General features: G+C 43.1%; 3 protein-coding genes across 8 annotated transcripts in view; 1 reads left to right on the top strand and 2 right to left on the bottom strand.

The window, feature by feature from the left end:
- Positions 1-15,823, bottom strand: part of LOC147447106 (succinate dehydrogenase subunit 7B, mitochondrial-like) — a 21,951-nt gene extending 6,128 nt beyond the window's left edge. Inside the window, exons 1-2 of the mRNA XM_086524249.1 lie at positions 15,562-15,823; positions 15,337-15,439 (exon numbers count right to left, since the gene is read on the bottom strand). Coding sequence (XP_086380375.1) covers positions 15,337-15,439; positions 15,562-15,684 — 226 coding nt within the window. The 5' untranslated portion in view covers positions 15,685-15,823. The remainder of the gene's footprint in view (positions 1-15,336; positions 15,440-15,561) is intronic.
- Positions 15,824-30,733: 14,910 nt separating this feature from the next.
- On the top strand, positions 30,734-117,672 carry LOC147447104 (alpha/beta-Hydrolases superfamily protein). 6 transcript variants are annotated; one of them, XM_086522997.1, is made up of 13 exons: positions 30,734-30,913; positions 30,984-31,038; positions 40,325-40,380; positions 40,489-40,589; positions 113,638-113,707; positions 113,820-113,889; positions 114,394-114,450; positions 114,534-114,601; positions 114,698-114,994; positions 115,217-115,294; positions 115,511-115,666; positions 116,551-116,703; positions 117,303-117,672. In XM_086522997.1, exons 1-13 carry the CDS (start codon positions 30,761-30,763, stop codon positions 117,384-117,386), a joined length of 1,398 nt encoding a protein of 465 aa, XP_086379123.1. In that variant the 5' UTR covers positions 30,734-30,760; the 3' UTR covers positions 117,387-117,672. The 6 variants fall into 6 exon arrangements, with proteins under 6 accessions (XP_086379123.1, XP_086379122.1, XP_086379125.1 ...); XM_086522996.1 differs by lacking the exon at positions 117,303-117,672 and adding an exon at positions 117,072-117,287; XM_086522999.1 differs by lacking the exon at positions 117,303-117,672 and adding an exon at positions 117,072-117,283 and having other exon boundaries at positions 114,698-114,778.
- Positions 46,529-47,572, bottom strand: LOC147447105 (uncharacterized). Its single transcript, XM_086524422.1, has one exon. It carries the CDS (start codon positions 47,570-47,572, stop codon positions 46,529-46,531), a length of 1,044 nt encoding a protein of 347 aa, XP_086380548.1.
- Positions 117,673-144,179: the final 26,507 nt, after the last annotated feature.

Raw genomic sequence — 144,179 nt, 5'->3', positions numbered from 1 at the left:
AGTCAATAGAGTCTGCATTTAAGGTATTGCATGTGTGTGCATTCCATTTACACAATCAAAAGCAAAGCAAATACCACATCGACAAGGTGTGGGGGGCCTTTGAGAGGGTTGGTTGGGACCCCCATAGGGTGTTCTCTTTTCCCCTCTCTCTACACATCTCTACCTCTCATTCTTCCTCTAAAAGGATAAAAGGAAACATCATTCGTGCTAAGTAGCACACATTCAAGCAAGAAAGGAAGTAAAGATTTGTGGAAGTTTAAAGTCTACATCTTGTCAAGCATTTCAATTCTATTGCGCCTGACAAGCAGCAACGGAAGCAAAGTATGCAATAAATTTCCGATAGAAGAGGCAAGACCAAGGAAGCTACGAACTTCATGAACAAATGTCAAATGAGACCACTTTTATATTACATACATTAAAAAAACCCCGACCCATAACCAGAAATAGGACTAAATATAGGGCGCAAAATGGCCTACAAGTGGCTAGCCACCCCTCCCCCCCCCCCAAAAAAAAAAATGCGGTCGACTACGACCTTATGGAAGGAATCTAACCCTAATTTTTTATGCAGGGTTCAAGATGGAAAATTAGTCGACTTTTCAAGCTCGATTGATGTTTGGAACTTGTTTGGTGATCCTGTTTGAAATTTGTTTGAAATGGATGGTATCTATTTTAAACCTGTCTTGGAGCCGATTTGAATTGTTTGACTCTGGTTTTAACACTGGTTTGGTATTGTTTGAATCTCGGAACAACGCAGACTGGATGTCTAAGGAGCGTTTCGTTGTATGCTAGAAAACCTCTGAACGACGCAGACGGGATGTCTGGGGAGCGTTTGGTTGTATGCTTGAACCTCCAAGCGACGCAAGCTGCGGTCTAGCGAGCATTTGGTTGTACAATCCTCTGAACTCATGGCCCGGACCTTTTTAGGTTATTTGTGCGGGAAGTGAGGTAGTCGTTGAGTAGCTTCATACCGTAGACCGATTCTCTCGGGGGAGTGCTCAGCGGCGCTATTTGTTGTGTTTGTAACATGCATATGTGAGCATTTGTGTTGCATTGTGATGTGCCAACCACTGAATATTCCTAATTGGATGAGATTGCCTGGGTATGTAATTTTAGTGCATCAAGACACGCATGGAAGATCAATGCGGTCTCGGTGTGATGGCTAATTTTACTACGCCAGAATATCAAGAGTTCCGATCTGGACAAAAGGAGAAGCCAACTCCTTAACCAAAGAAAGAGCAAATTGATTGTCCCTCGGAATGACCCTCGGAAATTTTTGAGCTAACTTGAGTTGTTTTGCAGATATGCTGTACTCGCGTACGATTACTTTCTTTCAAGAAGGAGGGATGTCACAAACTGCTGACATGTCAAGCCATTGAAGAACGGAGCCACTGTGCAAATCTCGACTGAGGGGCCTAAACCCTAAGAATAAGTAGACGAAGAAGAAGAAGACCAACTTATGGGACCCAAGTGACACGAGAATAAAATAAAGCAAGACCCACACACACGCGCATGGAACTGATGACGTGGCAACTGTACGGAATTCCGGATTTTTCGTTGACTGCTGACGTGACAGAACTGTACGGATTTCTGCGTTTCACGCTGACTGTGCTGACGTGGCAGCCTGTATAGATTTCCGTAATTTACGCTGGCTGATTTTCAACGCCAGCTTTTGGGCTGGTTGCTTTTGAGTTTGCTTTTCATGTAAATTGTTTTTGGGCCTAGGGCCTTTAAATATGAGGCTAGGGCTCATTCTCTCGCATGCTAGGTGCAAAGGGTGGAGTACCGGCTTGTACTCAGTTGTTGAAATATAAAGAAATACCGAAAGGGGGGCCAAGGTTTGGGGCCAAAATTCTTTGGGGTGGAATTCCGTTTCTACTTGTCGCGTGTGTTCTCTCTCTTTCAGTTTTAGTTATTGTTAAAGTGCTCAAAGTCTGTTCAATCTATTCTTTTCTACTGGCACGTGGTGCTCGTCTTGTGACACAAAGCCTGGAAAATCCCCCCACAACCCAACAAGAAATAAATAAAGTATCATAGCGACCTGCCTTGAAGTGGGCGGCCGGACAATGCAACCTAAATGCATATGCAAAGGGTGGCCAACCCGGAGGCACACTAGCCGTACATGCATGCCCTAGACCTGTGAAGCAACAGGGCAATGTACGTCTAACAATGTGAACCCGGCTAGTGTGGCCGGTCACTATTATAAAAGGGAGGCCAAGGCCTCATTTATAGTTATCGACCCCCGCTGGCAGAGTGCCAGTGGTTAGCCAGTGAGGCTGGGAGTGCACGAGGTCACCTCGAGGAGATGAAGCCGGGTGGTATGGGACACTCAAGTCTTATAGGTGCACGCCTATATCCTCGGACGCTACCCCAGCACGGGGTGCTACCGGATGGTGCCTATGGTCGATGGTTCATCTGACGCGTGTCTGTAGACGGTCTGTGTAGCTAGGAGATCCCCTCCGCGTGTTCGTTTCACCATCCCACTTGTATCAACTTTGGCCACTTCCAAATTAATAAAATCCAACCAGTTTGTTTACCCAATCTACTTATATGAGTTAGATCACAAGAAAACATCAAATTTGTCCGCACTTGTAAAGAAAAGACAAGACTTTTTGCAAGCTCAAGCTGATTGTTTCTTTGAAGGCTTACCATGAGAGTTACCTCCTCAACATTGTGAAGACCATACCATTGATTTGATTCCCATCAACACATCACCAAACCGGCCACCTTACAAAGTTAGCAGAGCCTGTAGTCAAACCGTATGGAGAACATGGAGAAGCCCAAGAATCGTCATGAGCATGACCGGAAGCCTGTCAATGCATGAACCTATAGCCCAGTGTGACTAGGTGGCTAAGCTGTGTAAAACTCTAGGAAGGCCAGATGTAGCATCTACGTCGTAAACATCCTCCGAATCAAGAAAGCCAGACTAAGCAGTCTGCACTGTAGAAGCTACCGTTAGTTGCAGCAGGAGACCGCACGGACCACCACCAGATGGTGTCCTGTCAGAAGGTATGGTAATCCAAGATGAGGGGAAAGCCAGACTCAACAATCTGCCTTGTGAACGGCCATTGAGAAGAGGTGAGGTCAGACCAAGCTGTTTGCATCGTGATCATCCTGTATGAAGAAGGGAAGCAAGACTAAGCAGCCTGCACTGTGAATATCCTCTGAGAAGAGGAAAGGCCAGACCAATTTGTCTGCGCTGTCTTGCCTGTATCTCCTGCCTCCAATCATCCAGTGTCAACCAAAAAAGAATCCACCACCAAACCGCATCTCGATGTGGCTCTCAATGTGAATGAGCTGGGAGTGGCCTGCTGCCCAAGTCGGGAAATAAGTCTACTGTAAGGTTACCAAGGGTGAGTGTAAGCAACTCTGAAGGTAGCAATCCAAATAATTAGGAGTGTAGAAGAGCAACTGCACTACCATCCAAGCCAAGCTCCACGTGACCCCGGATGTAGGTGCAGGATGCCTGATCTCCCGCATCTAGTGGTAAACACTCCAAGAGAGTCCAAAGCACTAAAGTCCCACTCCAGTCTATAGATCCAAGCAATAAACCTGTCCAAGAAGAGATCCAAGATCCTCTCCCGAAGTCCATGTAGATGCTTTTGTGTAAGCAAGTGATCTGACATGTCGAGGTCAAGTGGTAAGTGTGTTGCTAATTGGACTATTTTCTTATTTTTAATAATTAAATCTTTTTTTTAGGATATTTGATTATGTGCACTAAGAATTGTTAAAAGATTGTAGCTACAGGAACTGCCATCAAGAGCAGACAACTCTGATGTGTCATTTGATGGGTGACGGTAAACATCGCGAAGGAGTTTCCGTAAGTTCGGTGGAAAAGGCCGGGTTACGAGTGCCCCTGATGCATCACATGATGGGTGACGGGTGCATTAGTAAGGGGGCATCCCGTAGGCTAAGGAGGAAATCCGAACTGAGTAAGAAAATACGCGTAAAAACGCAAGCACAAGAATAAAGATGGGTTCAATGAAGCTTTTTACGAAAAGCAGGAACAATCGCAGGAAGGCAGACGCTTTCCCGCGAGGAATCTATGTTTGCATTGCATTCGTGCATGTGGTTGCATCCAGGGACGCCTGGGAAGTGTTGTTAAATGCATTGGTTTTAACTTATAAGGTTTTATTGAGTTTTTGGGCAGGTTCAGACCAATTTTAAAATATGCCGACCGTCCACTTAATAAGTGGGCAGCCACTTAGAAGATAAAGCAACAAAACCAGCCAGCAAATTCTCTCTCCCTATTTCGGGTAGAACAACGCTAAAAAATTTTATTTATTTATTTTTTTTTAAAAAAACGGCCGCGATCTCTACGCGAGCAGTTATTCGTGCCGTGGCCAGGGAGCTATAAAAGCACCACATGCCCTCACTCACGGGAGGTACCAACATCAACAAGAGAAGACTCTGCCGCAAGAGATCGCGAGACTACGAAGCACGGAAGTCGCTTTTCCCGCGCAAGAGCGACAGGTATCTATTGTGGATTCGCCATACGAATTGTTGTCGCGTGTTTGTGTGGTTTGTTTTGCAGGAATCTCCCGTCTTACGGGAAGGCCCTTCACGGGAAGTACGGCTTCACGCCTAAGTCCCTTACGGGAAAGTACGGCTTCGCGCCTAAGTCCCTTACGGGAGGGAACGGCCTTGTGCCCAAGCCCTTTACGAGAAAGCACGACCTTCGGGTCTACGATTACAGAACGGAGGGGTTTCCTCGGGTTCTCGTGCTTGTATACGAATTCTCCCTGAATAAAAGAATACTCTTAACGGGGGGGGGACCAACCCATCTTCTAGTCCCCAATACTGTGTCGATCTTCTCCCTTCTCTCACATTTGCAAAGTATTTTAATTTTCAGATTTTCAAGTGCTCGTGTACGCTCCCGTTTTGTGACAGTGGTATCAGAGCTCGGACTCCTCTCTTTCTCTGCAAAGAAGGACGATTCCGGGAAGAACGGGAAGAACCATGTCGAGCCAAGGGAGAAGCGTTGAAGAGGAGCTTCAACAAGTGCAAGCTCAGCTTGCGGAGTTGCAACAAATTCTATTGTTGCCAGACGTCCAAAAGCTTTTGGGCGGAATGAAGAAAACGAATGGAACTGATGCAGCCAAGAATCCAGACAACACTGTTGGCGTGAGACCACAGGAGGCAAGAGAAGAAGCACGTGCCAAGGTGCACAAAGGATCTTCGGATCGGAATGAATGGGCTACTTCAAGGAAAGGCCAGGAAAAAGCGCTCTCTCTTCTAGACGAGAGCAAGGACATCTCTATCTCATCTCCATCTTACTCTCCTGATTATACTTCTACCTCTCGATCATCTCGTCAGAAGAAGGAAGTAGCTACTACCGCCACCACCATACATCAACCTAAAGATAAGCCTCGATTCAAGAAGCAAGGTCGCAAGTCTCAACATCACATGAGAGTCTTCAAATCAGGTGACAACGACGTCAAGTTCGAAACCTACAACGGACGGAGAGACATCTCCAAAGCACTGTCCTTCATCAGACAGTTTGAAGTCGCCTTTACCAATGGGCACTTCACAGAAAAATCCAAATTATGCCATGTGGGGATGCACCTCAAGGAAACGGCAAGTAATTGGTGGTTAGCCAAGATTCTGGAAGGTTCTCAGGCCAGAACTTGGGAGAGCTTTAAATCTGAATTTTATGAACAATTTCTTCCGCCTGACTTCGAGCAGGACATACGGAAGGAATGGGACTGGCTTGCCCAGAAGGAACATGAAAGAGTAACGACTTATGTGGACAAGTATTGGTCGGTTCTTCTGAAGGTCACTCCCTTCATGAAGATTGCCGACGAGGAAAAGAAACGAAAGTTCGAAGCGGGTCTCCAACCGCAGCTTCGAAAGAGTATGAAGGTGTATCCGCATGATACTCTTCAGAGGATGATGGAGTCAGCAATCATTGCTGAGGATTTGCACTCAACTGGGACACCCAGAAAGATGGAGCATAGCACTTACCGTGCAAGACAAAGAGGGGTCTACGATGACCAAGGGGGCCAAGGAAGAAAACGTCCTCAATCTAGAGACGATGATCATTCTAAGAAGCCAAAGGGCACTGGCAAGCGAACTAAGTATCTTTCTCCTACTCAACTTCAAACTTTCAGAGAGGAAGGAAGATGCTTCTACTGTGGCGAGAAAGGACATATGAAACCGGACTGCCGGCTAAAGCAACAACGGCAAGAACAAGCCTCTACGAGGCAAGAGAAAGCAAGGAAGGAACCCGCACCACCAAGCTCGAACTCAATTCCAGATGTTCAAGGAAACACTTCCTGATGAACTCCCTCCGGTACGCCCGGAAGATCACCGCATAGATCTCATACCGGGTAGCTCGCCTCCCAATCAACCCCCTTATCGGGTGAGTCTTACTTAGCAAGAGGAAATTCTGAAGCAAGTCAACGAGCTTCTAGAGAAAGGGTTAGTACGGCCCAGTGCTTCACCCTACTGCTCTCCAGTTCTACTGGTGCAAAAGAAAGATGGCACGTTTCGAATGTGCATAGACTATCGGTCTTTAAACAAGATCACAATCAAGAATCGTTTTCCGATCCCTCGGATTGATGATATACTTGATAAGTTGCAGGGTGCAAGCGTCTTTAGTCGCATAGACTTAAAGAGTGGGTATCATCAGATACGGATTGCCCTTGAGGATGTCCATAAGACTGCTTTCCGCACAACCTTTGAACTATATGAATTTTTGGTAATGCCTTTCGGCTTGACCAATGCTCCTGCGACGTTCAATCGCATGATGGACCGCATTTTCAGCCCGTATCGAGCTTTTACGGGAGTATTCTTTGACGACATACTCATCTTCTCTAAGTCAGAAGAGGAACATCGGAAGCACTTGGACTTAGTGTTTCAAGAATTGCGAAAGCATGAGTTGCATGTAAATGCAAAGAAGAGCGAGTTCTTTCTCTCTGAGATACACTATCTCAGCCATATAGTCTCTCACAATCAAGTGAGAATGGATCTTGCCAAGATCCGAGTGGTAGAAGAATGGCCTATTCCCACTACGGTACATGATATACGTAGTTTCCTGGGATTATGTTCGTATTATCGAAGGTTTGTTCGAGGATTTGCTCATGTAGCAGGACCACTTTATGACTTGACAAAGAAGAAGATTCCTTTCAGATGGGGATCGAGACAACAAGGAGCTTTTGATCGGCTCAAGTACTTGCTAATCCATGGACCTATTTTGATAGTGCCTGACTTAAGAAAACCATTTGAGGTTCATTGCGATGCTTCAGGCGATTGCATCGGAGCAGTGTTAAACCAAGAAGGCCATGCAGTGGCCTACAAAAGCAGACGGCTTAAGGATGCAGAGTTGCATGCATCAATCTACGAAAAGGAACTCACGGCTGTGATTCACGCCTTATCCAACTGGAAGCACTATCTTCTAGGAGCGGATTTTGTGATCAAGACTGATCACCAGAGTTTGCGGTATTTTCTTACGCAAAGGAAACATTCTGAGAAACAGATGAGATGGGCAAACTTTTTGTCTATGTTTCACTTCCAGATCCTTCACACGGCTGGGAGTAAGAATGTGGTCGCAGACGCATTGTGTAGGCGACCAAGGGTGAACGCTATCACTTAGGTGTATCACCAAGAATTAGAAGCACTACCGGATTTGTATCCGAATGATCCAGACTTCTCCACCATTTGGGGAAAGCTACATCGTGGAGAGAATGAGTTTCCCTATTCCATTCGGGACGGTTATCTCTACCACCATCAGGCCATATGTGTGGCGGAACCATTAAGAAAGAAGATCATGGATGAAGCACACGCTTCGCCTTATGCGGGTCATCGGGGTATTCTCCCTACGACCTTAGCAATGGAAAGATATTTCTTTTGGCCTAGCCTTACAGCAGACATTGATAAGTATGTCAGGGAATGTTTGGTTTGCCAAAAAGTGAAGTATGATCGGCATAAGACGCCTGGGTTGCTACAACCTTTGCCTGTGCCTAATGAACCTTGGGAAAGTATTGCCATGGACTTCATCATGGACCTCCCTAGAACTCAGACTGGAAATGACGCGATCTGGACCATTGTGGACAGGTTTAGCAAGCAAGCACACTTTATACCAGTCAAGAAAACGATAAAAGCAGATCATATGGCTAGGGTCTTTCTGGCACAGATCTTTAAGCATCATGGAATGCCTAAGTCTATTGTGAGTGATCGAGATCCTCGCATGACAGGAAATTTTTGGCGTGCCTTGATGGATAATCTTGGTACGAAGCTGAATTTTTCATCTGCCTAGCATCCTCAAATGGACGGGCAAAGTGAGATAGCCAATTCCACAGTATTGGATATGTTAAAGCTTATGTGTCAGACCGGCAATCTGACTGGGAGAAATATTTGCCTCTTGTCAAGTATGCGTATAACAATACCATACACTCATCGACAGGGAAAGCACCTTTTGAGATTCTATATGGTAAGCCTTTGCTTCCACCCATCCTTTTAACTAAGGATAAGATCTTTGCAACAGATGAATTTGTCCGGGACTTGGACACAGCCTACGGGCAAGTTAGGAGAGCTATTCTACGCTCTCAGGAAAAGCATAAGAAAGCTGCAGACAAGCACAGAAGGAATCTAGACTTAACAGTTGGACAGTTAGTCTTATTCAAGTTTGAGAAGGCAAGACTTAAGAAACAAGCGTCTCATAAGGGGAAGGTGGTAAAACTTTCTACCCGTTATTATGGGCCGTTTAAGATCTCTGAGCGAGTAAATGATGTCACGTTCCGATTAGCGCTACCGCCTAATTGGAAGATCCATAATGCTTTCCATGTCAGTTTACTCCAGCCGTATGTGGGACCGCCTCCAAGCCAGCCTAGTGCTGAGGAACCTCCTGAGGTTGAGGAAATGGAAGAAATACTCCAACCGGAGCAGATAGTAAGTCATCAGAAGCGGTCTCTCAAATCCGGAAAGATAACACAGAAGTATTTGGTTAAGTTTAAGAACTATTCGAATCTAGATGCTCAGTGGATGACGCAGGAGGAATTAGCAACTTATCCTGAGATACTGGAGGTATATGTCCAAGCACTACAGTTGAGGTCAACTGTTTAGAAGCAAGAGGGATGTTGCTAATTGGACTATTTTCTTATTTTTAATGATTAAATCTTTTTTTTAGGATATTTGATTATGTGCACTAAGAACTGTTAAAAGATTGTAGCTACAAGAACTGCCATCAGGAACGGACAACTCTGATGTGTCATTTGATGGGTGACGGTAAACATCGCGAAGGAGTTTCCGTAAGTTCGATGGAAAAGGCCGGGTTACGAGTGCCCCTGATGCGTCACATGATGGGTGACGGGTGCATCAGTAAGGGGGCATCCCGTAGGCTAAGGAGGAAATCCGAACTGAGTAAGAAAATACGCGTAAGAACGCAAGCACAAGAATAAAGATGGGTTCAATGAAGCTTTTTACGAAAAGCAAGAACAATCGCAGGAAGGCAGACGCTTTCCCGCGAGGAATCTATGTTTGCATTGCATTCGTGCATGTGGTTGCATCCAGGGACGCCTGGGAAGTGTTGTTAAATGCATTGGTTTTAACTTATAAGGTTTTATTGAGTTTTTGGGCAGGCTCAGACCAATTTTAAAATATGCCGGCCGTCCACTTAATAAGTGGGCAGCCACTTAGAAGATAAAGCAACAAAACCAGCCAGCGAATTCTCTCTCCCTATTTCGGGTAGAACAGCGCAAAATAATAATAATAATAATAATAATAAATTAAAAAAAACGGCCGCGATCTCTACGCGAGCAATTATTCGTGCCGTGGCCAGGGAGCTATAAAAGCACCACATGCCCTCACTCACGGGAGGTACCAACATCAGCAAGAGAAGACTCTGCCGCAAGAGATCGCGAGACTGTGAAGCACGGAAGTCGCTTTTCCCGCGCAAGAGCGACAGGTATCTATTGTGGATTCGCCATACGAATTGTTGTCGCGTATTTGTTAGTTTGTTTTGCAGGAATCTCTCGTCTTACGGGAAGGCCCTTCACGGGAAGTACGGCTTCACGCCTAAGTCCCTTGCGGGAAAGTACGGCTTCGCACCTAAGTCCCTTACGGGAAGGAACGGCCTTGTGCCCAAGCCCTTTACGGGAAAGCACGACCTTCGGGTCTAAGATTACATAACGGAGGGGTTTCCTCGGGTTCTCGTGCTTGTATACGAATTCTCCCTGAATAAAAGAATACTCTTAATAGGGGGGGGAACAGCCCATCTTCTGGTCCCCAATACTGTGTCGATCTTCTCCCTTCTCTCACATTTGCAAAGTATTTTAATTTTCAGATTTTCAAGTGCTCGTGTACGCTCCCGTTTTGTGACAAAGTGTCTGTCCACCCAAGATGGTGGTGTCTTCTCTAGGAATGTCAGAATCCCATATGCCATGAGCATGGCCATATCTCGTGTGAACTCCTCTAATGAGTGCATAGGTGTGTCCAGCAAACCACAAGTCACCCCCCCCCTCTGGAGTGCGCAATCGCCGAATGATGGCTGGAATGAATGGATCTTCCAAGGATCGTACGCCCGTAGATGATCAAACCGATGTTGAAAATATCGTGTACTGCAGCAGTCGCTGAGAGACCGCACGGACAACCTCCAAGGGGTGTCCTGTCAAGAGGTAACTTCATCCTCTGTAAAAAACACAAGCCAAGAGACTGTTGTCCACCCAAAAAAGCAACTGCGAGGTGATGAAAATGCTGCTGTCCAGCAATTTTCAGCGTGCTCGTACGCTCCCGGCATGGTCCAAGCGATGCAGAGGGTGTAGGGAGGGCGGGGAATCAATGTAAAGACCAAAATGGGCTGAAAACAGAGAAAACAGCAGGTATTTCTGGCTCAAATCTGAAGATCTGAAGAGGAATTTGACCGGCAATGCACCGGATGCAAGGCTATATGTCATAGGCAAGATCTGGAGACTCCCTTTGATGCCAATGCTCCGCGTTTTGCTGAAAACACAGCAGCAAGGCAAAAACATAAGACTGCCAGAAAAAACGCAGATCTGGCCTTGGAAAACACAGGAGGGCTGATCTGAAGCTGGGTGGTGCGTTTTTCTGTAGGGAGGGGGCGCCAAGAGAGGAGAAAGCTGATCACAGATGGTAGAAGCTGAAACGCTTGTCTAATCTGCAAAAACGTTGCAAGTTCCCAGAGACGCTAGGCTCAAAATCTGCAAGTTTCACAATGAAAAGGTGCAAAAGGGCTAGCGCTAGCTTATTGGGAGGAGTACCTGATGCAGAGTATGTGCCTTGGACTCATGTCACAAGACGGGCTCCACGTGCCAATAGAAAAGAACAGACTGAACAGACTTTTAACACTTCGATAACAACTGAATTGAAAGAGAGAGACCACGCGAGACACGGAGCGGTGGAATTCCACCCCAGAGAGTATTGGCCCCAAACCTTGGCGCCCCTTTCGGTATTTCTTTATATTGCATCAACACAATACAAGCCGGTACTCCAGACTCTACACCTTCGCCAAGAAGCATGCCAGAGAATGAGCCCTAGCCTCAAATTTTAAAGGCCCTTGGCCTGAAAAGCAGTTACAGTAAAAAGCCTTTAAAACTCAAAAGCTTCTGGTCCAAAAAGCAAAGCCAAAAAGCTGTCAACGTAAATCACGGAAATCCGTACAGCCTGCCACGTCATCAATCAGCGCAATTTTCGAAAATCTCCCTATTGTCCTTAGGGTTAGGGTTAGGGTTTCTACAGTTCTAGGGTTAGGGTTTCCAAAATTAGGGTTTGCAGGTTTTAGGGTTAGGGTTTCTAGAATTAAGGTATGCAAGTTTTAGGGTTAGGGTTTCCAGAATTAGGGTTTCAGCAATTAGGGTTTCTGGCAAAAATTAGGGTTAGGGTTTCTGCTCTCGGGCAGCCACGTCATCACTTTGTGACAATTTAGGCCCCTCGGCCACATTTGTAAGTTGGCTCTATTCTTTAAGCTTTGATACGTCAGTAGTTTGTTACATCTCCCCTTCTTGAAAGAGAGTAATCGTCCGTGATTACAGCAAATCTGCAAAACAACTCAAGTTAGCTCAAAAATTTCCGGGGGACATTCCGAGGGACAATCAATTTGCTCTTTTTATTAAGGAGTTAGCTTCTCCTTTCGGCTGTTTTGATCAAGGAGTTAGCTTCTCCTTTTGGCTGTTTTGATCAAGGAGTTAGCTTCTCCTTTAGTCCATATCGGAACTCTTGAGTCTTGATATTCCGGCGTAGTAAAATTAGCCATCACACCCAGACCGTACTGATCTTCCACGGGGGTCTTGATGCACTGAAATTACATACCCAAGCAATCTTATACAAGGAATATTCAGTAATTGGCACATCACAATGCAACACAAATGCTTACATATGCATGTTACAAGACACAACAAACAACGCCGCCGAGCACTCCCCAGAGACAAAAGGTCTGCAGTATGAAGCTACTCAACAGGTACCTCGTCACTCCCCGCACAAATAACCTAAAAAGATTCGGGCCATGAGCTCAGAGGACTGTACAACCAAACGCTCCCCAAACCGCAGTCTGCGTCGCTTGGAGGTTCAAGCATACAACCAAACGCTCCCCACGCATCGGCCTGCGTTGTTCGGATGTTTTCTAGCATACAACGGAACGCTCCCCAGGCATCAGCCACGTCGTTCCGAGGTTTTCAAACATACAACGAAACGCTCCCCAGCATCGGCCTGCATCGTTCCGAGGTTCAAACAATACCAAAACAGTATTTCTCACTTCTCCACCCGGGAGTAAAATCACCAATCATTGAAACCAGTATCAAACCAGAGTCAAACAATTGAAATCGGCACCAAAACAGGTTCAAAACAAATACCATCCATTTCAAACAAATTTTAAACAGGATCACCGAACAAGATCAAACAGAACTCAAACTTAAAAAGCAATTCGACATCAGTCGAGCTTGAAAAGTCGACTGACTTTCCATCTTGAAACTTGCACCAAAAATTAGGGTTAGGTTCCTCCCATGAGGTCGTAGCTGAGCACAGCATGGTCCATCAGCTCTTAGACAGACTGTTTCTTATGCAACGATGGTAGTCCCAAGAGATAGCAATCACACCGAACCTCCAAGGTCATCTGCTCGTGAAGAGACATCTACTGAGAGATGTCGAGAAATTTCAAGTTATGGTAGTCCCAAGACATAGCAATCACACTGAACCTCCAAGGTCATCTGCTCGTGAAGAGACATCTACTGAGAGATGTCGAGAAATTTCAAGTTATCATCTGCTAGGGTTTCCATGGCAAGCATTTCAGGATACCCCCCTCTGCCAGAAGTTGCACTCCGCAGGAAGATGTTAGAAACCATATAGCTTCGGGTAAAAATTTTCTTGAAAGCTTGCCAAGTCCTTGGAGTATGTTGCTTGGTAGCTGTAGACATAAACATCTGCATGACACTGCTTCTGAGAAAAACAGTGACTTGAAACAAATCTGGATCCTTCTCTTGCAAGTGATCTTAATTGGCTTATGCCCTGTAATACATGAGCGGTGAAGACGGGAGCGCGCCCGATGCGCGATGAAGTAAGGGTGAGGGCGAAGATACCTCGAATAAAAATTCCAATAGCTCTGTCTGCTCTTTTGTAGGACCGGTATGCTTTCAGAAAAGCACACAACTGATGCTCAGATACCACTGTCACAAGACGGGCACCACATGCCAATAGAAAAGAACAGACTGAACAGACTTTTAACACTTCAATAACAACTGAACTGAAAGAGAGAGACGACACGAGACACGGAGCGGCGGAATTCCATCCCAGAGAGTATTGGCCCCAAACCTTGGCGCCCCTTTCGGAATTTCTTTATATTGCATCAACACAGTACAAGCCGGTACTCCAGACTTTGCACTTCGCCAAGAAGCATGCCAGAGAATGAGCCCTAGCCTCATATTTTGAAGGCCCTTGGCCTGAAAAGCACTTACAATAAAAAGCCTTTAAAACTCAAAAGCTTCTGGTCCAAAAAGCAAAGCCAAAAAGCTCCCAGCGTAAATCACGGAAATCCGTATTGCCTGCCACATCATCAACCAACGCAATTTTCAGAAATCTCCTTGCTGCCCTCAGGGTTAGGGTTAGGGTTTCTGCAATTTTAGGGTTAGGGTTTCCAAAATTAGGGTTTGCAAGACTCAAGTTTTAGGATTAGGGTTTTCAAAATTAGGGTTTGCAAGTTAGGGTTTTTGGCAGAAATTAGGGTTAGGGTTTTTGCACTCGGGCAGCCACGTCATCACTCTATGACAGTTTAGGCCCCTTGGCCACATCTGTAAGTTGGCTCCATTCTTTAGGCTTTGACACGTCAGCAGTTTGTTGCAACTCAACTGGCGATTGATACCATGTGAGCGCGTGTGCGGAAGCGTGAGAGGAGAGAGAGAGAGACAGAGAGAGTAGACACAAACGCCAGAGATGGTGAAGAGGGGGCGATCAATTCCCCATGACTACCATAAGCAAAAGACCCTCAGTACAATCAATATGATTTCAGTGAGATGTGGAAGTGGGTACCCCCTGCCCCTATAAATAGGTGCCCAAGGGGAGGTAGGGCAAGGCCTAATAAAAATCCCCACGACCCAACAGAAAAATGATATACAGAAATATATGACAGCGCCCAGACAAAGTGGGCGGCCGGCCCCAAGCTCGGGCGGCCCGACCAGGTACAGCCTAGACTATGGGTGGCCAGCCCGGAGACATACTAGCCGTACAAGTATGCCCTAGACCTGTGAAGCAACAGAGTGGTGTAAGTCTAACACGCCCGCCATAGGTTGGCCAACAATGCCAGACCATACACAAATTAGACACATGCGGGCACTGCCCAAGATCAACAAAAAAAATGAAATGAGCTTCAGAGAGCCGGGCACAAGCCATAAGGAAACCCTCTATCCCCAACAACGGCCAGACCAGACACATACTGGGCACTACCTAAGATCAATAAAAATGAGATGATCTTCACACAGGTTGCCAAAAGAAGACAAATACTATACCTAACACAAAAACTCCTAGTAAAGAAAAAGAATGGGCACCCTAGATTAACTCTAGCTACATTGACCATGCAAGTATTGTATACCACATTTTCAGACTTTTGGCTCTAGGATCTTTTCAAAAGTACAACCTAATTTTTGATTCATCGTAAAAATCATCTGCATGCATCGCCAGGCTTGCTATTCAATAAGAGTCAAACAAGGACCCAGCTATAGAAGGAAGCTTTACAATTCACTTAACACAATCCAATGCTTTATGCACTCACGCAAACTCTCTTTCTCTCTGTCAAAAATTGCAAACTCTCTCTCAAAAAAAAATGAAACTTCCAATTTCACCCTATTGGTATGTGATACTTTCTAGAAGCTATAGCAGACTTCAATATTTACTGCTTACCTGCACTCACGATGATAACAAGGACATCCCCAAACAGCTTTACTTTCTGAGCAGTTCCCTTGGTTGATTTGTAATGTTTTAAAGCAGGATCCTCTTCTAAGAGCTGCCAAAATCGTACAAGCCTCTCTCTCTCTCTCTCTCTCTCTCTCTCTCTCTCTCTCTCGGAGCTCAAACTGTTGAGATCGCCGACAAAAAGAAAATGAGCATGAAACAAAGGAGGCATACAGCTTTCTCACGTTCACCAGGGGGGATGTGGAGACCCCGCTTTTGACAAGCACGGCAGGAGGGAGAGGAGGAAGAAGCCCAGAGCCTTATATGACTCCCAACCGTCTGCAGACGTTGCGCCATCTCTCTCGCTCTCGCAGAATTTCACAGTGCTTTCCAAAAATTTCTTGAAGGAAAAGAATTACCTCTCCATTTTGTCATTAGGTGTCATCGCTCCAAACATTCCATTCCCACTGCAGCCTGCAAATTTCGGTGTATTCGTTCGTTGCATTCTAGTGTTCAAGAGAAAAATGTGGTATAGCTTACTCACCACATGTTCCGATGTCCCTCGTCGATACATGTAACTTGCATTGACCTCTCGTGTTGTCTCTACTCCTGTAAGAGACTAGCATCACTGTAAGTAGTTTGTAAAAGTTCAAGCATAGGTAATCGCATCTAGAGAGAATGTGTAGCTTCACAACCAATGTAAACATAATATATACTCACTCTCGTCCACTTCTATAAGGACACCATTTTTGGCTTACATATTGAGCAAAGCACTGGCAAGGAACACATCTTTCTCCAACAATCCCTGACTAGCAATCTCCTCACTCATCCATGTTAACAACTTTGAAAGGGCACAGTCTTTCAAGGTGCTTGCATCTAGAGTGAGAGGCCTTCGCAACCCAACTCATTAAAACAGTCCAGGGCCTCTTTGCCGCAACCATGTTGGGCATATCTTGCAAGAAATTTTCATGATTTTGTGAGGGCACCACATTAGGCATCCATATCGAGCAAAGCACCACCAATAACAACATATTTCTCCAATAGCCCCTTGCTAACAATTTCATTAGGAGTTTTCTCACCCATGTCAACATCTTGTGTAAGGACCTTCCCTTCGCATCCGATTGCATCGGTGAAGAACAGCATAAAGCTTTCTTGCCACGGCCATGTTGGACATATCCTACAATCATCATGTTCCAAGAACCGACACTTTTTGACACAAACGCTCAACAAAAAGTTATGGTTCTTTCATAAGGGAACCACATTTGGCATACATGTCGATTGAAGCATTGCCAACACAACATTTTTCTCTAATAGCCATTGGCCACAGGCCTTCGAGGTGCAAGCATAGGTGACTATATCTAGACAAAAGCCTTTGCGTTGAAGGAGTACGAGCGGAAGTGCGACGCGAGAGAGAGTGCGAGAAGAAGAGCACGACGATATGGTGAACTCGCTCTACTGTAATGTGTAGAGCATAGTGAGTTCTTATTAGGTTTTAACAAAAGAATATGTGTACATACCTAGCGGCCCGCCCACTTACCTGGGCGACCACATTGGGCTTTATACCCCAACAACCTCCCACTTAAAGTCCAATGTGGTACTTTAAGTGTGAGAGAAGCTACTATACAAGATAATATACAAGAGATGTAGAGAAGTGATGCACTACCCTACGCCTAACTGCTTGCGAAAATGCGCAAAGCTCTCTGAGGGAAGTCCTTTTGTAAGTAGATCAGCAGGATTTTCTGTGGTGTGAACTTTGACAAGCTGAAGTTGCTTATCCTCGAGCATTTCCCTGATGACATGATACTTCACATCCACATGCTTTGTCTTTGAGTGATAAACTGGATTGCGAGCCAATTGTATAGCACTTTGACTATCACAATATAACACAGGCATCTCTTCTTTGATTCCCAAATCTGTTACTAGTTGATTAAGCCAAATTGATTCTTTGCATGCCTCTGATGCTGCAACATATTCAGCCTCTGTAGTAGACTGAGTAACACAATCTTGTAATCTAGAACGCCATGATACTACTCCACCAGCCAATGTAAAGACATACCCTGACGTAGACCTTCGGTTGTCTAAGTCACCTGCATAGTCTGAGTCTGTAAAACCCTTTACACTTAGCTTCTGACTCCCATAGCATATGCGCATACTCTTTGTAGCTTTCAGGTATCTCAATATTCCTTTCACTGCCTCCCAATGTTTCTTGCCTGGGTTTGACATGTATCGACTTACTACTCCCACTGCAAATGCAATGTCTGGGCGAGTCGCAATCATTGCATACATCAAACTACCCACTGCAGACGCATATGGAATCTTATCCATTTCAGCCTGTTCTTCCTCAGACACAGGACAATCTTGTTTGCTAAGTTTCACATATCGTGGCAATGGAACACTCAATGCCTTTCCCTTCTCCATATTGAAACGTTGCAAAACCTTGTCAATATACTCTGTTTGAGATAACCAAATCAACTTCATTGATCTGTCTCTCTCAATGTGCATACCAAGTATATGACTTGCCTCACCCATGTCTTTCATGTCAAACGATTTTGCCATTTTTGACTTCAAAGCTGAAATTTCTTCCAAGTGCTTGCCAGCAATCAACATGTCATCCACATACAAAATAAGGATCAGCCAACTGCCATCCTTAGCCTTCTTTGTATATAGACAATGATCAAACTCACTATGTTTGTAGCCTTGAGAAAGCATAAACTTGTGGAACTTATGGTACCATGCCCTCGGTGATTGTTTTAAGCCATAAAGACTCTTTAACAACTGGCATACCAAATCTTCCTTGCCTTTCTCAACAAACCCTTATGGCTGCTGCATGTAAATTTCCACATCTAAATCACCATGCAAGAACGCTGTCTTGACATCCATTTGGTGCAACACCAAATCTAATATGGCAATCAATGCAAGAAAGCATCTCAATGTAGTCATCTTGACCACCGGAGAGAAGACTTCATCAAAGTCAATGCCTTGTTCTTGCTTAAAGCCGTTGGCAATAAGCCTTGCTTTGTACTTTGGCTGACTATCATGAGCGGTGATCTTATACCTGTAAACCCATTTACAAGGTAGAGCCTTTTTTCCCTGTGGTAATTTAACTAGCTTCCATGTGTGGTTTTTATGCAGAGCTATCATCTCTGACTGCATGGCCAATTGCCAATTCCCGGAGTCCTTCATTTGCACTGCTTCCTTGTAACATGAAGGCTCATTGCAATCAGTCAACATGACATAGGTCATAGATGTAACAAACCTATCAGGAGGTCGCGTGATACGTCCAGATCTACGCACAATAGGTGGCTCAGGCTCAGCCACAACCTGTGGTTCCACTCTATCCTGTCCTTGCTCCTCTTGAGCCCTGACATTTTGTCTTGCACATGCAGGTCCATCTTCTTGGAAGACAACTCTTCTAATCTCCTCAACCCTCTCTGGTTTAGAATGATATTTGGCTTCATTAAAGTGAACATCATTGCTGTAGATAACCTTTCTGGATTCGGGATCCCAAAGTTTGTACCCCATCTCACAAGAATTACCATAGCCTAGAAAGATGCACTTTCTACTCTTTGGCTCAAGTTTGTTCCTAAATTCCTTTGGAACATGAGTATATGCCTCACAGCCAAAGACTCTGAGATGCTTGTATGAGGGCATTTTGCCTGACCATACCATCTCTGCCACTGAATCCTTCTGCAAAACCTTGCTAGGAGATCTATTTATAAGATGAACAGCTGTTGATACAGCTTCAGCCCAAAACCCATTTGGCAGTTGTGCATTAGACAACATACTTCTGACCTTCTCTTGTATGGTCCTATTCATCCTCTCAGCAACACCATTTTGAGGAGGATTGTAAGGAGCAGTAAGTTCACGTTTTATACCTTTTGACTCACAAACGTCCTAAAAGGCCTTTGAAACATACTCTCCACCATTGTTAGTGCGTAAGCATTTAAGCTTCTTGCCACTCTGATTCTCCACAAGTGTCACAAACATTTTGAAAACACTAAACGCTTCATCCTTGTGCTTGAGAAAGTAAACCCATACTTTCCTCGAGTAATCATCTATAAATGTCATAAAGTAAGAAGCTCCCCCTAGAGATAGGTTAGGCATAGGTCCACACAAATCACTATGAACAAGTGCCAACTGTGTATCTCTTCTACTGCTTCTATGCTTATGTGGCTGCTGTGTTTGCTTACCATACAGATAATGTTCACAGAATTCAAAATCATTAAATGACAAGCCAGGCAAATAACCAGAACGAGACAAGATTTCCATTCCCTTCTTGGACATATGTCCTAACCGGCTATGCCACAAAGAAACGTTCAGCTGCTCAGTTACATTGATTACATTTTTAGAGACATTTGATACATAAATCATGTAAAGTCCTCCAGACTTTACTCCATGTGCTACTGTCATAGAACCCTTGGATATCTTCCACATGTTGTGTCCAAAAGTGGTGACGTAGCCAGCATCATCAAGTAAACCTGTGCTGATCAAGCTCTTTGTAATTGCGGGAACATGTCTCACATTCTTCAGTGTGAAAGAAGAGCCATTCTGAAACTTGAATTGAACATCTCCAACACCTAAGATCTCACATGTCTGCCCATTGCCTAGCCGAACATGATCTTTAGTGGTCACATAAGAGGTAAACCACTCCTTGTTTGGAGACACATGAAGTGATGCCCCTGAGTCTATAATCCAGTCACTCAGTGCATTTCCATCAGATGCTGTAAGAAGAGCTGAGTCCATGGTATTCTTCAAGAAGTAGATGTCTCCTGACACTAGACTGTCGTCCTCTGCAACAGTGTTTGTCACATTTATTTCTTGAATCTTCACTGAGGACTTGTTCTTCTCACCATGGTCTTTAGCTTTCTCTTTGCCTTTTTCTGCTTTCCATTCTCTGCAGTCTCTTTTCATGTGACCCTTCTTGCCACAATGGTAGCATTCTATGTCACTCTTGCCTTTAGCACTGCGGGACTTGCTACGAGACTGATCCCTCTTTCCACCTTTGTACTTTTCTTTGGTCCTTCCTCTGACAACTAAGGCTGTTCCTTTGCCTTTGTCCATTGTCTTTCTGTTGGTTTCTTCAGTAAGCAGACTGCCTTCTACACCTGCTATGGTCAAACCATCTGGAGGTGCAGAATTACTCAAAGCTGTGCGAAAAGTGTCCCAACTTTTCGGCAATGTGATCAACAGGAACATAGCTCTAACAGGTTCATCAAACTTGACACCTTGAGCTGACAACTGACTGTAGATGGTGTTGAATTCATTCAGATGATTGGACATAGGGGTCCCTTCTTTCATCTTCAAGTCAACAAGCTTCTTAAGCCAGTAGACCTATGAAGCTGCACTCTGCTTCTCATAAAGATCACTCAGCTTTGTCCATGCTTGATAAGCCGACATCTCGTCTGCTACATTGAAGTAAACGCTTTCTGCCAAAGTCAGCATAATGGTAGAAAGTGCCAATTCATCCATTTCGCTCCATTCATCTTCATCCATATCTTGTGGTTTTATCCCCTTGAGCTTTATAGGTTTTATTTGCTTCTTTTGTACCAACACATGCCAAATCTGCTTCTTCCACAATGGGAAATTGGTTCCATCCAGCTTCTTGATATTGTAAAGAGCAGTGTCCTGTGATCCAACCATAGCTACGCTTCACAGTAGTTTACTTTCCTGGGAAAAATTCGGCAAAGTTTCCCCTGTAAACTGTCCTCTGAACCAATATCAACTTGTCAAATGAAGCAAGAAAGCTTCAGATTCTGCAGAAATTTTGGCAGAGTCTCCTTTGTAAAATGGCTCTGGTGTACTCAAAAACAGACCAAAAAACAGCTCAAAAAACCACTGTCTCTCTAACACTGTAAGCTGTGGGTAAACTTGTCCTGCACATGTACAGTCTCTCACTGTCCTGTCACTGTCCTGTAAGCATAGACTACGACAATGCCTCAACGGCAGTAAAGCAAAGATGCAATCCCAACTGTCTAACTCACAGTCAATACATCCTAGCTGCCTATCTAAGGGTGCTCGAGGGATCGCTCCAAGACCTGTATCACCGAAAGGATCTCAACATTCGAGAATCCCCCAACTCAATAAAACCTCACTCGACCCTCAACAAAGGCTGCAGTAAATTTGACAGTACATAGACTTCCCACAAAGTCATACATCCACAAATTTCCCACTGTATGTTGTAACCGCTGCGGCGGTTGTTTGCTGCGTGACTCACAGCCAGCAAACCCTCAACAGACATACATCATCTCTGACAATACATCCCATGTGGAAGTACCTGCAATGTCAGGATGAAATCTGGAATATAAAGCAGCAAACACAAGCTACCTGATGAATTGGTGGATGTCGCCTACAGTCTGTGTGTAGGTGCGCCCGTGTCGTATGTGACACGCCTCCAAGAATTGTAAGCCATCCTTCGTTGTGTAGATAGCCGCAAATCAGCACTCTGGAAGTGCAGATATCCTCAACACTTGCAGTCGTAGGCCGAAAACCCCAAATTTGCAGAGTCGGATCTGCACCCGCCGAGACCACGTAGTCAAAAATGGCCTGCGCAGAACTTTGTCGAAGCCGAACGGTGGCCGAGATGACCTCAGAATGAAATTCTGAGAACACCAAGTCCTTCGGGCATTTCCCACAGGATTTGGGGCCGTGTCTTCGCTTGTCGAATCTCACTCCAATCTGAGCAAGTGACTCTGGCTACCTGCAAATGCTGCCCCGAGCCTCGATCCGAGCTCTGATACCAGTTGAAGGAGTACAAGCGGAAGTGCGACACGAGAGAGAGCGCGAGAAGAAGAGCACGACGATATGGTGAACTCGCTCTACTGTAATGTGTAGAGCATAGTGAGTTCTTATTAGGTTTTAACAAAATAATATGTGTACATACCTAGTGGCCCGCCCACTTACCTGGGCAACCACATTGGGCTTTATACCCCAACACGCATTACATCCAGTGAAAAGAGCATAAAGCTTCCTTGCCACAGCCATGTTAGGCATGCCTTCCAATCAATTTGGCTGAACAGACGATAGTTCGGACAAAAAAGTTTGCATTACAGCCAGTGAAAAGAGCATAAAGCTTCCTTTGCCACAGCCATGTTGGGCATGCCTTCCAATCAATGTGGTTGAACAGATGACAGTTCGGACAAAAAGGTCATCAAGAAGTTTTGGTGCTTTCGTAAGGACACCACACTAGGCATACATATTGATCGAAGCATCGCAAGGCACTTCATCTTTCATGTAAGGTCATAGGCCATTAAGGTGCAAGCATAGGTGTGAACGCATCTAGAGAAAGAAATTCCCTTCGCACCAGATTAAAACAGCCCAGAGCTTCCTTGCCATAACCAGCATATCCTGCAATCAACGTATTCCAAGCGATGACATTCCATAGAGGATGTGCAACAAGAACTTTTTGCACTTTTTTTAGGACACCTCAATTGGCATACATATCGACCAAAGCACCACCAAGCACAATATCTTTACCCAACAGTGCATGACTAGCAATCTCACCATGAATTCTCTCGCTCATGTCAACGTCTTGCGTAAGGCCACAATTGAGTTGGGAAGAGGCCATCAAAATCTATTTGCTATGTAAACCATTTTATCCTTTCATGGTCAAACAAAATCCCAAACTGAGCTCCATATAAATAATGTTTCCACGGCACTATTGCATAGAGTTCTCTTTCGTAAGTATAATTATTCTGTTGTGTCAAATTAAGCTTCTTGCTTTCAAATGCAATTGGACTTCCCTCCTACAGTAGGAATGCTCCAATAGCATGGTTACTAGCATGCGTTTGTGATACAAACGGTTTCAAAGGATCCACAATAGCTAAAATAGAAGTTGTAGCTAATGCATCCTTGAGAGCATCAAAACTTTGCTGTTGAGCTTCGCCCCACTGAAAGGTTTTCTCCTTAGCTTTCAGTTGGTTCATCATTCGAACAAAAATATGAGCATAGGTTTTAACAAACCTTCATTAAAACCCTGCAAATCCCAAGAAAATTTGTAACTCTTCTAGTTTCTGGGAGAAGGCCACCTCCTAATGGCATCCACTTTGGATTTATCTATATGTAGCCCGTCATTTGAAATCACATGTGCTACGTAGCGAATTTCCTCCTTGAGAAAATCACACTTTGATTTTTCAAACACCTGCTTCAGACGTTGTAAGTGCTCTTCCTCAAAGGCACAATATACTAGAATGTCATCAAGAAAAATGATAATAAACGTGCCCAAATATGGTTTCAAGACATTGTCCATAAGTGTCATGAAAGTTGCAGGTGCATTGTTCAGCCCAAAAGGCATAACCAAAAACTCATTGTGTCCAAACCTTGTTCAAATACAGTTTTAGGTATATCAACAAGCCTAATGCGTACTTGATGATACCCTAATTGCATGTCCATCTTCGTAAAGATACAAGCATAGATGAGCTTATGAAATAACTGCAGTCAATCCACGATAATCTACACACATGTACAAATGACCGTCTTTTTAGTTCACAAACAAGATGGGAGAGGCCCATGGTGAAGAACCCTCTATTGAGATAGTCAACAAGGAGTTGGGGAATTGAGGGAGCTTTATATGGAAAATGGACCGGTTGGAAAATCTATTGAAAAAGCTATCTATATGATCTTTGTACTGGATTCCCTAATCTTATGCAAAAAGCTTCCTCCACCAAATGTTGGTTGATGTCGCAGGCCGTCACCCAAAATTGTATCCAAACATTAAAATTCACCGCCATAGAGTGGCGGTTGGGTGGTTGGAGGTCTTCTGCCAACCAAATTAAAAGACATTTCACATATGAAGACAAGTGCATAAGTCCATCACGCGAGAGCATCATATGACTCCTCACTCCACAAAACAAACAATAGATTCTTTACCTTAAAATATAGCTGAATTAGAATATTAGCATCATGGTGCAGAATAAAACTTATCTGATGCAATGCATGCGGCTTTAGGGGCGAGGGAAGAAAGAGAGATAGAGAGACAGAGGATAATGACAAGAGATGAAGATAGATAGAGGGGGGGGGGGGGGAGAGAGAGAGAGAGAGTGAGAGAGTGAGATTAGATGAGAAAGGGTGAATCACGATTTTAGAGCTGGGAACTAGCTTGCAATTGGTAAGCTCAACTACCAAGAATTAGAACCACATTAATTGAGAAGAGTCACAGAAATACAAAAATTTCACTTGTTTACAAAATTATGCAACAAGCAATCGATCATAGCGATTTAAAAAAATTTATTGTCCCACACACTGTGCGCAATGGTATTTGAAATATCTATTCTAGTTCAGTGGGCAGGAGGATCTAATTCCACAATTTTTGGATGTGGCTCAATCAATGATGCATTATGTAGTACATGGTCCACCTCCTCTGCAAGTTTTCTATCTCACTCTTGAATTTCTCTTAGTCGTTGGGCTTGCATTTCAAGAACAGAGCGCAACTTGTTGGAGAACTCCTCGTTGCTCTCAAATATTGTCATCATTCAACCCATCTGGTCCCCCCACCAATGCCATTGCCCCACAGTCACCTCCGTATTATACGACAATGGCATTCCTATTTGTATACTTGCTAAGCAATTGCCAAAGGAACCAATGCCCATGTTCCATACCTCCTGCACGACAAACAAAAGCCAAAGACAGTAGATAAACTTTACTCTGATTAAATTGTTGTCGTAGAGAACCTCGTATAGGTGTCCCATCAATGTTTTTTGTCCAATCACTCTCCTCTAGCCCATCAAACCAAGCATCATTCGACGGTAATTCAATTGCCTCTAAAATCCAGGTGTGCTCTTTTCTCATTGCGAACACCAAAAGTGTGCGCATAGTTCTATTATCATTCTTGCATATCAGTGTCTTGCAAACAAAATGTGGTCTTCATGCCATCCAACAGAAACGACGATATCATGCACCATTCCATAATTATCCGACAAGCAGACGACTATGAACACATCTCGATCATCTAATGTAGATAGCGCTAGACGGGCAAGCTCTCCAAAATTACACACCTCCATTCTGTTCCATTTAGGCACTTCAGAATTTGATAGCCCATACACAAATGCATTGCAAGGCAAAAAAACAATGGAAGCGTTCACTGCAGAATCCATTGCCACTCCATCATGCAACAGACGAAGACATTTCTCCACAACATGTGGCCTCACAAAGCTTAGCAAGGCCATCTTCAAGTTATCCTCTGTCTTGCCTGAACCAAAATGAACAATCTGAATACGATTGCCATCACTCTTTACAAATAACCCAATCAGCACAAGATAGTTCTTAAAACACAATGTAACTCTGAATCAAGTTTTCTACTTATTGATCAATGGGTATGTAACCATTGGTAGGTCGAAGACATGCAAAATTTCTGTTTCTAAACTCGTCGCAAATTCCACCACCTCCTTCGCTGACATTCCACTTCTCTTTCCTGATTAACAAGAAACGGACAAATTTTAAAGTGTGTGAAAACATGTTCACCATTTGGATGCTAGTAAGCATGCTCATGTTTCTCTCTTATACGAGCCGCACCTTGCGAATCTGATGCCTCCCTAGACTGCTCTATCTGCCAAGCAATTTTGTATAGGTTATTTAAAACTAACTACAACGATGGGAGTAGGCACTATGCAATTATAAAGGCATTAACTTTCACACCTGAGATGTTGTATCAAACCCTTCCAATTGAGACATTTGGATACTCGACTCTGCTATCGCAGATGTGTGTGTGCCTCCACGTACTCTTTTGTGTCTATCCTTCACTGCATCATTGTGTGCCTTCTCTTCATTTGGAGGGAAGTATCCCTCACCATACTCTAAGAACTAGGGCCAATCTTGGTAGACTTTGCTCCTAAAGCTGCGTGCTGTCTGCATTGCGTTAAAAATATGCTCTGATTTTTCAATTTCAAGCATTGCTTGTAAGAACCTGACCCCTTTTATGTTAAACTTACGCATCCGCAACCATCTAACACAAGCAAGTGTAATGTTAGCGTTGAATTTCAATTATCGTCTGCACTGCAATTGTCTACCATGCATAGTTGCAAAGACACCTTTTTCCTGCATCCGCCAATGCTTTGCTCGACTCAGATTGAGTTCCCTTTTTCATTACGCCTAGTTTATAAGCAAAGGTCTTGCCCTTATGTGTCAATTTAGCGTCCTCGATGAACGATTCCAGGTCCAATCCAGGCATCGATTGTAAATGTATATTGCGGGGACAACTGTATACATTCTCTGCCTCTCTAATAATGGAAGACCAAAAAACTTCGATCCTCAACCACTCTTGAAAAATGGAAGACTCTTCTGTCACAACGTAAAAATGATTATGACGTGATCTATCACCAAGACTAAATTGTCCAAAGACTAGGCAATCAAATGCACCCATCAGTCTGAGGAATGTCCAAAAATCTCAACATCTACTGGATCACCAAAGGACATGGCACGCAGGATGAATGTCTTTTTGTTCGAGGGAAGAACTGCACATGCCAACCCATACAATCTTTCCTCTGTTATCCACTTTGGCTTACCGGTCCACTCAATTGCGTGCAATGTCCTACACAAAAGTCCAGCGGGGTCAATGAAAACATGCAATTTCAACATTTGTCATAGCTTTGAGTGAGATCCAAGACCGACATGCCTCCACCATTCATCATCCAATATAGGGTCAACAATCGCCAACGCATATCTTGTCATTTTTTTAGACTGTGCATCTGCCTCAAAGAAGGCATTTTTGTATTTGGCTTGAAACTCGGTCGAAAGAATACTGTTCTTCTCTACCACAAATTTTTTCAAGGCAAGCGTATATTTTTCCTACAGACATGGCACCAATGAGCAAACAAATTTATGAACACAATACTTTTTGACCAACAAGCAAACAATCCGAGAACACGTACTCGATGTAGAAGCTGTGACATTAGTGCAACGGGCACATTGTACCAGGACTACACATGGCAGCAAGACCCATTGCCTGCACCATCCATAGCATGTCTGTGTCTGATGTGGATACATATCCTGTCTCATTCAATCTACAAAAATTGAAGCAATTCAACCCACATGTCAATCTCACACTATTTGGAGTAGTGCATAGATTTGAAGGACCTTTATGGTTACAAACTATTGCCCCTCTTTTTTGGCTTTTTGCTAGGTAAATATCATGGAAAATCTTGCAAAGAAAAACTAGGAGGCATCTAAGATGACTAATAAGTTTGATGGAATAGGGACATTTGCGAGATATAAGGCTTTTTTTTTTTTTTGGTAAGAGAAGTTCAAAATGTGATTCTTTCAATAGTGTGGTCAAAAATTATATTCATTGAAAAGACCAATCCAGATTTAGGCAGTCTTTCCTAGGGATACAATAGGTCTCTTGAATGATGAGGATGTGTAATATGTGGAGTTTTTTGTTAGTAATTTCATATATGATTCGGGATTTTGAGAGGATTGTTGTTTCCCTAATCTCTATGCGTATACCTTGCATACGCTAGGCATGTACAACTTGGAAGCAACTTAAAAGACGAGTTTTAGCATAGGGTGGGGAATAAATTATTTGGAACAAAAGCTAGATACCATCCCATCTTGTAATGTATGCCCACATGAGAAACACCAAGAATAACCCAAAAAATAGATTTGGCAAGCAATATCAACCAAAAAGCAGTATCTTTAAAAAGAACTTTTACACCTCCCATATATTGTCTTATTTTCTCGAGGGGTCATACATAGATAAAGGGCGAAGAATAGTCCATCAAGTCTCAAAAATGGGGCATACTGTGTTTGCAGTGAGGTCTTTGTTCTAGGGAGGCAAAAAGCTAGGCCACCCATATCTACAAAGGGTTGGGAAATGGTTGCTCATAAAGAAAATAACCATGTAAGGAGACTAGTCATTAGAAACCATAGCAGCCACACAAAGCGGCTAGGCATCTTGACATTCCAAAATTTTCAATAGATGGTACCTAGACATAGATGATAGCTGTGCCACTATCATGGCTATTTTTTTCCCCTTGGGTATCCATCCAATGGAGGTAATCACACAAAATTCTAAGGCCTCAATTTTGCTTATTCTATAAGAGGGTCGATATCCTTCAACTTGATTTTAACAAGAGATTGAGACTACTCTCAATAGAACACCTTGGGTAAACCTCTTCTTAACATTAGGTTTGTGTTTGAGCCATTTAAGTGGCATGAGCTGCAATAGTACCTTGACACCTCATTCTTAAGAAATGGTTTTTAGATTGACTATTATTCAATAAACCATGAATATAGGATATCATTGAGATCCTATCACATAAAGAGACATTTTACTATAACATTATCTCCAAAGCATAAAATAAAAAACCAATAGTAAAAAGCCACAAAATTGGCTTTTTAATTTGGGAACGTACATGTTTTTGAAGCCTAAAATAAGTTGGTGTCTTTCTTTTTTGAAAAATATATGCATGGTTTTCATTACATACACGTCCAAGATTTTTCCAAAAAAAATTAACGTCCTTCGAAGAATTTTAAGGTGTTTACATGGAATATACTTTTTTTGGAGAATTTTTTGTTTTATTGTACCTAAAAGACAGCCCTTGAAAAATGATAAATTTTTATGATATTATTCATTTCTGTTTTCTATCAACTCCCTACTTGCCTTGAGAACAAATCCTTGAAAGGTGACAATGAAGTTTTGTGTGGCTCATGAGCAATTTACACAAAAGTTGTTTATAGCCACAAAAGTGATGTGAATTCACACAACCCTAATGTTAATTAAGGATAAATTCTCACCATGATAAATTTGTGGGACATATTGTGCAAGTGTTGGTGCAAGTAAGTGAAGCAATTGGCTAAATACAAATCCTCCTTTATTGATGTCAACCACCTCTCCTCATATTATCTCCTTTGGGCTCTTTGTTCTAAATGATCTGTTTAAAGGCCGTCTTCAAGGTACTCTTAGAATGAGGTGCATGCCATGAAAGGCTTCTCACGACTGTTTGGAAAAGGAGGTGGCTTCATTGTGTGCAACAACTTTAACCGATAAGACAACCGAAGTAATCACTTCTAATCATTAATTGATTAGAAGGCACTAGGCAAGGTGAAGAGCTCACAATTATGAACAAAATTCATCATTAAAATTAGATGCAATTGATAGGATATTGTGCACAACCAGCATCATATCAAAGGTAGTCGGTGAAAGAGTACAAAGGCAATCAATGTTGTGAGGCGTTGTGGTGTCAAGTTGCATCCCTTCTTCCACCTTGACATTGGGAGCCAACAAATTACAGGGTGGGAGGTGTCCATTGGCATTTCGCCCATGCGATCAAGAGAATTAGTGGTATTTTCCTTTGTGAGTGCTCTTTCAAAAAAATTGAGGTGTGAAGTAAGTCAAATTCCATACCAAATTGAGATGCTACGTAACATCATGGGTTACTTTTCCTTTTCCTAAAACGAGCTCTTGAAATTGTGCCCTCTTTTTCATTCTTTAGGGTTCTCCTTTCCTTTCATAGTACAAACAAAAAAGCTTGTATTTGGAAGATTACTAAGTTTACGAGAGTTGTCTTCTTAAAATGCAAATCACTATGTGTGACTACTCAGCAAACATATCAAACTAAAATCACTAATTGTGAAGCAAATAAACACAGTGCACTCATCATTGATCAAGGGATCTCGAGTGGATATAAGGCCTATAGTGTTAGGATCAATGATGGATCGTGTTCTAGATGTAAGGCTACAATTGAAGATGTCCCCACCTCTTCTTCTGTGGGCATAACCAATAGCAAATAAACACAGTGCATTAATGTGGCTCATCATTCATCTAGGGATTTGGAGTGGAGATAAGGCCTATAGTGTTGGGATCAATGATGGATTGTGTCCTAGATGTAAGGCTACAATTGAAGATGTCCCCCACCTCTTCTTCAACTGTAGGGACAATAATAAAATTTTGTCCCTTATTTAGAATGGTTGCTCTAAGGCTATCTTCAAGAAGGTGGCTGCTTAGGATGTTTTGCTTGGCATCTATAAAGGTATGGACATACTCCTATGCAACATATGGAGAGGCATTACCCTATGGCATCGATGGATTCATAGGAATGTTATTGTCTTTTCTGATAGATCTCAATGTACTACATTTGGTCTCCGATTTGAGTTAACCCAAGCAACAATCATTTTATGTAAATAAATTTTAGCGATCGCTGCCCCTTGCTTTTCTACCCAAACGGAGTTGTAGAAGACCTTGAAATGGCAACAGTGGAAATCCAAGCTCACAAAGCTTTACTAAGGATGAGGGACTATCCTTTGAAACTAAGGATATGTTTTCTTCTTTTAGCTAATTTAAATTTTCTCTCTCTCTCTCTCTCTCTCTCTCTCTCTCTCTCTCTCCATCTCCAAAAATCATTAATCGTACTAAAGTGTTGTGGGACTCGGCTAGCAAACTTATCCATCTATTATGAATGGTTCTCGAGTCCTCTCTCTCTCTCTCTCCCCCCCCCCCCGGCCCATGGCCAAGACTTGCATTCTCACGGGTACGCTGAGCATGAGTAGCTGCTTCCAACAGCTGCTACTCTGTCCGCCTTTACATCCCGCTGAATTTCAAACCAGAGCAACCTTCAAGCGTCGCCTCCCCTGCCGCTCGCTCTATGTCGACGACGAGGTTCGTCAGTGCTGCCACCTTTTGACGCTGGGTAGGCATGAATTAGCACTCATTGTTGTGTGTATGGCAGGACTATCTCGTGGATGCCCCTGTCTCAGTTGGAGATGGCTTCTCGTTTGCTGGAGGTAACACTCATGCTCAAGGAAAATGGTCCTTGAGCCAAAGTTTGCAGCACAAATGCAACATTCTCCTCTCTCTCTCTCTCTCTCTCTCTCTCTCGGATAGTTTCCTACGGCGTTAAAACAATCTTCTTCTTCTTCTTCTCTCTCTCTCTCTCTCTCACACACACACACACACACACACACACACTTTAATCTTTGGGATTAATTTACAAGTGGGAAACCTCAAGGAGAGAAAAACCAACAGAAAAGATCATATATAAGGGGAAGAATACAACTGAATGACGGTGAAAGCTCAGGATGAATGATCAGTGAGTGCTCAAGGTTCCTTTTACTCTAGAAGGGAGAACCTTCCTTGCTTAGATAGAGAATGTGCAATGACCAAATGCAAACCGTGAGTGAGAGTGCGAGAGAGAGAGAGAGAGAGAGAGAGAGAGAGAGAGAGAGAGAGAGAGAGTGAAAAGACGACACCAAATGGGGTCCCAAACCCCCCTCCAAGGGCTCCCCTCTATTGCTAGAGAGGTATTGCTTAGATTGCACAAAGGTATGGTACAATGCTTCTAGTTGATGTGATACTTGCATAGTTGCCCGGAACGAGGACCGGCTAACGGTAACATGCATGAAATGCCATTCCCTGGTTCGAATACTCAGGTCTAAAACACGGAACGGAGATCCGAAATGGAGGATTAGGATGGGAACGGGGAACGGGCACCTGAAAATGGCCATTCCCTATAACCATGGGTACTTGACGACGATGACGATGTCGACGACGATGACGGCGAAGATCGAGGGCTGAAAATGAAAAACGCAAGGATTGAAGCTGGCTTAAAATTGAGCGTTGTCCTAGGGCTGAATTCTGTAATTGTGCCGACAACAACGACGGTGACGACGAGGCTGTGCAAAAATGTTGATGGCTGAAATCTGAAAATGCGGCTGAAACTGATGGCGTTAGTGAGATCCGGCGAGGAATCTGGTACGGAAGGGTGTGGTATCGTGAGGCTAAAGGTTGATTTGCTGATGCAAAACGCCAAGGGCTGAAATATGAAAACACCAATGCTCCGCTAGCAAAACCGCTGGTTCTTGCAGCTTCTTGAGAGAAACGCAAGGTTGTTGGTCTTGAGGGGCACTGCTTGAGTCCGTGCTCCTCGGTCTTCTTCAATCTATGCTTTCTACTTCTCAAGGCGCCCAATGGCCTTCTTATATAGGTGCATTTGCCTAGGTCGAGCAAGCTCCCCAACAGCCCCACAATTGAAAATAAATGTCACTTATTTAATAAATAAGTGAAAAATGTGATTCATGTGTACTTTGGCAAAAAAGGGTTTATGCACTGGAAAATGCTCATGATGGGTACTGAATGTAATGCTAGTGACCATGGGTTGTGCAATTAGAGTTATGCAGCTACGTTAAGTGCCTGGACATACACGGCCCGCGTACAGGCTCACAAGGCTGCCAAAACACTCCCTAGGCTACCTAAACCCTAGAAACGGGAACAACTTGTCCACATGTACATAGGGTTAGATGTGCACGTGACATCCCCCCCCTTTTCAAGGTGAGGTACTGGTACCCGAGTTGCATGGCTTCTTTGTAGTCTGCCAGCTCTCTGATGCCAATGTAATGTGCAACGGAAGTGAATGATGGTGAAAGCTTAGGATGAGTGATCAGTGTGAGTGCTCAAGGTTCCTTATACTCTAGAAGAAGGGAGAGCCTTCCTTGCTTAGAGAGAGAATGTGCAATGACCAAAACAAGAGAGTGGAATGCAAACCGTGAGTGAGAGTGTATGAGAGAGAGAGAGAGAGAGAGAGAGAGAGAGAGAGAGAGAGAGAGTCCCAAACCCCTTTCCAAGGGTTCCCCTCTCTGTTGCTAGAGAGGTATTTGCTTAGATTGCACAAAGGTTTGGTACAATGCTTCTAGATGATGTGGTACTTAAACGACAATGATGTCGACGCGATGACGATGTCGATGACGGCAAAGACTGAGGGCTGAAAATGAAAAACATTAGGGCTGAAGCTGGCTGAAAACTGAGCGCTGTCCTAGGGCTCTATACCGGTGAGATGACGGCGACGACGGCGATGACGAGGCTATGCAATAACGCTGATGGCTGAAATCTGAAAACACTGGCTGAAATTGATGGCATTAGTAGGATCCGGCTAGGAATTTGGTATGGAAGGTGTGGTACCGCGAGGCTAAAGGCTGATCTGCCGATGCAAAACGCCAAGGGCTGAAATCTGAAAACGCCAATGCTCTGCTCGCAAAAACGTTGGCTCTTGTCGCTTCTTGAGAGAAACGCCAGGTTGCTGGTCTTGAGGGGCACTACTTGGAGTCTATGCTCCTTGGTCTTCTTCAACGTGTGCTTTCTGTTTCTCAAGGTGCTCAATGGCCTCCTTATATAGGTGCATCTGCCTGGGTAGAGCAAGCTCCCCAACAACCCCACGATTGGAAATAAAAGTCACTTATTTAATAAATAAGTGAAAAATGTGGTTCATGTGCATTGGAAAATGCTCATGATGGGTACTGAATGTAATGCTAGTGACCATGGGTTGTGCGATCAGAGGTTACGCAGCTACGCATCGTTAAGTGCTTGGACATGCATGGCCTGCGTAAAGGCTCCCAAGGTTGCCAGAACACTTCCTAGGCGACCTAAACCCTACATCTTGTTCACATGCACATAGGGTTAAATGTGCACGTGATAGAGTGTCTACTGAAGAAAGTTTATGTTCTTAACTTCTTTGGCTGTTTATGCAAGCATAATCGAGGGGGACAAGAGGGGGATGTTACAAAGTGAGGATGTGGCATGCCCAACTGGAAGAGAAATGGTAGAGTGGACAAGAGAAACTAAGCCAACCAACTAAAAGGACTTATGGAGCATCGATCGAGGGGCTTAAAATTCTAAAGACCAAAAGCTTGAACTCTGAGAAGGATGCTTGTAAAATGCGCTGACATGACACGTGGTAGGACTGTCCAAAATCCCGCGATTTGTTTTGTTGGTGCCACGTAGAAGGTGGTACAGATTTCTACAATTTGCGGTGACTGATGATGTGGCAGTTTTACGTGAGCTTTTGGTAGCAGATGCTTTTGAGGGAAAGTGCTTTTAAACTGATTGCTTTTGGGGCTCTGCTTTTTAGGCATCCCATGTAAGTTTAAAAGAGCCCTTGGGCCTCACTTTGCAGAGCATTTAGACGTAGAGTCTGAGAGTAGAGGACCCTTCGGAGTTGTACCTTGATGTGAGCAATAATAAAGAAATACCGAAAGGGGCGCCAATCTTTGGGGCTAGTGCTTCTGGGCACGGAACTCCACCGTGCCGTGTCCACACACTCTCTCTCTCTCTCTCTCTCTCTCTCTGTGTGCTGAGCGCGAGGGTGAGCAGGACTGGCAGGCTCTCTCTCTCTGCAGCAGCGCGCCCCTCTCTGACAGGCTGCTGAGCTACCCGAGCTACGCCACCAGCTGCAGCTCAATCAGCCTCATTGTTGCTGCAGCGCGAGGTCTCTCTCTGACGGGCTGCTGAGTGCGAGGGTGAAGGGGTCTCTCTCTCTCTCTCGCGCAGATAGCGTGGGTCAGCCAGCAAACACCTGCATTATCCTACGCCCAGCACCTGGCAGCCTGCGTTAGGCTCAACTTGTACCAGCGTTTGCTGCTCCAGAGTTAGCGTTTTCAGCAGGGGCTTCGGCGTGTCAACAGACCAGACATCGCAGAGGTCTCCCTTCCCTCATCGCCATCTCCTGGAGTCAGCATCCTGCAGTACCCATTCAGTACTCAGCCATCCAGTAGCTTCAACACCAGTTCAGTAGCATCTGCCATCAGCATCAGCATTCATTCAGCGCGTATTGAGCCCAGTATAGCTTTCAGCGAGTATCTTACCTGCAGGGATTTATTTGCAAGGAATTTGGAAACTGCAGAGCTCACAGAAATTGCAAATTGACACATACAGAAAGCAAACATATGCCATGTAGGCTGAATGGGGAAACATATGTATGCATAATGCGGTGCGTATAGGTTGCTCTCTCCTCTCTCTCAGAAAGTGAAACAAATAAGGCAAGACAAATGGTGGCGCACTACATGGTCACAAGCAAGAGGATGACAGCCATTGAAAAGGAGTTGAAAGAATGCAAAGCCCACATGGATGAGTGGAAGAAAGAGAAGAATTTAATACTCGAATGGAAAAAGAGGGAGGAACAGGCGAGGGAACTAGAACGCAAGGAGTTCCGGGATGAAATTCAAGCTTTAAAAAGTAGCATCTCAGGCCTTCGGGAGGAACTCGACGTAACCAAAGAGGGAAGACGCCTTGAAGATGGGGAAATTCAGCCATCAATGATTGACGAGCTGAATAGTATACGAGCACAAGTCAAAGAAATAAAGGAGGAAGGAGAAATGAAGACCTCATGGGTGGAGGTTCTCTCCAAAACACAAAAGAAAATGGACGAGGCTGAAAAATGGATTGAAGTTGTCAAGAAGGGAAAGGGCAAGGAAATTCCGACTACACCCGACATCATCAACAAAACACTAGAAGAGGAACAACAAAGAAGGGTACGCGCTCTACACGTGAGAGTGACCGGCCTAAAAGATTCAGATAAGGTGGACCAAGAGGTGAAGAGCCTCATGTCCATGATGGGGGTGGAGAAGCCCTCGCACACACAAGCTTGGAGAGTGGGCAAGAAGAGTGAAGGTAATGGGGAGAGTTCAAAAGGACGGGCTCTCATTTTGCGCTTTCCCTCCATGGAAGAAAAGAAAGACTTTTTAAAGAAGAGGCCAACCCTTAAGAAAACAGGTATCTTTTTAGGAGATGATCTTACGCTCTCACAGCTTGCACATATGAGAGAGGTCATGCCAGAGATTATAGCAGCAAGGGAGAAGGGGAAGTTAGCTTTCTACAGAAATGGACGAGTAGTGATTACAGAGCACCGCTCTACATGACGATGCGAGAACTATGGGACCACTCTCAGGATGGCAGTTTGGAACTGTAATGGTTCGTATAGACTTGATGCGGGGGCCTTTGAGGATAGCTTCAGAGACAGAGACATTGTTTTCTACTCAGAGACTCATCAGGCTCCAGGACAGTTGATGCCGCACATATCAGGATACAGATGGGAGACAGCTTGTAGGACATGCACCAGAACTGCACATGGGAATAGAGGATCAGGTGGTGTAGCAGTTCTTTTCAGAGAGGAGCTCCAACCACTATTGCACATAGTTCGGAGAGATGATCAGGCCAAATACTTGTGGGTGAGGCTGAGGGCAGAGACTGGACGTTTCTTGTACATCGCCATATGCTATTTTCCTCCCAGCACTTCAGTATATGCTTCACCCAGAGGACAGTCTCCTTACTCTGTACTTGATGATGATATCTGGGAGTTCTCCAGAGATGGAGACATCATACTCCTGGGGGATTTCAATGCCCGTACAGGCAGCTCACAGACAGTCTTCTATGACACATCAGAGGAGATGCTTAGAGAGCTAGAGCCAGAGGAATTGGGACTTGAGAGATGCTCACACGACAAAGAGCATACAGAGTATGGGAGATACCTGAGAGAGATGACGACTACTCACAGTTTAGCCATACTGAATGGCTTAACGACTTTCCCATTGTCTACAGGTTTTACTTGTTTTCCACATAGACATGGGTCCAGCACTGTAGACTATGTTCTGACACATCCGAGCTTTATCTCTCACATTCAGGATTTCACAGTGGGGCCCAGGCCAGTTGGGATAGCAGTAGATCATGCGCTTTTAACATTATCAGTCTCCTTTGAGTATAATACATCTCAGGCCTCACGGGGTGGTGGACATATACGCTATACTTTTACACCAGAGACTGACTCAGTCTATGTAGAGGAGATACGTAGGCTTTTATGCACATCAGAGCCAGTTTACACAGTGGAGGAGATCACATCTATGCTGACAGTGACATTACATGGGGCAGCGACAGAGGCATATCCACACACTCAGCCTGGGCAGAGACGTCGTTCTGGGCACATGCCTCAGAACAACTGGTATGATGAGGAGTGTCGACAGAGGAGAGCTCAGATACAGCGGGACCTTACATTGGGAGTGATCACCTATAGACAGTCTCGCATTGCTACACGACGACTAGTGCGGCGGAAGAAGCGAGCTTTCTTGGTCCAGATGGAGCAAGATTTATATCAGCTCTTCCTTAGTAGAGATTCAGGAGAGGCTTGGCGTCTATTCCATGAGAAGTCTCCCCCACCAGTGATTACTTCTACAGAGATATGGGGACAGTATGCAACATCTTTATACACTGTACCTGGACAACCACCATTACCAGACCCACCACAGCCATGTCCGGCTACGAGCACCTTCTTTACCACTGAGATGGTAAAGGAGGCCATTGACAGGATGAAGACCAGACGGGCACAGGATCATGAGGGTTTGGTAGCAGAGCACATTATACATGCTGGGGATTTGTTGGCAGAGATGCTTGCACGGCTATTCAACCGTGTCATGTGTGAGGGTCTCCTGAGTCTTGGAGATTATCTACTATTGTACCTATCTTCAAGACAGGTGACCCCACAGTGCTGGGGAATTACCGTACTATCATGGTAGGACACACATTGGCACGGTTATATGCATCCATCCTCGAGCATAGGCTGAGCAGTTGGGCAGAGATTATGGGCATACGAGCACCTGGGCAGGCTGGTTTCAGAAGGGGTTTCTCCACACTAGATCATGTCTTTACACTCAGAGCTATCATTGAGGAGGGTCGAGCACATGGTAGACGGATATACTGCAGCTTTGTGGATTTTCGCAAAGCCTTTGACACAGTGCCGAGGGCCAGATTGATGCACCGGCTTATGGAATTGGGGGTACCCGCAGAGCTGATGTGGGGGATCATGGCATTGTACAGTTCAGTGATGGGTCATGTACGCACATCAGAGGGGATATCCGACATAGTTCATTCCACCATTGGAGTGAAACAGGGATGCCCACTGTCCTCTACTTTATTTGGTATGTATATTGATGGGGTCTCTGATTATATTGACAGAGGAGGTGATAGAGGTGCTAAGCTTGCAGGGACATGGATCCCTCTTTTATTGTATGCTGACAATATCGTGTTGATATCAGAATCGCCAGAGGGTATGCAGAGACATTTGGACGCATTGCATAGTTTTGCAGAGGATAGTGGATTGTCTGTCAACCTTGGTAAAACCAAGGTCATGGTATTTAATACCACGCCACAGTGGGTAAGGAGATCAGCACCTACTTTCACATATGGACAGGACAGTATGGAGTACACTGATGCATACACATATCTTGGGGTGGTCTTTAGTGGACCGAGGTTCACACTGAAAGTGGCAGTAGACACTAGATTGACTCGTGCCTATGCAGCCCTAGGTGGTTTAGAGAGGATTTGCTCGCAAGTTCAGTTCCAGGAACCTCGAACAAAGCTCTGGCTTTTCGATACTTTGGTCGCTTCAGTTATGCACTACGCGGTTCAGGTTTGGGGACCGTCTATTGACAGTGCTGGATGGACTAATATGGAGAGACCCCTGATATCTATGATTTCTAGGCTGATTAGAGCCAAGGCCTCAGTCCCACATGACATCATACGAGCGGAGTTGGCTGCCCCACCTATGGAGGTTGAGGCACTCACCAGATGAGTATCATTTGTACACAGCTTATGGGACACCACCAGGGACAGGTATGTCAGGCTTGCTCTCGAGTCATCCAGACAGCTGGCATTACAGGGAGATACATCATGTTGGTATGCACAGATGAACTCATGGTTTCAGAGGCATGGTTTCAGCATGGACAGGTTGCCCCCTTTCCAGTATTCTCTTGATGCACCATCCTTGGCTCTTACACGGATGGAGACTACTAGACTCATTCGGCAGGATCTTATCCAGCTTGATAGCAAGAGGACATGGATAGAACCATCACGGGAGTTGGGTACGAAGAGGGTTTTCTATAGAGAACATCTTCTTCAACTCACGACAGACGGATTTGTCACACGGCCCAGTTACATGGACACACATCTATCTCATAGGTTACGATGTGCTATTGGCCAGATTCGCACATCTTCACACCAGCTTGGGATTGAGACAGGTAGATTCAGAGGCATACCAGCAGACAGTAGGATATGTCAGTTATGCCATGCAGAGCCAGAGACAGAGTTTCAGTACATATGTCGCTGCACAGTCTACTATGAGATACGGGGACGCTTTCATTGTCTATTCAGAGATGGTTTTGACTCGTTAGACAGAGTCATGAGATATCAGGATCAAAGATGTCTCGGATTATTCCTACTTGAGATTCAGAGACATAGAGACGCTCTATTGAATGGGCAAAGACAGAGACAGTCCCAGAGACGCATCTCAGATTTCTTCAGTCTGAGTACCACAGAGTCAGAGGGGACACCACCACCAGAGAGCTCGGTCCCCACCCATACACACATCAGCGGTACTCTCATTGATCGAGCTATAGAGTTAGGGAGATCGGGACGACCGCGACTGAGGAGGGGAGCCACGCAGCACCGGCGGAGATTGCGGCAGAGGATCCACAGGATTCTAGCACGACACCCAGAATGTCGATCGGGATAGGCTTCATGCTACTGCTATATTGTATCATGGTGACACTTATCCCCACTTTGTACCTTTATGGCATGATACCATTGCTCAGCCTACCAGCCACCCATAGGAGTCGGTAGCACTCCTATCAGTTCTTTGTTTGTAGTTTTCTTGTTTGTACCCAGACTTGGTACTAGACTCATCATTGTAATCAGTTGGTCTCATAGGTCATTTTGGCCTCTTGTAGACGTTAATATATCATTTCATTTCATTTCATTTCTCTTGTGTTGCTATCGATTTCTTGCTTGGAGTGTCCAAGCCTGTAATACTCTCTCTCTCTCACTTTATTTTAGAAAGCGCAAAAGCTAAAATCAACACTTGCAAACCCTAAAACCACATCTGCAAACCGTAAATTAGCATTGCAAACCATATAATACCACCTCTAAACTCCAAAGCAGCACTTGCACACCCTAAAACAGCAGCTGAACATTCTAAAACAGCCAAAAACATAGCAAACTACAAGATTATATACAAAAGAACAGGCAAAAGGTACCATATAACGGTAAGAAAGAGATTGCAAAACCGGAAAATAACACAAAATACAAACTCAAAGCCCTAAAAGTCAGAAAATCAGCAAAACAAAGCTCTCTCTCTCTCTCTCTCTCTCTCTCTCTCTCTCTCTCTCTCTCTCCTCCCTGTGCATAATGGTCTTGTAAAGTCTAGGGGTCTGTCTACTTGCTTTATCTTTTATCGAGAATCGCATTTGTGTGTCTCAGGTAAGTATTCAAGCGAAGAAGGTCCATCTGAGAAGTGGTTTGCACGTGGAAAAATGGTAACCTCCCCCTTGATGTTTCCAAAGTCATAAAATATGCATTCTCCAAAGCGATGAAGGGATTGATTTATTACCAGTTTAATTTGAAATATCATGATAAACCGACAGGTAAATGCATACGCAGTTAAAGATAAATCAAAGAAAGCTCAAGACCCTATATTTGGTCTCGCCATGGGAGCGGCTTCACAAGTTTCTGAGGACTATTTGAGGTTTGCACTTTAAATTTCTCAATTGGTATTGTTTTATCCTTTTTGCAAAACACACACACACACACACACACACACACACACACATTTTTTGGTAAATCAGTTGTTATTGCTTTACAAATGGGAAACCTCGAAGTGAGGAAAACCCACCAAAAGACTCAAGACACTACAATTTTATGTTCTACACAAGGGTAAGGCTTCAAAGAAAAGCAGAACCCAAGTGTCTAACAACACTAACTAAAAAGCTCCAGATGAGATGCGTCCAAATCATGTAGTTTGCAAGAGTCATATATAGACTGTTGCAATGAGCGGCGAAAGAAAACATAAATGTCAAAATGTGCCGCATTAGTGAATGCCACATTCCTGCTCATCCAAATTGACCAAAATGCCCAGAATCTCACCCAATGCATAAACATAGAGTATCCTACAATGGATGTGGAAAGGCATCCAAATATCCAAGAACATTTGCCAAATATTGTCGATGGAAACCTAGCTCATAGTTGACCCAAAAGCTTTATCAAGAAGTCTCTGGTTTCCATACATTGCCACAAAAGGTGGGGAATTGTTTCGATGGGAGAGGAACATCTCAAGCAACGAGATGACGTGATCTCTCTCCTAGATAAGAATTTGCCTACATGCAAAATTCCAACAAGGCATCTCCATAGAAACAAACGTTGCTTAAGCGGTAGCTTATTCTTCCAAAGATTTCGAAGTGTGGATTTCCACCATTTCAGAGATTTAGTAACTCTCCAAAGCGCATTTGCATGAACCTGTATCCAAGGAGGAGGGAGAATAGCACGATATACTTTTTTGGATGTCATTTTTGCCAAAGAACCTGAATGACATCTAGGAGAGTTACTGTGCAATTGCCAATCTCCAAGTCTATTAGATATATTCAAAGATGGAATTGGTTCAAATGGGATCAGCAAATGATGTATTTTGCGCCAAATATCCCGATGATGCATACCAAGATTAAGAGTCCTGCATGCAGCAGTGAACGACAAAACATGACCTGTGTTGTCAACCACATCTCAGATGCATCTGAATCCCATTTTCATCAAATTGTAAGCCTTTATGGGTTTTGAACATGCCAAAGGCTGTGAAAAAACAGCAGACCAATGTATACTTTCTCGGGAAAGAGAGTTACCAAGACCAATGGGCTTGTGAAAGAACTTTCTTCCAGGCGTGTATCAGCATTGTTGAATGCGGGCAACCAGAAATTTTACCTTCAAATTTTTCTATAACCACTTCCCAATGGTCTGTAATCCAATTCCCATGTGCATGCATTTTCATAGAAGAGCGCTCATAGAAGCCAAAATCTGCGCCCATGGTTGGGATTGTTAAAAAAACGTAAGTAATAAAGTGGCTTTTCTGGCAAGTACATGATAATGAATATTGAGGATATTCAAACCTCCATGCATTTTTGGTGTTTATACCAAAGCTGCTTTAAGCAGATGCAAAGCTTTATGCTTTGGATGAGTTTTCCATAATAAATCAAGAGCCTGCGACATGAATTTAGAAATAGCCACTTTTGTCCAGGATACAAGTGGAAGATAGAACTGAATGTAAGCCGTAACAATAGATTGAACAATCCTCAGTCTAACATGAAGAGGCCATGTAGACAGTTTCCAATAATACAATTTGGCTCTAAGCTTGTCCATCACCCATTGAATCTGATGTTGCACAGAAATGTGCCAACCTATCGGGTAACCCAAATGTCTACAAGTTCAATAGGCATAATGATTTGACCAAAGAATAGAATGCCAGTCACATGCCTTCAAAGGCAGCAATGTAGATTTAAAAAAAATAACATGAAGTCCAAATGCTTTCCCAAATAAAGACAAAGTGTCCATCAGCTTGTGGAGAACCTCAGGACTGTTGTTCTCAGGCATAAAAAAAGAATCGTCTGCATATGCCTGAGCCAAGAAGGAATCTCTGCCGGGTATTTGCAACCCACGCAATGTACCCTCATGAAGAAGTTTGTCTAGATACAATAACAACGGATGAGTTGCAATAACATAAAGAAAAGCACTCAAAGGGCAACCTTGGCGGACAGAGCGTCCCAAATTCCATGGCAATGTAACCTTCCCAGCCAAAAGGCATTGAGCAGATGCGTTCATATAAAATAAATAGACAATGTTTGTCATTTTTGGACCAAAACCCAGTTTTGACATGGCCTGAGAAATGAAGTCCCATTGAATCGTATCAAAGGCTTTAGCAATGTCAACTTGCAACATAAGTACATCCTGCTGAGTGTACTTTGCATATTCAATGGCAAATAAAACAGTTGCAATATTATCATGAATTTGCTGTCTTGGAATAAAACCATATTGCCTAGGGTGTAAACCCTGCTGCAATACATCCTTAATGCGATGGACAACCATTTTGGAAACCAACTTATAAATCACCGGCATCATAGTAACGGGCCTCCAATCATCAAACTTTTCAGTCAATGATCTTTTTGGTAGCAGCTTTAACAAACCATGTTTCCAAGAGGAATGAAAACTTTGATTACACCATACATGATTAATCATTGAAAGCAATATATCTTTTAATTGTTCCCAGAATCGTAGATAAAATTCAACCGTAAGGCCATCCCAACCAGGCGATTTCCCTTTTGCCATTGCTTTCAATGCATCCAATAATTCCTCCTCAGTAAAACATCCTTCAAAATCTGCAGCTTGCCGATGATCCACAATAGGCTGAACCACATCTAAGAAGCAAGATCGAGATGCTAAGTCAGACGATGAAGGAGAAGAAGGCGCCATAAAAAGTGACGAAAAATGCGAAACAATTTCTTGAGCTAAATCCGATTTGGAAGAAGTCCAAGTACCATCAGACTTATTAACTCTAGAGATAGAGTCTCTCATGCGATGAGCGTGAAGAGATTTGAAGAATCTCTTGAAAGAACAACCTTTGTCCAAAAGTGAATTTTCTCTCGCACGAACTTGCCATTTACAAAGTTTGCGAGCATTATTATGCTTAATAATTGCTTTAGTATCACATAATCTGTGCTGATCTTGCAAGTCCAGTGTAGATGATTGACTTACAATTGTAAGACTCTGAGTCACTTGTTTAGCCCATGCTATATTAGCTCGCTGTTCTCCCATAAACCAACGTCCGTATTCAAGTTGGATTGCTTGAACACACTGAACAAAAGACCGCCATGCAAAATCAAGATCCTCATGAATATGATGTTCCAAAGGTCTGATAGCTGTCATGATCATTCCACTGAAAATGTCATGAGACAAGTAACTATTATTGATATGCAAAAGATGTCTATTATACAAAGGAGTGTCATCTATTTGTATATCAAAATACAAGCTGAGCCACAAAGAAGCATGATCTGACAATTGCAATGTGTGATCCGTCCACATTTTGCATACATAAGATTCATATTGATGTGCATGTAAAAGATATCATCTGTCAAGCTTGGCACGATATTCAGACAAAGCATTATGCTGATAAGTAAACCACAGATCATCAGGACGGACCATATTCCAAAGGTCCTGAGCATGCATAGTATTCATAAGGGATGACCAAGCTTGTTTCTATGAGGAGAGCATATGCGAATTGTGAGTAGTATTATCTTGAACATGTGGGGAATTATTAAAGTCACCACATAGTAAAGCATTAGAAAGCCAGGGATAATTAACTAACTGGACCCACAATTCTGCTCTTTGCCTGGAAGACTGCGGTGCATATATTGCAGCAAACTCAAAAATCTTATTATTGATCATATATTGAATCACCATCCAACGACCATCAGGGTCATTATAAGCAATATGAGGATCCAATTCATCTTGCACCAACACAACCACACCTGAGAAAGCTTGCAGACCAGCATAAAAGATATGATAACCTGCAAAGAACCCCGTCTGACCAACAAGAGTGTGCTGATTATGTTCTTGCAAACAAAGAACATGCGGACGCATTTTATATACATAATTCCACAATAGTCTCCACTTATGTACATGAGAGAGACCCTGGACATTATATGTCAAACACTTTATTGGAGCAACCATGTGTATATACATATATACAGGCAGTGCATGAGGCACATCACATCATAATTGTATCCTCATGCTCATTGACAACTGAATGAGCATGAGAGGTATTCTGGTCTTCATTTTCCATAAAAGGCAATCCCTTTTTGAGTACATCTGTCCAAAGCATAGAAGCTTGCGTGTTCAGAGGCAGTGGAGACTGCTGACCTGGCAAAGGTGCTGCTGCACTCCAATTACGAGATTGCAAAGGCTTTTGCTTCAAAGAAACAACTTTCTTAGGTTGCTGCCAAGCATTATTCCCCACACCAGCATCTTGTACTTTCTCTTTACCTTTTTCTTTTGCCTTAAGCAAGGATAAGGAAGGTTGCTGAGAAGTAAAGACATTTTGATTCTTAAAATTCAAATTATTGAACAGAGATTTGCTTCCTGTTTCTGAAGAAGAGGGAGCTGGACGATCAGATTGGGGAACAGCATTTGGAGGAGGTTTGTGAACCACTTGTGGACATTCTGGGGCTAGATGTCCAAATTTATGACATGTAAAGCAAGCTCCAGCAAATATGCCCCATTTTAATTCGAAATACGTTTCGCCGATACCCACATTTTCTACTTCCACTGCTATGGAAGTTGGAGTAGGGATATCAGTGTCCCATAGAATGCAAAAACGATTTCTGTTACCTGTAGGACGAGGAGGACAAATCACCTGTCCAAGAAAAGCTGCAAGTCCCGGTAATTCATCAAGCATGTAATCCGGAAAATGCACTACTTCTACCCATACTGGACATGAGTGACGTATAAGACTTTGGTAGTCTTTATTCGGGGACCAAGGTAATACATGTAGCATTTGCTTACCATAAAACAAAGGCGACATTTCCAGTAATTTCTGCTTATACATGGTATCCATGAGGTGCACCTCTGCACCTCATAAACACCCCTTGATTCAAAATAAACCCCATCAACAAAACATCCACCCAGAAGGGATTTTATCCATTGCGCCACATCATTAGCAGATGGGAGTTTACCCGGGAAGAAAATAATAACTGCTGTCTGAGAAAGTTTTCACAAGGGGGCTGCTATGGCTGGAAGCTTCATCTTGTAGTTACAATTGAGTATAGGTTTGCCCCATTGAGATTGATTGGAAGAAAACTGCTGCTCAAGGGCTTCATGTACATACTGAACATCTGACAGTATATCAGCTGAACCATCCGGTTAAAGACGCTTAGCAGCTGGAGATTTTGCCCTGCGAGAGAAGACCTGACCCGAGGAAGCAGACTCCATAAGGAAAAGAAGAAAACCACAGTAGACTTTCTAAGACACTGCTCGCAGTAAGCAGACCTGTCTCTGAAACACTAACCTGCTGACACCACCCTTTGTACAGAAACGAGCAAAGAAAGTCTGAAAAAAGCTTAGAGAAAACCTGCTGATTCGAATCTGAAAACTGAACACTGCCTCACGCTGAGAGAAGAAACCTATGTGCGCACTCACATACACAGACTCCAGAGGCGAGAAAAGACCACGAAGGGGCTGCAAAACAGAGAGCGGCAGCACAAGAACAGAGCAGGGAGCTCACATGCGGCGACAAGGAACCCCAGCAGGGTTGACAGACCTGTGCGCAGCCAGGTACAGAGCAGGGCAGACCTTCGCGCAGCAAGCAGGCTCGATGCTCCTTCACACACACACGCACACGCACGCACGCACCACACCCACGCACGCACGCACCACACACACACACACACACACACACACACACACACACACACACACACATTTTTTTTTGTAAATCGATTGGATTAATTTACATGTGGGAAGCCTCAACGTGAGGAAAACCCACCATAAAGATCTAAACAACCGAACATGAGTAAGTCACTCCATATAGGAGCAAACTTCCAAACTAAAAACAGTCATAGAAAAGTGTCAAAGTCGTGATGTCTATGTCTTTTAGTCTACATCAGTCAAACAAGGATTGCCGTAGAGAGCCTCTAAAGTGAGCGTAGAGCTGAAACTGTCGAGAAGTAACATTTCTTTTGGACCAGATCGAGGAGAAGGCCCAAAATCTGACCCAATGCATGAAAATCGCATGCGGACGCAATTGCGGTGTGAGTTTTTTGAAAACCCAGAAAAGTTTCCCAAATGCAGCTGAAGGAAACCTCGAACGCAATTGCCTTGAAAGCACAAGAAGAAATCCCAAGAGTCGGGGCAAAACCAAAGAAGATGAGGAACTGATTCCATTCGATTCGAGCATCTTCGGCAAGATGAAGAGGCAATGCGACGAGAAGCCAAAATCTTACCCACCGGTAATATGCCAAGCATGCATCTCCATAGAAACACTCTTTGTTTTAATGGCAACTTACTTTTCCAATTGATGGGAAGAACCGATTTCCACCACCGCATTGACTTATGCATGTGCCAAAGCAAATTGCCATGAGACTGTATCCACGGAGGAGGCACAATAGCTCTGTAAAGTTGCCTTGAAGTCCAATTCTGCATAGAAACAGGTTTGGAACCTGGGGAATTACCAATGAGTTCCCAATCTTTAAGCCTATCCTCATCATTGAGTATTGGTATAGGTATAAGAGGAGCAAGCAAAGCACATGTGTCCCTCCAAATTGGCCGATGGTGCATGCCCAAATTAAGTGTCTGACAAGCACGGGGAAAAGATAACACACAACCATTTTCATCCACAACATCCTCAATACGTCTGATGCCCATTTTCATCAAGTTGTAAGCCTTGACCGGTTGAGTAACCGCCAAGGGAAAAGGAAATATTGCAGACCAGTGAAGGCTTTCTTTCCGCAATGAGTTACCATTCAAAGAGGATCTCCCGGACCACTTAATATGAGAAAATACATGCTGAGAAAATACATGTTTCCAATCCAATATCAATCTTGTAGAGTGAGGGCAGCCAGGTATGGTACCTTCAAAGCAACCCAATACAACTTCCCATTGATCAGTGATCCAATTACCATATGCCTTTGTGTTCATAGAACTGCACATAGTAGCTAGCATGCGTGACCAGGTTGTACTTGCGTGAAAAAATCAGCCAGCAGTGTGGCTTTGCGTGCCAAAAGATGGAAATGTATGTTCAATATATTAAGCCCACCATGCGATCTTGGTGTACAAGTAGACTGCATTCTCAACAAGCGTAAAGCTTTGCGTTTGGGATGTGTCTTCCATAACAATTCCATTGCCTGCGACATAAAGGCTGAAATGTCTTTATGCGTCCAAGACAGCAACGGCAAATAGAATTGAACATGTGCCATCACAATGGATTGTACTATTCGCAGTCGTACATGAAGAGGCCAAGTGGACAATTTCCAATATCTCAATTTTTGTGCAAGCTTAGCAGTCACCCATTCCATTTGTTGTGTCGCTGTAATGAACCAACCAATCGGATAACCAAGGTGACATATCACATCATGTGGTGACAGTAGTTGTCCAGGCCATAAAATAGAGTGCCAGTCGCAAGAATTAAGAGGCAGCAAAATGGACTTTTTGAAGTTGATATGCAAACCCGCTGTCTGCCAGCCAAAAATATGACAAAATCTTCATCAAAGCTTGAAGATCCGCATGATCATTTTTAGGCATAAAAAAAGAGTCGTCCGCATATGCCTGAGGAAGAAAAGGACTCCCTGGAATTTGCACTCCATGTAACAAACCAGTGTCAACCATCTTGTCCATATATAAAAGCAATGGGTGAGTGGAAATTGCATAAAGCAAAGCACTCAACGGACAACCCTGTCTAACAGAACGACCTAGTTCCCAAGGGTCAGAGAGCCCATCCGCAATGATAGCACGAGTCGTAGCCTCAGAATACAGCCAGTAAATGACATTAATCCATTTAGGACCAAAACCCAATCTAGACATAATCTGAGAAATAAAATCCCAGCGAACCGAATCAAAGGCTTTGGCTATGTCTACCTGCAATACAAGTACATCCTGAGGAATATTTTGCATATTCAATGGCTATCATAGCATTCGCAATATTATCAACAATATGACGTCTCGGAATGAACCCATATTGATGAGGATGAAGGCCACGATGAAGAATCTCCCTTACTCTGTGCACCATCATCTTGGCAACAAGTTTGTATACGACTGGCATAAGAGTGATTGGTCTCGAATCATCAAAGATTTCAGCCAAATGCTTTTTTGGGAGCAATTTCAACAAACCTTGTTTCCATGAAGATGGAATCTGCTCTTCCAGCCATGCACTGTTTATCATGAGCAATAAAGCATCTTTCAGTTCATCCAAAAAGCATGAAAAAATTCAGCAGTAAGACCATCCCATCTTGGAGCTTTCCCCTTCCCTAGTGCTTTCAAAGCATGATACAGCTCTTCATCTAAGAAGGGTTGTTCTAATGCATTCACTTCATCAGAATCCATAATCGGGGAAACAACTTCTAGAAATTGCAGAGATTTTGAAGCAGATAAAGGGGCAGGAGCAGCAAACAATCTAGCATAATGCTGAACGCATTCCTAGGACAGTTGCACTTTCGAAGAAGTCATGAGCCATCTGAAATTTTGATGCGAGAAATGGAGTGTCTCTGTCGCGAAGCATGCAAACTTTTAAAAAATTGTTTGGATGAACAACCTTTGTCTGCTATCTGCTTTTCTCTAGATCGTACTTGCCATTTGTGAACTTTACGCATTTGATTGCATGAAATTACATGGTTTGCCTCACATAACAATTCTTGAACAGACTGAACCGACAAACTATCAGAATCCGACTCCATAATACATTGTCGATGTTGTTTTGCCCAAGCCAATGCTCTTCTTTGATCCCCAAGATACCATATTCCAAAGTCCTGAATAACAGATTGCAGACGTACCACAAAAGAATGCCATGCAAATTCAATGTCAACATGCGCATGCATGAAAAGAGGATGTATAGCCGTGACAACCATTTGACGGAAAACCTCATGCGATAGGTAACTGCTATTTTCATGTAATAAACGGCGAGACGGCAGAGCATCCTCAGTTCGAGACATATCAAACAACATCTCCAACCATAATGGAGCACGATCTGATAAACATATGGAATGATCTATCCACATTTTACATACAAAAGAGTTGTACTGATTTGCATTGAGAAGATACCACCGATCTAGTCTCGCTCGATAGCGTGCAGAAGCATTATGCGTACATGTAAATCCCGAGTTGAGCCGATTTGTACAAAGCCATAAGTCCTCAGCATGCAAAACCTCTAGTAAAGATGACCATCTCTGTTTCTCAAACTGAAGCATATGTGAATTCTGAGAAGTATTATCTCGAGAAGATGGCGAGTTATTGAAATCACCACAAATGATAGCATTTGAGAGCCAGGGATAAGTACTCAAAGAACTCCACAAGAGAGCCCGCGTTCTAGAGGATTGCGAAGCATACACACCAACAAACTCGTATATTTCCGCATTTATGATACATTGGACAACCATCCATCTATAGTCAGGATCATTGTATGCGACATGGGGATTCAGTTCATGGTGGACTAGCATAACCACTCCTGCGAAATTTGTAGAGCCTACATAAAAGATATGGTAGCCCGCAAAGAATCCAGACTGACCAGCCAAACGATGTTGATTGTGCTCTTGCAAACAGACAACATGCGGATGCATTGTATTGACGTAATCCCAAAAAAGCCTCCATTTATTTACATGCGAGAGGCCTTTTATGTTAAAAGAGACACACTTAAGAAGACATTGAGTATATAGATATGTTCAGATCCTTGCATAAAAGATCAAGCAACAGCCATATCTTCATGCTCGTCAGGCTGAGCATGAACATGAAGAACATCCATGTCATCTACATCCAGCAAAGGCAACCCTTTTTGAAAAACATCAGTCCAAAGTCTAGAAGCTGGGGACGTATCCACTGAAATCTGTCCCGGCGTAGGAGCCGTCGCACTCCAATTTCTAGATTGGAGAGGCTTTGTCTTCGGCGAGAAAACTTTTTTTGGCTGTTGCCAACCATTAAGATCAGCCTTTTTAGCGTCTGCCATCAAAGCTTTCCCCTTGTCTTTAGCTTTTGAAGACTGTGCAACTAGTTGAGGAGCAGACTTTAAATTAGCATCAGATACGACAGATCTCGAAGGTTTAGCTTTTTCTGTTACTAAACAAGCAGGAACAATGTCCGATTGAGGGATAGCATTTGGGGGTGGCTTATGAACCACCTGTGGACACTCCGAAGCAAGATGTTGAAATTTATGGCATGTAAAACACGCGCCTGCAAAAACTCCCCATTTCAAATCAAAATAGGTTTCCTCCATTTCAACATCTTCAATCTCAATTGCAATAGATGGCGGAGTGGGTTTATCAGTGTCCCACAAAATGCAAAACGTGTTTCTATTCCCAGTGGGACGTGGAGGACAGATTACTTTATCCAATGAGGCGGCCAAACCAGGGAGCTCCTCTTTAAATTCACTACTTCGACCCATACTGGACAAGAGTGACGAATCAAATTCTGATAGTCCTTGCTAGGCGACCAAGGCAAAACATGAACCATCTGCCTACCATAAAACAATGGCGAAGCCTCAAGCAGTTTTTGCTTATACATGTGATCTGTCAAATGAACCTCGTAAAATCCACGAGAAGCAAAAAAGACTCCCTCAATAAAACATCCGCCTAAAATCGATTTAATCCATTGCGCAACATCATTCGCAGAGGGCAAACGTCCTGGAAAGAAAATTATGACCGTCGATTGCGTTAATTTTCTGAGGGGGGAAACTATACTTGGTAGCTTCATTTTATATTTCACCATTGAGCACGTGACCCTTCTTCCTACACAGGAGATTAATGTAGATTTCCCGCCTAGCTAGCACATATCACTACCTCTCTAGTGTCATGCTTACACTAAAGATGAGGTCTATTTACCACATGTCTCATATGCACGCTTTTGTGTCAAATCTTTCATCCCATCTCTTGTACTTTCGTGGATTTATGCTATGCTGGTCATATACTATCTCGTGCACTCGTATTGCCATGTTGTGCTCATAAGAGAGCTGCTTGCCGGAGTCTTTGACTTGCATGGCACTCAAATTTATTGCCTGACATATCACTATAATCCTTATACGCCACTCTGATTGTCTGGCTATACTAATGCTACTTGGGCTAGTGATGATTGCTACAATCTCTCTACTTGCTGATTATGTATTTATGCTATCAAGTGGGCCAGTTTCTTGGCAAAGAAAACAGCAGATTTATGTGGCCTTCTCCTCTACAACAGCCGTGTTGGCTTCACGGGAAGCTCTTTGGCTTTCTGAGCCTCTTTATGAGTTGCAACTTCCCTACATTGTTGATCCGGAAGCCATCAGCCTCTTCTGCAACAAAAAATCAGCCAAATCTTTTTCAGAGAGCCCAAGCTTCTCCACGAAATCAAACATGTCAGGATTAGCTGCCATTTTTTGAAGCTATTGGTGGCATTTGGATTCATGTAAGCACTTCCGGCGAGGGATCGAACGGAAACATAGAGATAATTGCAAACTACACACTTGGCACACTTTTAGTATTTCAAAACAACTTGAAAAAGAGAAGGAGAGAGAGACGACACGGCATGGTGGAGATCCGAGCCAACACGCGTTGGCCCCAAAGACTGGCGCCCCTTTCGGTATTTCTTTATTATTGATCTGCAAGAGTACAACTCCTGTTGGATTCAGATCTTCTAGCTCTGTGTCCAGCCTGCACTTCTGGGGACTGTTTGCAGGTTACAGTACTTCCCGAGTGAGTAGATTCATAGTGTTCAGCTGCGAGAGATGAGGGGGGTGGAGAGCTGGTGTCAGGATATCGTAGAGGTTCTACCTGCAGAGTTTCATACCCATCTTGAGCCGGTAGCTCCCTGCTGGATGGGGGCTTTCAAAGTTTTGTCGCCTCTAGAGAGTCACTGCTGAGGCACCAGAGGTGGCAGAGTGTTACTTTCCGTGGATCCGAGTTGTACGCATTAGTGGTGTTATAGACCCTGATTCAATGATTGTAATAGACTTGGACACCGAAGTAGAGAATGTCACACGACACACAAGTTGTGCGCATTAGTGGTGTCATAGACCCTGATTGTAACAGACTTGGACACCCCAAGTCGAGAATCTGGCACGACACCCTGATTCACTTGAGTTGACTCGGCCAAGCGTAGTTCCGTGCCTAGAGATATTGGCCCCAAAGATTGGCGCCCCTTTCGGTATTTATTTTTATATTAATGCTTGAGCAAAGTTACAAGGCCCAAGGGTCCTCTCTACTGTGTTGCTCGTCAGGAAAACTGAGCCAGAGAGTGACCCTGTGTTCGTATTTAAAGGCCCCAAGGGCTCTACGAAAGTAGTACATGAAAAGCTTCAAACTCAAAAGCTTCATTCCCCAAAAGCTGAGCAACGCAAATCACAGATTTTTGTACGACAGCCAATGTGAATCACGGAACGTCCGTACAACTGCCACGTCAGTGCCCCCCCCCCCCCCCCCCCCTCTCTCTCTCTCTTTAATTCTCTAGTGTCCCCACTGCCCCACTAGACGGGACCCTATAAGCTGGAACAACTTTCGAACTTATAACTTTAGATCTCGTCAGCTGGACATGCCACGTCATCATTTTTATGACATACCCCCCTCTTGAAAGAATTGTTATCTCCCTCGATTACACTTGTAAAAACATACATAAGGCATAAACTGGTTTAGTAGACACTGACCCTTTTTCCTGACGCACTAGACGACACATATCTAGCACTTGCACAAAGACGATAGTCAGTGCACATTCACATCACATTCAAATCATATCACATAAAATCCATCCAGATCTAGGTCTGTGACTCCTGGCAATGTATTTAGAAATCGCATCTAGATCCACACCGGACCGCACTGATGTCGGATTCACGAATTTTTATTGCGATCATGTCCATAAAATCTCAAGACCGAAATGTTGTAGTCATTTCGTCTTTCAAACGTGCACTCAAACAAAATCACATGAGAGAGTACATCCAAATCAGATTCATTTTTGGGAATTCCCATTTCCAAGTTCTTTATTCATAAAGTCATACAACAAAATATTGTCAGCACATCAATAACCCTAAAATCCAAAGGAAAATTGATGACTTTATTCCACCTAGGTAATCTGTGACAAAGTAGCGGAGTAACTCCCCTCTTGTGAAGTCCCGTCTGCACCAGATTCAACCCTACTGATCTGCGGGATCTCTCGGAATAGATGAAGCTAAACCGAAAGCCTCAAGCTAAAGTTCCAATATCTGGCTAGGTCCTCCTCCTCCATCCACTTCGCATCCAATGCCGGGTAGCTCTTGAATTTCACCAAGAACCGCCTTATCACTTTACCTTTCACTTTCCTTTCTTTGTGAGCAAGTATCTGTTCTGGAACAAGTATCTCCTCCCTCTCTTCGACTTCAGGTTGCTGATCAGGCTCCCTGTCAAGTGGCACATTACCCTTAAAAGGTTTCAAGAGACTCGCATGAAAAGCATTGTGAATCTTCCACGTATCTGGCAACTTCAATCTAAAGGATACATCATTTATCTTTTCTTGTATGTGGAAAGGGCCATAATATCTCATACTTAGCTTTGGAAAAAGTTGTTCCTTTCCCTTTCTTTTCCTAAGGCGTGCCTTCTCAAACCGTAGGAGCATCCAATCATCTTCGTTCAATTGCAAGTCGCATCGATGTTTATGAGCTGCCTTCTTATGCCATGCTTGAGACTCTCAAGAGCCTCGTGAACCTTGGCAAAAGCAGTGTCCAAATCCTTCGTGTACTGATCCGCTTCAAAATCTTCTCTCTGGTGCTTAGAAATGGAGGAACCTTCTTAGCACCTTCGAATACCTCAAATGGCGCCTTCCCTGTCAATGAATGAATCGTGTTGTTGTAGGCAACTTCCACCAAGGGTAAGTACTTTTCCCATTGAGTTTTCTGATTAGAAATGTAAGACTTCACCAAATCCAAAACCAACGAATTGGCTATCTCAGATTGCCCATTTGTCTGTGGGTGGAATGAGGATGAGAACTGCAACCTCGTGCCAATGTTCTTCCAAATTTCCCTCCAAAACAAACTCGTGAATCGGGGATCTTTGTCCGAGACTATCGTCTCAGGCATGCCCTGTAACCGAAAAACGTGTGAGATGAACAGTCTTGTCAAATTGTCAAAGCGTATTTTTCTTCTTTACCGGAATGAAATAGGCTTGTTTACTAAATTTGTCAATAATTGTCCAAATCCCCTTCAAGGTGGTATCTATGCCACGATGGTCCGAAAAAGGTGGACAATGGCACTTTGCCAAAACCTTTTCCCTCAAAGGCTGTGTAACACACAAGATTGTTTTCCGCATCAAATAGCCGTCTCGTATGAAATAGCTTGCAACTGTCTCCCCACTCTGTAGGTGGTGAAAAATGTCTGCAAAGCTAGGATCTGGGGTCTACTAGTCGACCATCTCCTCAAAGCTTCGATGATGCATCGTAGAAATAGCCAGAACCAAGGGCTTGCGAGACAATGCATCTGCAATTAAGTTCTTTTGCCCTTGAACATGGACTAATTGGAAGTGAAACTGTGACAATATGTTAGCCCACCTCATCTGCTTTTTCGAAAGCTTCTTCTGCGACAAGAAGTAGCGTAAACTTTGATGATCTGTGAAGATTGTAAATCAGCTCTAAGTAAATAGTGTCGCCACTGCATAAGAGCATGGATAACTGCCAATGTGTGCCACCAACTCAGGACGTGAAAACATCCTGCTCTCGTAAGTAATGACATAGCCTTCTTGCATCAAAACTGCTCCCAGACTGCGACTACAAGCATCACAATAAATTTCGAATGGCTTTTCCAAGTCTGGCAAGGTCAACACTGGTCCTATAGCCAACTTTTCTTTGAGAGTCTGAAAGGCGGTAATCTCTGTCGGTCCCCAAGTGAAAGGAACCCCTTTTTGAGTGAGTAAATGCAAAGGTGAGACTATCTCTGCAAATTTTTGAGTGAACCGCCGATAATAAGGGCACAAGCCCAGAAAACTTCTAACTTCAAGAACATTCCTTAAGTCGGGCCAATCACGAATAGTCTTAATTTTGGCTAGGTCTATCTTTACTCCTTATGTTGAGACGATGTGTCCCAAGAAATGTATCTCAGGCAAGAAAAATTCGCTCTTTTTCGCGTTGATAACCAATTTATGCTTCCGCAATGCTTGAAAGACCTGTATAGCAGATGATGTCCGTGTTCTCATCATTTGTGTTTTGCTTCATTCTTGGAGAAAACAATGATGTCGTCAAAGAAAGTGCCCACAAATGATCTATACTCTATGAAAAATCCTATCCATCATTCGGTTGAATGTTGCCGGAGCATTTGTAAGACCAAAAGGCATAACCAAATATTCGTACAAACCAAAAGTTGTCCGGAAAGCTGTCTTGTAGACATTCCCCGGAGCAATTTGGATATGACGATATCCACTCTTCAGATCAATTCTGCTAAAACAAGAGGACCGTGAAGTGTGTCGAGTATATCATCGATCCTTGGAATAGGGAATCTGTTCTTGATGGTGATTTTATTGAGAGCTCTATAGTCAATGCACATCCTCCAAGATCCATCTTTCTTTAGTAGTAGCAACACCGGAGAACAGAAAGGTGAAGTGCTAGGTTGGATGAGACCTTTTTCAAGAAGTTCTTTTACTTGGTTCATTATTTCTTCATTTTGGGCTTGGCTAACTCGATTAGGTGGCCGGTTTGGTGGTGTACTACCGGTAATCAAATCAATCGTGTGATCTTGAGGACGAGGAGGTAACTCGCATGGTAGGCCTTTAGAGAAACAGTCAGCTTGTGCGCGTAGAAATTCTTGTTGTTCCTTTTCCAATTCAAACATAATTGATCGTTGTTCATCATTCAGTTCTTTCAAGATCGAGCAAATAAAAAGACTGGATTTCATTAATTTAGAAATGGCCGAAGCCGATACAAGTGGGACTGACTTGCCTTTAGTTTTACATGAAGTATAATTTCTCCGCCCTTCTCATTCTTCAAAGTCGCTTTCTTTGCCCGATAATCCACCACAACACTATTCTTGTGGAACCAAGGGATTCCTTGGAGAACCTCACACCCTTCCAAGGGCATGATGTCCTCGTGCCCTGAATACCCCTGACAATGCAAATGAAGTTTGCAAATGACAGGTGTAATGGAAACATCTTGTCCGGGTGCCGCTAGAATAGCCTCCGCCTGTGGCCCCATTTGGTCGGGCGTAATTCCAAATCGAGCCGCCAATTCAGAATGAAGTTGGCCTTGGCTCCTCCATCAAAAAATATGAGGTCTTCCTGATCTCGTACTTTGCCCCATGCGTGACAAAGTCGTATGCTTTCATCCATCTGAACTGGGTCGGTCCCTGTAACAAACTTGGACACCCCAAGTCAAGATTTTACCGCGACACAACAAAGATTCACTTCAAAACAGTTATTATAGCCTTTACCCATTCCCACCCGCCCCTGGGAAAGTATTGCTATGGATTTTATTTTTGATCTCCCGAAGACATAGAGTTGGCATGATGGCATTTGGACTGTCATCGACAGATTTAACAAGCAAGCTCACTTCGTTCCAATGAAGAAAACAGTCAAGCCGGATCATTTAGCAAGATTGTTCATTTCACAGATTTTTCGATTACATGGCATGCCTGGGACAATAGTCTCTAACAAAGATTCCCGATTCACAAGTTTGTTTTGGAAGGCTATTTGGGAGAACATTGGCTCACGGTTGCAGTTCTCGTCATCTTTCCACCCCGCAGACAGATCGGTAATTTGAGATTGCAAATTCAGTCGTACTGGATTTATTGAAGTCTTACATTTTTGATCAAAAGACTCATTGGGAAAAAAATTTACCCTTGGTGGAATTTGCCTACAATAACATGATCCACTCTTCGACGGGGAAGGCGCCATTTGAGATTATTGAATGTGCTACGAAGGTTTCACCCTTCCTTAGCATGAAAGATAAGATTTTTGAAGCTGACCAGTACACAAGGGACTTGGACAGTGCTTTTGCCAAGGTCCGGGAGGCTTTAGCGAAATCTCAAAAAAGACACAAGAAGGGAGCAAATTAACATTGTCACGACTTGAAATTAAAGGAAGACGATTGGGTGCTCTTACGTTTTGAGAAGGCACGCCTAAGAAAGAAAAAGGGAAAGAAGATGCTTTTTCCGAAGCTTAGCATGAGATACTATGGACCTTTCCAGATAAAAGAAAAGATAAATGATGTCTCCTTTAGACTGAAGCTGCCCGATACTGGGAAGATTCACAATTCTTTTCTATTGAAGGCTTTTAAAGGCGATGTGCTCGATGATGGGGAGCCAAATGAGCAACCCGAAGTGGAGGAAAGCGAGGAGATACTCGTACCAGAACAGATATTGGCACACAAGGATAGAAAGATTAAAGGTAAATTGATTAGGCGGTTCTTGGTTAAATTCAAGAATATCGTGCGTTGGATGCAAAGTGGATGGAGGAGGAGGACCTAGTAGATACTCCTCAGATTTTGGAACTTTACCTTGAAGCATTCGGTTTAGCATGGTCTACTCCGATAGAACCCCGATTTCAACATGGGTGAATCTAGTGCAACGGGCTTGCACAAGAGGGGAGGCGCTCCGCTCCTTTGTCAACGGATTACCCCGATTTTTGACATAGAGTCACTGATGTCCATTTGGGTTTCAGGGATAGTGCTGGGTTGACAGTATTCTGCTGTATGACTTTATGAATTGGAATTCCCAAAAATGAAAATGAAAATGATTGATTTGTACTTGACTTGTTTGAGTGTAGGAACTGAAAGACGAAATGACTATAGCATTTCGTCAATAGACCTGATTGCAATAAGAACCAGTTAATCGGACATTTGTAAGGTCCCAATTGGATCTCCATGCGATTACTAAATACGTTGCCGATTAATCATGGTCTTCGAGAATTTGAATGTGATTTGCCATGTGATGTCTTGTGATGTCCGGTGGTGTGATTGTCGATTTGTACAAGTGCTAGATGTGTTGTGTCTAGTGCGTCGGTACTAACAGTGTGTCTACTGAGACAGTTTATGGCCTCTGTCTGTTTTGCAGGCGTAATCGAGGGCGATTACAATTCTTTCAAGAGGGGGATATGTCACAAACTGGTGACTTGGCAGCCCTATTAAGTTGTCCCAACTTATGGTGAGTGATGAGGGGACCCTGGGGACACACAACAAATAAACCCAGCATGCTGTCCAGCTCTACGGAGGCTGAAATCACGCTGACTTGCTAACGTGGCGAGGCGTACGGACTTTCGCGAATTACGCTGGCTGTACGGACAATTCCGCAAAACGTGCTGACAGCTTTTTGTTGGCAGTTTTTGGGAACGCTTACCTTTAATTTAGAAGCTTTTGGGGGCTCTGCTTTTAGCAACCCCATGTAACCTTTATAAGTGGCCTTAGGGGCTCACTTCTCAGAGCATCTGGATGCAGAGTCTGAGAGTGAGACCCACAGGCCCTCTTTGTACTTAAAACACAGATTAATATAAAAAGAAATACCGAAAGAGGCGCCAATCTTTGGGTCCTATACCTCTGGGTGTCACAACCCAGTGACATGGTGTGCCTAGTACACACACCCTCTGACCCCCTTGTAGAAATCCGTGTACAGCATTCTCTGCAGGCAGTGACATGGCAGACCCGGAAATCATTGCGGAAGACGCGGGCAGACAGCCACGTGGCAGGCCATTTGCGGACAGCTTTTGGGCTCGCTTTTTCTACGTAGGGCTGGAATAAAAAAGTTCTACGCAGTTTTTGGCGACACAAATAGCTAGCAAGTGGCAAGAGAGAGAAAGCTTTTTCTTTATTTTCATAAGCCTATTTTTAGGGGCAGTTTTTATGGACAACTTTTGAAGCTTTTGGGCTCTGCTTTTAGCATCCCTTGTAAATTCTTTATATTAGTCTTTGGGCTCTAACTCTACAGAGCATCTGGACGCAGAGTCTGAGAGTGAGTCCTGGAGACTCGCTTGTACTTTGAGTTGCAGATTAATATAAAAAGAAATACCGAAAGGGGCGCAAGTCTTTGGGGCTAATATCTCTAGGCACGAAACTCTGCTGGGCTAGTGTCGAATCAATTGTGAAATGTGAATTGTTTTGAAGTGATTATTTGTGGTGTCGCGGTAGATTCTTGACTTGGAGCGTCCAAGTCTGTTTTACAGGGGTATCAGAATATGACCGATTTCTCTTCTACAAGAAATCCGATCCCTTTTACGTGGCACTTATGGCTTCTGGCAGAGATCGGTGGACTTCCTCTGCATCGGGAGATCCGAGAAGAGATCACAATGAAGATTCACGCGAGTATGGCCCGCCTTGGCCTACTCGGGCGGAGCTCGGAGAGATGGAGCGTCGACAATTGATCGGCGATGCAACAAAGATGATGCTTAATTTTGCGAAGGACCCAAAATTTGCAAAATATATGAGCGAGACTTCTTTCAATGAGGTGCACACACAGTGGCGGCAGACCACAGAGCCACCCCTCAAATCGGCTCTCAAGAAACCTCCTACGCCGAGGATGTACACAGAGCAAGAATTGGAAGAGGTGGTTGATGCACGGATTGCTCAGCTTTTTTACGCACAAAACAAAGCTAAAAAGCACGACAAAAAGCGCTGATTTCCCGGGTTATTTGGGTCGTCAGTCTACTTTTGAATCTGCAAGAAAGCAGAAGAAGCGTGTTCGATTTGAAGGAGTACCCGGTTCTTCTTCTTCTTCTTCTTCTTCTTCTTCTAGCTCTGCTGACTCGAGCGAAGAAGACCGAAAAGGCAAAAATCGAAGCAAAAGCAAAGCTTCGGCAAGGGCAAGAAAAAGGCAAAGAAGCCTAAATCTCGCCGCGTGGTTGACAGTTCTACAGAGGACTCGTCTTCAGATAGTTCGGACTCTGATGACAACATCTTTTACGCAAAGAAGAAGAATTTTTATAAAGTCAACCAGTATGACTTTCTGGAAGACAAAAGCAAGAAAGTCCAAGCGTTTAAGGAAGGTGGACAGTCAATTAAATTTGACACGTTTTCTGGTTATAGAGATGCTTCGAAGGCTTTGTCTTTTATACAGCAGTTTGACATAGCTTTCTCAGGAGGGCGTTACTCAGAGCACTCTAAGATTCGGAGGGTTGCCTCTTACTTTAAGGGAATGCTCGAACTTGGTGGTCTAAGCTTCTATTAAAAACAAGACAATACCAATTAAATGGCTGAAATTCAAAAGGCTTTTTATTTCTTCATGGCTGACTCGAGAGTATGAACGTGACATACGAATTGCTTGGAATCATCTTCAAATGACCAAGTAGGATACAGTGGACGCTTATTGCGAGAGATTCTGAAGCTTTTTTTTACCCTCCTCTTCATTTAAGAAGATCTCGTTCAAGGAACAGATTGAGCGGTTTACCTTGGGTCTTCCTACAGAGATCCGAGATCACTGCTTAGAACTAAAGCGAGCTTCCATTCAGGAGTTGATGAGTCATGTGAAACGGGGTTTTGCCATTTACTCTAGCAGTCTGACCTACCCACAGATGAGATCATGGCGCAAAGAGCGGAACAGACTTCGAAAAATGAAAGTAGAAAGAGAAAGAGCAACCCAGAATAGAAAGAGAAGGATGCACGACCCAAACTTACTTCTCAAGAGAGGGCTCACTACATAAAGGAGGGGCAGTGCTTTGGATGTGGGGAAACTAGGCATATCTCTGCGAAATGCCCTAAGAAGGCACAGAAAGAATAGAACGACAAGGACAACGAGAGGCCTGAGAGTTCGAGAGCAACTGAGGACCGTGGAAGAAAAGACAAGATGAAAACAAGACTAGTTCCAAATTGCGTGGGTATCGATCCCAGCACGATGGACGAGAGTACAGAACTTTGCCGAGCTTGGGGCAAAGTGAAAGACCAAGAAGCCCTGATCTTCTTCGATGGAGGAGCCAAGGCCAACTTCATTTCACCGGAATTGGCAGCGCGGCTCGAGATCACTCCCTATCGGATGGGACCACTTGCAAAGGCAGTTCTAGCGGCACCTGACAGGGATGTAGCTATTACACCTGTCATTGGCAAACTTCGTTTGCATTGTCAGGGGTATTTGGGCATGAGGACCACAAGAAGAATGCAGTGGTCGACTATCGAGCAAGGAAAGCGACATTGACCACAGAGAAGGGCAGAACCATTGTACTCGATGTAAAACTTAAGGGCGAGTCTATCCCTATTGTATCGGCTTCGGCCATTTCTAAATTAATGAAATCCAGTCTGTTTGTTTACTCGATCTTTTTCAAAGAGTTGAGTGATGAGGATAGGACAAATATGTTTGAACTTGATAAAGAACGCCATGATTTTCTCCATGCACATGCCGATTGCTTCTCAGATGGCCTGCCAGGCGAGTTACCGCCCGCTCGTCGTGAAGATCATACCGTTGATCTGATACCTGGAAGCACACCACTGAACCGGCCACCTTACCGTGTGAGCCGAGCCTAGAACGAAGAGACTATGAGCCAAGTGAAAGACCTCTTGGAAAAGGGTCTTGTCCAGCCTAGTACTTCACCGTACTGCTCTCCTGTGTTGTTGGTTTTGAAGAAAGACGGATCGTGGAGAATGTGCATCGATTATAGAGCTCTCAACAAAATCACTACTATCAAGAACAAATTTCCGATTCCTAGAATCGACGTGTCACGTGACACATCCAACCCTATGTGTCCGTGGACCAGGGTTCAGTTCAGTCAAGTCAGCCTAGATTAGGAAGTGATCTGGCACTTTTGTGAGTCTGTTCGTAGACCGTGCATGTCCAGACACTTAGATTAGGTACATATCCTCTGGTTGCACACAGCATGATCATCAAATTACCATCAGAACCCATCAGGAGCATTTTTACAGTGCATAGACCTATTTTCCCTATTTTTGACATTTTTCACTTATTATCTTTAAGTGACTTTTGTTGGGAACTAGGTAGGGCAATTTTGCTAAGATAATATATAAGCAAACCAGAGCTAGCACTTTCTGGCAGAAGAGGTAGCAAGAGCACTTTGCTCAACACGTAACTTCTCAGCAAGACCGACTCCGCAACTTTAGCGTTTTCAGCATTTGCAGAAGGCCTAGCGTTTTTGCATCAGTTCAGCCAGTGTTTTTGCACTTGCAGATTCACGGTGACAGTAGATAGCAGATCAGCCCTAGCGTTAGCAGATTCCCCTACAACAGCAGATCAGCCCTAGCGTTAGTAGATTTCCACCGCAGAGCCCCAAATCAGCCTACCGGTCGGGGATCAGCCAGAGACCTAGCGTTTTTGCAGATCTTCGCGACAGAAGCAGCAGTAGCACCAGCATTTTCAGTTTTTAGCAGTCAGTACCCGCAGTAAAACCCCCGAACCTCGCAGATCTCACCTTCCCGCAATAGATCCTCGCCGCATGGTCAAATTCCGCAAGGTTTACAGATTCAGCCCGGAAAACGCAGATTTCAGCATCTGCGTTTTCAGCGCGTCGTCGTCGCATGTCGTCATCGACATAGAGTCAGAATTCAGCAGATTTCAGCCATTAGCATTTTCAGATTTCAGCCCGTCTCGTCATCGTCCTCATCGTCGTCGACGTCGTCGGCAAGTCCAAAGCATTGTAGAGATTTGTGCAATCATAAGTAGACCGCTCTCGCCATAGAGAGTGGGAGGGTTTGACAACATCTTGGTGTCGTATTCTCTTCTCTCTCTAGCTCTCAGTCTCAGCACCTTCATTCACAATTTTTACCACTTTGTTTGTATCCATTGCACTCTCTCACTAAAGGAACGGAAGGCTCTCCCTTCCGTAAGTAAAAGGAACCTTGAGCACAGTTCGGAGCACTCATCTTGAGGAAAGTTCAACATTCATTCTGCTGCACCTTACACGATGATATACTTGACCGACTTCAGGGATCCTCATGCTTTAGCAGGATTGACTTGAAAAGTGGATATCATCATATCCGAATTGCGCTGGGAGACGTCTACAAGACAGCCTTTCGGACGACTTTTGGGTTATTTGAGTTTTTGGTGATGCCTTTTGGCTTAACCAATGCTCCTGCGACATTTAATCGGATGATGGACAGGATTTTTCGAGAGTACAGACTATTCGTTGGCACTTTCTTTGACGACATCATTGTTTTCTCCAAGGATGAGGCGGAACACAGAGAGCATCTGCTTCAAGTCTTTCAGGCATTACGAGATCACAAGTTAGTGATTAATGCGAAGAAGAGTGAAATTTTCCTACCAGAGATACACTTTTTGGGACACATTGTGTCAGTTGCAAGACTGCAGATGGATCTGGCCAAGATAGAGACTATCCGTGATTGGCCCGATTTGAAGAATGTTCATGAAGTTAGAAGCTTCTTGGGCTTATGTTCTTACTACCGGTGGTTCATTCGAAAGTTTGTAGAGGTCGCTTCCCCTTTGCACATTCTAACACAGAAAGGAGTCCCTTTCCAGTGGGGACCCACAGAGGTGACTGCCTTTCAGACATTGAAAGAGAAATTGACTACGGGACCAGTTTTGACTTTGCCGGATTTGCAAAAGTCATTTGAAGTATATTGTGATGCTTGTGGTCGTAGTCTAGGTGCGGTCTTAATGCAAGAAGGCCATGTCATTACCTATGAGAACCAGTTGTTTTTAAGGCAGGAATTCACAGCACAGATTTATGAGAAAGAGCTTTTGGCGGTTATCCATGCTCTTACTCAGTGGCGACATTACCTACTCAGAGCCAATTTCACGGTCTTCACTGATCATCAGAGTTTACCTTACTTCTTGTTACAGAAGCAGCTATCGGAAAAAGCAGATGCAGTGGACGAACATCTTGTCATAGTTTCACTTCCAGATTGTCAATGTGCAGGGACAGAAGAATTTGGTGGCAGATGCCTTGTCTCGGAAGCCGTTGGTTTGGACTATTTCCGCGATACTCCATAGGAGCTTCGAGGATATGGTCGATCAGTATGCCACGGATACAGATTTTGCAGACATTGTCACACGGATATGGGATGGGAAACAGTAGTGGGATATTCCATTCGGGATGGCTACTTGATGAGAAAAACCATGTTGTGCGTTACACAGCCGTTGAGGGAAAAGGTTATGACCGAATGCCACTGTCCACCGTTTACGGGTCACCGCAGCATTGCTACCACCTTGAAAGGGGTAGAGAAATACTTCTTTTGGCCGAGACTCAAGAAGGATGTGGATGAGTTTTTGCACGGTTGCTTGGTATGCCAGAAGGTCAAGTTTGACAGGCAGAAAGCACAGGGACAGCCTTTGACCATACCCACCCGCCCATGGGAAAGTAATGCAATGTATTTCATTTTTGATCTCCAGAGAACACAGAGTGGTCACGATGGTATTTGGACTGTTATTGACAGATTTAGCAAGCAGACTCATTTCATTCCAGTGAAGAAAACAGTCAAGCCGGATCACTTAGCGAGACTGTTTGTGGCCCAAATTTTTAGATTACATGGCATGCCCGAGACGATTGTCTCCGACAGGGACCCCAAATTTACGAGTTTGTTTTGGAAGGCAATTTGGGAGAACATTGGCAGGTGGTTGCAGTTCTCGTCATCTTTCCATCCGCAGATTGACGGGCAATCTGAGATTGCCAATTTAGTGGTTTTAGATTTATTGAAGTCTTATATCTCGGATCAGAAGACTCAATGGGAAAAGTATGTACCTTTGGTGGAATTTGCCTACAACAACATGATACTCTCTTCGACGGGGAAGGTGCCAGATTATTGAAGGTCCTGTGAAGGTTCCACCCTTCCTAAGCACGAAAGATAAGATTTTTGAAGCTGATGAGTACACGCGCGACTTAGATACGGCTTTTGCTAAGGTCCACGAGGCTTTGCAAAAATCTCAAGAAAGATAGAAAAAGGCAGCGGATCGCCATCGTCGCGATTTGAAACTGAAGGAGGATGATTGGGTGCTCTTATGTTTTGAGAAGAAATGCCTGAGAAAGAAGAAGGAAAAGGAGAGGCTTTTTCCAAAGCTTAGTATGCGATACTACGGACCTTTCCAGATCTCTGAAAAGATCAATGATGTCTCCTTTTGACTGAAACTGCTTGACACTTGGAGGATTCACAATGCATTTCATGTGAGTCTCTTAAAATCTTTTAAAGGTGATGTGCCCGAAGATGGGGAGCCTGATGAGCAACCTGAAGTAGAAGAAACGAGGAGATCCTTGTCCTTGAACAGAGATTGGCACATAAGGACATAAAGAATAAGGGTAAAGTGAGAAGGCGGTTCTTGGTTAAATTCAAGAACTATCCTGCATTGGATGCGAAGTGGATGGAGGAGGAGGACCTAGCAGATACTCCTCAGATTGTGAAACTTTACCTTGAAGCTTTTGGTTTAGCATAGTCTACTCCAAATGGAACCCCGAATAAAGTTTGGCCGGACATCTGGTGCAGTGGGCTGTACAAGAGGGGAGTTACTCCGGTCCTTTGTCAACAGATGCCCCAAATTTTAGAATACTAGAGTCACTGATGTTTCTTTGAGCTTCAGGGATACTGAGAGTTGACATTATTCTGCTGTATGACTTTATGACATGGAATTCCCGAATATGAAATTGATTTGTTTTTTAGTGCAGAAACTGATAGACGAAATGACTGCAGCATTTTGGTCTGAATGATATTGATAGACATGGTTGCAATAGGGATTAGTCAATCGGGCATGTATGAGGTCTTGAGTGGATCTAGATGCGGTTGCTAATTGCATTGCCGATAAATCATACGTTTGAGATCCGAATGAATGTTGAATGTGATTTGTCATGAGATGTCCTGTGATGTCCTATGATGTCGTGTGATGTGACTGTCGATTGGTACGTATGCTAGATGTGTGTTCCTAGTGCGTCGGTACTAACAGTCAGTGTCTGCTAAGACAATTTATGGATCCTATCTGTTTTGCAGGTGTAATCGAGGGCGATTACAATGCTTTCAAGAGGGGGGTATGTCACAACCCAGTGAGGTGGCGTGCCCCAGTATACACACCCTATGACCCCCTTGCAGAATTGCGTGTACAACATTCCCTGCAGGCAGTGACGTGGCAGACCCGGAAATCACGGCGGAAGACGCGGGCAGGCAGCCACGGGGTAGGCCATTTGCGGACAGCTTTTGGGCTCGCTTTTTCTACGCAGGGCTGGAATAAAAAAGTTCTACGCTGTTTTTGGCCTACGCAAATAGCTACGCAAGTGGCAAGAGAGAGCTTTTGCTTTATTTTCATAAGCCTATTTTGAGGGGTAGTTTTTATGGACAGCTTTTGAAGCTTTTGGGCTCTGCTTTTAGCATCCCTTGTAAACTCTTTAAATTAGTCTTTGGGCTCTCACTCTGCAGAGCATCTGGACGCAGAGTCTGAGAGTGAGTCCCGAAGACTCGCTTGTACTTTGAGTTGCAGATTAATATAAAAAGAAATACCGAAAGGGGCGTCAGTCTTTGGGGCCAATATCTCTAGGCACGGAACTCCGTCGGGCCAGAATCAATTGTGAACTGTGAATTGTTTTGAAGTGATTATTTGTGGTGTCGCGGTAGATTTTCAACTTGGAGTGTCCAAGTTTGTTACACTGGGCACGGAACTACGCCGGGCCGTGTCGTCTTTGTGAATCCCTGTGCTTTATGCCTGTCAAACTTGACCTTCTGGCATACCAAGCAACTGCATACAAAGTCGTCCACATCCTTCTTGAGTCTCGGCCAAAAGAAGTAACGCTCACAACTTTCAAGGTGGTGTCAATGCCGCGGCGACCCGTAAAAGGTGGACAATGGCATTCAGTTAGAACCTTTTCCCTCAACGGCTGTGTAATGCACAACATCGTTTTCTTCATCAACAAGTAGCCATCCCGTATAGAATATCCCGCTACTACCTCCCCTTTCTGTATTCGAGTGAATACATCAGAAAAATCTGGATCTGTGGCATACTGTTCCACCATGTCCTCGAAGCTTCTATGATGAATCGCGGAAATAGCCAAGACTAACGACTTCTGGGACAAAGCATCTGCCACCAAGTTCTTTTGTCCTTGAACATGGACATTTTGGAAGTGAAACTATGACAAGATGTTAGCCCACCGCATCTGCTTTTCCGAAAGCTGCTTCTGTGACAAGAAGTAAGGTAAACTCTGATGATCAGTGAAGACCGTAAAATCAGCTCCGAGTAAGTAATGTCTCCACTGAGTAAGAGCATGGATAACCGCCAAAAGCTCTTTCTCATAAATCTGTGCTGTGAATTCCTTCCTTGAAAACAATTGGCTCTCATAGGTAATGACATGGCCTTCTTGCATTAAGACCGCACCTAGACTATGTCCACAAGCATCACAATATACTTCAAATGACTTTTGCAAATCCGGTAAAGTCAAAACTGGTCCCGTAGTCAGTTTCTTTTTCAATGTCTGAAAGGCAGTCACCTCTGTGGGTCCCCACAGGAAAGGGACTCCTTTCTGAGTCAGAATGTGCAAAGGGGAAGCGACCTCTACAAACTTTTGAATGAACCGCCGGTAGTAAGAACATAAGCCCAAGAAGCTTCTAACTTCATGAACATTCTTCAAATCGGGCCAGTCACGTATAGTGTCAATCTTGGCCGGGTCCATCTGTACTTCTGCTGCTTAGACGATGTGTCCCAAACAGTGTATCTCTGGCAAGAAAAATTTACTCTTCTTGGCATTGATAACTAACTTGTGATCTCGCAATGCCTGAAAGGCCTGAAGCAGATGGTGTCTATGTTTTGCCGCATCCTTGGAGAAGACTATAATGTCATCAAAGAAAATGCCGACAAAAGATCTGTAGTCTCTGAAAATCCTATCCATCATTCGGTTGGAAGTCGTTGGAGCATTGGTAAGACCAAAAGGCATCACCAAAAATTCATATAATCCGAAACTCGTCCGAAAAGCTGTCTCGTAGATATCTCCCGGTGCGATTCTGAAAAGATGATATCGGCTTTTCAAATCAATCTTGCTGAAACAAGAGGATCCCTGTAGTCGGTCAAGAATATCATCGATCCTTGGAATCAGGAATCTGTTCTTGATGGTGATTTTATTGAGAGCTCTGTAATCAATGCACATTCTCCAAGATCCGTCTTTCTTTAAAACCAACAACACCGAAGAGCAGTAGGGTGAAGTACTCGACTGGATAAGACCCTTTTCCAAAAGGTCTTTCACTTGGTTCATAATCTCTTCATTCTGGGCTCGGCTAACACGATAATGTTAGGTGCAGCGGAATGAATGTTTGCGCTTTGCTCAAGATGAGTGCTCCGAACTGTGCTCAAGGTTCCTTTTGTTCTTATGGAAGGTAGAGCCTTGCGTTCTTAATGAGAGAGTGCTATGATCACAAACAAAGTGAATGGACACTGTGCGTGCAAGTGTATGAGACTGAGAGATAGAGAGAGAAGAGAGATACGACACCAGAGACGTTGTAAAACCCTCCTCCGAAGGCCCCACTCTCGTCGGCGAGAGTGGTCTACTTATGATCGCACAAAGTGGTACAATGACGATGCAATGGACTGATGCAACTTGGGACTATGCCGGTGACGGTGACGACGAAGACGACTTAAGGGCTGAAATCTGTGACCTTCTATCTGCTGTCCATAAAAACGCTATGGCTGAAAATCTGGGACTGATTTCGGTGGCTGAAAACGACTGTTTTGGCGGCGTTTTTGATGGCTGAAAATGGGGATCTTCTGCAAATGACTACGGCTGAATCTGCTGCTGCTCATGCATGCTGAAACCGCTGACCATCTGCTGCCAAAATGGGCTGAAAATGGAAAACGCTGGGCTGCTTGTAGCGTTAGTAAAAACGCTAGGGCTGTAGGTGTGCTGGCGATCTGTCCAATGCTGAAAACGCTAGAAGACTGTGGGCGATGAGGGAACTGGAAACGCTAGGGCTTGGAGAGGGAAATCGCCAAGGCTAGTGGGTGGTGACGGGTTCTTGTTGAGAAGGTGCCTGTTGAGCGGGGAGCTCCTGCTGCCTCTTCTGCCATTTAGTGCTTACTTGGGTTTGCTTATATACAAACTTAGCAAAATTTCCCTACCTACTTTTGTTGGGAAGTCACTTAAAAATAATAAGTGAAAAATGTCAAAATTAGGGAAAATAGGCTAAATGCACCGGAAAATTTCCCTGATGGAATCTGATGGATTCTGGTGGGAATATTGATGATCATGCTGTGTGCAACCAAAGGATATGCATCTATGCTAAGTGACTGGGCATGCACGGTCTATGAATAGACTTACAAAAGTGCGAGATCACTTCTAAATCTAGACTGACTGGATTGACTGAACCCTGATCATGCTGTAGCTTGTCCACGGACACATAGGGTTGGATGTGTCACGTGACATCCCCTCCTTTTCAAAGTGAGGTACTGGTACCGAATTGTATGGCGTCGAGGGAGATTGCCAATAGCATCCGGAATCCTGGAAGGGACTCTTCGCCGGCCCACACCGATGTGTGGGTCGTGCGGTACTTGAACTTCATAAAGGTCTGCAACGCTTGCTTCTTTGGGCCGCGCCGAAAGCGACACAAAGGATTCTGTGGCTCCTTCCTTGCTTCAACTTCGTCGAGAGTCGTGCTTCTTTCTTCTTCAAGAATCTACATGGCTGAAAATTCCTGAAACCACTTCCAACACAAAACCATGAACATACCTATTCCATGTAAAGTGAATGGAAAAAATCTTGTCTTCCTCAAAGACTGTGCATGCAATGTAGATGAACAAATAGACGGAGAGCCAAACCGTTCACCACACACACGCAAACAATGAGATCGAATCTCGTGTTTATGATCGAAACCAATCAAGTGTGGCAATTCACAATGAAAATGCCCATGCTTGGTGCTCATACTTTCATGGGCTCTTTCTACAACTGTGTCATGCCAAGGAAGAGACAGGGAATGTGACTTCCTTGAATGCATACTTTTCAGCTTTTCACGAATAATCGCATACATCCGTGCTCATTCATGAGAGAAACGTGCTCAACATACAATATGTCATGCCTAGGAAAAGGGATCACATAAAGAAGCTGACTAAAATACAAGAAACGATCACGAATGAAACACTCGAACAATGCGTGCGTATCAATCGTGCGAACACATAATACTTCCTGTGAGGGTTCTTTGGACCTAGGCTCGAGAGCCAAAGATCGGTTCTTCTTGAATGATCGAATCGTCCTATGGGGGTTCTTTGGACCTCGACTCGAAAGCCAATATTGGTTCTTCGTGATTGATCGAATCTGCAACGAGGTTAGCTTCGCTAGAAAAAGCATCCACTAACACATCATCCTTGTGAACAATCACATCATCTTTATGAAAATCATCATGCTTGTGAGAAATCACTTCTGGATTATGCAAATCATCATGCTCATCATTATCATTCAAATCAGTATGCTTATCATTGTCATTCAAATCATCATGCTTATCATTGTTATTCAAATCATCATGCAAATCATTAGCATCCAAATCATCATGCTTATCATTGTCATTCAAATCATCATGCAAATCATTATCAATCAAATCATCATCATGCTTCACATAATCATGCAAATCTTGTGTATCATGCTTTGGAGAAGAAGAGACTGAGAGAGTCTCTGTTTCCTGAATCTCTTGCATCGGTGCCGGCACTTGAGACAAGAGTCGCAAGAACTCTTGCATGTGTCGGTCGTGCCGTTCTTGTTTTGCCTTTCTTTCGGCTTCTCTTTCTGCTCTGTCTTCTGCGTGTCTGCGTTCTATTTCTGCTTTTCTTTCTTTGCATTCACGATCAAATTCTTCCATTCTTTTTGCATTTCTTGCTTCGCGTTCTAAATTCTGTTTCAGAAACAATTGCTCCAAAGCCTCCATAGGAGTTAGTGCAATCCTTGACGTAGATGTGGAAAGGGGAGGGTCGGAAAAACCTCTTGGTGGGGAAAATTCTTCTTCGCCTCTCTCATGCTCATCACCTCCAAGCGAAGTATCCATTCCGCTTCGAGTGATGACCATTCTGAAGTCGTGGGTTCTTGTGGGTTCTTGAGGTTCTTAAGTTCACGAGGAACTTGGGTTCTTGGGGGTCTTGGTTCTTAAGTTCATGAGGAACTTGGGTTCCTGGGGGTCTTGGTCCTTGAGGTTCTTGAGGGTCTTGAGGTTTTCTTTCGCTTGCAAACCGTGTTTGACAAGGATCTTCTCTTCACCCGAGTCTACTCCTTTCTGCGGGCGCACCCCTTGGCGGCCTTGCGCTCACACCAAGGTTGCTTTTTCCCGCCTCACGTCGATTAGCCGGCCGCTAAGTGCCCGGTCTGCTCTCAATGAGTGAAAAGAGACACAAGGGGAGGCTTGACAAGCCCTTCTTTCTTGGGATTCCTGTCACTCTTCAAAAAACACGATTAGGGATCGACACGCCCAAGCGAACTTGGGTTCGTGCGACTGCAACAAGCAAAAAAAATTCTTGTGATTCTTGTGGTTCTTTCCTTGAGTGATACAGAACACTGCCAAAGCTCTGATACCAATGTTAGGTGTAGCGGAATGAATGTTTGCGCTTTGCTCAAGATGAGTGCTCCCAACTGTGCTCAAGGTTCCTTTTGTTCTTATGGAAGGTAGAGCCTTCTGTTCTTAATGAGAGAGTGCTATGATCACAAACAAAGTGAATGGACACTGTGCGTGCAAGTGTATGAGATTGAGAGATAGAGGGAGAAGAGAGATACGACACCAGAGATGTTGTAAAACCCTCCTCTGAAGGCCCCACTCTCGTCGGCGAGAGTGGTCTACTTATGATCGCACAAAGTGGTACAATGACGATGCAATGGACTGACGCAACTTGGGACTATGCTGGCGACGACGACGGGGATGACGACGACGACTTAAGGGCTGAAATCTGCAACCTTCTATCTGCTATCCATAAAAACGCTATGGCTAAAAATTTGGGACTGATTTCGGTGGCTGAAAACGACTGTTTTGGCTGCATTTTTGATGGCTGAAAATGGGGATCTTCTGCAAATGACTACGGCTGAATCTGCTGCTGTTCATGCATGCTGAAACCGCTGACCATCTATTGCCAAAATGGGCTGAAAATGGAAAACGCTGGGCTGCTTGTAGCGTTAGTAAAAACACTAGGGCTGTAGGTGTGCTGGCGATCTGTCCACTGCTGAAAACGCTAGAAGACTGTGGGCGATGAGGGAACTGGAAACGCTAGGGCTTGGAGAGGGAAATCGCCAAGGCTAGTGGATGCTGACGGGTTCTTGTTGAGAAGGTGCCTGTTGAGCGGGGAGCTCCTGCTGCCTCTTCTGCCATTTAGTGCTAACTTGGGTTTGCTTATATACAAACTTAGCAAAATTGCCCTACCTACTTTTGTTGGGAAGTCACTTAAAAATAATAAGTGAAAAATGTCAAAATTAGGGAAAATAGGCTAAATGCACTGGAAAATTCCCCTGATGAAATCTGATGGATTCTGGTGGGTATACTGATGATCATGCTGTGTGCAACCAAAGGATATGCATCTATGCTAAGTGACTGGGCATGCACGGTGTCAAGAAGTGCGCAGTGCGACTAGGAAAGCGTCGGGCCTCTGACTGTGAGGATTCGTAGCAAAATCAAGCAAGGCGTAGACGCTTTGAAGCCAAAAACACACTAAAAAAGAACAAAATAGCCATGAAAGCTCCACTTTGAAAAAAAACCAATACTAACTCAAAACTCTTGTGTGTGTGAAGATTAGGTGTTGCCTCGCTCCCAATTGCACAAATGCAGTGCTCATTCGACCTATTAAAAACCCTAAATTTACGCTTCGATTCTTCGTCGTGACCATTTCATGGAAGCTTTAGTACTTCATTGGAGAAGCCCAAGTAGTTATTTGAGGAGGGGAAACCCTAATTGGAGGCCTCATAGCCTCAACCATGTAGTGGAAGCAGCACGGGACTGCACCAGCACCCTGTAGAGGAATGGCTGTATCTCCTTGCTCATGTGCCCAAATGAGCTCATTCTTGGTTCTAAAAATTCCCACACAACTTGAGCAACAACGCCAGCGTCGTTGATGTGGCATTCTGAGCTATTTTGAGCATTTGAAGGCTTTTTTTGACCATTTTTAGGTCATTTTTAGCCTAGAAATCTTACTTTTTGTCCGTAAAAAGCCCAAACGAACTCGGAAAAATCCCTAAAATTATGGAAAAATCCCATTGGACTCAAATTTCATGTTGAACCTCATTTTCCCACTTGGTAAGCACTTTAGATACGTCTTTCACGCCAGCGCACAAAACCTGCTATTTTTGGCCGAGATTGCCCGCATTGAACTTTCTAGGCAAAACGAGCGTGCCACTTCGAAACCCTTGACATTTGTACATTCCCAAAGGAAATTAGGCATATATTTATGTGAAAAAACATTCTATGGTGCCACGTGTAGGGCCTCGCCCGCGTGGCAAGGTATGTACACGACCGCAACCGTGACATTCATTTTCGCATATATCACACTATGTACATTGTAGCATTTGGTCCCACACATCATAAACATTAAGAGTGAGGTAGATATTTTAAAATCACATTATGAACGTGCCATGGCACGACATCCACCCCCCCTAAACGTGCACATCCTTTGGCATGTGCCACAGATATCTTTTGCAGGTTCAGTCTTCATTTAAGTCAACATACATGTCGATTTCATCATCGCTTGCAACAAAATCTAACGCATCATCCTCTTGTTCTTCATCCACATCCATACCATTTTCATCAGAGCCTTCATTTTGACCTTCCTGTGAATCAAAGGGATCCGTGTCACCTCTTCTTAGGAATAACTTGATTCTTTTGCCTGCAATGGGAATCTTCATTTTTGTCCCATCTAATTCATGCAAGGTATAAGTTGCATTCCCATGTACATGCTGAACCACATAAGGACCAAACCATCTCTTTGAAAGCTTTCTTATTGTTGAATGTTGGTTTTCAAGACTACTGTGATACACCAACACCCAATCACCTTCCTCAATAGCTTTAGGTCTGAGCCTATGCCTCTTGTCAAATCTGTCCTTATTCTTTAATCTTGCATCTTTTAATCGTGCTACTGCAATCTCAATATCTTGGGGCCTTCTTTCTAACTGTTGTATGCGCAAAGCAAGAAGGTCTTTCCTACTCATTGCATCTTCCCAAGGCAATACATTCCATGTGGGAATGACATCCTCAATTGGCATTATAGGTTTCTGACCATACATCAACTCAAAAGGCATATAAACAGTAACCGAGCTATGAGTTGTACAATCAGCCCATAAAGCATAAGGCAACAACCTAGGCCACTCTCCCATTTTACCTTTGCAGGCCTTAGCTAAAGCTTTAATGATAGGAGGATGCCCACGCTCCGATTTACCATTTCCCTCAGAATTATATGCAGTAGTGAGAGTAAGTTTAATGGCCAACCTAGAGAAAAACTCCCTTGCTTTGTCAGCATCCAACTCACCCCTGTCCGCTGTTATTTTCCCAACACAACCATAGCGGCTAATTACATCATCCAAGAGGAACTTACATACCCCTTCTGTGCTTTTTGTTCTTAGAGCACAACCTTCAACTTGATTGGTTAAGTCTTCTCGTGCAAGCACTATGTATCTCATTTGCCATAAGCCCAATGGCATTGTAACTAGATCTACTACCCACTTGTAATGCATTGCCAATGGGTAAGTAGGGTGCAACCCATCACGATGACGTACATTTGAATACATTTGACAGGTTTCACAGGACTCCACAAACTGAGATACATCTTTATACATACCTTTCCACCAATACCTCTCTTTCATTTTAGTAAAGGTGGCCCATACACCTCTATGTCCAGCATAAAGACTCTCATGAAACTTTTTCATAAGCTCATTTTGAGCGTCCTTATCATTCACGACTCTCATTGGCATTCCATTTCTTTGTTTTGGACGCTTCCATAAGTACCCATCTTTCAAAAAGTATCCGTAGGCCTTTCTCCGTATTCTTTTGAACTCTTGATCAGTTACCCCTTCTTGCCTTGTCAAAGTGCTCAGATAGCGTCCAATGAGCAACCAGTCACCTTGATATAGGTCCTCTGTAAATGACTCAAGTGCATTTGACAGACAAACATGATCACCCTTGGCATGAGAGATACTATAGAACTGTGTGCCTACATCATCGCCCTCGACAACCATGTCTTCTTCTTTTTCATACCTTGCTCTTGAAAGCATATCTGCAAACAACTGGGTTATCTTTCCCTGCAATATGCTTAAATTCTGGGTTCAAGGACTTTATGTAGGCAATCCATCTCAACATAGCAATGTCAGGAGTTGAGCAACTTGTGATCATTCCAAGAAGGGGTAGACAATCAGTCTTCACTATTACATTTGCTCCTATCAAGTACTCTTTGTCACATTTCAAGGCTGTGACTACTCCCCATAACTCTCTTTTTACCTGTGGATAGTTGCGTTGACGAGCACTTAGTACTTTTGCTCCAAACCTCACCACATATCGCTTGCCATCATTATCATCTTGTCCAATCGCCCATCCGATTCTTTTGGGGCTAGTATCCACTGCCACAATTACATATCTTTCACATTCATAGTTTGCTTTCCTCAAAGTTGGAGACATAAGCAACAACTTCTTTAATTTCCTCATGGCATGGGTATGCATTTCTTCCCATTGAAACTTTTTGTTCTTTCTCAAAAGCTGATACAAAGGCTCTGCCACATGTGCATAATGCGGAATCCAGATAACATAAAACACGCATGCACCCAAGAACCTTCGAACCTGAGTGACATTTATACATTTCTCTTTCATTCTCTGGATTACATCAATCTTTGCAGAACAAGGCCTTTTACCATATGGCCCGCACATATGTCCCACAATAAGAACTTCATTCACACCAAACACTGACTTTTGGCCAGACAAGGTAAGGTTCACCTCTTCCAACCTTGACAAGATATTATCACAATCATTGATATGGTTTGCCACATACTTTCGGCACCCCCTCGAGTCTAGAGCCACATCTTTATCACTTACATCACATTCTTTGATTGGCACATCATCAAGGAAAGGCATTGTAGTTTGAGGTATGAAGTCACGTAGGACTTTGTTCATACCATTCATCATGTGTGCGATTGAATTCGTTGCCCCCTGAGGTAAGGTGCACATCCTTACTAAACCCAAGGGTGTCCTCATGGTAGTCAGGTCCCTGCTTTTCGTTGCTAGTTGGAACTGATCATACCCTGAGTACAAATCTCCCATAGAATATATTGCCCTTCCTGCAAATGCCTCTGCAAACTCATCAACAATTGGCCCTATGCCCACATTTCTGATTGTCACCTTATTTATAGGTTACATATCCTGAATAAAGCGTAAAGAACCATTTTTCTTCGGAACTGTGAACCACCTGTTTGAATACGGAGCACAAGAAGGCTCCAAGATACATATCTTGATCTTTTCATTAAGCAACTCAATGAGTTTTGGCAAATGAGCCTTTGGAACAGGAATAGGTCTCAAGTTCCAAGGTACATGAGGGATAGTGAAGATCACCATAGGAGCAACAATGGATGGATCAACACACCCTATCTCATAAGGCTCAAATGCAAAAGCTTTTCCGTGTTTGGCAAGCATGTCTTCAAAGCATATCTTTTCATCTTTTGTCAGACTATCCTCGCAACCAACCTTTAACTCTTTCAAAGAATCCTTTGTGAACTTGTGTCCAATCTTGCTTGGGTAACGAAGGCTAGGTTGCAAAGCAGCTTGTTCCATCTTATTTGTGCAGTCTTTTGGTAGAGATAATGCCACTGGTTTCACTTTCTTTGCCGCAGACTTATACTTAGTCTCCACTTGTACATCAGTACTTTTGAGTATTTTTGAAATCCTCAATGGCCTTATACATTTCTATTGAGCATACTTTCACAACATCACTTCCCATATGCAAATTGCAATCCATTAAAGATTCCAAATCTTGCATAGTATCCACAAAAGAACACTCATCAAACACACCTGCAATGCATTCTTCATCTTTAAGCAAACCATTCATCTTCAAACGTCTTTGTACACTATTCACATGTTGTCGTTCACGCCGCTTTAAGTCCTCACACTTTGTAAAAGCAATAGATCCATAGTTTGATAATCCTACAAAACCTGTAGAAAATGTATCCTTTGCATATACATCATGCGAGAACCTTTCTCTTCTGTACCACTGTAATCCCGCTCTACAATGGTACATGGCCAAAACCCCTCATATCCCTGTAGTCCTTGAATTCTTTGTTCATCTTTGGTGGTTGTTGCTCTCTAAGACTTTCACGGTTCCTTTCATGGTCCACACAAACAGTAAGGAACTGTACTGCACGCTTTCCATCCCTGCTCCTTATTCTTGCATAAGCTGACCCATCATCCATCACCTTGGTTTCCATGCGAGTAGCAGTGATGTATGGCTGCTCAAGGATAAGAGGATATGTAGACATCTCCTGTACAAAGAAATTTTGGTTATCTTTCACATCTCCAATAGTCACCTTTACATTTGGACAAGCTCCGTACAGCTCCCCTTATGAGTTGTTTGCTGCACGAATCATCCATCCATGATTTATGTCAATTGGCCATTTGCCTTTTTGATAAAGACTCTTTGACATGAGGTTAATTTCCGACCCATGATCTATCAACGCAATGTATGGCTCTTCTAAGTCTCCCACTTTTAACAGCGTCTCAGTAGTTGCTCTTGCCCAGTGACTATTCAAGTAGTAGCTCTTGTGAGTGGTCTCCACTTCATCTTCATCATCCAAGAAGCGAACATGTTTTACTCCTCCCCTAGACTTGTAGCATCCAACAACAGTTTCTTCACCTTGCTCGCCATAGACCTGTACACCTTGTGCATTTAAAGTCTCTTCTTCACCCTGTACATGGATAGATTCAATAAGAGACTGCCGCTTCCTCTTTATGATATCAATTATTTCTTCGTGGAATTCCCGCTTTGCTATACCAATGACCTCACATAAGGTAAATTCCACCTTATTGTTTAGAATCCTCTCTTCCAAAACCTTTTTGAGATCCGTTGCTGCCTCTATATCGGATTGGAGTTTGTAGGCCGGACCCTTTGCTTTGGATTTTGTTGCATCCTTCTTCTTGTCTTTAGAGGCTTCTTGCATAGGCACTTCGGGGATAGGCATTTGTTGCGGGGAAGGTGATCTAGGAGGCACTGTGTCATTTCTACCTCCACTCCTCGTTGCCCGCTTTGAAGGCCCTTCATCCCCATTCTCGCGCCTACGTTTCTCTTCAACAATGGACTCATTTGCTTGACATTTGGCAATATATGCATGCACTGACAAAGAGTCGACAGGGTCATTCCAACCTGTTTCAAGCCGAATGCAATCTCCATCTTCATGTAAAACCTCTGTAGTCATTTTACCCTTCATAGCAGACTCTATAGCGCATGGCCATAGCTCTCCAATACCATTAGATTCCTCTTCTCCAACCTTGATTGATCCTTTTCTTTTAATAGGATCCACCTTCAACCCATAGGCGGCTGCCTCAACCATCGAGATGGCATGGCTAGTAGCCATGTCCTCAACTAGTTTCTTCATCCCGTCTTTGCCAAAGTTGGTTCCCAAGAGCTTACCTGTTTCACTTAAGTGAATTTTTCCATCTTTAAAGAAAACGAGCTCCTTTGTCAAAGCGTCTTTAAAACTTTCACAATCCCTCCTTCCATGGTCAGTACTATCACACCATATGCATCTATTGACAAAGCCTTCTCTGGTTTACGGTCGTTGCCCTGTAGATTGACCTGATGGTTGCCCCTTTTCTTCTAGCCTTGTAAGCTTTAACTTGAGCTCTTGCATTCCTTTGACAATATCATCTAGGATGGATTTGTCACTCTTTGGAACCACAATCACAGGCTTTATAGGACTCTCAGAAACACTTGGGGATTGAATAGGGTTGACTATTATCTTGTCTCTTCGTCGTTGTCGCTTAGCTAGCAGTGAAATGGCGTCTTCGACCTCATTCCAATCAGTCTTCAAACCTTGTTCCGCATCCTTATCCTCAAGTAGTAGCTCTAACTTCTCTTGAATCTCTTTACCTGCGGCTTGCAAAAAGAGCATTGTCTTCTCCGAGTTTAGAGTAGCCTTTTCAGTTCTTGAAAGTTGATCATAACGGCGTTCGAATTCCCTTAGGAGTTCGGTAGGCGAGAGCCCCTCTTTTGGCCGAACTACCCACTCTAAGAAAGTCCTCTTTGTTACCCTTTCGGAGTCCTCCATATAATACTCTTCCTTCAAGGCTAATTTGAATGCTTCCCAAGTTGCCCCATGCTCATTTCTAATTCCCCTTACATGCTCTCTGATCTCGAGAACCACAGCAAGTTCAAAACTTTGCACCATCTCTGCTTTGGGCACTCGATGAAGCTCCATCTCTTTTACATATCCACAAAGATACTTTGTTATATCTTTGCCTTTAAATTGGTCCAATTTTTTCACCACAGATTGAAGCGCTTTGGTTGAGGAGAGCTCCCTCCTTTCTGCAGCTTGCTGCTGCTGCATAAACACTGCAAAAGCTTGAAACATTTGCATTGTGACTGGATCAAACCGAACCCCCTGTTGCTCTTGTTGCTCCATAGCTTTAAACCTTTCTTTTGAGACCTTCAATGAAGCTTTTGAACCCTCACCCTAGCCTGCTTCGCGTCGGGTTCACCAAAAACGTGTCAAGAAGTGCGCAGTGCGACTAGGAAATCGCCGGGCCTCTGACTGTGAGGATTCGTAGCAAAATCAAGCAAGGCGTAGACGCTTTGAAGCCAAAAACACACTAAAAAAGAATAAAACTCCAGCCATGAAAGCTCCACTTTGAAAAAGAACCAATACTAACTCAAAACTCTTGTGTGAAGATTAGGTGTAGGCTCGCTCCCAATTGCAAAGATGCAGTGCTCATTCGACTTGTTAAAAACCCTAAAGTTACGCTTCGATTCTTCGTCATGACCATTTCATGGAAGCTTCAGTACTTCATTGGAGAAGCCCAAGTAGTTATTTGAGGAGGGGAAACCCTAATTGGAGGCCTCATAGCCTCAACCATATAGTGGAAGCAGCACGGGACTGCACTAGCACCCTGTAGAGGAATGGCTGTATCTCCTTGCTCATGTGTCCAAATGAGCTCATTCTTGGCTCTAAAAATTCCCACATAACTTGAGCAACAACGCCAGCGTCGTTGATGTGGCATTTTGTGTTAGGGAATAAAGGCCTAAGTGCCTTGTACTTATAACTTATAAGTTAAAAAGACTTATAAGTGAGGGGGCCCAAGTGTGAATGGCCCCCTAGTCACTTACTCATATACTCAAATATGAAGCCCAAAAGAATAATAGCGTGACTTCTCCCAAATTCAACGAGCTCTCTCTCTCTCACGCCTTTCTCTGCGTGTGCTTCTACAGCGCCTCTCTCCTCTTCTCCTTCACTCTCATTGCATATAACAGCAAGTGGGCTCTCTCTCCTGCTCCCCCACACATGGTATCAGAGCCAGGTTTTCAAGAGAGCCATCTTCGCAACACAGATCAGAATTCTGTTTTTGCTCGCTGCGGGAAGGATATTCAACCGTTTTCGATCAACTCTGTCGCGAAGGGATCCTCTCACCGTGTAGAATCGACCTCCGGTGACAGTTTCCCCAAAATTAGGGTTTCAAAAACTGGCGAACAACAGCCTATTTTTGCTGAAATTGACCAATTTCGGGGTCAATTTGATGCAATTTCATTAGGGCAAGTCTCACAGGTCAATCTTACAGGTGTTTCCACCAACGAGGTTCTGAAAATTCAGCAAAACAGGTGTTTACAGGTCTGATTTTTGCCCTAAAACAGGGAATTTCAGCAAGCAAATGATCATAGTGGTCTCGTACGGTCCCGTACGTTTTGTACACGTACGATGATGTGCGGTACTAAACGAACTAAAAAATATTAAGATGTACGATGACGTTACGTACGTTCAAAATAAAAAAACAAAGAATTCTTACGTCTAAGGCTCAGGCCCTTGGGTTTAAACTTTACACTTAAAGAAACTTGACATTATGAGATCTTCAATGGGAGCTTGAGAGGGAGAGACCCAATGGAGAGAAGATGGAGAGGCAAGACTCTAGTCTCTAGAGCTTGTCACTTGAGAGCTAGAACATGGGAGCATTGAGCAGTGAGAGCATTGAGAGCTTGAGGGCAATGAGCATTGAGAGCTTGGAAGTGTTGGAGAACAAGATGGAGAGGCATTGCTTAAATAGGAAGAGGCTAGAGCATGAGAGAGAGAGAGTTGGGCTGCTCAATGTAATCCATTCACAATTGTGAATTTTGCCCCCCTCCCCAAAAAAAAAAAAGAAAAAAAGAAAAAAAAAGAAAACGTACAAAACGTACGAAACGTACGGGACGGTACGTGACCCGCAGTACGGAACGAGACGTTCCGTACGTCGTACGAAAACTACCCTGCAAATGATGTATACACCTTGTGGAAACCTTTGGTAAGGGTTTGGCAGTGAATGTACGCTGTTTTGGGGTGATTTCGCGTGAAATTTGCTCGCTGTTTTTCTGTAACAGCAAGCTGTTTTTTGCCCGATTGCACACATTTGGGCGTGTTTAGGTCGGCAAAACAGGGTTTCAGTGTTTGCAATCACTCAGAATGGCTTCTAGCAGTGAAAGTGGCAATTTGTTGCACATTCGCAAGCTTGAAGGTGCCCATAACTTTGCTATATGGAAGAAGCAATGTTATAATGTGATGTTGCAGAAGAAACAGGCGAAACCTATTAAGTTACAGGGTGTGAAACCGGTTGATATGGAGATTGAAGAATGGGAAGAAGTGGACGAGTTGGCTCGCTCCACGATCATGCTTTCGGTGTCTGACAATCTACTCTTCAATGTAGAGAATGAGCAGACAGCATGGGGCATGTGGAAGCGTTTAGACGAGTTGTATGCACAGCAGAGTGCTGCCAGTAAAGTGTATTGGCTCAAGAAGCTTATGGATCTCCGCATGAAGGAGGGCACGCACATGTCGGTGCACCTCAATGAATTCAATTCTATTTTCAGCCAACTGACAGAGCTGAAATTCACGATTGATGAGGAGTTCAAAGCTACTTTTCTGCTATGCACATTGCCCGAGAGTTGGGATGTATTCCGGACAGCTCTTAGTAACTCAAGTGCGTCACTTAAGTATGCAGATGTAGAGAGTTCTCTCTTGATGGAAGAGATGAACAGGAAGAACACCACAGGTGGGTCTTCTAATGCATTACACTTGAGAGGCAGGTCTCAACAGAGGGAGAAATCTGACAGTAAGGACAGGGCACGCAGCAAATCTCGTAGGAAAGATGTTGTGTGTCATCATTGTGGAAAGAAAGGGCATTATAAACGGGAATGCTATGAGTGGAAGAAAGAGAAGAACAAGGGTGCTGAAACTGATGCAAAGGACAAGGGAAATGCCAAGAAGAGCACTGTGTTGATTGAGGAAATCAATGTTGCTAGTAGTTGTGACAGTGACAGCAGCACTGATGTACTCAATGCCTCTTCTGTGGATGCACATACCCTTGCTATGGGTTCTGATGTGGACATGCATACTTGGATTCTTGATTCAGGTGCCTCCTTTCATGTAACACCTCATAGGGATTGGTTTACACAGTACTCAGGTGAGGTGCAGGGCACTGTTTATTTGGGAGACAACTATGCATGTGACATTGTAGGTATTGGCAGTGTCCAGTTTTCCTTTGCTGATGGTATGACTTTTGTTTTGCACAAAGTGCGTCATGTGCCACAACTCAAGAAGAGTTTGATTAGTACAGGGCAGCTAGATGATGCAGGCTATCACACCACTTTTGGTGATAGCAAGTGGAAAATTTGTAAAGGGGCCCGGATTGTAGCCAAGGGTTGTAAATCGGACACTTTGTATCCTTTGCATGTATCTAGTGTGCGTGACCATGTTGTCGCCGTAACCGAGCAGCCAAGTGTTTCTTTGTGGCATGGCCGGTTGGGACTCATGAGTAAAAGAGGAATGCAAACTCTGTCTCGTTGTGGTTATTTGCCGTGTTTGAGGTATGTTGATTTTTCTCATTGTGAGCATTGTATTTATGGTAAGCACAGTCAAACACCGCACAAAAGGTCTATTTCTTTGAAGTCTGACAGGTTAGACTTAGTGCATTCCGATGTATGTGAAATGCCACAGTTGTCCTTAGGGGGAAAGAAATATTTTGTCTCGTTTATCGATGATGCTACACGTAAGGTGTGGGTGTATCCAATACGTGCTAAAAGCGATGCTTTGGATACTTTCAAGAAGTTTCTTGCGTTTGTTGAGAATCAAACTGACAAGAAGCTTAGGTCTTTGCGCTCCGACAATGGGGGGGAGTATGTATTAAAAGCATTTATTGACTTTTGTGCTACTTAATCGCTCACCTAGCAAGGCTTTGGGTGGAAAGGTGCCTGAGGAGGTGTGGTCTGGCAAGCCACCCTCATATGCACATTTAAGAGTGTTTGGTTGTGAGGCCTATGTTCACATCCGGAGTGAACTGCGCACCAAACTAGAACCAAAGTCTCATAAATGCATTTTCCTAGGATATGGTGAGGATGGTGAAATGGGGTATAGATTATGGGATCCCGCATTAAATCATACGCAGCAATGATGTCATCTTCAATGAGAATTGCATGCACAAACAGCCCACAAAGGTCGAGGAAGTGCGCCGGGTTGTTTTTCGTGAAGATGTTACATATGGACAGCCAAGAAGGCCCAATGTTCAGCAGCCTTTACATGCTGAAAATGGTGCTGAAAATCAGCCATTAGCTGCTGAAAATCAGCCCCAACAAGTTGCCATTGATGCACCACAGGTAGGGGAACAGGTTGATGCTCCTAGACCGCCCGTTGTTGCGATGCAACCGGCTGAACAGCCTGCTGTTTTTGATGGTTTACAGGCTGAAAATCCACCTGTTATGGATCATTGGGTGCGTAGGTCTACTCGGGTGACAAGGCCCCCCGATAGATATGAACCGTCTTTGGACTATGTCATGCTTACTGATTGTGGTGAGCCGTCTTGCTATAAAGAGGCTATGCAACGGGAAGACAGTAAGAAATGGTTCAAAGCAATGGTTTCGGAAATGCAGTCTTTGGAGAAAAACCATACATGGGACTTGGTTGATTTGCCTAAAGGGCATAAGGCTCTGCCATGTAAATGGGTTTACAAGACCAAGGTCACATCTGATGCTTCTTCTAAGTACAAGGCACGTTTGGTTGCTAAAGGGTACAAGCAAAAGCATGGTGTGGATTTTGATGAGATTTTTTCTCCTGTTGTAAAGCTTGCCACATTACGTCTTGTTCTAGGCCTGGTTGCTTCTGAAGATATGGAGTTAAAGCAAATGGATGTCAAAACAGCGTTTTTGCATGGCGATCTGCTTGAGATGATCTATATGATGCAGCCAGAAGGTTTTGTGTCAAAGGGGCAAGAGAAGAAAGTATGTAGACTCTTGAAGAGCTTGTATGGTTTGAAACAGTCTCCCCGTACATGGTATCACAAGTTTGATACATTCATGAGGTCTCAAGGATACAAAAGAAGTAATTCTGATCACTGTTTGTATATCAAAACGGCAAGTGATGGATCTCTTCTATTGCTGATTTTGTATGTTGATGACATGCTTATTGCGGGTAACAATGTCACAGAGTTGGATGCACTACAGCAAAGCTTAAAGAATCGCTTTGACATGAAGGATCTTGGTAATGCTAATCATATTTTGGGCATGTGTATCTCTCGAGATAGGATCAACAGGCGTCTGTATCTATCTCAACGAGATTATGTCAATAAGGTGCTACATCGTTTTCATATGGATGGGGGAAAGGCACTTGGTACTCCGCTGCCTCCATATGTAAAACTGACTGCACATGACTGCCCAAACACAGATGATATGCGGGCTGAAATGGCCAAGATTCCTTATGCATCAGCCGTTGGCAGTTTGATGTATGCTATGGTTGCTACACGTCCGGACATTGCATTTGCGGTGGGAGTGGTAAGCAGGTATATGAGCAATCCTGGCAAAAAGCATTGGGAAGCAGTGAAGTGTATCTTGAGATACTTGAAAGGCACTAAAGACTTGTGCATTTGTTTTGGGAAGAGTGAGACATCTGTGCATGGCTTTAGAGATGCAGATTTTGCTGGACATCCAGATTGCAGGAAGTCTACCTCTGGATATGTGTTTACATTCACAGGAGGTGCAGTTTCTTGGATTTCTAGACTGCAAAAATGTGTTGCTTTGTCTACCACTGAGGCTGAGTATGTGGCTGCCACTGAGGCATGCAAAGAAGCTTTGTGGCTCATGCGTTTGGTAGAAGAGCTTGGCATTAAGTCACCGGTTCCTGTGCTACACTGTGATAGTCAAAGTGCTATTATGCTTGCAAGGAATCCTGTTTTTCATGCCAAGACAAAGCACATAGAGGTGAAGTATCATTTTATCAGGAGTGTGCTTGATGACAAGAGCATTACACTTGTCAAGGTGCACACAGATGACAATCCTGCAGATCTTTTGACCAAGAGTCTTCCAGCAGAGCGGTTTGCATATTGCTGTCAGATGATGGGTGTTGGATGAGTAAGTGCATGATCAGCTGTTGTATTATAGTTAGCTGATTCTTTGATCTCCCAAGGTACATTGCCTTTAGGTGGGAGGTTGTTAGGGAATAAAGGCCTAAGTGCCTTGTACTTATAACTTATAAGTTAAAAAGACTTATAAGTGAGGGGGCCCAAGTGTGAATGGCCCCCTAGTCACTTACTCATATACTCAAATATGAAGCCCAAAAGAATAATAGCGTGACTTCTCCCAAATTCAACGAGCTCTCTCTCTCTCACGCCTTTCTCTGCGTGTGCTTCTACAGCGCCTCTCTCCTCTTCTCCTTCACTCTCATTGCATATAACAGCAAGTGGGCTCTCTCACCTGCTCCCCCACATTTTGATCTATTTTGAGCATTTTCAAGGCTATTTTTGACCATTTTTAGCCATTTGTAGCCCACAAATATCACTTTTTGTCCGTAAAAAGCCCAAACAAGCTGGGAAAAATCCCTAAAATTGTGGAAAAATCCCATTGAGCTCAAATTTCATGTTGAACCTCATTTTCCCACTTGGTAAGCACTTTGGATACGTCTTTCACGCCAGCGCACAAAACCTGCTATTTTTGGCTGAGATTGCCCGCATTTAACTTTCTAGGCAAAACGAGCGTGCCACTTCGAAACACTTGACATTTGTACATTCCCAAAGGAAATTAGGCATATATTTATGTGAAAAAGAATTCCATGGTGCCACGTGTAGGGCCTCGCCCGCCCGGCAAGGTATGTACACGACTGCAACCGTGACATTTATTTTCGCATATATCACACTATGTACATTGTAGCATTTGGTCCCACACATCATAAACATTAAGAGTGAGGTAGATACTTTAATTTCACATTATGAACGTGCCATGGCACGACAACGGTCTACGAATAGACTCACAAAAGTGCCAGATCACTTCTAAATCTAGACTGACTGGACTGACTGAACCCTGATCATGCTGTAGCTTGTCCACGGACACATAGGGTTGGATGTGTCACGAAAATACATCAGTCTTGCTTTCATCTTGCCTTTTCTGCCATGTTCCTTTGCTGCTCTCGAACTCTCTATCCTGTCTTCATGTTGTTCTTGCTGTGATTTTTGGGGCACTTTGCGGAGACGTGCCTATGTTCTCTGCATCCAAAACATTTCCCTTCTTTAATGTAATTGGCCCTTTGTTGAAGAGTGAGCCGGGGTCGTGTATTCTTGTCTTTCGTTTCTTTGGAACTCTTTCTCTTTCTACTTTCATTGTTAGAAGTCTGTCGGGTTCTCTGAGTCAAGATCTCAGTGGGGTAAGTCAAATTTCCCGAATGTATCGCAAAACCCCGTTTCGCATGACCCATCAATTCTTGAATAGAATTAGACTTTTGTTCCAGGCAGTAGTCTCGGATCTCTGTAGGGAGTCCGCAGCAAAACCGCTCAATCTGTTCCTTAAACGAGACCTTTTTAAATGAAGAGGTTGGGAGAAAAGAGTTCCAAAATCTCTCGCGATAAGCGTCCAAAGAATCTCTCTGGGTTATCCGAAGATAATTCCAAGCGGTTTGTATATCTCGTTCGTACTCCTGAGTCAGTCAAGAAGAAATAAAGAGCCTTTTGAATTTCAAAAATTTAACTCGAGCTTTCTTCCTCAGAAGAAGAGTGGACCACCATGTTCGAGCATTTCCCTTGAAGAAAGATGTAGCCCTCCAACTCTTGGAGTCCTCTGAGTAATGCCCTCCAGAGAAAGCTATGTCAAACTGCTATATGAAGGACAAAGCCCTCATAGCATCTCAGAATCCAGAAAAAGAGTCAAACTTAATTGACTGTCCACCTTCTTTGAATTCTTTACTTTCTTGCTTTTGTCTTCGAGAAAGTCATATTGGTTGGCTCTGCAAAAATGTTTCTTCTTTGCATAAAACATGTGACCTTCTGAGTCCGAACTGTCGGAGGATGACTCCTCTGTAGAATTGTCAGAAACTAGGCGAAATCTGGGCTTCTTTGCCTTTTCTTGCCCTTTCCAAAGCTTTGATTTTTACTTCGCTTTTGCCTTTTCTGTCTTCCTCGCTCGAGTCAGAAGAGCTAGAAGAACTGTCAGAAGAAGAAGAAGAAGAAGAAGTGGATGTCCTTCAAATCGTACACGCTTCTTCTGCTTTCTTCCCGATGCAAAAGAAGATTGACGACTCAAATAACCCGGGAAGTCAGTCCCTTTCTTGTGCTTTTTCTCTTGCTTTTTGGATTTGTTGTTTGCGTCCAAAAGCAAGCCGATTTGTGTGTGAACCACCTCTTGTAATTCTTGCTTTGTAAACATCCTCGGAGAAGGAGGTTTCTTGATTGCCGGTTTCATGGGTGGTTCTGTGGCTTTCTGCCACTGGGTATGCTCTTCTGTGATGGATTGCCGAGACAAAAATTTTGCAAATTTTGGATCCTTTGCAATTTTAATCATCTGCTTTGTGCACTCGTCCACCTGTTCCATCTCTTCAAGTTCGTATTGAGTATGCTGAGGTGGCCCATACTCTTCCTTTGTTTGATCATGTAAATCTTCTTTGTGATCTCCTCCCACATTTGTAGATGCAGAAGAAGTCGTTTGATTCTTGTTGGAATCCATAAGTGTCACGAGAAAAGGATCGGATTTCACGGTAGAAGAGAAATCGGCCGTGCTTTGATACCAGTGTAATAAACTTGGACACCCCAAGTCAAGATTCTACCGCGACACAACAAAGATTCACTTCAAAACAATTCACAAAGATGACACGGCCTGGCGTAGTTTCGTGCCTAGAGGTATGGCCCCAAAGACTGGCGCCCCTTTCAATATTTCTGTTTATATTAATCTGTGTTCAAAGTATGAGAAGTGAGCCCCTAAGGCCACTTATAAAGGTTACATGGGGTTGCTGAAAGCAGAGCCCCCACAAGCTTCTAAATTAAAAGCAAGAGTTCCCAAAAACTGCCAACTAAAAGCTGTCAGCGCGTCTTGCGGAATTGTCCGTACAGTCAGCGTAAAATGCGGAGATCTATCCCCAAAGAGTTGGTCTAACGGTAAGGCTTTGGCCTCTCCACCTACGGGTTGTGGGTTCAAAGCCCCTGTTGGGTCACACTCTAGAGGGACACCTTGTGCTCACCTGGTGTTCACGTTGCTAGGGCTCTTGCCCTTGGACACTCGAGTGCATCCTCCTCCTGGGGTGGGTCACCCGAGGAGGAGGTTCCTAGCTGGTTGCTACGAGTTCTCTCCGTCGTTCCCAGCATGTGGTGCATCAATTAGGTGGCCATGGTGATGCCTACGCGTGGCTCTTGCCCGATGGTACGCGGCCCTTGCCCGACCATGTAACATGGCTAATATTTGGAAGGGATAAGCACCTCCCCCTGTGGGCCCTATGGTGTGTCGAAAAAAAAAAAAACGCAGAGATCGATACAACTAGCGTAATTCGCGGAAGTCTTTACGTCATGCCACGTCAACAAGTCAGAGTGATTTTCGGCCTCCGTATAACTTGGCAGCATGCTGGGTTTATTTGCTATGTGTCCCCTCGTCACTGGCCATAAGTTGGGACAACTTAATAGGGTTGTCACGTCACCAGTTTGTGACAGTCCCTACACAATCTAGTACGAGTCTTACTTTCATCTTTCCTTTTCTTCCACGTTCTTTGGCTGCTCTGGAACTCTTTGGCCTATCTTTTGATTGTCCTTTGTGTCCCTTTTTGCGGCACCGTGTGGAGATATGCCCTTGTTCTCCACAATCAAAACACTTCTCCTCATTGAGGTTCTTGGATTTCTGTTCCTCTGTCAATGGGGGACGTGCTTCCTTCTTTTTGTGAAACTTCCATCTTCTTCTATTTTCATTACTGGAGTTTTGTCCTGTCCTTGGTGTCAAAACTTTGTCAGTTGGATACGTCAGGTTACCCAAATGCATAGCATCAGTTGCTGGAGATGGACTCGGGCTTCTGTAGTAAACAATAATCTCGAATCTCCTTGGGAAGTCCACAACAAAATTGCGAAATTTGCTGCTTAAAACTGATCTTTTTGAAGGAGGAGGCAGGTAGAAAGCATCTCAAACCTCTCGCAATTTAAATCCAAAGTGTCTCCCTTGGTCATCCGAATTTGATTCCAAGCTGTAATCACATCACGTTTGTACTCCTTAGTGAGCGAAGAGGAAATAAAAAGTCTCTTGAATTTTAGCCACTTTGTCGGTGATTCTTTTCGCAAGAGAAGAGTGGATCACCATGTCCGTGCATTTTCTTTCATGTAAGATGCTGCCCTCCTGATCTTTGAGTGCTTTGAGTAGCTCCCTCCAGAAAAAGCTATGTCAAATTGTTGAATAAAAGCAAGGGTCGAGATGGCAAAGATTGCGAATTAGCTGGATCTTTGGAAAACGAACGCTCCCTGCTGCTGGTCACCCCCCCATCCCCTGCTCGCCATCGCATCCCCCTGCCCCCCCTGCTCGCCATCGCCGCCCCACCCCCTCTACTTGTTCACCCTGCCTCCCTGCTCCCTACCTTTGCTGCTGCCCTGCCCGCTTCCCACTCGCCTGCCTTGCCGCTGCCTGTTGCCTGCCCCATTGCCCTGCCCGCTGCCCTACCTGCCTCGTTGCCTTGCCTGCCATAGTTACATGGGACGGCGGGTCGGGGTCTGGAACGGGGTCGGGACGGCAAAAGTCAGGAAACGGGGACGAGGGTCGGAACGGCAAAAAAAAAAAGAGAGTTTTTTTGGCATTTTTTGACCTGCACACATGCCACACACATAGAGCATCACTTTGACCATAAATTTACACTAAATAGACCAAAGAACACGAGTCATATAGGCTGAAATGTGCTAATAAAACATCGATGATCGATGGATACAAAATGAGAAGTGCATGCCACAAGGGCTCAAGAGTCAAAAAGCCTAAAGGACTTAGGACAAGCCTGAGGTCTCAAGGATAACAAAAAGTACAAAGGGCTATGTAGTAGGTAGAGTCGTAGACTCAAGAGTCTAGACTCGAGAGTCGAGTGATCAATGATCATCAAACTCAAGAAGTGCTCGCCTGCTGAATCTCCACATCGTCGTCGTAGTCGAGGTCGTCAGCAACGTATGAGGGCTCCGGCTCGGGAGGCTCGCATTGAGGCTCGAAATCCTCCTCTAGCTCCTCCAAAAGAGTATCGGCCATAGATGGATTCTCTTGTGCCATCTCCCACTCAGTGAAAGGATTTGCCTTGTGTGTGACGCTCTTAGCAAGCATGCGCAAGTTAGCGCTCACAAACACCAAATCATTGGCCCTCTGAACGCCAAGGCGATTCCTCTTCTTAGAGGCAATGTGGCTATACACACTCCATAGTTGCTCCAAGCAACTAGTGGTACATGCTTGGCTAAGGACACGAACAGCCAAGCGCTGCAAATGTGGGCCATCTCCTCCATAGTCCTCCCACCACAAAACCGAGCCAATCTTGTTGCGATCAAGCTGTGTATCTACACATCCATAGGAGCCCTTCTTTTGCCTGTAGTTGAGTAGCTCGTCTCTAATCTTGCACCTAATGTCACTGCTAGGCTCAAGGCGCTCCAATGCAAGCCGCCATCCTTTGCTCACCTCCTTGTCGGTCTCTTGACGCCTTCCTTGAAACTCAGGGTCAAGCACATAAGCTGCCGCATGAAGTGGAGAGTAGTATCCATTCCACCTCGACTCACATAAGCCATGAATCTTCGCATACTGAACAGGGTCAGGCACAAGCTTCTCAAGTGCCTCTATCATCCGATCCATGGCTTCGTAGACTTTGCTAATGCATGGCTGCAAGTCATCCACCACTCGAAGTAGGTGTAGAATAGGCTTGACCATGGCGTCAAGAGTCTTCACCTCCTCCCACCAAGCGGCGTCGTCGGCCCATTCTCGGCATTTCAATCCTACTGCTGATGTAGACTCCGGCATGGCCTGGAACTCATCACTGAGAAAGAGGCCCCTTAAGGCTCCGCCACATGTAGACAAGCGCCCTAGCATAAGCCAATTGAATGCAAATCTTGTCTCTGAATATTTGAGCAAAGACAAGTGGCTCCTCTTTGAGAATTCATGGCGCACTTTTTGATGGTTGAGCACAAAGGAGACAATTCGAGAGGCGTCACCAATGGTGGGTGAAATCCATGACAAGTTCCCTATGTCCTTGAGGAGGTTATTGAGGCAATGCGCCATGCAAAATGTGACATGGATGCTGGGATACATGCCCTCAATGATAGCTCCGGTTGCCCTATTTGACGCCTCTCCATCTGCAACCATACAAATGACATTCTCCGGGCCGGTGATCTCTATGGTGCTTGTCCACTCCGCAGCAAGCATCTCGGCGGCCTTGCCACTATCGGATGCATCATGTGACTCCACAAAGTACATCTCCCCCCGAGAGTAGGCCACCACCCCGTGGATGGACCGCTTGCGGGTGTCACTCCATCCATCTACAAGAAGAGAGACGCCATTGGTCTCCCACAAATCCTTTGTTGCTTGGGCCGCTTGCTCCACGGCAAGCTTCTCTTTGTCAAGGAGGGTGGTGCGAAGCCTCTCCGATGAAGGTGGCACATAAGAGGAGCCATATTCCCCTATTTTCGTAACCATGGTTCGAAAGTATGGAGACCTATCCATACAAAATAGAGCATGTTGCGTTAGTATGGAGAGTCGAGAAATTATAACCCATTATGAATACAAAATGGAAGATTGCAATGTGCATATGCCAAGGGAAACTCACCGCGAAGCATGGAAGGCAATGTGGTCGTGGAAGAAGAATCGGGCAACCGACCTATAGCTCTTCCTTCAATTTAGGATTCCAATTTTCGTTGAGAGTGGTTTGGCGATGCGGAAGGGAAGAGGACGGTGTAGATCCATGGCTCTTGAAGGTTCGAGAGATGTCGTCAAGGTTGGCTTCCCTTTGCTCTCGCGGTGTCGCCGTGGCGGAGGGATCAACGGCAACAAAACGGCCCCTCTTGGCTGCTTCCGCAACCTCATACATCGTGAGTTTCTCAAGAAGATCCAACCTCTTCTCGGGAGCTACATGAGGGCAAAACTTCACCTCGTGACCGGGTTCATGAAGAAGATGGGCTCGCACTTTGTTTGAACCACCCGATCTCTTGTATGGACATAGCTTGCACGTCCATGGTCTTGCACCGCCACCTTTGCCACGCGAGCTAAAGTCGACTTCATCCCACCACGACCACGTTTGCACGGCGGGCCTCCTTCGAGAAGAAGCGGCTTGAGAAGTGGAGTTGGCTTGAGATGACATGATGGTGGAGAGACTCGAGAGAGTAGAGCTTAGAAGTTAGAAGGGTTAGAGGAGAGCTTGTGTGGAGAGAGAGTAAAGGAGAGCTTCAAAGTGGGTAGAAGAGGGAGAGGAGAGCTTCAAAGTTCAAACTTGAGCCTTGAGCTTGAGGGAAATGGAATGAGCTTGAGCCTTGAGCTTGAGGGAAATGGAATGAGCATTGAGCATTGAGACTATGAGTATTAAGAGGCCCAAGGGAGCCTTTTATAGCCTCCCAAGGGCCAAGGCTTAAAAAATATGGCAATTGGGGCTGCACAGAGCCGTTGCAAACGGTCAAAAAAGGCCATTTTTTTGAATCCGACCCCGGCCGACCCCTGCCGTCCCCGTCCGGTCCGTCCGACCCCGGTCCGGACCCGGCCGTCCCCGGTCCGTCCCCCCTGCGACCCGCCCTTCCGACCCGTTTTCCGTCCATCCCTCGGCGTTCCCAGCCGTTCCCGGCCCGGTTACAGCCGTTCCCCGGCCCTAGGGCCCGTCCCCCCCGTCCCCTGTAACTATGGCCTGCTTGGTTGCCCGCTGCCCCGCTCGCCTGCACACTACCCCTGGTCTTCCTCCTCATCCACTTCATTCGTGCTTGACTGGTCTCGACAGCGCTTGTGACGTGCTCAGTCTAGCAGGAAGTCTCCCTTCGCCGACACCTCTTCGCCCTTTCTCCACAACAGCAGACACAAATGGAGGCTCAAGCTCCGCCACAGAGGGACTCCAATGAAGTCCCCTCGCCCGACCCTGTTGAGCCCACCATTGGACTTGCTCTCTCACCGACAGAGCAAAGGAGCCTAACCGCAGAGGTGGAACGCCTTCAGCGACTTTCGTCATCTGCAAGATTCTCGGTACCAAACCCAGCAGAGGAAAGCTGCGTGATCTTCTTCAGGCCCGCCTTCTCGCAGAGGTGGGCAAGATCTTGAACGTTCAGTTCCTTGGACGCGACTATTATCAGATAGATTTCGAGACTTTCGAGATGGCGTCCAAGGTCATCGCGATGAGCCCCTTGGCCATCCGAGCAGTCCGAACTCACTTTCGACAGTGGAGGCATGGTTTTGATCTAGCTACCTGGTAGAGGAGGCAGACCTTTCCATCTCGTCTGCTTTCCTGATTTGAGGAGAGAGTACCTACCACTTTTGTCCAGGATAGGCTCACAGATTGGGACTGTCTTGGAGACACCTTGCACTGTAGCCTTTGTAGCTGCCAAGGCAGCCGCCATTCCCTCAGTACGTGTTCTGGTTAGGAACACCCACATTCTCCCGAAGGTCATCCTATTTCCTCGAGTGAGTGAGGGTTGGTTCCAACAGAGCGTGGAGTATTCGGGCCTCTCGAATCAGTGTTTCATTTGTCGACAGATGGGCCATCTTGCGAAGGCCTGTCCACGGAGGAGACCTCGGCCTACTTCACAGCCCCAGCCCTAGCCCCAGCCCCAGTCCCAGCCCTCAAGGGTTGGCCAGCAGCAGTAGACAGAGTCACAGAGTACGTAGGCAGAGCCACCCTCCGAGCTTGGGGCTCAAGCGGAGGAGGGTTGGTAGCAGGTTCGTGGTCGACGTCGGCACAGACCACCGCGCCACAGCTTGGCACTCAGAGTGGTCCCCAGGCTCCTGACCAATAGCAGTGGGTTCCCACAGGGAATTGATTCGACCCTCTTCAGCAGGACGAGGTCCTTGCTCCAGCCTCCACCTCAACCTCACCCTTGACAGCCCCTCCTCCCCCCAAGTTCCCCTCTTCCGCCCCTCCCCCTCCACCCTCTCCCTCTGCCTCTCCTTCTCGCCCTCCTTCCTTTGCCATTCCCCCTTGCCCCATTCTCCCTCGAGCCGCCCTACTCCCACATCTCCTCCTGCTCCATCGCCGCAGCCGTCCTAGGGGGCAGGGCCTTTCTTTGGCTGCTAGGAGATCTCTTGGCAGCGCTTTTTCCACGAGTCGCTTGGCGAGAGAGGGGCAGCCTTTCTTGCGACCCCTCTACTGGTGCAGACGTCCCCCTTTGCAGCAGTTCCCCGTGGTCTGACGAGATTAGACATTCATCGTCGTTGGGATTTCTTTGCCTACGACTTTACACGGTTTCTCGGCAACCCCTCACCAGACCTTGAGGCAGCCTACTTCAGAGTTCTTGTACTGTTCCTTGCAGCTAGGGAGATAGAAGCCTTAGACTTGGCGGTTGGCTTCTCTTTTCATCTATGCGGCAGGGACCATGCTAAGTGGACTCTAGACTCAGGGTTGGAGTGGCTGCAGACACAAGCCCTAGAGTTCTCTCATCACATGGGAGACCTAGGGGTTGTTGGGTCTAAAGGCCCTTTTGGACACCTCTCATATGTATTTCTTCATTCTTTTATACATTTGGTGTGAACCATCCCTTAAGTGACCCTCAAAATGTATCCATATTATAAAACCCAAGGCTTTTGAGTGTGTGCCTTATCAAACACACGAAACCAGCGTACAATCTTCTCTCTCTCTGTAACAGCGCTCACGCTCTCTCTCTCTCTCTCTCTCTGCTCGTGGGCTTGTTTGCATCCATCGCCAGCCCCTTTCTTCCTTCTCTACTCCCACGCGTATTCCCTCGTGAGAAATCTTCATTTTATCTCTCCTGTGCAGTTTTCTCTCTCTAAAAACAGCAGCGCAGGTATTTTCTTTCTCCTACCCGGACTCGAGGATGACGATACCTCTGCCTACAGGTGCTTATATGTTGAAAACAGGTCATTTGGAGTTGTTTTTTCTTCAAAAACAGGTTTTTTCTGTTAATTACAGCAAGCACATGTGTTACAGGTACATTTGGGACACTTTGGGTAATACCAATTCACCCGTAGAATTGGGGGTTTTGCCCTATTTGCTGAAATTTCAGTAAATTCCAGCAAATTTTCACTTTAAACTTGGAGGATTATTCAAGTTTACACCTTACAGGTGCAATTACAGGAGAAATTTTGGGGACTCGAGTTGGGAAATTTAGGATTTTTTTTGCTGATTTTTGAGAAATTTCAGCAAATTGCGCAGTAACTTTTGGGGCTTTTGCAAATGTGATGCAATTCTGGACAATTTGTAGCATGTATTACAATTTATGGTCCAATTGGGCAGAGTTTGAGACTTCTTTCATATATATAGGAGGTTTATATGACAATAAACACATGTATTTACCTACGGATGCTTCCCATTGAGTCTATGTATTGCTGAAAATACATTTTGCAGCAGCTTTTACCTCAATTGCAAGCTTGAGGTTGTTGCAAATGCACTTTGGTTTTACTGCTGAAGTGGGAGCATTCATGCACAGGATGTATGCTTTATGTGTGTGCTGTAATTTTAGTATTTATTACTGAAATTTACCTCTTTTATTGCTTGGATAAAGTGTTTGTAACGCATTATTACGTTTCCTTGCACTTTTACAGTGTTTTTTGAGCGTGTAAGAGACTAAAATTACAACTTGCAGCTTGCTGTCATAAAATTACAGAAGTGAATTTTTGGTCTATTTTGCACCGAAATGGCATCTACCAGTAGAAGTGAGTCAAAATCTTTGATGGAAATCAAAAGATTTGATGGCATAGGTTTTGATTTGTGGAAGGAAAGAATGCAAGGCATTCTATTCCTTAAAGATTGCGAAGATGCATTGCTCGCAGCTAAACCTGAAAACTTGTCGTATGCAGATTGGGCAAAGCTGAATAAAAAGACTATTTGCTTATATCAAAATGGCTGTTTCAGATGATGTGCTTACTGACATTAAGCATCTTGACACTGCACATTCTATCTGGGAGAAGATGACTAGTTCGTATGAGAATAAGACTCCTGTGAATCAAGTTCATCTCATGCGGAAACTTGTAAACATGGAATTAGATGAGGCAAAGCCTGCATCTGAGCATTTGAATGCGTTTACACGTGTTTTGAGTTAGCTTCAGGATTTAGGGCTGCAGCCATTTGATGACAAGTTGAAAGCTATCTTTCTTTTGATGACTTTGCTTGACAGTTGGGAAGCGCTTGTTGTGTCATTGTCGAACAATGCTGCTTTAACCTATGATGGGTGTAAGAGGCTCCATTCTCGATGAGGAGATTAGGAGGAAAGCAAGTGTTGAAGGCAGTGGCACATCTTATCATGTAAGGGGCAGGTCAGAGAAAAGGAACCATGTGGCCAATAGGGGCAAGAGTAGGAGTAAGAGCAAGGGAAAATCTCAAGACATAACTTGCTATCAATGTGGACGCAAAGGGCATAAAAAGCCCGATTGCAGGTTTTACAAGCAAGAGCTTGAGAGGAAGAAGCAGCAACAGGGTAAGAAGAAGGATGCAAAAAGATGCTAAAGGTGATGATGACAATGTGGCCTCTAGTGTGGTCATAGAGGAAATCGCCGATGTGGACGAAGCACTTGTCGTAGCTTCGAGTACTTTTGATGAGGTTGTGGCTATGGCAAGTGATATGTACATCACAAAGCCAGATCTTATTGACGCTTTGCTTTCAGCACATGATGGGCTGTCTCAATCTTGGATAGTAGACAGTGGTGCCTCATTTCATGTAACTCCGTCTTTGGAGTCTTTTGCCACATACATTGCAGGTAGCATGGGTAAAGTTTACTTGGGTAACAACTATGCATGTGACATTGAGGGTGTTGGCACCATACACTTGGCTCTTGAAAATGGCCAAGAACTTGTTTTGCATGATGTCAGGTATGTGCCTGACATTAAGAAAAGTTTGCTATCAATTGGGCAGCTTGATGTACAAGGCTACTTCACTACTTTTGGTGGTGGCTTTTGGAAAATACAAAAGGGTTCTATGCTGATTGTAAAGGGTAGTAAAAAGGGAACTTTATACTATTTGCATTGCAAGGCCTTACGTGGCAAGTTTGTTGCTATGGATGAAGTTTATTGTCTAATGGAACTTTGGCATAAGAGACTTGGCCATATGAGTGAGAAAGGACTACAGGTTCTCTCCTCTCTTGGGAGATTCGATGTAAAAGATCCTAGCCTTGAATTTTGTAAAAATTGTATCTGTGGAAAACAAGTGAAGTTCTCTTATTCGTCTAGTGTCTCTAAAAAGTTGCATGCTCTTGATTTAGTACATTCAGATGTTTGCACTATGCTTGTGAGTTCACATGGTGGTGCACGTTATTTTGTATCTTTCATTGATGATTTCAGCATAAAGACTTGGGTGTATGTACTTAAAAACAAGAGTGATGTTCTTGATGCTTTTAAAAGATTTCATGCTTTTGTGACCACACAGAAGGGTCTTAAGTTAAAGGCCATAAGAACAGATAATGGGGGAGAGTATGTATCACGTGAGTTTAATGTTTTTTGTGAGATGCATGGTATTAAAAGGGAATTAACAGCCCCTTATCTGTGGCGTGGCTGAGAGGTATAACCGCCCAATCTGTGAGAGGATATGTTGCATGTCGTGCACAGCTAATCTTCCACAAGAATTTTGGAGAGAGGCTTTGAAAACTGCAGTTTATGTCTGCAACCGTTCTCCAAATCGTGCCTTGGACAATGGCATCCCTGAAGAGGTTTGGTCTGGCAAACCTGCTTCATATGACCATTTGCTTGTTTTTGGCTGCGAGGCGTTTGTGCATGTGCTTGTAGATCAGAGGACTAAGCTAGACATGAAATCCATGAGAGGCATCTTCATGGGTTATGGAGATGAGGGTGAGATTGGTTATAGAGTATGGCTATTTGAATACAAGACAGTAGTATGCAATTGAGATGTAGTATTTAATGGGGCTAAATTGCTACAAAATTCTACACATGTAGACCATGACAAAAAGAGGGTCAAATTTCATAATGACCAGCCAGCCATAAAGCCATCTTTGGCTGAAGATATGGTGCCTATTGATGCTGAAAATGAGCAGCAACCATTTGTGCAACAACCAGAAGAGAATGGACAACAAATAGATGCACAAAATGGGGTAGAGCACAATGACCAGCAGGCTGAAAATGATTTACAACAGGGTATTAATACTGAAAATCAGCCGCTAAACGATAACGGAATCATTCCTGAGGATGTAGACCCTTTACCTGCTAATGTAGATCATTGGGTGAGGAGATCTACGCGTCAGAGACGTCAACCAGAGAGGTTTCAGCCATCTTTGGATTGTATTTTGTTGACTAATGAGGGAGAGCCTCTTACATACAAAGAAGCCCGGTCTTGTGAAGACAAAAGCAAGTGGGAGCTTGCTATGAAATTTGAGATGCAAATCATTGTATGCAAATAATACATGGGAGCTTGTGCATTTGCCCAAAGGTAGGAAAGCTATTCCTAACAAGTGGGTTTATAAGATCAAATGTGTTGATGATAAACCCAAATACAAAGCGCGTTTAGTTGCTAAGGGTTATGCACAGAAGGAAGGCATTGACTTGCAGGAAATCTTCTCACCTGTAGTGAAGATGTTCACTCTCCGTGTATTGTTTGATCTATGTGCTATCTTGGATTTGGAGCTTGATCAAATGGATGTGATCATTGCTTTCTTACATGGTGACTTGGATGAGGAGCTGTATATGCTACAGCCTGAGGGTTGTCATTCCACGGAAAGAGCATTTGGTATGCAAACTAAAATGCAGCTTGTATAGGCTAAACAAGCCCCTAGACAGTGGTACAAGAAGTTTGATACTTTTATGCTCAATCATGGTTTCAAACACAATCAAGCAGATCACTGTCTTTACACTAAAAAGGCTCCTGATGGTAGTCTTATTATGCTAGTCCTATATGTGGATGACATGTTGATTGCTGGCAAGCATAAGAAGACTTTAAATCTTTGAAAAAGGAGCTGAATTCAGCTTTCTCGATGAAAGATTTGGGTGCAGCTGAACATATTTTGGGTATGCGTATTACGAGGGATAGAAAGAAGCGTCTTTTATTCCTTTCTCAAGAGAAGTACATCAAGAAAGTCCTTGAGAGATTTAATATGGCTGATGCTAAGCCTCTTGGTGTGTCTTTACCACCACACACAAAGCTTAGCAAGCTTGATTGCCCAAAAGATGATGTAGCTGCTCATGCTATGAAAAGCATTTTTTATGCTTTAGCTTGTGGTTCATTGATGTATGCCATGGTTGCTACATGACCAGACATTGCTTATGCAGTGGGAGTTGTTAGCAGGTTTATGTCTAATCCTGGAAAACCACATTGGGAAGCAGTGAAGAGCATATTCAGGTACTTAAAAGGTACATTGGACACATGTATATGTTATGGCAAGGATACACTATCATTGCGGGGATTCTGTGATTCGGACATGGCAGGTGATCTTGACACTAGAAAGCCTACTAGTGGGTATGTATGCACACTTGTTGGAGATGCTATTTCATGGTGTTCAAGGTTACAAAAGATTGTGGCACTGAGCACTACAGAGGCTGAATATATTTCAGCCACAGAGGCTTCTAAGGAAGCTATATTTGACTTGGCAGGTTGGTCAGAAACTTTGGTCTTCTTGCATATGCTCCAGTGCTTGGTTGTGATAGTCAGAGTACTGTATGCCTGGCTAAGAATGTCATGTTCTATGCTCATGCCAAACACATTGATGTGCGGTACCATTTTATTCGATAGGTATTGGATGACAGCCTTGTCACGCTGACAAATGTCAAGACACAGGATAACCCTGCAGATTTTCTCACTAAGTGTCTTGCTAAGGCACAACATCAGCATTGCTTACACTTAGTGGGAGTTGCCTAAAGGTACCACATCGGGCCTTTAAGTGAGAGGTTGTTGGGTCTAAAGGCCCTTTTGGACACCTCTCATATGTATTTCTTCATTCTTTTATACCTTGGGTGTGAACGGTATTTCTTTATGTATTAAATCCCATTGGCAAAGTACAAGAGAGTGGTTAGGGTTTCACTCTCAGACTCTGTGTCCAGATGCTCTGCAGAGTGAGCCCCTCACCGCTTATTTAAAGATTACAAGGGATGCCCAAAAGCAGAGCCCCAAAAAGCTTCAGTTCCAAAAGCAAACTCTCTCTCTCTCTCTCTCTCTCTCTCTCTCTCTCTCTCTCTCTCTCTCACACACACACACACACACACACACACACACAAGAGAGCTTTCATAAAATAAAGCATAATCTTTCTCTCTCTATCTCTCCTTGCCAAAGCGTAGAGAAAAAGCATCCAGTTTGTGTTGCTAGGTTGGCTTTTTTTTTCAGCTCCACAAAAGGGACCTCATCGATGTCTGATTGACTAACCCCTATTGCAACCATGTCTATTCGAGATAAATCAGACCAAAATGATGCAGTCATTTCGTCTATCAGTTCTTGTACTTAAAAGAAGTCAAGAACAAATCAGTATCATAATCAGGAATTCCATTTCATAAAGTCATCCAGCAGAATACTGTCAGCTCTCAGTATCCCTGAAGCTCAAAGAGACATCAGTGACTTTAGTATCAAAATCAAGGCATCTGTTGACAAAGGAGCGGAGTGACTCCCCTCTTGTGCATCCCACTGCACCAGATCTCCGGCCAAGCTGAATTCTGGGTTCCATTTGGAGTAGACTATGCTAAACCAAAAGCATCGAGTAAAGTTTCACAGTCTTAGGAGTATCTGCTAGGTCCTCCTCCTCCATCCACTGCGCATCCAATGCAGGATAGTTCTTGAACTTAACCAAGAACCGCCTTCGGACTTTACCTTTATTCTTCGTATCCTTATGTGCCAAAATCTGTTCAGGAACAAGGATCTCCTCGTTTTCTTCCACTTCGGGTTGCTCATCAGGCTCTCCATCTTCAGGCACATCACCTTAAAAGGTTTGAAGAGACTCACATGAAATGAATTGTGAATCCTCCAAGTATCTGGCAGTTCCGAAGGAGACATCATTTATCTTTTGAGTGATCTAGAAAGGTCCGTAGTATCGCATACTAAGCTTTGGAAAAAGCCTCTCCTTTCCCTTTTTCTTTCTGAGGCGTGCCTTCTCAAAACGTAAGAGAACCCAATCATCCTCCTTCAATTTTAAGTCGCGACGATGGCGACCCGCTGCCTTTTTCTGTCGTTCTTGAGACCTCTGTAAAGTCTCGCGAACCTTGGCAAAAGCCGTATCCAAATCTCGCGTATATTCATCCGCTTTAAAGATCTTATCTTTTGTGCTTAGGAAGGGTGGAACCTTCGTAGCACCTTCAACAATCTCAAATGGCACCTTCCCCGTCGAAGAGTGTATCGTGTTATTGTAGGCAAATTCCACCAAAGGTAGGTACTTTTCCCATTGAGTCTTCTGATCGGAGATATAAGACTTCAATAAATCTAGAACCACTGAATTTGCAATCTCAGATTGCCCATCAGTCTGCGGGTGGAACGATGACGAGAACTGCAACCGCGTGCCAATGTTCTCCCAAACTGCCTTCCAAAACAAACTCGTAAATCTGGGGTCTCTGTCGAAGACAATCGTCTCAGGCATGCCATGTAATCTGAAGATTTGGGCCACAAATAGTCTCGCTAAGTGATCCGGCTTGACTGTTTTCTTTACTGGAATGAAATGAGCCTGTTTGCTAAATCTGTCAATAACAGTCCAGATACCATCGTGACCACTCTGTGTTCTCGGGAGATCAAAAATGAAATCCATTGCAATACTTTCCTAGAGGCGGGTGGGTATGGGTAAAGGCTGTAACAATCCCTGTGCCTTATGCCTGTCAAACTTTACCTTCTGGCATACTAAGCAATTGCGCGCAAACTCTTCCACATCCTTTTTGAGTCTCGGCCAAAAGAAGTATCTCTCTATCCCTTTCATGGTACCACAATGCCGCGGTGACCTGTAAAAGGTGGACAGTGGCATTCAGTCATAACCTTTTCCCTCAAGGGTTGTGTAACGCACAACATGGTTTTTCTCATCAAGTAGCCTTCCCGAATGGAGTATCTTGCTACTGTCTCCCCATCCCGTATCCGTGTGAAAATATTGCAAAATCTGTATCTGTGGCATGTTGGTTGACCATATCCTCGGAGCTCCTATGATGTATCGTGGAAATAGCCAGAACCAACGGCTTCCGAGACAAAGCATCTGCCACCACATTCTTCTGTCCCTGCAGATGGACAATCTGGAAGTGAAACTGTGACAAGATGTTCGCCCACCTCATCTGCTTTTCCGAGAGCTGCTTCTGTGACAAGAAGTAGCGTAAACTCTGATGGTCTGTAAAGACAGTAAAATCTGCTCCGAGTAGGTAATGCCGCCACTGAGTAAGAGCATGGATAACCACCAAAAGCTCTTTCTCATAAATCTGTGCTGTCATCTCCGCCCTTGAGAACAATCGGCTCTCGTAAGCAATGACATGGCCTTCTTGCATTAAGACCGCACCCAGACTACGACCACAAGCATCACAATATACTTCAAATGACATTTTGCAAGTCTGGCAAAGTCAAAACTGGTCTTGTAGTCAATTTCTCTTTCAATGTCTGAAAGACAATCAACTCTGTGGATCCCCACGTGAAAGGGACTCCTTTCTGTGTCAAGATATGCAAAGGGGAAGCAACCTCTGCAAACTTTCGTATGAACCGCCTGTAGTACGAACACAGTCCCAAGAAGCTTCTAACTTCATGGACATTCTTCAAATCGGGCCAATCACGTATAGTCTCTATCTTGGCCAGATCCATTTGCACTCTTGCTGCTGAGACAATGTGTCCCAAAAATTGTATCTTTGTTAGGAAAAATTCACTTTTCTTTGCATCAATCGCTAACTTGTGATCTCGTAATGCCTGAAAGACTTGAAGCAGATGATCTCTGTGTTTTGCCTCATTCTTGGAGAAAACAATGATGTCGTCAAAGAAAGCGCCAACAAATAGCCTGTACTCTCGAAAAATCATGTCCATCATCCGGTTAAATGTAGCAGGAGCATTGGTTAAGCCAAAAGGCATCACCAAAAACTCAAATAACCCAAAAGTAGTCCGAAAGGCTGTCTTGTAGACGTCTCCCGGCACGATTAGGATCTGATGATATCCACTCTTCAGATCAATCCTGCTAAAGCACGAGGATCCCTGTAATCTGTCGAGTATATCATCGATCCTAGGAATTGGAAATTTGTTCTTGATGGTGATTTTGTTGAGAGCTCTATAATCGATGCACATTCTCCAAGATCCGTCTTTCTTCAAAACCAACAACATTGGAGAGTAATACGGTGAAGTACTAGGCTGGACAAGACCCTTTTCCAAAAGGTCTTTCACCTGGTTCATAATCTCTTCATTCAGTGCTCTGCTCACAGGTAAGGTGGCCGGTTCGGTGGCATGCTTCCAGGTATCAGATCAATGGTATGATCTTCAGGTCCTCTAAAAAGCAATCGGTATGAGTGTGGAGAAAAATCTCGGCGTTCTTTTGTTCAGGTCAAAACATATTCGACGTTGATCCATCCTTCAGTTCTCTTGCAAAAGAATGAGTAAAGAAATTGAAGTTCATCAAGTACAATCTCTGAGCCCTTCATTTGTCAAAGTCGCTTTCTCGGCCCAGTAGTCAACCACAGTGTAGCTCTTGTGGTACCAAGGGATTCCGAGTAGAACGTCACTCGCGTGCCCTGAACACCCTTGTCATTGCAAACGAAGTTTTCCAATGCTCGGTGTAATGGCAACATCCCGTATCCGGGTGCGAGTCGAACTACCTCCGCCTGTGGCGTCAGTCTGTCGGGCGTAATTCCAAATCGAGCCGCCAATTTCAAGTGAAAAGAAGTTGGCCTTGGCTCCTTCAAAAGAGCTTCCTGATCCTTCACTTTTCTCTAAAAGCGGCAAAGTTTGTACTTTCATTCGTTTGATTTGGTGCTGGTCCCACGCCATGTGGTACCAGTTCTGCTTTTTTATCTGCCTTTTCTGCCATGTCTCTTAGCTGCTTTTGAACTTTTTGGCCTTTCTTCATCTTGTTCATTCGATGCCTTGTTAGGGCACTTCGCGGAGATATGTCCATGTTCCCTGCATCCAAAGCACTTCCCCTCCCTGATGAAGCGAGCTCTCTCCTCAGGAGTAAGCTTGGGTCGTGCATCCTTCTTTTCTGGGTTGCTCTTTCTCTTTCTACTTTCATTCGTTGAAGTCTGCTCGGCTCGTTTTGTCATGACCTCATCGGTGGGGTAGGTCAGACTACTAGAGTGAATGGCAAAGCCCCGTTTTGCATGATTGATCAACTCCTGAATAGAAGCTGACTTCTGTTCCAAGCAGTGATCTCGGATCTCTGTAGGTAGACCCAAGGTAAACCGCTCAATCTGTTCTCTGAACGAGATCTTCTTGAATGAAGAGGCGGGTAGAAAAGAGCTCCATAATCTCTCACAATAAGCATCCACTGTATCCCTCTTGGTCATCCAAAGATGGTTCCAAGCAGCTCGTATATCGCGTTCATACTCTTGCGTCAGCCAAGAAGAAATTAAAAGCTTCTTAAATTTCAGCCATTTAACTGGCGTAGTCTTGTTTAAAAGAAGTGTGGACCACCAAGTTCGAGCATTCCCCGTAAAGTAAGAGGTAGCTCTCCGAATCTTGGAGTGCTCTGAGTAGCGTCCTCCCCCGAAAGTGATGTCAAACTGCTGTATAAAAGACAAAGCCTTCGAAGCATCTTTGTATCTTGAAAAAGTATCAAATTTGATCGATTGTCCACCTTCCTTAAACTCTCGGACTTTCTTACTTTTATCTTCCAGAAAGTCATACTGGTTGGCTTTATAAAAATTCTTATTGTTCGCATAAAAGTTGCCGTCATCAGAGTCTGAACTGTGTGTAGACGAGTCTTCTGTAGAACTGTCACTCACTGGGCGAGATTTAGACTTCTTTGCCTTTTTCTTGCCCTTTCCGAAGCGTTGTTTCTTGCTTCGCTTTTTGCCTTTTCTGTCTTCTTCGCTCGAATCTGAAGAGCTAGAAGGACTGTCAGAAGAAGAAGAAGAAGAAGAAGAAGAAGAAGAATTGGGTACTCCTTCAAAGTGAACACGCTTCTTCTGTTTCTTTGCTTTGTCAAATGTCGACTGACGACCCAAATAACCCGGGAAGTTAGTGCCTTTCTTCTGCTTTTTGCCGTGCTTTTTGGCTTTCTTTTGCGCGTGAAAAAGCCGAGCAATCCGTGCATCAACCACCTCTTCTAATTCGTTCTCTGAATATTTCTTGTGAGCAGAAGGTTTCTTGAGAGTGGGTTTCGGGGGTGGTGTTGTGGTTTTCTGCCACACTGCTCATGCACTTCTGAAAAGAAGTCTCGCTCATATATTTTGCAAATTTTGGGTCCTTCGCAAAATTGAGTATCATCTATGTTGCATCGCCGATCAATTGACGACGCTCCATTTCTCGTCGCTCCACCTGAGTAGGCCGAGGCGGGCCATACTCTCTGCCGGAATCTTCGTTGTGATCCCTGTCTGCATCTTCAGATGCAGAGGGAGTCGACTGATCCTTGCGTGAAGCCATAGGTGCCGTGGAAAAAAATTGGGGATCGGATTTCCCGTAGAAGAGAAATCGGCCGTGCTCTGATACCACTCTAACAGACTTGGACACTCTAAGTCAAGAATCAATCACGACATCACCAAAGAACCACTTCAAAACAATTCACAAATCACAATAGATTTGCACTGGCCCGACGGAGTTCCGTGCCTAGAGATATTAGCCCCAAAGACTGGCGCCCCTTTCGGTATTTCTTTATGTATTCAATCAATGTCAAAGTACAAGAGAGCGGTTAGGGTTTCACTCTCAGACTCTGCGTCCAGATGCTCTGCATAGTGAGCCCCTCACCGCTTATTTGAAGATTACAAGGGATGCCCAAAAGCAGAGCCCCAAAAAGCTTCAGTTCCAAAAGCAAACTCTCTCTCTCTCAAACAAGAGAGCTTTCATAAAATAGAGCAGAATCTTTCTCTCTCTATCTCTCCTTGCCAAAGCGTAGAGAAAAAGCATTCAGTTTGCGTTGCTAGGCTGGCTTTTTTTTTCCAGCTCCACAAAATCCGGAAACATCCGTACTGCTGCCACGTGGCATTTCAGCCGCCAGGTTAGGGTTTCAACCACTTTAGGTTTTCAGCCAGCAGTTAGGGTTAGGGTTTCCAGAAATTAGGGTTTCTGCAAATTAGGGTTTGCAGGAATTAGGGTTTCTGGCAGTATCTGCTCTCAGTAGCCGCGTCATCACTTTGTGACAAGTGACCCTCAAAATGTACCCACATAATAAAACCCAAGGCTTTTGAGTGTGTGCCTTATCAAACACACGAAACCAGCATACAATCTTCTCTCTCTCTCTCTCTCTCTCTCTCTCTCTCTCTCTCTCTCTCTCTCTTTGCTCGTGGGCTTGTTTGCATCCATCGCCAACCCCTCTCTTCCTTCAGGGGTTACAGACTTGGTTGAGACTCTGTGGGGCTGCTGGCCAAGGTTTTTGTGACACCTCCAGACTCAACACGATATATACACATTGTGGTTCACTTCTTTGCTGACACGCAGAGCTCGCCATGTTATGTACACATACATGAGGACTCCTGGACATAGGAGGTTGCTTTGCGCACCACTTGTGCTACTTGGGCTTGGGCTAGACACTCTTTGCAGTCACACCTATGTCGAGGACGCTCGCATGCGGATTACTCCCCATCCAAGCGTGCCTCCAAGATAGCACGGTTAGCTGCTGCTGCAGCATCAGTTCTCTCTCGCTCCCCATGAGGATCGTCTCATGGAACATGCAGGGATTAGGTGGGCCCCAGTTTCAACGTCAGAGGTTCTCATCTCAGTTCGGGCTTGCTCGGAGACTGTACCCTCCCTGTTTTTCGAGCTACAGGGTGAGGGACGCTTACACCGAGTTCCAGTAGAGGCCCTTGTGTCATAGATCTCGACCCAGCAGCTCTTGAGACTGGCCACTGGAGGCTGTGGGCTTGGGAGAGTTGTCCACTGGCACGAGTGCAGTGGGATCGTGGAGAGTGGTTTTGGAGGGACCCTTTCTCCTCTGCCGACCATCCAGGTGTCCCTTTCTTTCAGTACAATGTTCGACTGGGAGGTCACATACTGGCAGCACGGAGAGAGGCTCGTCCTGCTGCAGCACCTCATTGGCAGGAGGAGGGTCTCATAGCTGAGTTCTTGTCAGCTTTTTGGGAGAGGTTGTGGGACTCCAGACAACCGAGGCGAGTCACTTTGTTCGAGTGGCTGGTTGCACACCGAGCTACAACAGTTGGGAGCTGGCTTGTACATAGTGGTCTCTCGGCAACATGCGCAGCTTGTGACCATCTTGTGGAGAGTCAGCGCCACTGTCTTTGGGACTGTCCTTTGGAACAGCAGGTTTGGCTTCGTGTTCTTCGGCTGATGCCAGCTCTGTCCACAACTCGACAGTACACTTGGGGGGTAGTTGCTTGGTCCACTCTCATGGGCCTGACACTTCAGTTTGAGCTATCCTCCACCAGCAGGATGATAGTAATGCAGGGGGGTCGACCTACACTCCAGCCTGCTACATAGCTTACTCCACAGGAGTGGTGCAGTGAGAGAGAGGAGTGTTGGGAGATCATCTGCGGCCTCACACTTTGGTTCATCTGGCGGACCTGTTGCTTCTGCATCTTCAAGGCTCGCCCTGTACCACCAGCAGAGACAGTTCGGGATCTTTGGCTAGAGCTGACCCATACTCTCAAAGGACAATTTGAGAGACTTGAGGGCAGCTCCGACCACATGAAGGAGCGCAGGGAGGCTTTCCTTCGACTCTGGCGCCCTGGGCCTTTCTTCACCATGGTCCAGGGTGTGCTCAGATGGCACTACTGTCCACCTGTGTGGCTTCTCCCTCCTCCCATCTCTTGATTTAGCCTCATTGTACATATGCTGTTTTTTCATTGGGAGAGTCTCCCCTTCATGATTGTTGTAGCCCTCTCTTGTAGAGGTGGTTGTAGCCCTATGGGCAGTTTCATTAACTAATAGAAGGATCTTTTTGTCGGAAAAAAATAAATAAAATCAAGGGCCATGTGAGCATCTCTAAACCTAGAAAAGGTATCAAATTTTATTGCTTATTTACCCTCCTTGAATTCTTTGATCTTCTTGTTCTTATCTTCGAGAAAGTCGCATTGATTGGCTCTAAAAAAAATGCTTCCTCTTTGAGTAAAACATCTAGTCCTCAGAGTCTAAACTCTCAGAAGAGGATGAATCCTCCTTATAACTGCTAGAAAACTGCTAGGATCTGCTTTTCTTGGCCTTCTTGTTCTTTCCATGTCTCTGGTTCTTTCGTCGTTTCTTGCCCTTTCTGTCCTTATCACTGGAATCAGAAGAGGAAGGGCCGTCGGAACTGTCAGAAGAAGATGAGGACAAACTGGACAGTGGACGCACCCTCGAAGCATACATGCTTCTTTTGTTTTCGGGAATTAGCAAAAGAAGAGTGATGACCCAAGTAACCAGGGTAGTTTGCTCCCTTGTTGCGTCTTCTCAAATGCTTCGTGGCCCTTAGAAGTTGGCTGACTCGCCTTTCAACATCATTGTTGAGTTCATCTTCGCGGGGAACATCAGTGGAACAGGAGGTTTCTTCAGGGCTGACTTTAATGGTGAGTCGATGGCTGTACGCCATCAGGAATGCATCTCATCAATTGGGTGCCGGGTCAAAACTTTCCCGTACTAGGGATCCTTCAAACAATGGAGCATTTGCTTCGCACAAGCATGAACTTGCTGTTGACGCTGCATCTCCGTTCATGCATAATCCGTAGGCTGAGGTGGCCCATGCTCTTTGTTTGCTGTTCCATTAGAGTTTTCGGTGCCTTCACTTGATCCAGAATCGTCGGGTAGGTTCGTTTGATTCTTGCAGGATTCGTCACCTGAAGTTATGTGTGTCGTGATAAAAAGGGATCGAATTTTCCCGGTGGAAGAAAAAATCGATTGATCTCTGATACCACTGTAACAGACTTGGACTCCCCAAGTCAAGAATCTGGCACGACACACGACAAAATCACTTAAAAACACCTCACAACTTTAGTCACAATTCACTTGAGTTGACACGGCCCGATGTAGTTTCGTGCCCAGAGATTTGGCCCCAAAGACAGACGCCCCTTTCGGTATTTATTTTTATATTAATGCTTGAGCAAATTTACAAGGCGCGAGTGTCCTCTTTGCTCTGGTGCTCATCAGCAAAACTGAGCTAGAGAGTGGCCCTGGGTTCGTATTGAAAGACCCCAAGGGCTCTACAAAAGCAGTACATGAAAAGCTTCAAACTCAAAAGTCTTCATCCCCCAAAAACTGGGCAACGCAAATCACGGATTTCTGTACGGCAACCAGCGTGAAACATGGAACGTCCGTACAGCTGCCATGTCAGCGTTTTTTTTCCTCTCTCTCTCTCTCTCTCTCTCTCTCTCTCTCTCTCTCTCTCTCTCAATGCCGTAGTTCTCCCATCTCGTGCTCAGACCCACTCTACGCAGCTCTGTGAAGATCCAACGGGTGGAGGGCCTCCATGGGCCGCCTATCTGGTGACCCAGGCACGAATTTGATGAAGCAACAACTATTTCTAGGGCTCCTCCCTTGGAAGGAGACCTCTGACTCGAGATCCAGCAAGACGTGATGTACCACAGAATAGCCAAAAGCACCTGGTTGGCCACTACAACCCTACGAGCAATTGAAAGCCATGCCGAGCTCTAATGCAACAATTTCCTCCTGATGAAAGGAGGAGAGGAGCAATCTATTGCTTTGGTGACGGATCCGACCAACCTGACAACTCAAGTATCAAACTTGTGTCCTTGGGGGGATCCACCGAAAGTTCTCTCCAGGTGACCAATCGGGCGTGGGAGCCCTACCACCCAAAAAGCCACTGTCTTCTGCCAATTGATCAATGCTCCTGACGCGCAATAGAACACCTCAAGAGGCTGCTCACACCTGTGCAAATTGGCCTTTGGGCCCTCCAAAAACATGCCAAAGTCATCAGCAAACCCAACATCCAAAAGCTCACCTCCCCGAATAGGTAGCTATAATCCACGCGAACGAACCTCTTGTGAAGTTAGAAATCTACTCACCTCGACATAGAAGTGTGAGTGTGTGTTTAGTTGTTTTGAAGTGCTAAAATTTTGTTCTAGTTTTTTGTTTGTTGTTGGCGTGTGGTGCCTCCCGTTATAGGAGGGCTCTCGGCTTCCAGGATCAGCAATCCAGGTCAGTTGCATCAAGAGGAGACATCGAGTTCCATGTTCAAGCCAAGGTAGGATCCGTACGAGGATATGCACGTACGTACGGTACGGTATGTGTACCGTACCGTACAGATCCGTACTGCACGTTTTTTTTTTTTGGTTTGTTTGTTGTTGTTGGAAAAAACCCCATCACGTCGGTAATTTTTGGTTTGCCCTTCTTTGGGATGATTCTTCCTTCATAGCTATAAAGTACAATCTCTCTCACATGCTTTTACCAGTTCCGGCATGTGAAAGGCAGAGGGGGCAACCTATTGCTCCAACCTGAGTTCCTTGAGCAGTGTGTGTTGGTGATTCTTGGAATAGACTACTGGCTTGGCAGCCCGGCTTGCTGAGTATCTTGAGCGACATTGTTGGAAGTCTTTGATACGAGGCTGAAAAAGAGCTTGAGGAAATTGCGGTCATGATGTGTTCGCGAGCCGATTGTGGATGGCCTGGACGTGATGTGCTCATTGTTCTCACTATCAGATTGCTTGGTAGCAAGATGTGTTCACTGCTCTAGTAACAAGGAAACTGGATTTGTTCACTATTCGTGAAAGTGGAGTCTTGGTTTGGGAGGTGTCCACGGGCCTTGATTTAGCAGTTGATGTAGACATCAGTGACAAATTATTTGACGAATGGTCGACATTTTCATCCTGCAAGATGTATCCAATAGCCAGCCAATGCTGGGGTGTCCGTGGTCGCTTCTGCTTCAACTACTTTAGTCCTCTATGGCTGTAGAGAGGATGTCATTGTTTTGCTCCTCATGTGAACTTGCCCAGTATTTAGCTATTTATTTAGTTATATATTTTATATACTTGACACAATTTATTTGGGCTGGGTTGGCCCACTTTCTATGGGAAGTATAGAAAGGCCCTTGGGGCTATCACTTTGTATCCATCTGGTTAAGAGTCCATTGGAGCAATCTCAAGCTTGGCTTGTCAATCTCTCTCTCTCACCTGTCAGCGGCCGCGAGTGTGCCACATTTAAGCTTCCACATTGTGCTATTCTAACACGTCCAAGCCTCGGCATGGTTGTATCTCCTTTATCACAGACAAAGTGACAATCTGATCATAGGCCTTCAAGAACATGGCTTCCGTAGGTGATTGATATAGACCAATTGGGTGCATATACTGTTAGGCCTTTTCATGAGGTTTGGGAGATCTTTTCCATTCTCCATAGTGATCTTGTATAGCCCCATTTTCAAAGAGACCTTGGGCATGCTTGCCTATTGCTCAAAAAAATCATTCTAAAATCTGCCAAGCATTAAGGGCTGAAGTAGCATCTTCTAAGCAATAATGTAGTTTACGTTGAAGCTGGGCTAGGGATCTCTAGTAGGTGCTGCCTCTCCTTCTCATGGAGCTTCTTGTAAGTATACTCCTATAGATTTGTCTCCGTCGAATACCCTTTCACCTTGACGCAGTTTCTAGAGATTCCTCCTCCATGAGTGCAAATGAGAGCGAGGGACTAGTCATTATAGGTCTTACCAAAACTCTTGGTAGTGTTTATCTTCTTTACAACATTACAATAATAATGTCATCTGCATATTGTCGACCATGGAAAAACTGTAGTACCCTGAAAACTCTTGCAGCCTTGAGATTTAAAAGAATTAAGGGATCCAATAGGGCTGAACTGAACTTTGCTCTTGAAAGGAAGTTATGGCTGAAGAAATAGCTCTGGAATTTTGAAATCGTCAGACAGAGTACAATAGTGATTTTAGTTTTCTGTTCACAAAGGCTCTAAAACTGATCGGTCTGGGGTGTAGATAGACTACTTAAGGGCACAACCTGGGCTTGAAGCAATGGTGCCAATTGTGGGAGAATAATGAGATCAAGGCTCTGTACTGGCTGCCAGTGCTGAAATGGCCGGTTTCTCAGAAGTTTGCAAAAACTGGGAGATGCATGGAGAGTTTATGGTGGATTGGACAGTGAGCATTGATGATGACAATGCACACAAGACAGAGATGATTGCACAATACTAAATAAATCCAAATTACTTGAATGATTAATTGAACTGAAGTACATCAGCCTCTATATATATAGTGAAGAGAGCCTCTTGGGCGTATATTGCAGTGACGTAGTGACCATGACAGAAGGGGGCTGATTGCCATTGTTCTTGGGCAGCTAGTAGGTAATCCCTGGATTCCCCAAAAAACATCCACGTAACTGGATTGATTTTTTTAGGTTTGTGATGATTGCAACTGAAAGAATAGTTTTAGGACGGTGCAAGCCTGCTGATGTTTATTATCAATTTATTTCTCTTGTTTGAATCAAAGGTCAATTCTTATCACACTTGGGTGTGCTCTTTTGCCCCAAATTGTTCAACTTTTAAGCTATCGTAAATCTTGCTTTATGCTTGCTTCATGTGATTTGACAATATGAAGTATCACTTCAAGTAATAGGAATGCTTAGAATATTGTGTAGGTCGAAAGAAGCGAATGTTTTTAGTAGTATTCTTGTGCAATGGTTGAATCATGCACCATCCCCCTACTTTGTAGACTAACTGTTTATTTGAACTCTATGTTGGTGTCTTAGGTGGTTTTCTGTTGAAGAGGGAGATAACCAGAAACCGGCAGTTTTACTTGTCCATGGTTTTCCTTCCCAGGTTGTCGATTGAAACCAAACATTAAACCCTCATTAAACCAAACAGTCCAAAAAGTTAATCAGATGATTTCTTGTTTGAAGTCTTAAAACTGAAGTTTCTCTGCTGTGTGCAGTCCTACTCATACCGCAAAGTGTTACCTGTTTTATCCACAGACTTCCATGTGGTTGCCTTCGATTGGCTTGGTGTGCTGTTCTGAACTTTCCCTTCTTAGTAAGGTTAAGTCTGTCATTATGTGCACCTTTAAAAGGCTAGACATTATGCAAAATTGCATTTCATAATCACCTTGGGGCATAATCTGTTCTTTTAAAGTTGCCCTTGTATTTTATTGGAATCGTGTGGAATAATGTTGACCCTTTTTGCAATGCCAAGGCGCTGGTAGCTATTTTACCAGTGTGAATCATCTTAGACTAGGAGGGTGTCACCCACAAACACTGATGGTAATGCTAGTGTTCAGCATCTAACAATGAATTTCCTGATAAAAGGTAGTCCAACAAAGTTAGGACAACCTTTATTGAGCCTTTTCTTTTGTTAACTCTAGTTAGCTAATTTGTTCACTTGCATAATTTATCCAGGAGTCCTTAGAGAGTCAGTATAATTGCTTGATACAATCACAGTTCTTGCATGTAGTCAAATAAGAATATACAATTATTGAATCTTTTTTTTTCCTACTGCATGATTGGTGTCAGGGTTTGGATTTTCAGACAAGCCCCAAGTGAATTATGGTTTTAATTACACTATGGAAGGTTGGTTGGTGCTGCCAATACTTACATTAATATCATTGGTCTAAGCTTTTATAAAATATTTAACATGTTGTATTGCATTACAGAGTATATTAGTGCATTAACAGACTTGGTGGAATCCCTTGGTCTGGAAAAGATGAGCATTGTGGGCCAGGTAAGATAAAGTCTTTCAGGGTTTCAGCTCATTTGAATTTCATTCTCTCAGAAAAAACATAACTAGGCATTGGCCAGATTTTAATGTAATTGCCAGGGATTTGCTGCACCATTGGTCTTGGAATTTGCAAGGAGAAACGAGGATAAAGTGGATCGTCTGGTGCTCCTAAACCCTCCTGTGAGTTTTTCTTTGTTTTTTTTTGTTTTGTGCAAAACAAAAATACTTCTAGGAGATTTTCAAACTGTCCGATGGGCTACAGCACCCCTAGAATGGACTGTACAAAGAGGGGAGACTCTCCCTCCTGTGAGTTGTTTCTCAATGGTTTTCCTCTGGTTTATTCTGCGATTCTTTTACCGATATATGGATCTGCAAAGCATCGAAGTCTACACATGGGTGAGATTTGCCTCTGGCTTCGCCTGTTGTCGTCTTGGGTTTTTTGGTTTGTAAGAAAGATTCCAGTTACCATCACTGGTTTCAAAATGTCAGGAACATTATGATTCATCTAATTTCTTATGTAGGCATGGAGGGCTTTGCTCAATTTTGTTGCTTTGCATTTTTTGCAGTGGTATTTGATTTTTCTCAAATTTGGTCATCCTCTTCTTAATGATGGTGCAGGTTACAGAGCAGCATGCAAAGCTACCATCTTCACTGTCAATCTTTACAAACTTCCTTCTTGGTGAAGTTTTTGTCCAGGTAGTCCAATTTCGGAATTTAATACATGAATGAGACACACACAGGACATTCTAGCATCTCTATATTCTGTTTTTCTCAAGAGCATCGAAGAGAACCATAAACAACTGACGTGCACAGATTGTTTTGGCCAATTGCTTAAGCAGTAAATATGGAAGAAAGAATGGTAGTCCTAGTACAATGGATGATCTAATTCTCAGTATTCCTGGAATTTCACAGGATCCCCTTAAAGCAGGTGAAAATCCTTTGAATGAGTGTGGGCCCTACATTCTAGATGAGGAAGATGCCATGGTCTATAGAAGACCGTACCTTATGTCAGGATCTGCCGGGTTTGCTCTTCAAGCTGTCAGTAAGGAACTCAAGAAAGAGTTGAAGGTTGGTGTCTTCTTCTCACAAGTTTCCTCTCTTTTCCATTTGGGGTTTAATCACATCTTCTTCCCAGAAACTCCTCACTTGCCCCTGGTTGCAAGGTTGTATATCTATGATTAGAGGTAGGTACTGTCTGACATTAATGCATCGCCAATACTGTGGATACTTCTCTGGCATCTCTTTGTCCGCTCATTCAAAATTTATAAAAATATATCACATTCATGTGTAGTTCTTTGTTTACAAACAAGGAATCCAAATCAACATTTGTTAGAGTTCTTTAATGTGGATTCCTTGTTTTTAGAGCTTTCTGGTGATATATAATATGATAGACATATTTACAACATAGCCCATAATCAAAATCCACTAAGCATATCTCAATTTTATGTTGGCTAACACTGTCCATGGACATGTGTTAAAAGTAAACGTGCTTTAACCCTTGAATGTTCAGAAGAAATTTTTGCGTACTGAAGCTAGGGAGCGCCCTGATTAGGGCTGATTCAACCTCTAATAAACTGCCACATCATCTAAATTATGACAAGTAGAATAGAAAGCAAAATGGGCTAAAATTCAAATGCAGGGCCATTGTGGCCATACAACCATGCTGTGCAACCTAGAATGCCACCGTCTACTGATGACATATCTCCAACAGATCTAGGGGAGTGGCACTGCAGACCGGGGTCAGCAGACAGTGTCCTTTTGAGTATTTTACTAGCACTGGATGCATATTCTCTCGTGGTAAAAGGTTCCTTGGCAGACCATGTTTCCAAACTTAACCAACAATTTGTGGACTTTTGTGGGACAACTGTTACATTGGTTGTTGACCAGCATGATTCAGTTTCAAAAGAAGTAATGGGGTTCCTGCATTGAAGGTTTGTTGGACCTTGTCGCAGGGACTGATTAACAACTCAAGGCAAATTCTGTCAGACCCTAAGTGGAGCAAACGGACTTCTGTGATTTGGGGCTTAAAAGACAGATGGTTGGTGTTCAGCGGCGTAAAAGAGTTCACTACATCTGCTGGATTGCAGCTTACAGAACTTGACGAGGTAAGAGTGTCTCTCTCAAACCTGTCTTCTTCTCCAAAATGTGGTTTGCTGTGCATAACCAAGAAAAGAGTATCTTCTTTTATGGAAGGATGTGTTGATTTTCTTCTTTTATGGAAGGATGTGTAGCTTGCTAAATCATGCACGTTTTGAGAGCACTAAAGGGTGTGTATCATTTCAAGAATGTGTGAATCATGATTGTCAACAGAAGCATTTTGGTGTATCTCTAACATTAGCATAGTTCTACAATCAATGGCTATGTACAAGCCGTTTTCTTATTGTCTATCAATATTGGTAAAATGGAGACAGATGACAAAAATCCACCATCAATGTTTTGTGGGCAAAAGCTGTTAGTGTCAAATGCTTTTCAGGACCTGGTTTTCTTTTGCAATAGCATTTGTCGCAGTATACATCTTGTGCGAACACATTCTCGGTTGTTTTATCCGCATGAGAACGTTGATTTTGGGAAGGTAACATAATGATTTAGAATCATAAATGAAACCTAAGTAAAGCAGATGATAATTGTTGTTTGATTACTCATAAAGAGCATTTCTGCTTGTTTGCTTATCTGGAATTTGAAAGTGAGAGTTGGTGTTTTGTAGGTTGGCCACCATGCTCAAGAGGACTTTCCTGAGGAGGTTGGAGCAGCACTCAGAACATGTCTTAAAAGGCCTCTTCTTGTTTAACCTATAACAGAGTGACAGTTTGTAGGAATGTAACCCATATGGAAAGGACTTGGGCATGTGATCTCGATTGCCTTGTTCAATCTTTGTAACTCAAGAGTTCTCCTTTCTGCCCCCTTATGTAGCATTGGTGCTTAGCAGTTTTTGGCATGTTAAAACATGCCTTCAGAACAAGGAGAAAGGCCTACAAATTTTTGAATCCAATTTTTTAGTTTGTAAATGGGTCCCTTCATTGATGAACCTCACGACTTCCTTTTCAACTTTTTGTTTTAAAAAGACTTAGAGCCGAGTCCCGCTGTGTTTTAATGAGATTAGTAGGATAAGTGGCATGCTTTTTGGAAAAGATGTCCCACATCATTTTACTTTTTAGAAATGCTTTGATTTTATTGGTTGCACGATTTACCAAATACCTTTTCCTTGATTTGAGAGAGGTGGAAAAGAAATAAGCCCATTTTCATTCGTTGTTGGTACTTCGAATGGAGGGGTAATGCTAGAGAAAAGATCAATATTAAAGGCACTACTAGCATTACGGAACCTGTCCCCTTGAATGTATTAAAACAAGTGTGTGATTATGTGATCACTACACAATGATATTTAATAAATCCCACTAAACTTGTAAAGCTATAGCGGGACTCGGCTCTTATTTTTAGTTTCTAAATGGTCCCTTAAATACTTCCTTTTCAAATTTTTGTTTTGAAATGCCAACGTGAGCCTTCACCTCGTTTTTGTTCTTTTGGTGGGTTTTTGGTCTAACATTGTTGATATTGATCATCATTGGTAACTTCTTAGATGACTTATGTTTTGGCACATTTTGGCAAATCAAGTTGAGTATATGCATTCTTGGCAGAGATTTATTTTGATTGAAGCAATAGGTGCACTTTCAGAGGCTGAAGTGTGCTAATAGTTTCTCTGGGTGGCAGGTGTTTGTCTATGCAAATTGTGATGTGTGGGGTTTAACCCCCTTTCTTGGGAAAGTTTTTGCTTCAAATCAATTTGTGGCACTTAATAGGTGAAGTAATCATTCTCTTAAGAACAAATTAAACTTTTAATTTGAGTTTTTTTTCCAAAGAGACCTGAATGCAAGCATTTCTTCATGGTTTGGTTGTTTCTAGTGTGACCATCCATGATATTTTAACCAACATTGGAGGAAATCGTTCATCATTTTTAGACACAATCCCACTGTTTTTGAGCTCATTGGTGAATAGTTTTTTCTAAGACACCCAAAAATAGAATTTATTGTCATAAAGAGTTCCATCCCATTATGATACAAGGGTGTATTGGGAGCATTGTGGAGTTATGTAGACCATACACAAATGTCATAAAGAGTCCCATCCCATAATGATACAAGGGTTTATTGGGAATTTTTAAAGTTTGAGGGGTATTTTGGGATTTTCACAAATTACAAGGGTATTTTGGTAATTTTCCCTTGATTTTCAATTCATATACGAGCCAACTCTTTGCTCACAAAGTGTGTAGGATGCCGTATCTTTAATGAAGGTGGCTATGAATTTTTGTGGAAGCAAGAGTGACGATTGCGTTAAGGTGCTTTAATTTAAACATGAAGTTGATGACAAGTTGCTTGAATATGATGGATGTATACATCTATGGATTATAAAACTTTGATGCATGCTTGAGAAAGAAATGGAATGAAGTGAAATCTTTCGAACATTTGCAAAAGCCCTGGTTGAACCTTGCAGATCACAATTTACATTGTTAAACACAAGCCAATTATAGCATATACCCTCTTCAAGAATAAGATGTAAAACATGAGGCTGAGCATACCTAGAGAAACTATAAGCCCTCTTATGTGAAAGTGTACCTATTGTTGCAGCCACAACATTTCATAGGCCTCTGACCGTCTTGGCATTAGACAAGCCGTTTAATGTTTGAGTACAGTTGCAAAGCTAAGTACTTTGCATATCTTTCTAATTGCTAGAAGGCACATGGCTACATAGCCACAACGTGAATGGATTTTTTGCCATGGCCATGCCACCTCCTTAAAGGTATTCTACCCTTCACCAACTTTGAAAGAAATTGGCACTTCCTAAATCATGCTTGAGAGATCAATGAGGAAACAATAACACCCTAAGCACCACTTAGAAAAAAAAACGACAAATAGTCCTTATTAGATACATGGGTGCACGCTTTTGGCCACCTTGAAGACAATCGCCTTAGAGACTTTCTCATTCTATCTTGTGCTAGGCTTAGCCTATGGAGGATGATGGCGAGGTGCCATGGCGAACATAAGTGCAGAGAATGAGGGGGATGAACGAGAGAGGAAAGAGAGATTTGACACTGCAAGGGGAAAAATAAAACACGCTATGCTTATTGATTGTTTGTGTGAGACCTTACATATAAAAGAGATTAGCCATGCAAATAACTGAATCTTTCCTGCATGCTGTAAGGGCATGTTCCCACGGAATTAGACCACAGGGCTTGAAAACCTAACTATCCCCCCCCTCAAGCACGAACTAGACAGACGACTCTCATGATACCTCGAGTTTTTGGTGTACTCGTCAATCGTGAGTTTTAGGTTCTCACAACCAAGGATTTTGGTGTATCCATAACCTGGTGCTATGATAGTGGCACCCCCCTTGAACAGATAGGGTGTAGGTTAAAATTTAGCTACCAAAAATTGAGTTTTTGGTTCACTACCAAACCTTGGATTTAATGTGTACCCAGTAACTTCATGAGAAGCAGAACAAAATAGGACTTGAACAAAAATTAAAAAGTTTGGGAGGTCTTACCACTCATGTGTGGCAGTGTCTATAACATGTACAATTTATTTTGACTAGGAAAAACATGAAAAGAGTTGATCTAAAAAGCATCACTGCCAACAAAAAATATTGGAGATTTAGTGTCTCCCTCAATCACATGAATTTGATTTTTATCCTTTTGAAAGCATCTATTTGAAGGATGATTTGTTTACCACAGTGAACACAAGGATTCTTCGTGAAACAGTCCTTTGTCTGATGATTGTTTCGTCCACAAAATGGCACAAGATCTGGTACCAATGGATGGTCGAGATGAAGCTGAGGTAGAAGCACAATTAGTGACTGCATAGGCAGTGGAAGTATCATAAGAACTGATGGGAGATACTGCATTGGAGACTGTATATGCACTAGGAATAATGGGAGAATTGGTAGGGATACCCTTCTTTCTTCTTCGTGCAATGAATTGATGATACCATCCAAGGAGGGCAGCGGATCTTTCTCTTTTAAAACGGCAACGATCTGATGGAATTTATCATGCAAACTTTTTAACAAAACAACTATGAGATCTTCTTCTTGCACTGGGGCTTCGACATAAACAAGTTCAGTTTTAATACTCTTCAGTCGATTGACTGAAGATGTAATGTTTTCATCAGCAAGCATAGCAAGCGAGTACAACTCCATCTTTAGACTCATCATTGAATACTTAGCTTTAGCACCAAAAACCTTCTCTAGCTGTATCCAGGTAGCGTTGGCAGATTGCATGTCATCCAGATAATGAATAAAATCATCTTTGAGAGATGTCAGAATAATACCTAATGCTCGCTCGTCCTTGCATTGTTGCTCAACAGATAGTGCTCTAGTAAGTGCAACGGATGTGCCTGCTTTGTCGGTTGATAACGGCTTGATGACGCTCCACAGATTCTTGTGCATCAGATATCCCTTCACTTTGATTTTCCAGGTGTGGAATCCAGATCCACTAAACTTATCGACTTTCGATGCCATCTGAAACCTTCAAGAAGCCTTTAAGTGCTTTGTTATCGCCTTCGCAAAGCTTCTTCACAAGCAGCTTTTCAAGATGTTGCAAAAATGGTGGACAATTTATCTCGCCTTTGCCAAGTGCTATCGATGATGACTAGTAAAAAACAATAGGCTTTTTGAGAAGCTGTCTCCAAACCTGCAGATTTGCCTTGGCAACTACAACATTTAAAAACGCTCTGCAAATCATCGTCCACCTCTGCAAGACATGCAGGGTTTTGAAAAGCAAGTTGTAGAGTTTCTTTTCGCCGGGAGTACCTAGGGATTTGCCTCACAGTACATGCTACTGCTGCCTATCAAAACGCCACCGTCAAGGCTCACCAATGAGATGCCGACCCACTTGGAGTGCCAAGGACTACAACGTTCTGTTTGCGCAACGTTTTGAAACGCCTACGTCCTCTGCTTGTGGATGCCTACCTCCTTGCAACCTTTTGCTATGACTGCGTCTCGATATGCTGCAGAGGCACCACCTAGGCTTTGCAAGGACCACACGGTGTGCGTCTTGAGAAGCTGGCTGAGCGTCTTGCACGTCTTGAGAAGTACCACCGCTTGCAGCTCTGATACCAGTGCTAGGCTTAGCCTATGGAGGATGATGGCAAGGTGCCATGGCGAGCAGAAGTGCAGAGAACGAGGGGGATGAACGAGAGAGGAGAGAGAGATTTGACACTGCAAGGGGAAAAATAAAACATGCTATGCTTATTGATTGTTTGTGTGAGACCTTACATATAAAAGAGATTATCTATGCAAATAACTGAAGCTTTTCTACATTCCATAAGGGCATGTTCCCACGGGATTAGACCGCAGGGCTTGAAAACCTAACATCTTGCATAGAAGATACACTTGTTGACAAACATATACCTAAATGCCTCGAGATCTAATTAGTGCCTCTTATGAATGGACAAACCAGATTCCAACTATACTTACCGACCACTTAGAAAAACCACAACAAAGGAACAAGATTGGAAAAAACTATAAGAAGACCGTGTTGAGCTTGCCTCTAGTCGACAAACTTTGTGGAATCATTTGAGAGGTGTAGAATCAATAGAATCATTTGGTGCAAATGAAATACCACTACATTTAAGGTTATTTTACTTACATTATGAGGTTGAGGCGAGGCTATGCCCCGGCTTCTAGTTTTGAGGCAAGCACTTGCATCTTGATCCAAACAATAGACATTGTCAAGTGGGGACTTAGTAAACTAGGAAAGCTATAGATGTCAAGAAAACTATCACATGGATAATTGGCTTGTGGCACACACTATTAATGCCAACTCATGGCTCTATCTCACGTACACAATTTTTATTTCCTTCAAAGCATCCTTGTAGCACTTCATGGAGTGTTTTGTATGTGTGGTGTACTTCCTACTCCCTCTCTCAAGAATTCTTTTATTAGTGCCTTATAGGTATTCATTAAAATCATCCTATAATACTAAACCTCAACAATGTACAACTACATGGTGCACAAACAGGTGGAGTGAAAATTATTTTCCAAACGAGGTGTGCAAAGAGGGCAATGTGTTGCTTTAGCTATTTGGATTTGGTTGGCTACCTAAATCAGAGGCCCTTTGTGGGTCATAGTCGATCCACATCATCAAACTTCAATGAGAATGAAGGGATTTAGAAGCCTGATCTTTTGCAGCATGAAGAATTTATGGAGTGTAGTGTGTGACACTTTGAGTGTAGTCACCTTGTTTCTACACATTAATGTTTAAGATGTGTCTTGATAGTTTGGTCGCACTTGAACCTGGTAGCACTCACGGACGTTTTCTTCGACTCGCATGGATTTGTGCGATTGGAACAAAGCAAGTGAAAGGGTCACGATGGCTTTGTCTTGATAGTTTGGTCGCACTCGAACCTGGTAGCACTCACGGACGTTTTCTTCGACTTGCATGGATTTGTGCGATTGGAACAAAGCAAGTGAAAGGGTCACGATGGCTTTTTAAAACAATAAGAAAGTAATACAATCATTATGTTAAGTTTTACTAGAATGTCTCTTTTATTAAGTGACCGAGTTTCCTCCTCCCAAAGAAGCAAACCAGAAATACTAGCAATTTTTTTGAAATTTTCAAGATTTTTGAACTAAGCTCTCACATGTTTCACCAATTTTTATTCCCTTTTCCATGGTTTGCTCATATATATATATATATATGTATATATGTATATGTATATATATATGTGTGTGTGTGTGTGTGTAAGTGTGTCACACACACACACACACACACACATATATTAATGAGTTATATATATGTATGTGTGTATGTATAGAATTTACTAGAATTATGCAAGGTGAAGCTTCACTTTAGCATTCTAAAAGAATAGAATGTAAGAGAAGTCAAGTCATGTTAGGATGTGAAATTAAATGTGAAATAAAAAGATCCATTTAATATTTTAAAACCAAAATAACATTTAAATGTTTTTTAAAACCAAAATAACATTTAATATTTTAAAACCAAAATGTTTCATTTCATTCCATTTCTTTCTCAAACATTTCATTAAAGATTTAAAATCCATATATGTTTAAGTTCATCATATTCAAGCTCAACTTCATGTTTATATCAAAGCACATTGTGACAGGCAATGTGTTGCTTTTGATTCCAGAGAATTTCATAGTCACCTTTATGAAAGATATGGCATCCTACAAAAAAACTTAGATTATTACAAACAATCTCATAGATTCACACAACAATCTCTTTCTAGTCTTGCATGACCCATATACAAAAGTGATTGAGTTCCCATTGTTTTCCTAGGTCAAGTGATTATAGTTGTATTGCAACTATCTAAAGCTTGAGATTTAACGAGTTTTTGGAGTCAAATGTATCATAATGCTAGCCATAGAGGCAATTTCTTTATAATCATCACTAATAAATGTGTTGTTTGAATTTTTTTAAAGCACTCATAACCAGTTTTTGATCTACAACCAGCTCTTTTGTTGGCACACTCCACAAGCAAAGTGATGGCTTGTATGTGAACTTTTTGACAATTGGGCAAGCACCCAAGTGGGGTTGTATGGCCCTTGTCTTTTACGAAAGTCAAAGCACCTTTACAATAGGGGGCCCTTCTCATGCTTTTAGGTAGTTTTTGAAGCCTTTTGAAAAAACTTGAGGCTTTTCCTCAACAAAAGTTCCTTGAGCATTTAATTCTCTTCAAGAAAACACACACACACACACACACACACACACACACACACACACACACACACACATCCTTTTAGTTGCTACAAAGAAAACCAAAATTGATCTTCAAAAGATGTCAATTTGATTAGGAAATTAGAGTAATCTTCAAGAACCTTGCCTACATCTTTGCCTTCCACGCTAAAATTTTCAAATTGAGACTTGCAAAGCATAGCATCGATGTCTCTATCGATGATGGTGTGTTGAGGAACAATAGACGCATTTGCGTTAGCAGCAGCCGCATTTCCTCTAGGAGGCATGGTAACTTACTGCACCATATCAACCAAGGTCACACTTAGTACAATATTCTAATCCACTCAAAGTCCTTTAAGTCAAATAGACTAGACAGTTGAAGATAAAATGAGAGAAATAATAACGAATAAATTAATCCAATTTCTATATCACAAACTTTGGGGTTCCGAAAAGTCACTATAGTGTGGTTTTATTTTGGAATAAACTTTAGAACTAGGACCAAATCTCTCTCTCTCTCTCTCTCTCTCTCACACACACACACACACACACACACACACACACACACACACACACACACACACACACACACACACACACACACACACACACGTGTGCACGCTGCATCTCATTAGTGGGAATCCACCATCGTTGCTTCGTCCATTCTAATCTACGTCTCTTCCATCTTTGTAGCAGTTCTGTGTCGTGCTAACCTTGCTCTCTTCCTCTGCTTCTTCCTTGCCTTCGTGAAAGTCACCCTCGCCTTTCTTGGCTCCTCAACTGCTTTTAGCCACCTCAGAGATGCCACCTTCCTTTCTCTCTCTAGGTTCTGGATTCCACAACACGAGAGTTCTCGGGGCAGTTGTCGTGCTTGATTCCTCTTGTGCCTCAGTGCTTGAGCTCTTGGCTCCTCGCATCTCTGTTTCTGCCTAGATGGTAAGGTCCTCCCACTTTGTTTCTCCCTGCAAGCCTATGGAGCTCTGCTATTTTGTGTTGTCCAAGGTAATAGAGGTCTCACTGAGGCAGGAGAAAACTACCGTGCCTTCTTTCTTGCACATCACAATCGTAAAGTGTCTTGTAAGTTTCTAATAAATCCTAATGGATTTGAAATAATGCATTGAGTTATAGCCATTTTGTGACATCCTTCCACCAGTGGAGTATAGTTGTCCCATTCCTTGAGTATATCGGACGGGTGATCCCAACAATCCTTTTTTATCTTTGGTTGAAACATTTCTTCGTTGGCGTGTGAGTGATACCATTGTTAAAGAAGGGATATGTTTGTTACAGGTACCCCCATTTTGGTGTGAACAATTTCATTATTGTATCCAAAGTAGTCATTGAAGTAAGCAGACTCTTTTGGAAACACATCCGGTGTGTCCCACCCACCTGAGCTATGTATGTTCGCGCAATTTGCAAGGCACTGAGGTGTGTTGACATGGCGAGGATTGTGGATTAGTGAATTTTTAAATAAGTCAAAGAACAACTTCCAAGGTACCGGGCTAAGGAATGTCAGTCATTGTTTTTGCATTGACGGCCCCATACATTGAACATAACAATGTTGAAACATCCCGTAGCCATTACTAAGGGAAGTATGTTTCTAGCCATCCATGTTTCTTTTGTCGGTCTCAGGGTAAGTTCATAAACATTTATGTACAATATTTGATTAGTGACAACAATCTCCTTTCCCAACTTGGATTGTATCCACTCGATACTCCCAACAAGAGAGGGTTTATGTCCAGGTGGCCTAAATTCGGGGTTTCCTGCAGCGTAATGATACCAAGCTCAATCTACAAACTCGCGAAGTTGGTGCAATGGATCTCCTTTTGGAGATCCATGTAGGTTCCATACCATCCGCCAAACTAAACCCTGCGGAGTTTGTTTGCATGTTTGAGAAACACTTTCCTACTACCATGCTAACCATTCAAGTGCATCTTCTTGTTCACATAGTTGATGAGGTGGAAATAGCAGGCACAATGCATTCCAGATGGATCCACCATTGATGCTTCCACACTGCCTTGTAGTCGTCGAGGCTTCTTACCTTCCCCTTCTTTGCCTGCACCCACACCAGCCATGGCATCACCCTCTACTCCAGGTTTTGTGCAACTATTGGGTAGCTCCAAAAATTATGCAAAAAATTGAGGTAATTATTCAGCTCGTGGGCTACATTTTGTGTGTTAGTCATGTCTTGAGAGAGAGAGAGATGTTCACAGCTTCAATAAAATAGCGTCATGTTACAAAAATGCAAATAATAGCTTAGCATAGGATATGTACAACATATGCTTTATTTAAGGATAGTTGGAGTAGATATTCGGGTGGCATCTCTCCAATTCAACATACATGGACATACTAAAAAGCTTACATATAGGATGATGATGCACATAATGTCTAAAATACCATTTATCATAGCATGCCACACACTGGGGGGGGGGGGGGGGAAGTCACTTAATAATTATGTGACTTATGTGAGTACATCAGAAGGGGCTATTAAATTTCAAATTCTCTCACATTTTCACATATAGAAGGGTACCGTAAAATGGAATCAAGGAAAAAATTTACAGAGTGAATAAGAAAATGGTGTATTTTATTTGTCAAAATTTTTCAGATAAGGAGTTTTAAAAATAGTCCTTGAACGCACACGATATACACAATTTATACATAGTGACGCCCCCTCGAGGCCACACATGCACTATCTTCCACATAGGCTTCTTCAAATAGGGGATGTTGCACACTAACAACCTAGGCTAAGCATAGGACATGTTGACTGTAGAAGAGATGGTTCACTTTCTAGTTGTTGGTATAGACCAAAGGCCACAATTCCAATAGGTACAACTTTATTTTCCAAATGAAAACAAGAACTTGAGATTGAAATATGTGAGAGAAACGAATGATTGAAGGAAAAGATAATGTCACATCTTTTATGTTATTTCTTTAGTTTTGAAAAATTCAAGTATCGAAATAGTATTGGGCTAACCGATAACTCTATTTACTATCACTTTTTAATTGCTATTTTCCTCTTTGTGATTGCTTATGTTGTGGTTCCTCTTGCTTATAATATCTTTCTTATGACAAAGCTCCACATGTATGTGAAGTTGGGGAGCAGAGCGTAGATCGACTCACACACACACACACACACACACACACACACACACACACACACACACACACACACACACACACACACACACACACACACACACACACAGAGCTTACACAGTACGCAGAGAAGTCGTTTGAAGGGTTATCTCCCAAACCTTATTATCCACAAAAGTATAAGTGAGTATATACAAAGAGTTAGTGATAAGTGAGTTAGGCGGGCGGGCGGCCATATCCGTATAAGAGGCCATTTGGGCTTTAATCCCAACAACGTCCCACTTAAAGTCCAATGTGGCACTTTAAGTAACCGTAAATCTATGAACATAAATGTACAAAGATTTACATGGCTGCCATCTATCCAATGCCCAATAACTCACGACAATACACAAAGCCCTCTCTTGGAAGTCCCTTTGTGAGTAGATCAGCAGGATTGTCCTTGGTGTGGATCTTCAACAATTGTATCTGCTTGTCTTCAAGTACTTCCCTAATGAAGTGATATTTCACATCAATATGCTTAGTCTTCGAATGGAACACTGGATTCTTTGCCAATTGTATAACACTTTGACTATCACAATATAACTCTGGCATATCTACTTTGATTCCCAAGTCTGCTACCAATCTACCAAGCCAAATAGCTTCTTTGCATGCCTCATTTGCTGCAACATACTTAGCTTCTGTAGTAGACTGCGTAATACAATTTTGTAATCGAGATCGCCATGATATGGCACCTCCAGCCAATGTAAAGACATAGCCTGATGTAGATCTCCTCTTATCCAAGTCTCCTGCATAATCTGAGTCAGTGTATCCTTTGACACTCAAATCCTGACTACCATAGCATATGCGCATACTCTTTGTATGTTTTAAGTATCTCATGATACCTTTCACTGCCTCCCAATGTTTCTTGCCGGGATTTGACATATATCTGCTAATCACTCCCACTGCAAATGCAATATCCGGACGTGTAGCAATCATTGCATACATCAAACTCCCACATGCAGACGCATACGACACCGTATCCCTTTCAAGCTTTTCCACCTCAGACTGTGGGCAATCTTGGTCGCTTAGTTTCACATATGACGGCAATGGTGTCATCAATGCCTTTCCCCTGTCCATATGGAAACATTGCAACACCTTGTCAATATACTCTTCCTGAGATAGGTAAAGCATCTTCTTTGACCTATCTCGCTGGATACGCATACCCAGTATATGACTTGCCTCACCCATGTCTTTCATGTCAAAAACCTTTGCCATTTTTGACTTAAGAGCTGAAATTTCTGCCATTTGTCTACCAGCAAGTAACATGTCATCCACATACAAGATGAGGATTATCAAGCTACCATCCTTAGCTTGTCGAGCATACAGGCAATGATCTGTCTCACTTCTCTTGTATCCTTGAGAAAGCATAAATTGGTGAAACTTCTTGTAACATTCTCTTGGTGCCTGTTTCAAGCCATAGAGACTCTTTCTCAAACGTCATACCAATTTCTCTTTGCCTTTCTCAACATACCCTTCTAGCTACTGCATATAAACCTCCTCATGCAAATCTCCATGAAGAAATGCCGTTTTCACATCCATCTGATGTAAATGCAGATCATGTTTGGAAACCAAAGCAAGTACACTTCTCAATGTTGTCACCTTGAAAACTGGTGAAAAGACTTCATCAAAATCTATTCCGTGTTCTTGCTTAAAACCCTTAGCAACCAACCGTGCTTTGTATTTTGGCTGTCCATCATGAGGAGTAAGCTTATACCTATAAACCCACTTACAAGGTAGAGCTTTCTTGCCCTCTGGCAATTGAACCAAATCCCATGTTTGATTCTTATGGAGAGCCGTCATCTCTGATTGCATGGCCAACTGCCATTTTTTCGAGTCAACCACTTGTAATGCCTCCTTGTAACAAGATGGTTCTCCGTAATCTGTGAGCATGACATAATTTAGAGGTGGCACATAACGATCAGGTGGTTTGGAGACACGCTCAGAACGTCTCACCACAACTGATTCTGCCTCTCTAGCCACTATAGGTTGTTCCTGAGCCTGACCATGTTGTCTTGATGTGCTAGCACTAGGTCCATCTTCCCTGAAGACAACTCTTCTGATCTCCTCTGTCTTCTCTGGCTTAGTGTGAAACTTGGATTCATTGAAATGCACATCATTGCTACGAATAACTTTTCTGGACTCAGGATCCCAAAGCCGATAACCCATCTCGCCCGATTCTCCGTAGCCAAGAAATATACACTTCTTGCTCTTTGGTTCTAACTTATTCCTGAACTCCTTAGGAATATGGCTATAAGCTTCACAACCAAAGACTCTGATATGCTTATATGAAGGTGCCTTGCCTGTCCATAGCATCTCGGCCACTTCACTCTTATCCAGAACCCTACTAGGAGACCTGTTGATCAAATGGACTGCTGTAGCCACTGCTTCCGCCCAAAATCCATCAGGCAACTCAGCATTTGACAACATTCTTCTGACCTTCTCTTTTATGGTTCTATTCATACGTTCTGCAACCCCATTCTCTGAAGGATTATATGGTGCAGTAAGTTCCCGCTTAATCCATTTTGCTTCACAAAAGTCTTGAAAAGCTTTGGATTGTACTCTCCACCATTGTCAGTTCTCAAGCACTTCAGCTTCTGGCCACTCTGATTCTCCACAAGCTGCAAGAATGTCTTAAAGACCTTGAGCACCTCATCCTTGTGCTTCAAGAAGTAAATCCATTCTTTGCGAGAATAGTCATCTATGAATGTACAAAAGTACGCTTGCTCCCCCTAGTGACAAACTAGGAATTGGTCCGCATAGATCACTGTGCACAAGAGCTAACCGTTCGTCCCTATGATTCCTCTTTGATCTGTGCGGTTCCTGTGTTTGCTTACCATAAACACAATGCTCACAAAACTCGAAATCTTGAAATGAAAAGCCAAGCAAATAACCATAATGAGAAAGTATTTCCATTCCTCTTTTTGACATATGTCCCAGCCTACAATGCCACAGTGACACACTTGGCTGCTCAATCACATCAAGTACATGGTTTTTAACCTCTGAAACATGTAAAGTGTACAGAGTTACTGACTTGCTGCCATGTGCTAAAGTCATCGAACCTTTAGAGATCTTCCAAGCATTGTTCCCAAAAACTGTCACATAACCCGCATCATCCAACTTCCCTGTACTGATCAAGCTCTTTCGGATTGCTGGAACATGTCTGACATTCTTGAGCCATAAAGAAGAGCCATTCTAAAACTTCAACTGCACATCTCCCACTCCAAGTATGTCACAAATCTGCTCATTGCCAAGTCTGACATAATCTTTAGTAGCCACATATGATGTAAACCACTCTTTGTGCGGAGAAACATGTAAAGATGCCCTTGAGTCGATAATCCAATCACTCATAGCATGTCCATCCTCTGCAGTCAAGAAAATAGAATCAAGATTTCTTGTGAGGAAGATGTCACCAGCTGCTATACCAGAATCACTGTCTGAACCAGATCGTGTGACATTCACCTCTTCAATCTTCATTGAACTCTTCTTTTCATCTTGCTCAGAACTCTTTGTTTTGCCTTTTTCTTGTTTCCACTTTGTACAGTCTCTCTTCATGTGACCCTTATTGGCACAATGGTAGCATTCTATGTCATCCTTTGACTTCGAGTCACGAGACTTACTTTGGTTTTGTGCCTTCTTACCCTTCTTCTCTTTAGACTGTTGTCTCTCTCGAACGACCAAAGCGCTATTGCCTTTGCCTTTGTCAATATTGGTTCTTCTTGTTCACTTCCTCTGTGAGCAAGCTGCCTTCTACACTGGCACTTGTAAGACCTTCTGGCACAACAGAATTACTTAACACTGTGCGAAAAGTATCCCAACTGTCTGGCAAAGTGATTAAGAGAAACATAGCATTCACTGAATCCGGAAAGACTATCTCCTGTGCTGTTAATTGGCTGAAAATTGTGTGAAATTCATTGAGATGATTTGACATGGCTGTCCCTTCCTTCATCTTCAAATCCACCAATTTCTTGAGCCAGTAAATCTGAGAAGCGGCACTTTGTTTCTTGTACATACCACATAGCTTTTGCCATACGCCATACGCTGTAGTCTCTTCTGCTACGTTGAAGTAAACATTTTTTGCCAGTGTCAGCATGATTGTGGAACAAGCTAACTCGTCAAGCTCTTCCCACTCATCTTCAGCCATACCTTCTGGTCTCTCCCCTTTGAGCTTCAGTGGCTTCACTTGTTTTTTCTGCACCAAAACCTGCCAAATCTGCTTCTTCCAGAATGGAAAGTTTGTGCCATCCAGCTTCTTTATGTTGTAAAGAGTCTCACTTTGAGAATATGCCATGTTTGCCAAACTGTTGATAGCCGTTTTTCGGCTCTCCATAATTGCCATACTAGATTACTCCACCCTACCAAATTCACCCAAACGCTATGGCTATCCCTACCATTTCACTGTACATAGGCGTGTGTGAGTTAGAGGGCTTTTCCCATATCTTCTTAAAAACCCTCAGCTAGCTAGTCACTGGGCTAGGTGAGCCAAAAAAAAATAAAATAAAATAAAAAATAAAAGTATATTATGGCCTCTTTGTGTGTAAATATTTCATTGTATATATGGCCTAAATATAGGGATTTTTTATAATTATTTTGGTATTTTATTATTTCTACTTAGGTGTGTGTTTTATTAAACATATGTACACCTTCTTTCATCCTCTTACACCATAAGTATATTTTTTGCCAATATGTACATACTCTAACCTTATATTTTTCCTTTATACAAATCACTCCCACATTTTCACCCTCACCCTCGTGAAAACAAAAAATTGATTTCTACTCATTGGTCAAGTTTATTATATTATTTACTTGCATACCTTTTCCTCTTTCACCCAAAATAATTCAAAGAGGGACCATATCATATGATTCCAATATCTTTCCATATCCATAACTCCTCCATATTTTTATTATTATTTTTACTCATTATTCTAACACCATGTGCTCATTGAGCTAAAGTCCATGAATAGTCCATACACTAGTCCCACCATGTATATATTTCTTTATTCACCAATAATCCTCCTCCATGCATGTGTCAAGGGCAACTTGGATGCTTTGTATTATGATATGACAAAGGAGGGGCTCACTCTTGGATGCATTGTACAAATTCAACAAAGGAGGGGTCCACTAAAAGACTTTTGCAAGCATAAAAACAGGCTTTTTGGTGAGAATTTTGGCACCTATCTCCACTCCGAATTTGGAGCAGTGGTCAAAAGAGAAAATGTAGCCCACGCTCTGAATAATCACCTCAAATTTTTTCATGATTTTTGGAGCTACCAGCGGTGAGCTATGATTTTTTGAGTGGACCCCAGTCTGCCCACTTTTTTCACAAGTAGCCCATAGTCCTCTCTCACCTCTTTCCACACTTCTACACACACACACACACACACACATTTCTCTCAATCCCTCACTCAAACCTGCACCTTCAATGGTTTCTCTCACCTTCTTCACCATTAACCTCCCCACTTACTTCCATAGCTCTCATATGAGCTCTCCATGTACATACACCATCTCTATGCCTCTCTCTATTACTTCCAAAGTACAATTCCATCTTACCCCTTATATATATACATAAATTCAGCATGTGTACCATGATTAACCTCTGCAAATCAAAAGATATCATCAACGGAATTACCATTTTCATCGCGATAATCAACCTTGGCGGCGGTGGCGTAAAGAAGGGAAGACGAAGAAGAAGGTCGATAGTCATTTTGAGAACCTACACAAGTAAGTCCAAAACTTCTTCAAGCTTCACCATCACAAGGATTTGCTCACTTCATTCAACCATCTTACTCCAACCATCCCACCCATTCTACCCATTGTAAATATATCATTAACTTTCTAGTGATTACTAACACTAACCACTAACATACTAACACAAAATAGCCATTGACCTAACCATAAAAGACACCTCACCTCAAGACATGTGTATAGTAACTCTCTCTCTCTCTCTCCTTAATTACTTTCACCTTATCTACCATCAATAATGCTCTCTTTTGAGCCCACACCCATGACTCAAGCAGAGAAAGAAGACCCACAATGTTTTGATATTCAAAAAAATCATAATCCTGATTTGTTAGCTTGTAAATTAGGATTTCCAATAATCCTAATGAGGGGTCTCCAACCTATAAATAGGCCCCTCTCCTTCTTGTAAAACAACCTCCAACATCTCACATAGCACCCCAACAATCTATGCGTGAGGAGAGACTTAGGTGTAGCAACCACTTGTGAGCTTCACTCTTGGTGTGAGAGAAGCCTTCAAGCTACACATTGCAAGTGAGAGAGCGTGAGTTCCACAAAGCTCAAAACCACTATTGTACATGCTCCTTCATCATCAATAAATTGAGGTTTGGTGCATCAAAGGCGTGATTGGACGTTTAAATCTTCGTCCTTCCATTTGTGCAATACGGTTTGGTGAATTCAAGGTGACTTGTGTATTTTGAGTTTTATCGGTTGATCTTGATTTTAGAAAGTGTTTTAGTGTGTTTTTCATTGCCAGTTTTGTGTCCATTGTAAGAGGGTATTGTGGTGAGAGGTCTCCCACACCCTAAGACAGTGTGTGTGTGTTTTGGCAATGTTTAGCAATCACTAAGCATTGAGTGAGTTTTGTACAAGTTCTACGATAGCAACCTAACGAACCATCTCCATTTGCAAGTCACAAATAAGGTATTACGCAAGATCCTTTTCTCTCTCTCTTACCTTTGCTCTAGCTCTCTCTGATCCATTTTGTGTGTGTCTTGGTGTGAGGTTGCTTGTGTGCGTTGTGTGGTGCATCTTCTTGGTTGTGCCAAAATCTCTCTTGCGTCCTAGTTCGCATACCATAACTAGGTGGTGCCCCTATCTTGTTTGGGTTTGGCTGTGGGTTTGTTGTTTTGTTGTGCTTGTGGTTGCCCCAGCCCCAATTGAGCAGCACGGGAGCCTTGAGGGGTGTTTAGAGGCCACCTTTCTTGTTGCCCGCCCCGGACCGCCTCACAGTTTACTCCTGGGAAAAATCCGGCAGAGTTTCCCTTGAAAACTGGCCTCTGTACACAATAAACAAGCTGTAAACAACAAGCTGAACACCTCTCCTTAAGACGTGTCAGTATTTTGAAAATTTTTGACAGAGTCTCCCCTGTAAACTGAGCTCTGGAAACCAAAAGATAGCACAAAAACAACCATAAATAGATGACTAGTGACAAATCTAAAAAATCTCTGTAATATGCTATCCTGTAAGCATACACTGTCTCCTCTCTAGGCGATCACAGAACCTGTATCTGTCTCAAGACTGAACCCTGAACAATGCCTCAATGGCCTGACGCATAAGATGCAATCCAGTGTCTACATAAAGTCATATATCCTATGGGATAAAAGTCGCCGAAGAGGATGCGTGTAGAGGGGAACTCCAGCAACCTAATCCACCTCACACTGGGTAACCCAGCTCCCAGTGCTTGGCTTCAAAAAACCTCACACACGACCCTCTCAGATGGCTCAACAAACTGCCCAGAACTAGAATACATCCTACAATAGACCAATCACTGTCCTATGACCGCTGCGGCGGTTTGTCCGCTAGCGTGACTTACAACTAGCAGACCCACAATCACAATACATCAATCTGCAATACATGGCAATGGTGTCAAGCCGTCGTATGGCCACACCTCCCCTGGAACCTGGTAAGCACAAGAAGTAGCAATGCAGACTGCAATATATATATCTGATGATATATATGTGTACCTGGTCTATAGATGATGCTTTGAAGACTAATGAGTGATGTATGGCGATGCCGATATTGATGCCGACCACCTCCTGTTTGCCAATCTACACAAGACGGTCGGGCTTCTTTGCGGCTGAAACCTATCTTTTGATGTAGTGCTCAGAACAAAATTATGAGGGCATAAACAACTTCGAAAGGGGGGTAAAACTCCAGGTCGCCTAGTGGAAATGCTCCCAGAACGCCGAGTGTGAATTTCCAAGCTCCGAATCCAGAATCTGCCTGAAAAGTGCGCGCACGCCGATTACGCAAAACCGCACTGCACCTCTCTCTAATACCAATTGAAGTTGGGGAGCGGAGCATAGATCGACTCACACACACACACACAGAGATACACAAAGAGCTTACACAATACGCAGAGAAGTCGTTTGAAGGGTTATCTCCCAAACCTTATTATCCACAAAAGTATAAGTGAGTATATACAAAGAGTTAGTGATAAGTGAGTTAGGCGGACGGGCGGCCATATCCGTATAAGAGGCCACTTGGGCTTTAATCCCAACAGTATGATGTTAAGGAAGACATTGAATCATTGTAGATGATGGAGACGGAGATATATGGAGAGAATACAAGATTTTTATTCATTATGTTAAAAGGAACTAGTGATTCATTATTGATTGAAAAGAGAGGATTACATAGCTTTTGTAGGCACTTGAGATTTGATTATGTGCATGATTGTGAGGGATGATTTGTAGTCCTTTGATTGAGGGTAAACCATTCAATTCTACATATAAGCTTAGTGACTCAGGAGATCCATCTCACTAGGTTTAGTGCCAACAATAATTGCCTTAATCCTTGCTGTATGGATGATGCAATGTAGAGAAAATAAGAGACCCTAGACAAGGTGAATTATAGTCCCTTCCCTTGCACAAAGGAAGAACAATGAAAAAACTCACTTACAAATATGAAGAGGTAAGATAGTTCATCCTACATGGATACACTCTCCATTAATGAGACCTGACAGCTCTAGTTCAAGGCAACCAACAAACATACTAAGAGATTTTCCCCTAAAACACAATGAAGCTGTTCCAACAAAAGCAAGAGTGATCATAAAGTATCTGAATATGACTCACCTATGGCATAGGTTGTGGTACCTTCTTCTTCTTCTTCAATGAGGTTACATATCCCTTTGTCCTTGGCATGATTTGAAGCTTTATCTTTGTGTTTGTAGTAGCATCTATAAGGTGGATGATTAGTCTTGCTACAATGTGGGCAATGCTTCACTTGAAAGCAATCTTTAATTTGTAGTTGAGAAAAATTGGTATATGGCACTATTGATTTCACAATAACTTGTGCAAGGGGGATTTTTCACGAGGTAATGAAAACAATTTTATGTTGATATTAAGAACTAATTCAACGTGTAAAATTGATACATCTTGCCTCATTGTCCTTTGATATGCGCTTCCTATCTCTAGTATAGTGATAAAGGCCATGATAAAGCTTAAAATATATCAAAATTAAATGTTGATGATAGTACTTATGAACTCCAACAGTTTTGTTTAGTAGAATTTCTTATTGTTCTTTTCAAAATGTTCCATTAAAAGAAAGTGGAAGGGAAAAATGTGTGCAAGACAAAGATGCATTCATGATGTAGAAAGGAAACTAGTGATTTGTCATTGATTGAAGAAAAATGATTACATTTCTTTTATAGGCACTTAGCCTTTGATTGTGAGCATGCTTTGAGGGATTATTTGTGCGCTTTTGATTTAGGGGTAACCATTCAATTTTCCATGGATTTCAAGTGACTTGAGAGAGCCATATCACTAGGTCTAGTGCTAACCAGACACATCGTTGGATCTTATAGGCAATTAGAAATTGATTTTGGGCATTATTTGAAGGATTATTTGTAGGCTTTTAATCTAGGGGCAACCATTCAATTTTCCATGGATTTTAAGTGAATTGAGAGAGCCATATCACTTGGCTGGCTTAGTAGGATGGAAAAGGGCCTCACTAGGGAGCAAGATTTGTATCGGTACTATGAGTCAGAAGTTTCCTTTCCCGCTTCTAACTTTCCTTACATCAAGCATGCAAGTATGAGTGTTTTTGGCGGTCATAAGAAAAGCATTAGGCTATAAGAATCCATCCATGAAAACTATATGTGAGAGTGCAACAAAGTGTGAATTTTAATACCACTTTTTTGAAGGGGTTTTATATTGAAAATTCTCCCCAAAATACAAAATTTTTGTAAGGTTTCCAGTTTTCGAAACCCTAAAAATTGTACAAAGCTTGAAAAACTTATTAAAAAAACACTATTGAAGGATTCCAAACACTATTAATTTTGGTATTTTTGGAATCATAAGCAGAGCTTTACTATGTTTAGAAATTTTCAGAATCTGAATCTGATAAAAACTGGAACATTTACGGGTCCTGGAAAATTACAATAGAAATTCAATTAGTAACAAAAATTGGATGGTTCTAGTATTAATCATTAGCAAAGACTCTTTACACTAAGGTTCTAGAATTAGCTAGAAAATTCCAATTTTCATCATTAAGGATCTGCAAAAATCAACCAAGTAAATTCTGGAAGGTATGGGGGGAGTGTGGAACCTGGGGGAACTTGCCAAGGACAATGATACCTGAAAATGGAGCAAAATGCAAGCTGGGGGGTTGCTTGGAAGGTGGAAAAATCGCCAAAAACTGCCAGGTGCCCAGAAAAAGCTATAAAAGGACCCTTTTTCTTCATAATTTCTTAGACTCGGAGCCTTGATATTTTCTCTCTCCTCTAGAGAAAACACTACGCAGAAATCATTAGAGATTAATCTCTAATTGATTAACTCTAACGGTAATTAGCCTAATCCTTCTTAATTAGCAAGGTTAGATTAAGATATTTATTAATAAATCAAAGATTAGGCCTATGTATACTCATAAAACCTCTCTTAATTAATTAATCTCTGTTGATTATTATAATTAAGCTTAGTAATACTAAGCTAATTATTTATCCTATCATATTAGGGATGAAATTAGCCAAATTAACCATGAATTAATGGTAGCTATACTAATTAAGATTAGATTAAGTTGAAGTAATTATCAGAGATGTATTAGACAGTCATTAATCTAAAAAAATTATCCTATAATTTTTTGAGTAGTTTTACTAATTAATTAGACATAATTACTCTGTTTTTTGAGCAATTTAAATAGGGGAAATTAGTAAATGGATTTCAAATGTTGTGATATATTTATCAGTGGTTATTAAGAACCTGTGATAATTAGGATAATCTCAGAAAATTAATCTAGCTAATTACTCTAGAAGAAATACCCTGTTTTTTGAGAAATTTAAATAGGGGAAATTAGTAAATGGATTTCAAATGTTGTGATATATTTATCAGAGGTTAATTAGGTGTTTAAAAACCTTTGATAATTAGGAGAAGCTCAGAAAATTAATCTAGCTAATTACTTTAGCAGAAATACTCTGTTTTTTGAGAAATTTAAATAGGGGAAATTAGTAAATGGATTTCAAATGCTGTAATATATTTTTTGGTGGTTAGTTAGGTGTTTAAAAACCCGTGATAATTAGGAGAAGATCAGAAAATTTATCTAGCTAATTACTTTAGCAGAAATACCCTGTTTTTGAGCAATTTAAATAGGGGAAATTAGTAAATGGATTTTAAATGTTGTGATATATTTATCAAAGATTAATTAGGTGTATAAAAACCTGTGATAATTAGGAGAATCTCAGAAAATTAATTTAGCTAATTACTTTAGCAGAAATACCTTGGTTTTTGAGAAATTTAAATAGGGGAAATTAGTAAATGGATTTCAAATGCTGTAATATATTTTCCAATGGTTAATTAGATGGTTAAAAAATTGTGATAATTAGGAGAAGCTCAGAAAATTTATCTACCTAATTACTTTAGCAGAAATACCCTGTTTTTTGAGCAATTTAAATAGGGGAAATTAGTAAATAGATTTTAAATGTTGTGATATATTTATCAATGTTTAATTAGGTGTTTAAAAAACCATGATTATTAGGAGAAGCTCAGAAAATTAATCTAGCTAATTACTTTAGCATAAATACCTTGTTCTTTGAGAAATTTAAATAGGGAAAATTAGTAAATGGATTTCAAATGCTGTAATATATTTTTTAGTGGTTAATTAGATGTTTAAAAACCCATGATAATAAGGATAAGCTCTGAAAATTAATCTAGCTAATTACTTTAGCAGAAATACTCTATTTTTTGAGTAATTTAAATAGGGGAAATTAGTAAATGGATTTCAAATACTATGATATATTTATCACAGATTAATTAGGTGTGTAATAACTCGTTATAATTAGGAGAAGCTCATATAATTAATATAGATAATTACTTTAGCAAAAATACTCTATTTTTTGAGTAATTTAAATAAGGGAAATTAGTAATTGGATTTAAAATGCTGTGATATATTTATCAAGGGTTAATTAGGTGTTAACAAACTTGTGATAATTAGGAAAAGCTAAAATAATAAATTTAGGTAATTACTTAAGCATAATTACTCTGTTTTTTGAGTAATTTAAATAGGGGAATTTAATAAATTGAATTCAATTGCTATGATATATTTATCAGAGGTTAATTAGGTACTAAGAAACCTGTGATAATTAGGGGAAGCTCAGGTAATTAATCTAGCTAATTATTTTAGTAGAAAAACTCTGTTTTTTAGACAAATTAAATAGGTGAAATTAACAAATAGATTTAAATTGAATTGAGATATTTATCAGAGGTTTATTAGACTTTAGGGAACCAGTGGTAATTATGCTACCATTAGAAAATTAGTTTAACTATATATCCTAGTAAAATTACTCTAATTTTTGGGAAAAATAAAAAGGGAAATATAGTAAAGTAAAGCGAAAACCTTTGATATCAATACCAGGGAAGGAATATACCTTGGGGAATCTATGATAATTATCCTAACCTTAGATAAATAGTTTAGGTACGTATTTTGGTTGAAAAGTAACCGATTTTTGTATATAATGGACAAGAAAAATTAGGAAATAAATTTATCTAATTGCCAAATATTTAACCGAGGTCCAAATACCTTATTGAAGGGTGGGAAAAAAATTACTTATAGCATAACTAAGTTATAGGATGAGTAACCTATCAAATCGACTATTAAAGATCCCTATTTATTCCAAAAATCCTTATTTTTGGGTAAACAAGGAAAATAAAGGTTATTCAATTAATCTTCTAATGGATTAAGTCTTTTTATAAGGCTACCGAAATGGCTCCCAAGAGAACCAGGGGGAATCCTTTGGTTGAAGAAGAGGATGTTAGTAACAAGCGCAACAAAGCAACTAATGACCATGAAGCAGGGCCTAGCCATAGGCCAACAGAGGAGAGTCTACAGGCACCTACCCCACAATACATGGACGATCAGTCCCAAGTGGATTTCTATTTTGTCACTAATAGCTTTTAGAGTTTATTTTAAGTTAAGCATTGGATACGTAAGGTTAGGAAGGAAAAAAAAACTGGCTGTAAATGGAAGGTAACTTCCACGAAACCCACGAGCAATGATTGTAACTAGGAAAGGAATGATTGGGTTATGACTGATTGACCTAGGAAAGAAATGTTTGACCATCCTTAAGACAGCTTGTCTCAAGACACCTCTGATTCCTTGGAAATATTTTACTCCAGGTAATGAGTAATGATGGAGATACCATCATGGAGGAGTCGGTTACCTCGGCACATGTGGAGTCTTTACCCCATGCTTGTTTATGTTTATGGATAGTACTTTTAAGTTTATCCTAGAGGAACCGCTCGTTTGTATGGGCAACTGGTTTTGGCGTATGGGCGCCCGGACTTTGGGTGAAGACTTTTCCACCCCGATTATATAAATAAGGAATGGGTGCCATTTTTCACCCTTGTATAGGTGGTCTTGAGACAAGTTAGTACTGGTCGGTGATACTTTAAAATGACAGTACCTTGTCTTAAGTTTAAAGATGTCTGTTTTATGAAAGAATGTCTTCAATACTATTTTCAAAGGTTGTCTTAAGGAAATGCAGTTTGAAAAGTTAAAAAGGAATCATTATTTTAATTGTGGAAAGAATGTGGTAGTAATTAAATAACTATAGAATCATGTGTGAGTGCGGGGTGGTAAGTGGGGATTGACTAAGGCTGTCAATCATGGACGGGTGGACCTAATCAGGTAACTATCCATTCCCGCACACTAAAACGTTTAGAAACTTCTTCACTTGGACGAGGAATCCACCAACGGCTGTGCCCTCACATATGTTGAGGGGAAAAAAGAGTTGGCTAAGGAAACCTTAATCTAAAGGATGAAGATATAGGGCCGGAATTTTTTTAATAGGGTCCCGTTTTCACTGCGAGACAGGACTGGGTTTCTTCTAGGGCTATAAACGTAAACCATTGCCAATGGTAAGGGTGAATTCTTTGGAATTTTTCTTGTATAAAGACTTTGACTTTAGTAGGCCTAGAGACCTGTCAATGGTACCCTCCCACTTTTGGTGTCGGCGGGTTTGGAGACCTTACAATTTTAAGGATTGTTGTAGGCTAGAATAATACCATCAGCCTCTAACTAGGTGAGAAGGATTTTCATGTGCCTTTGTTGCATCTACCAGATTCTATACATTGCCTGGTAATCACATATAAAAAATTTCAAATATTTTCTAGGCTAGAATCATCAAGTTGTATTTTAGATGGTAGCACACATTTTGGGTCCTGGGAAAACTAAAAGCATCCTAGGAATTTGTTCTCCTCATGTTCAGATGGGGATCTTACAAATCCACCAATTCTTGGAATTGCTGTCAGTTTCTTTTTAGGCGGAGCATGGGCAATGTTGTGGAGGGTGCACTTGCTATGGCGGGTTTTTTATCCCATTGTATCTTAGCTTGAAGACTAGACACATGTACACACAATCGAACAAAACTGCATATCCAAAACATAGAGAAACACACAACTCTTCCATTTTGAGAAGATAGCAATGAATACATATATACAAAAGATCTCCCTTATACTAACAGAGAAGATAAAATACTTTCTCTCACATAGAGCTATACAAAGATGTTGGCATGAGACAACATATTCTTCATGCTTACAAATCATGAAATTAGTTATCTTTTGAGTTTCAAGTAGTTAAGAATCTTAATAGGATTCTAAATTACAAGGATGCCTTTGAACTCTCCTACTCCCTAAGACTTAAGTACAACTTGTAAAGTACAAGCTCTACACATGGCACAACCGGGGGTTTCTTTTCTATACCCATCTTACAAGAAATCCTACCCAGTTTACAAGAAATCCTTTCTCTGCAACTCTCAAGGTGGCAAAAGTTTCCTTGAACATATAGTCAAAATTTATCATTAAGCACATCCTTTGCTGTTTCAATTGTGCCCTTCTGAACATCTCTTTACTCTTTAGCTAAGAGTAGTACCTATTTGTTGTAGGTGCTGCAAACTCCTCCTTCAGTTTAAAATCAAACTTTCCTTCTACTTTATAAGTGTTGAGCCTAAGTTTGAATTCTTTTGCAACCAAAGTGTGTGAAAATTTTTGTTCATTAATTGTCCACCCCTTAGAATTCTTGATGTACTCGAGTTGAGCAATGGTATTTGGATTCACTCTCCATGCTAGTGTTTGGGAAAAATGTGTCTCGGTTTAATATCGTGTCATTTTTATTTCAAAAATGTCAATTGAGGGCAAGCGCAAAATGCCCCAATATAGAGAAAAAATAGTGTAAAAAGTCAAAAAATAACCTAAATTTTTAAAAATTTCCTCTTGGCAAAGCCAAGAAAAGGAACTTTGTATGTTTGGGAAAATCTCCATGCATCTTAAGGAAAATTAGCAAATTCCCACAATCTACGTTGCATAAAATATTTCAACAAATAATGAAAATAATACAAATAATACGGTATTATTCACGAGTACTCGAACTATTTGCAAATTTATGAATAATATTAGTGTATATTGATCAATAACTTATGAATCAATAAATTATCGATTGATACAATTTTCTTATTGAGAATTATTACTTTTTCACAAACTCTACGCACTAAAAAAATCAAACAATTCTAAGCCTACTTAGAAGCAAGACATATGCACTTGTTTTTCTACACCTACCATTTAAAAGTTCACTCTACATACTAAAAAATGCCTCTAATCACTATGTGATAAAGACACTTAGTGGTTATTCTAGTATGTTTAAACACTACACAAAAATAGAGATAGATTATGACTTGCATCATAATCTATCACTATTTTATGTACATTGAAAATAGAAAGAGCTCAAACTCTTTTCTATTGGCATGCAGAAGGCCATAGGGGACCGGTGGAGAAAGCGTGCATTTTTTGAGCCGTTGATTTTGGAGGGCTAGATTATTGCCAGGCGTATTGAAGGGTTGCTAAAAATAGGGTTCTTGAGAAATCTTCCTCCTATTGGTGCCCTCATTAGCCCCAAAGCAGTCCAAAAGATCCTCCTTTCTGACTTCAAATTTTACAAACCCCATTGCATTTTGGCTTTGCCATGCCCTCAAACGACATGTATAGAAAAACCAAAAAATCATTTGGCACCGCCAAATGGCAACCGCCACCATCTTCAACCTACTATATATTGCCGATTCAGACTCTTTTTGACATGCCGTCAAATCCTTTGGCCTTTATATACCCCATACTTTGCATACAAACCCTGGAAGAGCTCCAAAAACCTCATATGGCACATCGATCGAGATGACCAAATCGTCATAGAACTGCCCCCCCAGTGAAACTTCAACTAGCAATATCATGACATCCAAGACTTCGATTGTCAAAAAGACCTACACGATCCACAAGATGAGATCTTCACACATATTTATTGATATCAATTTTGTCCACCTGCCATCACCTGCCCTGTCCGTCGAGAATCTGCAAATACCTTCAACTTTGAACAGCCATAACTTTCACCTCATAGCTCCGTTTTAGGAGTCGTTTGGACCATCTTGTAGACCATTCTCAGTGTCACATTTAGCACTCCCATTTTTTCACTTTTGACCCTCCGACCATGCACGTATAGAAGGCACCGTAACATGGCATTCTGGCCCTAAAAATCACATAAGGCACACATGATATGATTTAAAGGCCCATCAA

This window comes from Adiantum capillus-veneris, chromosome 11, assembly GCF_014529385.1.
Source record: "Adiantum capillus-veneris isolate H3 chromosome 11, ASM1452938v2, whole genome shotgun sequence".
Lineage (NCBI taxonomy): Eukaryota > Viridiplantae > Streptophyta > Polypodiopsida > Polypodiales > Pteridaceae > Adiantum > Adiantum capillus-veneris.
The sequence above is the reverse complement of the archived record's forward strand: the minus strand, read 5'-3'. Positions and strand labels throughout refer to the sequence as shown.

Coding starts and splice junctions, on each gene's coding strand:
- LOC147447104 (XM_086522996.1), top strand. CDS start 30,761: ATGGCCAAGACTTGCATTCTCACGGGTACGCTGAGCATGAGTAGCTGC. Junction 114,451..114,533: donor TTTTAATTACACTATGGAAG/GTTGGTTGGTGC, acceptor ATTGCATTACAG/AGTATATTAGTGCATTAACA. Junction 116,704..117,071: donor AGCTTACAGAACTTGACGAG/GTAAGAGTGTCT, acceptor AATGCTTTTCAG/GACCTGGTTTTCTTTTGCAA.
- LOC147447105 (XM_086524422.1), bottom strand. CDS start 47,572: ATGAACACAAAGGCATATGGTAATTGGATCACTGATCAATGGGAAGTT.